This window comes from Colius striatus, chromosome 4 (assembly GCF_028858725.1).
Source record: "Colius striatus isolate bColStr4 chromosome 4, bColStr4.1.hap1, whole genome shotgun sequence".
NCBI lineage: Eukaryota > Metazoa > Chordata > Aves > Coliiformes > Coliidae > Colius > Colius striatus.
The window spans coordinates 27,487,545-27,631,723 of NC_084762.1; the positions used below are offsets into that span (position 1 = coordinate 27,487,545).

General features: G+C 40.8%; 1 protein-coding gene and 1 long non-coding RNA gene across 4 annotated transcripts; one reads left to right on the top strand and one right to left on the bottom strand.

Annotated features, from left to right (window-relative positions):
* Positions 1–242: 242 nt before the first annotated feature.
* LOC133625322 (uncharacterized) lies at positions 243–21,111 on the bottom strand. Of its 3 annotated transcripts, none has more exons than XR_009818639.1 (4): positions 20,919–21,111; positions 13,156–13,300; positions 4,617–4,841; positions 243–3,501 (listed from the first exon to the last, which is right to left on the bottom strand). It is a non-coding gene; the product is annotated as an uncharacterized LOC133625322 (long non-coding RNA). The 3 variants fall into 3 exon arrangements; XR_009818640.1 differs by having other exon boundaries at positions 243–3,504; XR_009818638.1 differs by having other exon boundaries at positions 243–3,504; positions 3,609–4,841.
* Positions 20,874–55,987, top strand: INO80C (INO80 complex subunit C). The gene is made up of 5 exons (XM_061995310.1): positions 20,874–21,107; positions 40,209–40,319; positions 43,212–43,323; positions 45,080–45,147; positions 50,016–55,987. Exons 1-5 carry the CDS (start codon positions 20,973–20,975, stop codon positions 50,145–50,147), a joined length of 558 nt encoding a protein of 185 aa, XP_061851294.1. The 5' UTR covers positions 20,874–20,972; the 3' UTR covers positions 50,148–55,987.
* Positions 55,988–144,179: the final 88,192 nt, after the last annotated feature.

Here is a 144,179-nt window from a genome sequence, read left to right on the forward strand (position 1 = left end):
GAAGACTGTGCTGCCATTCAGTGGGATCTTGACCGGCTTGAGAGTTGGGCAGAGAGGAACCTCATGAGGTTCAACAAGGACAAGTGCAAAGTCCTGCATCTGGGAACGAACAACCCCATGCACCAGCATAGGCTGAGGGTTGAACTGCTGGAGAGCAACTCTACAGGGAGAGACCTGGGAGTCCTGGCTGACAATACACTAACCATGAGCCAGCAATGTGCCTTCATGGCCAAGAAGGTCAATGTCATCCTGGGATGCATCAAGAAGAGCATGGCCAGCAGGTCAAGGGAGGTTCTTCTTCCCCTTTACTCTGCCCTGGTGAGGCCTCATCTGGAGTACTGTGTCTAGTTCTGGGCTCCTCAGCTCAAGAGGGACAGGGAAGTGCTGGAGAGAGTCCAGTGCAGGGCCACCAAGATGATCAGGGGACTGGAGCATCTTCCTTATGAGGAAAAGCTGCAGGAACTGGGACTGTTTAGTCTAGAGGAGACTGAGGCGGGATCTCATTAATATTTACAAGTATTTAATGGTGGATGTCAGGAGGTTGAGGCATCACTTTTTCCTGTTGTATCTAGTGACAGGACAAGGGGTAATGGAAGGAAGCTTGAACACAAAAAGTTCCACTTAAACATAAGGAAAAACTATTTTACTGTTCAGGTGAGGGTGCCCTGGCACAGGCTGCCCAGGGAAGGTGTGGAGTCTCCTTCTCTGGAGGTCTTCAAACCTGCCTGGACGTGTTCCTGTGTGACCTGATCTAGGTGGACCTGCTTTAGCAGGGGCTTGGACTAGATGATCTCTAAAGGCCCCTTCCAACCCTTACCATTCTATGATTCTGTGATTCTATGACTTTGCTCATTTGCTGGGGAGGAGTTAGAGAGAGATTGGGTGTCATTCACTCCATTCCTTCTCCTGTAGTGATCTGGAATTAGGATGCAGTCCTGCATTGGAGGAACAAGTTAAGGTCAGAAAACCAGTGAGACTGGACTGGCAAAACTGGACAGGGTGAGCCAAACCCTATAGATACCATAGGAGTTTGACAACCTAATAGTTACTGAATCATTGGGTACCTTATGCCTGCTGAATACCAGACACACTGTCCTACTGTTATCTACGCTGCAATATTGTACCCCAAGGGTCAGGAGTTGCAGGAGACCATGAATCATTAAGGAAGGTGTTTAGTAAAAGAGAATGTGATTCTTGCTGGTTTTTTGGGGGGTTGGTTTTTTTTGTTTTGGTTTTTTTTTCAGTATTCCTAAAATTCTTTTTGACTGATAGGATACTTTTCCTATTGGGCCTACTGGAACAAATCACCAGAGGCTAACATTTTCAGTGACATTTTCCTCATCTGGACCTACTTTCTCAAATCCCAATCCTTAATTTTCACTTTTGTTAACTCTCCTATTGAAAACAAGCTAAGACAACATCAGAGCATATTGGTGTATTCATCATTTTGCTTGTCAGAGGTCCAAGATTATTTAAACCAAGTTTGCCAAAGGAAGAGGTTGTTTCTAGATATAAACCTTTCCCAACAATGTAAACAATAGTTTTCAAAACGTTGTTAAAAGGTTTTGGCAGGTATGAAAATGCTTCCATTTCCATCCACATTAAAACCTGGAGCATATTCATCATTCTTACACAGTCTGTTGTTATCCCATATGTCATAATTTGTTTTGATACTTACTTCTGTGTTCTGTTACAGGAAAAAAAAGAGCACTCTGTTTCTAGGATATTTCTGTCACAGCAATGACATGTTTCAATATATTACAAAACACTTAATCCAGCAAGAATATCCACAAGTACAAAATGTGGGTGTTTAAACTGCAGAAGAAAAGTAGCTATTACACTTCAAATGTACATGTGACCAAAACGACTGAGGATTTATCACAAATGGCTCTAGCCTTCACAAAGTCAAAGTGACTGGCCCTATTCTGGAAGAAATATCAATGAGCTTCCTCCCTAGAAAAAAAGAAGCAGTTTGAGGTCATTAAGGTATAGTAAACCTCTAAAAGAGGAAGTCTCTATTTTATTTTTACCAGAGTAGCTTTATGTTATGGATAAACAAAGACAAGATATAATTTTATGTAGCCATTTGAAAGTTCATAAGCCTGGTTAAAGCAACTTTTCTCAAGCAGTCTTAAAAACAACAATAAAAGTAGCAACTAATACGTTTGCCCGATATACTGTCACGTCTATGTGATAGTAAGGCCTGTCTAACACTATCGTTCTCCCTGCAGATGGGATCCCAGTGTTCCTATTTCAGCAGGATGTTTTTGTCACTGCTTAAAAACAGTAAGTGATTAAAGTGAAAACAGATACTGAATGTTTTCACATAAAAGCTTGTCACAGATTTCTCACCCAAATGCCTCCATCTATCTTTCATTATTTACAATTGCTATTAACACAGTGAGGTCAGCAATAAAATTCTTTGCCAAATGCAAAACAAGGCAGTTTTGTAGGGGATGCTGGTGGCCATGCAGAAAGCAGTTGCTTGAAGGAGGAGGTACCTTCTGAAAAGGGACTGTAAAAGTGGCACCTGAGGGCTTCAGCTTTGTACCTTGATGGCTGCTTCAATAAATAAGGTCTGTTTATCATATACAGAAGAGCAAAGGAGAGAAAACAAGCTTCCCACAGGTCTGTGAAATGAAGGTGCTGTCTGTTCCACACGTCATAGATTAACCACAATAAAAAGGCTGAATTCATCAGTGTAGAGATACACTGCATTATTAAGTCATGCCTTCAGTGACAACTGAAGATCTCATTTGCCTTCAGCAGTTTTCTAGCAGAGGCAATGATTGGAACTCTACAAACAGCTGTGTCAGAAAGGCACTGTTTGTTATAATTACAGCTTGTGAAACACAAGCAGCAGAAGAAAGCAGGAACGTACCTTTCTAGTTACAGGCATCGGAAGATGCTTACTGGCAGATAAAGGAAGTGGACTTATTCGATAGAAATTCACCACTTGCCACTCACTTTTCAGGTAGAACAAGCCCTTAATAAGTACTTGGTAGGTTTTGCCATTAGTCTGGTGTTCCTACTGAAGGTGTGCATCGATTAGCATCCCGACATGTTATTTCCAGTCAGAGGACTCCACCCCTAATCTAGATTCCAGTTTTACTGCCCAATTAAGGTTTTAAAATGATCAACACACACTGCAATTCATTGTTTTAATTATATTTACCTCAATTACTTTGCAAATGAGCTAGGCCTGCAGGAATTTATGGTTTGGGTCTAGCTTCCTCTCTCTGACACACCCCAGCATGGGTACCCAGAAGATTACAAGAGCTACTACAGACATATGACAGGAACCTCCCCAGCTTCCAGATGAACTTGGGTTTTGTTTTTCTTGTCAACACAAAGGTGATTTGCAGTTCACTTATTTCCTTGCAGAAGTCTGCAGCAGCAATAATCCCGAAGGTCATCCTCAGCTGTGTCTCCCCTTAAGTACGTGCTCAGTGGAAATGGGCAACGCTCAATTGGCGTAGGTGAGCTTTGTAGACAGGCAAGCTACTGGCAAAAGCAAAAGGCAAGTATCACTTCTACACCTTAACTCAGTTGCTCCCTTATGATCTGGCCCAGACCGAGGACCAGAATATGAAGAGGAATTCACATACTTTCCCTGGGGTTTTGATTTCTGTAACTAGTGGACAGCATGTGCATAGGATCAAGTAATTTATCCAAAGTATAAAAGTCTTTTCTGTAAAAGAAAGGCATAATCCATTACTCAGAGTGCTTTGTTAACAATTTTCAAGTATTAGAAAATTGTCTAACATTCTCACAGCTCCATTCTTATTCTTAAATCCTTCTATTCCACAATTTTCAAGTATATAAAAGTACAAAATATTTTGTGATAAGGACATTCTAACAAGTTTTCTTCTGTCTTGCAGAGTAGCAATGGTCTTTGATATTAGTACATTCACTGCCTTCCATTCAGAGTTGCACTGATGTTAGACAAAGTGGATGAAAACTCACTGAGCCGTTTTTGTGCTTACTGCCCGATTTTGAAATCCTGCCCTGGAAGCAAGTACACCATGGCTGAGCACCAGCCTAGCATGGAGGAATAAAAGGAGAAAACAAAAAAATAATCCAGCACCTCAAAGTAGTTCTTGGCAGCTGCTGTTTCAGTCCTAGAGCTACTACAGCACATGCCACAGCTAAAGAGGAACTGCTTAGAACAGACAAAATAAGGAAAACCTGCCTGAACTGTTGATCTACTCGGGCCCACCCTGTGGCTTGACTGCATGTTTTAACTCTTCCTTTATGTAGTGCACATAATTCTACCTGGACAGCAATCTTGTGGATCCAGGAGAAAGACTATTTTCATCCCTATTACTCAATACAGCCACAGGAACCTCCCCTCCATCTCCCCCAGCCCCACTCAAATATCATGTTATTAAATTAAAAATAAGCCACATTATTTTTTGGATATATGCTCAGAAATCTTAGCACGGATGGATGGCACAGAAAGATTCTTTCATCAAACGTAACAAGCACAGAGACTGTGCAAGCAATGAGCTATACAGTTAGGAGATGAGAAAAAGATGGGGCATAGAGTCTAGAACCAGCACAGCAGCATGAAAGCAAATTCATGTATTTAATTTTATATTCATCTATTTTCATACCTTTCTTTTCCTCCAGTCTCTTTAAAAAAAAAAGTTTTAACTCTCCAGAGTGCCACTTCTGAGATCGTTTCCCATAACAAAAAAGGAAAACGTCTATGAACTTTCCAGCATAAGCGAGCAGCAGATGTGAGCAGAGAACAATAAGTAGGTATTTCCACACAGCTTAGATGAAGTACTTAATACAACGCCCAAGCACCACAAGTTCCAGTGGGATCCTGAAGCTTGCTGTGGAAAAGAGACAATGGAAGAAAGTCAAAGACATCGAAGGAATGTGATGTTTCCTTTTCAAACCTACAAAGTCTAACAACCTTTGTGTGAACCTGTCAGTCTGACAAGTCAACAGCAAGCTGCAGCATGTGGCAGTGGGCATGGAAGGCAATATAGTACCTGCTCAGGGTCATAAACTGGCTAATAAATTACTAATTTTAAAGTAAACGTACTTAACTGCCTAATAAATTTACTGTCACAGATTCTGGCTAATTGCTTCCATCAGAGTTAAGGGTAAGAACAGTATCACTGTTTCTAAAATATTCATAGAATCATAGAATGATAGAGGTTGGAAAGGACCTTTAGAGATCATCTAGTCCAATCCCCCTGCAGAAGCAGGTTCACCTAGATCTGGTCACATAGGAACATGTCCAGACGGGTCTTGAAGACCTCCAAGGAAGGAGACTCCATAACCCCGCTGGGCAGCCTGTGCCACTGCTCCCTCACCCTCACAGTGAAATAGTTTTTTTCTTATATTTAAGTGGAACTTTTTGTGTTCCAGCTTCATCTCATTACCCTTTGTCCTGTCGCTAGATACAACAGAAAAAAGGGATGTCCCAACCTCTTGACACCCGCCATTTAGTCCCCTCAGTCTCCTCTATTCTAGACTAAACAGCCCCAGTTCCCGCAGCCTTTCCATGTATGAAAGATGTTCCAGTCCCCTGATCATCTTGGTGGCCCTGGGCTAGACTCTCTACAGAGGATCTTTGTCCCTCTTGAGCTGAGGAGCCCAGAATATTGTTTTAAAGTTGCACCAACAAAGTCTTGCTTTTGTTCTACTCATCTGAATGTACACAAGATCTGTGTATTATTCAACATCAGGAACACTGGCACTTTGGTTAGAGCAAGTCTTAGGTGAGTAAATGAGTTGAACATGCACTATGTTTTTTCCCTGAGATGCTCACACAGCTTTTGCTGATGCAACTGTCTCGGTCCCATTCCTATTAGACAAGCATCTACCCTTCACCAAGGCCAGGAGACACCACACTGCATCCTAACCAAACTTCAACTAAGGTGACCCCTGCTTTTTGAGAGGGAAACTTGGGTCTTGCCTCAGGTTGCAAAACCAGTCAATGACATAGTGCCAAAAGAGTTCGAGGACTTCCCTCCCATTCCTGTGGTTCATTATTAAATCATGCTCCCATTTTGTTACATGCACCTTGCTTTTCACAACAGCATATCACTGTTTAGCACAGGTTTAACAGTAAAACCTGCTTTATGATTTGACATATCCTTCTTTGAATGTAGAGAGGGCTTTTGTTAAGGGAAAAATATTTTTTTGAAGAGACACTCCTGTCTTACAAAGTAAGTGTTAAATCTCTCTAGCTGAAAGACTGTTTATGGTCTGTATAATTATTCTTTCAGGGTATGACATCATCCTTAGCACATGAATAGCCCAGAATGCAGTAAATTTTTCTTCCTGAAAATTCGTTTCATTACTCTTGTAAAATATCACTTAGTGATAAATTGGTACCCAATGTCTGTTGTTTGAAATAGATTTGCATGCTTATTTCTTTTGTTACACACTGAGGTCTCTTACATTTTGTGCTTACAATAGAACTAAAGATGTAAATATTTTAGGATGCAAGGAATGAATTATGCTAGCCTATTTTCTTTTCTCCAAACCTGTATTTATTTACTTTTTAAACACATATTTTTGTATTGCAAATAATACTCATTCACACAACTACACATCCTTTGGTATTATTTCTGCTGGAAAATACAATTTTCTACCCAACCTCTGATGTAGGACTTCAGTCTCATGTGCAGCCAACTGCTGCCCATAGGCCACTCTCTCTGACCTTGCAAAGGAGTGACCTTTGGAAGTCAACAGTTTTATTCATTCAGTATTACTACTACAAGTAATTAAACAGTATCAGTAGTTATCTGAGGCCTCTGAAAGCACAAGGTTTAGTCAGAGTCCCTCATCCAGTCTTGGGGAGTATTCTTCAGAAAGACAATACAGGCTTAAAATTTACTTTTTTGGAGGACCTCTGAGCAGCTGCAGTAAAGAATGGGAGGAGATGGCTTTGATATGAGTCCCATGAGGAAAATTGCTTTAACCTGAAGAATGCTGGGATTTGCCAGAAGCTGAATGGTGATGAAAGCAATTACCTGAAAATGTAGGTGATGTTTTGATGGCTTTGCTGTTGCCTTCTCTTTCTGGCTTTTAGAGATGCTTTTCTCTTGGTTCCAGCAGTAAAGCTAGCTTCTGCAGTTTGCTGTTGTCTATTGAGCTAAGCAAGTGGCAATTATTTTGCTTTTGTTACGGTGGATCAGGCCCTTAATCTCAACAGTATTGTCTGTGATGAATCAAATAACCTCCAGGGTGTTTCTCCTGTATATGGCACACTTATTTACTTCCAAGTCAATCACGCTTTTTAGGCACAAAGTGCTGTGCTTCTAACACCCAAACAGTGATGAACTCTTCATCACATATTCAAACAGAAGAGCAAATGCCACCCTTTCTCAATTTCTTCTAGCTATGCTGTCAATCAACCACAGTTTGTGTTTCTGTTAAACAGACAGATTTTCCTTCTCTGTCCAATAATTTTTTTTTTCATTTGAGCTCTCATAATTGCTCACCTTGCTATGTCCCAAACAACAGGCCTTGATGTTCTGAATGGTGCCTTTATTAGGACTGTTGTTCTAGAGGCATTTCCCTGGGAATCTGATTGAATTTTTAGATGAATACAGATACAGAAGTGCAGAATGGAAATGTACAAAACTGATTATTTTTCTATTTAAAAACTAGTTTTCCTGCTGTTCTAGACAGATGGAGAGGAAAAAGATGGTATTTAATGAGGTGGGACATATTGTACTTCTTGACAGCACTGCTGAGCCAGAATACCCTTTTTTAACATGAAAACCAATGCAGTAAATAATGTGCCTTTCAAATACAGTTTTAAAATGAAAACGCACAAATCAACTCACCTCTCCTAATTTTCTCATAGCCATGATAGACTAGTTTGGTTTTACTGCCTACAGCTATATTTATTACTACCCCCTCTTTCTCCAATTTCTTACCCTCTCTCTTTTTCTCAAAAGAGAAAATAAACAGATGCTGGCAGAGTAACCCTCTAGATAAAAATACCTAAGAAACCATGCACTATTTGCTATGAATTCTTTCAAAGCATGCTGCTAAAGGAATATGGTTGTGCACTGTAAGCCTCATACTGAGCTCTGGTCAGTGTGGGATGTTGTTTTACACTGCCAGAATAGAAATGCTGTTCCAACAAAATAAAAAATCTTGCAAAATTTATAAACTTACAAAGTTTAGAAATTATCTGATGGCAAGATTAGATTACCCTCTGCTCTGAAACTAAAGACTGAAACCATCTGGGAGGACACACACAGAAAAAAAGTGTTGATTTGCTAAAATGAGCTTGTGCTAGCTTATTAATAAATATATAGTCAGACCATATCAATTCTACTGAGCAAATCCAGCCTGCAGGAAGCATGTTTTCAGCAAGTGATTTGGGAAGCGTACAGAAGAGAAGGCTCATCCAGAGCTGGTGCAGCCAGTTGGAAGAGTGCTGTTAACTGGAATGGATTTCAGAGGACCCTGATGGGCAAGCTTTGGCTGTCAGCATTGGAGTTAACAAAACCTGTGGTTTTCTACACTTACTCCCAGCTACAGAGATGCCAGAGTTACCATGACTATCAACATGCATCATCAGGTTGGACTGTTTACTATCCAAGGTCTACAATCCTTCTCCTCTCAAAAAAATCCCAGTGTCCATAAGACTCTAGTTAAAGGCCAATTCAGACAACCCCTGCAGCAGTACTCAAAAATGTGGATTTTAAAATTTCACAAAGTCAACTCAGATCCTTCAAAGATTATTTTGGAATAATTCTAATTTAATTATTGTATTTTGCCTCAGAGTTTTTGTGCCTATGTGTTTGAATCAGCATTTTCAAGCCAAAACCTAAAAGCATTTTGCTGTAAGTAACAGTAGACAGTAATGTAAAAGCTAATGGAGATTGTGCTTACCACTGAATAAGGCACAAAGGAAAATAAGAGCCCCAAAGAATTTACCATCTAAGGGCTCATTAAATTCAGTGGGATGACTTCCAAGATTAAATGAACACTTCTGGGCTAAGTATTTGTGAGATCAGTTTCATTTTGCAGACATAAGATACAAAATTGCCCCTTGAGACTCGGAGAATAATTCTGCATACGAGAAGGCATGCACTCTCACTTACTATACCCAGACTCAAAACTTTAACAACAGTGGGAGACACCTCTCAGGTGCTTTTTCATACACTCTCACACACACTTCTAAATATGTATATAGAAGTTTTATCTTTATTTTTATATATATGTATCCATGCCTACATATCCATGCTTTCAGTTACGCAAATATTGAAATCTGTGTTCATATTTATAAATGTTACAACCTAATCTACCTCTTCTTTATAGCATATATTGTAATATGAGAATACATAAGCTAACAAAGCAAATAGGCAGTTAGAAGACAAAGTCTTTCCTACAGGTTGCAATTCTCATAACATATTAGAGGTCTCAAATCCCATTTTAGATTCACGGTCCTCTTAACTATATGAAGTGACTCCTCTTTTTGGAGGAATTCTATGATTCCCCAAACACTAGCTCTCACTGTGGTCAATGGAGACTTTTCCTCTGCTCCCAAGAAGAATCAGCCCAGGCCTTGCTTCATTGAAACAGAAATCATTCTGAAAAGACCATGGTGTCCCTGCTGATGTGGGAGCTGGGTCTTGTAATTACATATTGTAAAGCACTGGTTAATTCATAGTCATCAATGAAGGAAAAAAAACAATCCAATCAAATGACACCCAAACAAACCTATTTTATATTTGGATTGTTTCAAATGTATCCAAATTCCCTCTTCTACACCCATAGTACAATTTTAAACAATTAGAATTTTACGAAAATGGATAATGACCACTGTTTTGAGATTAGGCAGATTAACATTCTGGCCAAATACAAGGAATTAAACCTAAAAATTACAAGCCATTACGATCTGCAGGAAAACGCCTACATCTCATCATGCCATTCAAACTAGTATCTGGTATTAATATTGAGCTCTAACCAGGTTGGGTTTTTCCTTTGTTTTAACACCAAATTTGGGATTTATGCAAACATTCCTCAAAGAGGATTAATTTCTGTCTTTTTAAGTAGGAGACTGAAAGCTGCCTACATGCCTAAAAAAATCATCATAGCTCCATCAGTTAAAATTACATCCCATATTGCTCTTATTTAATCAAAAGCCAGTCCTCTTAAGTTATTAAAAAGAACTGGCTTCTTGACATTAGCTAATGCCAACATTAAACAAACAGACAATAGCTCATAAAAAAATTAAGACATGTGTGAGAAGGAAAAAATATTTTAATATAACTGGAGTAGGCTCTTTTCTCCAAGAAATAAAAAGAAAACATTGGCAAATTTCAACAAGCATTGGCAGAGTGCACATTAAGAAAATCACTTGAGATTTCATCATGGCAAAAGTAAGATAGCATCAATATTTTAGATTTTGTAACATGTGTTTACAGTCAAGATTTTTTTCTCTAGTACTATAAATTGGCAATTTTTTATCTACAGTAATGGACTCAATTACTGCTACCCCAGATTATGCAATGAGCATATTCAGTAACTGAGATAATTAAGCAATAAACATATACTTTGAGCTACAGTGAAGCCTTGCCAGCATTAATTCTGCCAAATCAGAAGACATACGCACATTGTAATGTACTTTGTCCTTCACTGTTCACTTCTATAATGCTAATGTACTGTTGCTTTGAAAGTAATTAAAATTATGGTCTGACCACATGCAGTTTGAAGAAACTAGTGTGCGACCTTCAACACTACACAGAAACACAAACATGCCAGCTAATAAGGCTATGCAGCATTAGAGACACCACTATATGCAAACTTCCACACACTGTAAATGTCAGTACTCTAACCAAAGTTTTGATTTTGATTGCACAAAGATATGTACATGACAGGCTTATATTTTAGAAGCATAATTTTTAAGGAAGTTTCCTTCAAAATCTTGAAATCTCAAAATCATTTGTCCCCAGCCTTTAAATCTCTCAGGTACATTCTTTATTTTCATTAATTTCTCATGCTTATCTTTTTTTGTAGGCCTGACACTTATGTTTCTGATGGTTGCCTTTGAGTGCCTAAACCTCCTTAATTTTACTAAATCCATGGGAGAACAAAAATAGTTTACACCATCAAACTTGCACTGTCTAACATCTCTTAGAACTTGCTAATTGGGAAAGACAGAATGTCACTGCAGATTAACGCACCTTATTTCACTTTGAGCACCTGAGCTGAATCTAATCTGCACAAAAGTGACTAAAAATCAATCTAATCTGACAGCAGTGAAATTATTAGGTATAATTATATGCATTCTCAGATCCTTAGCTGGAGAAGATATTCCTTGGCACCTTCCAAGAGAGGAATTTAAATGATATTTGTAGGGGTTTTTTTTAAACCAAAATCCAAAGAAAACATTTGCTTTCAGTCATAAAAGATGAAAGGTGATCAAGATAGTATTTTCTGTTCATATCAGCCCCTAGTATTTGCTACAGGAAACAACACATCCCCATGCAAGAAGCGTGTTGGAGGAAGGAAGGAACTGGGGGAAGGGAAAAACCTTGAAAAGTACTCAGATGCATCATTTTTAATTACCCAAAGACCTGGTTTTAATGATGGGCTCCTCTCCATTAAAGGAGCAGAGATTTTAGCTTTTTCATAAAATGAAATAATTAGCAAAATTCCTCTTTTGCTGCAGGTATCCACCTAATGCAAGCAAGTAAACTCATCCCTTTTGCCAGCCTCACAGCAATGGACATGACCAGGAGAGCACAACCTTGACTTAAAGCTAATTCTCCTTTTTCCTCTCATTCAAGTTTTCTGAGCCATATTCAACTACAAGAGATACTACAACAGGCTGATGCACTTATTTTTTGTCAATAATATCAGTAATAACACAATACTAAGCAGTGCTGAAAATAAATCTAGATTATTTAAATACTAATCATGCTTACAGAAAAGCTTCAAATGGCTTTGCAAATTTTTTACTGTACAACATGACATACTCTACAGAGTTAACAATGTTCTTCATCAAAGCCTTTCTTCCAGTGGTCAAATGGATCCATTTATAATTCCAGTATTCCAAAAATGAAGCCATAGATGATGAAATCATTGTCTTCTGACCATGAAAAAGCACTGCGAATCTATGCATCAGAACCAGGAATGTAATACTGTGATTAAAGTAACAAATTGTTTGGTGAACAGTTTCTCATGTAAAAAACCAGCACATCTTTTGCTACTACTGTCGTATTTTTATTTCCACAACAACATGGACAGTGAAAAATCTATCTGATACAATCTAGGTGGATTTCCAGAAGGCTTAAGGAACCTAATCATCTATTAAAAAATAATGAAGGTTCTTGCATAGATAGAAAGCTTTTTAAAAAGTAGAATTTTAGTGCCTAAAATTGTTAGGGAAGTAATAGTCATCACAGACATCTGTCCTGGGACTTGTGCCACTCATTGTATTTACAAGCAAGCTAGAAAACAGGTGTAGCAAGGTGGCAAAAGTTGCTGATGCTACTTCATTATTTACGGTAGTGAAAATGAGTGCTCATATGGAGAACTAAAAACAGACCTTCATGTGGCCTAGTAATTCTGCAATAAACCAGCACAGGAAAATTCATTATAGATTAACGTGAAAAGAGATACAGGAAAATAAAGCGGATCAAATTTCAAATATATAATGAATCAACCAGCATTACTCGGGAGGAGAGATCTTGAGGTTAGGAAAGATACATTATGGAAACATAAGCTTAGTGCTCAACAACAGTCAAAAAAAGAAAATAATGTATTAAAAAACGGAATGAAGAATAAAATGGAGAACATCTCCTTGCTACCTCTAGAGTGCCTGCATCTCAAATACTGCATGCAGTACATTCCCTCTATCTGAAAGGATGTAGAGCTGAAAATGTTCCAAATAGGGCAACAAGGAGAATCCAAACATCATCTTCCATATAACAAATAGCTAAGTAAGCCAGACTCTTGAGTCTGGAAACAGAAATTGTTAAAACTGGATATGGTAAAGGTCTATAAAGTCTTTAATGCCAAATTTGATCATTAAAAACTATGACATTTGAAATATGACTTTGTCTTACAAAGTAGTAAAACTAAACATCTATTTTGTTCCCATCTATTTCATCTGTTTCAATGACATGATGACACTTCAGTTTGATCCTATTCAAAACTCACCTGGACGAGTTCCTGTGTGACCTACTCTAGGTGGTCCTGCTCTGGCACGGGGGTTGGACTACATGATCTTTAGAGGTCCCTTCCAGCCCTTGAGATTCTGTGATTCTGTGTAATGGCAATGGAGATGGTGGGGTGTTTAATGTCTCTGCAAAAAACAAGAACCAAAAAGAACAAAATGAAGCTGCAAGGAAGTCAGGTTTAAAACCAAGAGAAAGAGCTGTGCCTTCACACACGTAATTCAGCTGCAACAACATCTGTTTGTAAGATACCATGATCATCAACGGCTCAGAACTGTTCAAGGGGCACCAAAAAAAACTCATAGAACTAGGACCACCACAAGCTACTAAATACACAGAAGCCATCTACAGAACAAGCCATCTACATCCTCTGTAGTTGCCCTGTTTCTACAGTATTCCTCACACATCTGCTTTGAGCTCCCATTCAGGATGGTGTACTGGGTTAAACAGCCTGACCCCATACATCTAGCCTCACATTCTCACTTCTCTGTGTGAAAGCACATGCCTTTTATGAACAATGATGGAATTGACAGAATCATGGAAAACGGAACTGGAAAAATTCTTGAGAGGTCATCTAATCTACTCCCCTGTCTCTTGGTAGAATCAGTTGTGCGTGATCTTTTGCGGCAGACGTCTAATCTGTTTTTCAAAACCTTCAAAAGCAAGCTATTCTAGTGCAAAGCTGGCCTTCACTGAAAAAAAGCTCTTTGTAACATAACCTGAATCTTCCTTGCTGTAAAGTTAATCCCTTTATTAACTCATTGTTACAGACACAGAGAGAGACAATCCCTCCCCCCTTGCAGTGGCCTTTCATATCCTTGGACTTGCCTACCAAAAGTTAGAAAGAAAACCCAAGCCTGATCAGATAGTTGTCAACTAATCACCGAAAGAAAAAAAAACTTCAAACACCAATGCCCCCCAAACATCAATATTCCTCTTACTTATTCCCCACCTGAGTGCATCACAGAAAGTAACACAACAGATTCTTCTATTAAGGTCATTACTAGTACAAACAAAACCCTGTGTGGGGTATAGTTGATGTGTAAAGAATAGCCTATAATGCTCAGTAAATTGAGTTCATCTACAGTGGACACAGAAAACAGATCTCCCTTTTCCACAAAGATCTCCTCCAGCCCTCTGCTCCTTCTACCAGACATGCAACCCAAATTCTCAATCACCCTTCATGCTTCCTAGACTCAGAGCATCCTCTTCAAAAGAGACAAGAAAGATTTGGAGAGAGTCCAGAAGTGTAATGCCCAAAGCCAGACATAGTATCCAAACTGAGCCTAACCAACGTTTTGACAAGTCAAAGGATTACAGCATGTGCCTCGCAGGCTTCCTGCTTGTGTGACACCTGTTTCAAGGCATATCGCTGACTGATTCATATCCAGTTCATAATTCACCCAGGTTCTATGATGCCTTCCACTGCAAGTGTTACCTGCTCATTTTTACCCCAGCCCATGATTTATGTAATTCTAATTATTTTCAGGGGTTTTTTTTCTGTCTTGTAGAATATTTTTACCCAAAAAGAGATGATCTTTTTTAGGAATGTCACAAAAATTACACTATGCTAAGCAGTATCAATTTGCTCCTCTTGGTCATCTCACATGGACTCTAGGGATTTCCCAGGATCAGTAGATGAGGCTCTTAAAAAAATCACTGTCTGTAGAAATAAAGTATGAATTTCTGCTTTTCTGTGCTGATTTATTTATATCTATTTTTAAAAAAAACAATCCAACCCCACAAAAAAACCCTGAATAAAAAAACCCCTTTTCTCTAAATTCTAATCTTAGGCTCCAACTACAGTTTCCTCTCAGCTTGGTACCATCTGCAACTTTAGTAAGGGTTTTTTTTGTCCAACCCAACATCTGGTTTGCACAGTAGTAACTCAACAGAGCAGATACCTTGTCTAAGACACTGGGTGGAGTCTAACTAGTTCAGCACTCTGAGTGGTTGGTTTACCTAGCACTTGAATTCCAAGTTTGCATTTAAAAAAAAACAAAACAAAACAGGGAGACTGACTTGTAACCACTAAAGTCAAGATGTTATCAAGCAGCTGACATACACTGGTTGCACTTTGCATCTTCATTTTGGAGGGTTTTTTGGTTGTTTTTTTTTCTTGCATCAATAAAATCATAGTGAGCTAAGTATCCACATTCACAGATGGCCCACTAACACTGAGATACTGTTGGCAATATTAACTTACTCAAATTTATATCCTAATTGCAATAAAAACCCCACAGACTTTATCTGCAGGCAAATGGAAAACTAGAATTAAAAGCGCTATAGCACTAGAAGACTTGTTCTAACAAGCAGAGATGCATGAGCATCTCAGAAATCTATTCAGTGACTTCAACTCCCGTTCTTTTAGTGAATTCACTGGGACATTTTTATTTCTGCAAATTTATTCTTTCCGTAGAATTCTTAATAAATTAATTATATGACCACACTCAGTTTCCAGATTACTTGCAAAGTATTTGCCATCCCACCAAGATCTTATGTTCATAAATCAGATTACTTACTCAGCTAATCCATGGGGATTTTTTTTCAGTCTACAAACCCACAGCATTTTCAAGGTGGTTACTGCATTAAAGATTATGCAAATGAGTATCATGACATTTTTATCTTTCTCAGGTGAGCATTTCAGAAATCAAGAACTTCTTCATATGAATAACTGCAGAAAACATTCATCAGAATCTGAGTGCAAGCTAAATAGAGAATTTCTTAATTCATTTTTACTTTCAAAAAGATACAATTAAATCTAATATGATAAATTCATTCATAAGTCTTTTGAGACAGTGGGTAAATATGTTAAATATTGCATACTAATTATCCAGGATATACAGAAAATAGGGTTCCACTAATTTCACAATGGCCGGTTTCTTCCTTTCATAGCATACACAGAATGATGATTCAAACCAAATACTGCACATCATTTTTTTTTCTCCAGCATAGAACTCATCACAGTGAAATCTGTACCTTTTGGGTTAGCTTAGCCTTCCTGACCTACACAGTATTTTGGCTAAACTTACCAGAAACAGCATGCACACAATCATTGGTCAAAAGTCCACGCTTCAAGTAAGCTCCATGGTAAATGGCAAGTGTGCTGCCAATATAACGTTACTGGGTTGGTAGCAAAAAGATTCAAACAAAGTACAACCAAACTGCAAACAGAACAGCACTTTGACTCTTCTCTCACTGCTCATTTCTGATGTGTCAAAATCATCACATATTTTTAAATAAACTTTGAGAAGGAGAGGCTACTAGGAAAATGGCACAAAAGGCATTTCTAAAGACTCTGCTTCTCTTTTTGTGTTGCTAAGAATACAAAAATGGCTTTTTCAAAACTTCTAGCAGGAAAATTGCATTGCAAGTCAGATATTTGATGTGTGCAGTGAAAAAGCCTTTAATATTACAAAAGTAGTCTCCTTAATACAAAGTTCAAATACCTATTTTAAAGGCATTCGGCATTATATTTAAACAAAGCTAGTGCAATGCCTGCAGCTGCAAATTGTAGGGAACAAATGCAAATCACAAGAGTTCACGCTGAAGGCTCTGAAAAGTCATCAAAGCCTCCAAGTACTTTTAAAGAATAATGTACAAAATGCCACCAGACCTCACAAGCTACCCTGCAGGAATCCATTGCTTTTTACCTGATAGAGTGGTGAAGCTGAGAACTTCAATCCTTTTCCTTTCCAGAGCCTCTATAAAAATGCAAATGACACCCAGTAGACACACAGACAGCTAAAAGAATGAAGTTGCTTTTTTTTCTGAAAAATAAAACTTAAGTCTTCTAAAATTGTTAAAAACTTAGAAATTATAGCACAAATTTCATCTGTGCAATACTATTAAAAGATGGATAAATTCATAGAAAAGTTGTCTGACACTGTTGCCAGGAAAATGAAATGGTACAAATTACTATGTAACCATCACTAGTTGATATTTCCCAATTGACACAGCTTCCTATACTGAGTTCAACCTAGTAAAAAGTTATTCCTACCTCGTAGATATGAAAACTAAATGCAGAAAGAAGTTACGTAAGAATTTTAAAACCTTAATTTTCCTTCCGGGGTATACAGAGGGATCACATATATTCTCTCACACCATTTTAGATGCACTATGATCAACGAGTGAAGCCACAGACAATTGCATTTTTAACCCGCCCCTTTTTTTTCCCCTAGCACAGAAGTAAGAATAGTACAAATGCTGAAAGGCAGACAGGTGGGATGTAAATTAGGTACTGAGAGGGACTGATTTGCAAAGCTTGGAACAGAATTAATTCACAGTTGAGGAGACCAGCCTGTTCTTTCTGATGGGGCAGAAGAGCATCAGTGCATTTGGTCCGAAAGCATCCAAGGCATTTGCTCCCCCATGGCCTGAAGGCAGCAGTGGGAAGATGTCCCACTGCAGCCAGCTGCCCTGCTGGGCCAGTTTACCAGTACCAGTAGGAGGGGAGTTGACACAACTCTCTCCTTGGTAGGAAGCCACTCTGCAGCTCTGATGACACATGTGCAGCTCCAGCCGTTTCTGTCCAGATCTTCTCCACTAGCTGTCCCTGCACCTCCAGATACACACTACTGATGTTCATAATGGTAGGCCCTCATCCTCCATTTTGGGTCCCTGGGGCTGCTGTCATGTCTGGTAGCCCACAGCAGAACCACCTGCCCAGCAGAGCCCTACCACCCACCCTACACACACAGCCTGCACAAGGGCCCTGGCTGCTGAGCAGGAGCCTCGCTCTCTCTGCTCTGCTTTGTCCTAGCTCACAATAAAGGTCCTTCCGATGCTTTTCCAAACATTTTCTTCTCTGATCTCCTTCTTGCTCTACCAAGAAAAATATATTCATCTTAAAAATTAAACTTTAAATCATGAAGCACCCACCATCCTCCATATTCCTCAAAAACTTCACACTGGAGTAATCCGCTCTGCATAATGAGAAGCCTAACTGTACTGGTCAATTTTTACCCAAAGGGTGAAAAAAAACCCCTAAACAACAAAACCAATCCCCCATCTCACAAACCTAGGATAGGAGCCTGAGATCTTCTTTCCCTAATTCAGGAGAGTCCTGCATTTTTTTTCTCACATATTATCAAGAAAAGTACAAGGAGTCTTTCCAGTTCACTGAGGCTATTACTACCAGGCAGGTGGGCGACTGCTCCCACCAAAGAGCAAGCAGGGTTACTGCTGAGCTCTACTTTATTTTCTTATTAGTGAGGCAGCATATAAAAAAAATAGACCCTGCAGTACTACTGAGGGAAATTCACCTTGCCAGGTTCAAAATGAACAGCAGAAAGAGCCAGGTCACACCAAGGCAGACTAGCAATTGCAATTTGCACTTCTTCAGGTGTGCCCTCATTCATATCATAAAGTAACTGCTCATTTCAGCGTGTAACAGGAAGCAAGGTACATATAGCTCTTATTCACCAGAACACTACCTCTTAATTTTCAGTAGGGCTGGGTGTGAACAGCTTCTTAAGGTGTGGGGAGAAGGCAGCCTTGAACTCCACAGCCCTTTCAGTACTCCTAATACTATTACTCATCCCCTGCAGACATTTTCATCATTTACATTGCCATTATTGCTATTTTCCAAAGACTTGTGAGCCTTCTGGGCTCTGCTGTAAAGCACTTGGTACCATGGAAGACTGCAATGTACTTAATATTGCTGCAATACACACAGGTCTTGTGATTTTGTGTTTAGTAAACAGATTGATAAAAATGGGCACAGATAAGAAAATGCCTGGATGTTATTTAAAAACTTTCACTGATGCAGCACGTTTTCTCTCTGCATGATTCACATGCAACATCAGCTCTGCAGCAGGATTAAAGATGGTTCTCTCAGTAAAAGCAGTCCTATGATAAGGTATGCTTTAATTGGACATGCCTGGGAGCTGAAAACACAGCATGTGCGTGGGAAAGAGATGAGACCCAGCCCTGGGAATGAAAAAAGGCTGACTAAGACAAGATCAATGTTCTGAGCACACAACAAGGCAAATTTGACTGTCAGGGGACACGACTGCTCTGCAATTCCCAATGCCCATGCTAATTTCAAACTCAGGTCACCATCTTGAGCCTGCGACAGGAGGCTGACATCTGAAGTGAGAAGAGGCACATACTGCATTGCATACACCGGCCTAGAACAATCACTGAGGGCAAACGCCATCATGTTTACCAGTCTGCTCTGCAGTGCTGCTGGCAGCCTGTATGCTCAGACAGAACAACAGTAACTACAGTTGGAAAGAAGACAGGGCTTGGATGTTTGTACAAGGTCTTGCTTACACCCCTGGAAAGCAAATTTTGTCCTGATTTTTTTGCTACATACACAGGTGTCTGGAACACAGCCAGGAAGTCCAGGCTTTTGTTTTCAACTCTCTTTCAGGCCACCTTCAAAGTCTTTGTTTTACACAGCACTGCCTGGCACCCCTACTGTGACCAAGCTCAGTCCTCATTACAGCACTGTCTATAAACGTGACCTGATTTTTATGCCCGAGTATCAACTTCTTGGACCTCTGCCTCTCCACAAGGCATGCACTGGGGCAAGATCTCATACAGCCAAAGCTTGAAACCTAGTAGTCAGGCTTTGCATAGAGATAGCTCAAAGACATATGGCAATAACTTCACCAGCATGTTGAATGCAGCTGCATGCAAGCATAAAGGAGCTAAAACCAGTTTTGTCAGCCATCAAGCAGGTTAAGAACTGTCTGCAAACCCATATTACAGCTGATCAGTTCCCTGGGGTTGGGTAGGAAACAGCATGGACAGTAAGAGGACTGTGAAAACAAAGCATAGCACAGTCCAAACCACCACAAATCTATTCTGGTACGTTGCTCTGGTTCAAAGTTACTCCTGACAAAAAATTGCTGAACCAGGTCACTAACCATGTCCAAACAGGGTGGAAGCAACCAAATCCCTAACAGTACAAACTACCCAGAAGGGCATTCACTATTAGCTATCTGTAGTCATACTTTGAAATCTTTAATGACAACTGTAATTACCTGCATTTAAAAATTACACAGTTTAAGTGTGGATGATCACATAGAACATATATCAGCAGGCTGCTCAGAGCTTGTGATCTCAGAACTGAAGGGATCAATTAAAACCAGCTGTATGTTTTATCAAGGCAACTGGAAAAAGCTGACACATTTGACACATAGACCCTTCTTGTGGCCTGAAGATGTTTTGCATAAGCCTTGCCTCACTTTGAACAAGCTTCAGATAGCAACTGCCTGCCAACCACCACCGTACTCCAGTGCTCATGCTGTGCAGGGGCAAGGTGGTCCGCCGTCTCCCAAACCATAGCTCGTAGTCAATCTTATATGGCTTTTATTTCATGCATCCCAAGCAGGACTCCAAAGCCTCTGTCACATACGGGCCTCCGAGACAGCGCCCTTTCCAGCCTCGCACGCTTACAACCTCCTACGGCCACCGAACCCAAACCTTGTGACACTTTGCCACCTCCCATGCTGCCTGGCGAGGCGCGCTGCGCCGGGGCCGCGCAGCCGGGTCTCAGCAGGGGCCTGGGCGAAGCAGCCAATGAGGGGGCAGACTGCTTCCTACGACGTTCGCCCCGGCCACTCTGCCCGCAGTGGCACCCCTCTGAACAAGCGAGACACACAGCCCATCCCCAACTGAAGCGCGCGGCAACGATTCCCTGCGCATGCCCGCGGCCGCGCCACCACTGCGCCTGCGCCCGCCTGCCCGGCGCCCGGCGAAGGGAAGCGGGAGCGCGCTCTCCCGGTGCCGCCCTACCGACGGGCTCATCCCAGGTGCGGAGGGGCTGGGAGTGAGGCAGTGGGCGAAGAAATGGCGAGTCTGATCCCGGCGGCGGCCTCTTCTCCCGCTGGCGCCCCATCCCGTAGCAAGAAGCGCCCGGCGAGTCCAGGCACGGGTGGTGGCCCCGCCAAAAAAAAGAAATCCGGAGGCCCGAGCAGCTCTCAGGTGACTGGGGCGCGCGGGGGCGCGCGGGCGGCGCGCAGGCGCGAGTGCATGCGCAGGCTGGCGGCTGGGGCGGGACCGTTGATTGCCCCTGCCAGAAATTACTGCTCTCAGTAGTGTTTCATGAACTGTAATGGTAGCATAGCTACAAAGTAGGCCTTATTGCCAGTTACGTTGCTGTTTTCACACGAGCCATCAGATCAGGGGAACACTTTTGCGTTTTTCAGCAAATAGTCTCTACAAAACATTGAAAGCCATTGCACATGCCAGAACACAAACCCTGATTCTGAATGATGCTGTTGTGACATTTGCTATCACCCTGTGGCATTTACATAGTTTCTTTTCTTTTTCTGGTGGGCTTATCCCTAAGAGAGGGAGTATGAAGTGCTTAATGTAGCTAACAAACTGCCTTTCTGTGAAAAATTACCATCTGGCACAATCATGTTTGACAACTTTTCCAAGATCTGCCAGAGAGAACAGTCTGAATGGAGAGGACTACTTTGTGCATGCGTGTACATGTGTATGTATGTACATAAAGATATAAAACATGACAGATATTAAATGCCTACAAAATCTTTTATATTTAAGAAACTTATCTGAACTCTTCACCCTGCAAAACTCTGTTCCGAAGTTCACACCAAACGCCTGTGGAGAGCTTCCAGTGTTATGTGACAATCCATGATTTCTTACTGAAACTGGATTTTGATAGTGTGTGATAAACAGCTTTTGCAGTTCAAAAAAACAAGTGATTTCAGTGGAGAAAAGAGTAATTTCAACATTATGTCCAAGTCAGCGTACGCATTCACTGACTTCATCAGTGCAAATCAATCCCACAAGGAGAAGAAAAGTAATGAGTCTCAGAAAATGTGTAACCTCAGGACTGGGATGAGAAACAACTTGTTGATCTAGCAATCACATTCAGTCTTGCTGACTAGCTCTGGAGCAAACCAGTTCAAACAGAAATAAAATGGGAGCTTTGCATTTTTTGAGTTGTAAACATTGATCATTGGGCACTTTCTTCTACAATACCTTATTTAATCTTAATCTCCAAAGTCTTTATAAAGTCCTTAGTTAATTGCCAAGTAATGTATTTTTTTCTGGATAAGGAAACCTGTGACACTATGAAGCACTCAATAATTCTAGTCTGCTGAGCTATTCAGAATATAGCCAGTCAACAAGCACTTAACGCTTTGTTTTATAACTTAGCCAATCTTTAAGTGTCTCAGCCAGTCAGGGCCTAGGTCATGCATGAATTTTAAACACTTTTTCTGAATATACTGTACAGAAAGAATGCAGTCACGAGATTTTTATTTTATTTTTTTTTAACTCCAAACAAGTAACTTTCATCTGGCAATCTGAGAGGTTCACACCTGTAAAACAGCACTTTCAACACAGGTTAAGAGGTAGCACTTGTTACTCCTCTGACTGTTCACTTTCCTAGTCAGCCCTTTTGATATTTTTTAAAAACCTTTCAAAGCCTAATTTCATCAGCTAAAGAAATGGTGCCTTAGCTCGTCATGAAATGCAAATACATAAAGGGCAGGTGTCAGGAGGATGGAGCCAGACTCTTCTCAATGATGGCCAATGACAGGACAAGGGGCAACGAGTACAAGCTGGAACATAAGAGGTTCCAAAGAAACATAAGGAGAAACTTCTTCACTGTGAGGGTGTTGGAGCACTGGCACAGGCTGCCCAGATGGGTTGTTAAGTCTCCTTCTCTGGGGACTTTCAAAACCCACCTGGACAATTTCCTGTGTGACCTACTGTAGATGGTCCTGCTCTGACAGGGGAATTGGACTAGATGATCTTTCAGAGTCCCTTCCAGCCCTCGAGATTCTGTGATTAAGTAAATGGACATTGTGAAATGGGTAGAGAAATAGGGAATTATTTCCTTGGTTAACTAGCACACTGTAGGTAAGAAAATCACTACTGAGAGGTTTGTAACTACTTGCAGGGACCTGAGGACTTCCCATTATATTAACTGGTAACTTCTGCTGAGAAACTTGTCCCTGGCCTACATGAAAGTACATATTGTGCCAGCTGTGAACGTACCCACATCTGTGATTCCATCACCGTGAAATTAAACAAAAAGAGTTTTTGTAGGTTCTGTGATTCACATAGTTTGTTTTTATTTCGTAGACTTTATGTTCCAAGTAGCAGTCACAGTGCTTGGCCTGAAAGACATGCTGGTCTGTTATAACTGTAGCGTTCAAAAAATGTGTTTATTTTTTTATGTAACTGATTTGCTTGAGTATGGCGATCGACTAGTGAAGAAGGCACAATTATCACACAGCACACAGATTTTTATAAACCAAATTTTGGTTATATTTCTCAAATATAGGAATTGCTGGTTTCTTTAAGAGACACTTTAGGAACATTACCAAAAAACATTCTTCATCGTTTGTATAGAGTTACCGACCCAAAGGTATTGAGTCATGTTTGGTTTGGAAGCACATGGCACACAGGGCTTGTCAGTCATGTCTACAGAAGGAGACACATGACTTTTGGATATAATGCCTGCATTTACCAAATGTAAAATTAGAAGCAAGTTTACAGGAAAGCATGATTGCAAATTGATTACATCACTTTCATTAGCATTACACAATTATTCCTCCCATGCAATTGTGCCATTGAAAAATACCTCAGTCTTTGCTCCGGCAAAAGATTTTTAATGTTGAGGATTATTATGTATATTACATGGTAACAATCGTGTGTCAAAGACACTGCTGTTTAGCAGTTTATGTAGCACCGTTCAGTTAGGTGTCCTCCCATCTTTTTAATGACTAAAAGTAACTTTTACTTAACCTGGCATAGAATCCTTGACACTCCTCTTAAAATGCCACCAGTTCTGCTGTAACATTCACAGGATTATTTTTATAGATAGTAGAGCAACATGAAGCTTTTAAAAGAGTATGTTCTACATCAAGATGTAATTGATGAAACAAAAGGCTTCCCCAAGACATCTAACAAGCTTTAAAGATAAAATTTGCACTGAGGTAAGAGAATTATTTGGGTAAAAAAACTCTCTGATTTTGTCAGTGGACAATTAAAGAGAGAAAATATGCAAAGTATTGTGATAAATGTGTATTATCTTCCATTATTTGTGAAACAACTTCAAACTAACTTAATCAAGTATAGGAAGCACCTTACTTGGAGAATTACACGTGTTGTCTTACATTTTGAATTGATGGAAAGTGCCCTGCAAGCTACAGAAAAACACAGAGACTGGTTTTTGCTTCCTTTCTCTCCATTTTCCAATGATACCTCTCCATTGGTACCGTTTGGAAAGTAAAGACTGAACTTCCTCTTCTGCAATGCTATTTAAAAGTTAAATTATTAAATACATTGTTTTTATCTGTAATTGTAAATACTGTAGCAGTACTACTGCCAACCTTCATTTTATGTAGCTAGCTCTCATACGTATATGTAACACTTACTGTATTTCTTATTCTGTGCTAAAAAGTGGAAGTCATACAACACTGTTAGAAAATAAAGTCAAAATGGTTTGAAGTTAACATCCTCTTAAATAAGCTGCTGCCATGCACAATGTGAAAATAAAATTAGTGACTCTTTAGATATGCTTTGAACTCCATTTTTATTTTAAATGTAGCTGAATGATCATGTTCTCTGCTGTAAACTGAAGATCATCAGATTAGTGTTCTAATAGACAGTTGTAAATTCAACAAGAAGACTTAAATACGTACGTCTTAACATGGTTACTGATGTATACTCAGAAGTTGTCCACTGAAGATAGCAAGCTTACCTTAGTACATAAATAGCATGGAATTGGACTCTAAACCATCAGTAAATTTAATCAATTCTCCAAGCTTGTCACTGTAAGTAGAAAACTATCAAAACAGTTTTAAAGTGACTTTGTTTTAAAGAGTCTGGCTGTAATTTACTGAAAAATGAGGTTAGGGAGAATTGAGTGAAACTACAGAATTGATGAGTACCACTGCAGCTACTGAGCTAAACTGCTCCTTGCACCATATTCTGAGACAAGTACCTTCTCTAGTGCATCACAGCTTTCTGATCTGAAATTAAAAGTCACCTTCTTAAGAATTCACACCTTGCCAACTCCTACCAGTATAACACTAACCTTTTTCTATTGCAACAGTATTCTATATAACACTTTCTGTAACAGAAAAGCACAATTTTCCTTTGTAGATGGGAATTTATTAAATAATTTGCATGAATCTACCTGCCCTGAAAGAAAAAGCAGGACCCTGATTACAGCATGACAGGGAGGAGATGTATGTACATATGTATATGGCAGTTTATTTAAAAGCTGTTAGATCAGCGTGGTCTCAACTACTTTTTTTTTTTTTTTACATTTTTCAGCCCTTAAGGTTATGACAGTAACTAAAAATACATGAATTTAACCAATGAAGCAGTACCAGTCTGAAGCTACAGCTTGCCTGAAATTATATCTTTATAAGATAAAATGTACTCCCGAGAGATGTTAACTCAAACCTTATTAAATTGATTTAAATGATGCTTTCATTGGCTAAAACATAGATGTTGTGATTTGATGCAGGTAGTTACTGATAAGAACTGCTGAGGTGACTTGCACGCTTAGTCACAACCCTACACAAGAGTCTCTACTCTTGCAAAGCTAGCAGCCAGTTTAAATCAAAGTGCCAGGTCTCACCAAGAGTTGTAGCAGGTAGTGTTTAAATTGGGATGGCTATCTTGCAGATAGGTAACACACTGCAGCATCGCACTGCATGTCACCAGGCCACACAGCACTCAAAATCTCTCAGACTTGCAGTTGTCTCCAAGAAGCAGTTTGGAGGGTCACTGCTTAGGTCTCCTAATCCTTCAAAACACGTGACCACAAAGATACTTTGTGCAACAAAGCAAACAGTGAGCAGCTGAAGTTATTAAGCGTTTCTTCTTCCCCCTAAAACAGCTTATTTTCAGGCAGTTTGCTGTAAGAGAGCCTGGATTATCCTGAGGTACCAGTTTTTGTCGCTTCCACATTTGAAGACAAATCTGTGAAAGAACCAGAATCCCTTCCATCCCTGCCAGGGAGAATGATAATTAAAAGACAATTAGCAGATTTTGTAGGGAAATCCGGAAAAAGTTCTGTGTGTGTTAAGTTAATGTTATTGAAAAAAAAAAGGAAATTGCTTTTATAGAGCAATCTAGATTGAAAGGGAACTGTCTAAACTGAGAGCTAAGAATTGACTTTGCTCAACATTTATTACATATTGAAAGCTTAGATGATCTGTAATCAGAAAAGGTTGGAAATTTCCAAACCAGACTGCCAGTCTCAGAGAATTACCAACTCCCCAACTAAATGTGATTAGATTTTAGTTTTAGAGTAAACATAGATGTGTTATGTTGTAGAAAGGCAAAAGTGTATGTGTATTGACTTTTACTGTGGGCGTCAGTATGCTGGTGTCATAGTTTTTTGTCCCCTTACCTTGGTAGAGAATTCTAATTTTCCTTTTAGCTAACAGAAAATGGAGAGTCTTACTACGATCACACTTAATTTCAGGATTCATAATAAACACAAAAGAAATTTAAGAGAGATAATAAAGATGATTTACTGCTTCTATCATAAGAAGATAAAATAGGACAGATTATTTTTTTGAGTGATCCAAAACACCACCTGCATGTACTTTAGCATGATATTTTGTCTGAGTTCTCCTAAAAAGTAATCTCAGAATGCAGTTAGTGCATTAAAAGGTTAGATTAATCATAGAATCATAGAATGGTAGAGATTGGAAGGGACCTTTAGAGATCATCTAGTCCAACCCCCCTGCAGAAGCAGGTTCACCTAGATCAGGTCGCATTGGAACATGTCCAGGGGGGTCCTGAAGAACTCCAAGGAAGGAGACAACACACCTTCCCTGGGCAGCCTATGCCACTGCTCCCTCACCCTCACAGTGAAAGCGTTTTTTTCTTATATTTAAGTGGAACTTTTTGTGTTCCAGCTTCATCCCATTACCCCTTGTCCTGTCGCTAGATACAACAGAAAAAAGGGATGTCCCAACCTCCTGACACCCACCATTTAGATATTTGTCAATATTAATAAGATCTTCCCTCAATCTCCTCCAGACTAAACAGCCCCAGTTCCCGCAGCCTTTCCTCATATGAAAGATGTTCCAGTCCCCTGATCATCTTGGTGGCCCTGCGCTGGACTCTGTCCAGCAGTTCCCTGTCTCTCTTGAGCTGAGGAGCCCAGAACTGGACACAGGACCCCGGATGAAGCCTCACCAGGGCAGAGTAGAGGGGGAGCAAAACCTCCCTCGACCTGTTGGACACACACTTTTTGACGCATCCCAGGATGCCATTGGCCTTCTTGGCCATGAGGGCACATTGCTGGCTCATATTTAGCTTACTATCAATCAGGACTCCCAAGTCTCTCTCTGCAGAGCTGCTCTCCAGCAGGTCAGCTCCCAGCCTGTACTAAAAGAAAATTTGAAATAGCTTGACTGTCTAAATATTGCAGATTTTAAGAGATGTGAGACTGTGGAATTATTTTGTTAGGTAATAACTTCAGTTTGTGCTTTAGCAAGGCATTAGTAGTTATAAAAATGTCTTAATGTGGGATTAGAAGGGCTAATAGGAGTTGGTAGTTGATATTGGTTTCTTGGGAGGGTTTTGGATAAATTTTTAAATCATTCCAAGAAAACAGAATGGAGACGTTGGCTATTTATTTAGACTTGCCATAAAAGTTGTCATTCTGTGTTGTGCAATGTACCTGTCCCTCACAGCAGAATTCATGTCCATGAACAGCAAGTCTTGTCTAACTGCAAAGCACACTTGAAGCTTCAAGAAACTCAGGCAATCTGTTAGCTCCTCATGATTAAAGGAAAGAGTCCCAGTCCATTGTCTTCTCTCTCCCACCTCCATAAGCCTCAGCTGCCATACTCCTGCTGCTTGCAGCATGCCAGCTCTGATACTCACCAGATCTGCTCAGCCACTGATCGAGGTAATCATTGAAGAGAGTTAACTTGCCAAACCTTCCCCCTCTCCCAGGAATGTTTTGTCTCCTGCTGCATTCGGAAACTGGACTGACTCCTGAGGAAGTCTAATAGGTATTGAAGGTAGCATAAGCAAGAAACAGGACAACGTGGGCAGGAAAACCACTTTTCCACTACAAGTGAGCTGTTTCATGAGCTTATATGCTCTTGACTGCAGATTTCATTAGTTTAACCATAACTAACTAAATGAAAATTGGCAGGGTTTGAGATCTGATTCATTAGTAGATCCGGTGTCTATGCCTGTGTGCAGACCTGGGTAGTAACAGCTTCAGCTGTCATAGTGATGGTCTATTAGTCTCTAAGTACCTTAACTGATTCTACAAATTCCGACAGGCTCTGTGAGATGCCATCAAAATAAGCTAGCAGGAAATACTGTGTCTTAGTCCTAATTCTACTTCCCACTGAAGATTTAGGCAATGCTTTCTACTTGGGATTCAAAACTATGAACATCTACCTTTCTGAAAGCAGATATTAAATCCTTTCTTTCAAAAGTAGAACAGAAGCCATGCTTATAATACTGATGCTTGCTTTTTATATCATGTATCCTTACAAGTGCTTGCTGTGTCCTTCACTGGAAGTTAGTCTGCAGCGGTGGGATGGGAGCATGGAAATGTTTTCTCCTCTACTGCTGAGGATGGAGGTTCTGTCTATTCCAAAGTCTGATATTGAACAGTTGTCAGAATGATCTGCTTATGTATTTTAGTTATTTATTTCTGATACATTTAGTCTAATGATAATTTGAATGCAAAATATGCAGTTGTGCAAACAAGTCTGTTCCTTTCAAAACTCCAGCCTGAAAGCAATAGTCATGCTAACTAATAACATGCATTTATGTGGTAATAAAAATACATCACTGTTAATTCAAGAGACAAATTTGAAATGGATATAAGGAAACTATTTTGTGAGTAATATGTAATTACACTGTAGCAGAGTCCATCATTCTGGGAGGAGTGAGTATCTGGTTACATGGTTTGTAATCATCCTGCCCCAGGATGTAAGTGCTGGCTGGCTCAGGAAGAAAAATTGTCCTCACTGATTATAAGACATTGCTGTGGATAAGGAGCATGTTGGAGAATTAAAAGAATAATCCTTTTGTAAAGCATTGCATGCCTTTGCTAGAATTTACCACATGAAGAGACACTTCTAGCATCACATCTATCCTTTTATAATTTTTTAAACAGAGAAAATTATTTGGTTCTTAATTTTCATTAAACACACAAGATACTGCACTTCCATGTGCTTCTGTGCACAACTTGCCTAGTATGTGAATTACGTAAAACCTAATGTAATTTTAAAAAGGTACCTCATTTTGAAAACCTCCTAGAGCCCTAGAAGTGAAATCTACTACACAGTTTTAAGCAAGTTAGTGGTTTTTACTTTTCTGCCCTTACAGTGTCAGCATGCTTGTAGCACTACTGCTTCCTCAGATTTGTGCTTTTCTGAGTTAGTGAAAGAAGGAGAAGAAGGGCAGAAAAGGCTGAGATGCCTTTGATAGTTTTTGCATAAGTTAGACAATGTGTACAGCCACCCAATTGGTACAGCTGGAAAAATCAAATAAGCTTTCAAGCAAATTTCAAATTTTCAAATCTGAAAATGAAGCAGCAATTTCCCAAGCTAAATACAGACACTGCTTAGGATTTTGTTAGGTGTATATCAAATACACCATCTTTGAAGAAAAGGTTAGTGGCATCCCAGGAAGTACAGGGGATATTAACCAGGGAGGAGAGATTGTATTATGAAAATGCTCATCATATAGGAGAAAGGAGGAGGCAGTTAAAGCCCTGTAGGAAACTGCATGAAAGTTGTGTGCCATAAAACCAGCAGTTCTGTTGAGTCAGTAGTTTATTGGTTTGCAGTCCATCCAGAAGCTTGTCTTATTTTTGACGATAAACAGGTATTTTTAATAAAAGGTGACTCTTCTGTCTCAAAACTTTATTACATTTATGCCCTGAAATCGTCAGGACTATGGTGAAATACTGCTGAAATGGAACACGCAGATATCAGGGCAGTAATTAACGTGAATGTTATGACTGCTCATGACCAAAAGAGCTTTTTGTTAATAAAACCAGTATTTTCTATTTTATAGGGTATTGATTTCAAACTAGGGAGACGGAGGCTTGCCCAGAGAACTATGGAATGTGTCCTTGGAGGTGTCCAAGACCTAAGTAATTGAGTTCAAGGCTAGTTTTGACCCTGCTTTGAGGAGGAGGTGGGCCAGTGCCCTCCTGAGACCCCTTCCAGCCTCAGTGATTCAATGTTACTGTTTTGTCTCCATAAGCAAGCAGTCACACACTCCTTCCATATGCAGGTGAGGGTTTTCCCATACTATTGAAGCCCAAACCTCAAGGAATACATTTAGACAATATTAGTAGTCCCCACACTATAACAATGTTTGTGTTTTATAAGAACTGCTTTTTCCTGAGAGGAACAGCACAGTCTTCTTACAGCAAAATTAGTTCTTAAGTCAATGAACTGGAACAGGAATAGGCCATTTTTCCTTGACACTCAACAGTGTGTTCAGGCTCCTCAAACCAGAGTAGTAAGCTATAAAGTCCTTATTCCTTAAGTTGATTCTCTTTGTTTAGGTAGACTAGAAATAGCAATGCTAGTTTGAGTCTGACATCACCAACCTTAAATTTTCAAAAGTCAGAAATTGCTTTTTTTTTCTTGATTTTTGTTAAGCCTACTTGTTGCAGACAGAATTGCCTTTTGTTGTAGCCACTGAGTGGCCCTTTTTATCCTCCTCTTTTCTATCTGCCCAAAAGATATTTTTTAATTTGCTAAATAATCCGTTGTTACAAACTTCTTAAAATATCCCATTAAAACCATCACAAAATACTAAACATTATCTTTCCCTTTTGCCTATGATCATGGATGTGATACCAAAACTTCACCACCAATTCTAATGCAGTGGAAAAGTAAAATCTCTTAATAGTTCTATTTCAAGTCCAGAAAAAAAGGCAGTCAGGATACAAGCTTGTATGCAAACTGTTGAAGTCTGGCACTTTTGAAATGTGCTTTGGCTCATCAACTTCGATATATAGTATCAGGGTGAAGTATATGGAACTCATGTAGTTGAGTAAACAACCACCTACTTGTACAAATGTTTCCACAGAAGTATTTCAGAAAGTTGCCTTGAAATTAGCATCACTGGAGTATGTTTATTCTCTCATAGTTACTTTAGAAGTGGAATATTTCATATGCCAGTGTACCTAACGTTTGTCTTTCTCACGTTGTGTTTGGGTTTCACGGTCCTAAGTACCTGTACATAAATCCGAAAACCTTCTTCTGAGTAACTTTGGTCTGCAGCACTAAGCCTCTGCAGTACAACTGCTAGTATTAACTAATGCATTGTGCAACGGTAGGTGTAGTTTGTAGAAATGTAATGGAGTTTTTATCTAACAGAAGGAAGTTCTAAAATGAGCAAAATATAAGGAAAATACAAAAATAAAGGTCTATTTTCCCTATTGATTTACCAGTTAGTCCATAACATCTGCATGAAAATTTGAGTTTTTTAATTCAGTTATATTTTTCCTAACAAAAAATAGCTAGAATAGGAGCTCTGGAAGAAACATATACCCAGGCTTTAAACTAGTTGCCTGTCCTTGGATGAATTTTTTGTTTGTTTGTTTCTGTTTGTTACTCAAACGTTTTTTCCCCTGAAAATGGATAAAGTTTTACAGAACTAAGTAGGATCAGGAAACTTGAGTACTTTTTGAAGGATGGAATTGCTTTCCTGTCAGCCATAGAAGCCTTTTTGCCTTCCTTGTCCTCGATTCAATCACATGCAGATGAATGGATTTGGATCCTACTCCTAGCTTGACTGAAGCCTGTCCTTCCAGAAAGGGTTTTTTTATATGCTTCCTGAGCAGCGTGACAATGTTAGTAGCACATAAGCATATTGTAATCCTCCAGTCTTTTCTCCAGAAACACTTTGACCGTAACTGTCGTGTATCAAATGATGTATTTTAAACTTTTAAGTATCAGTTTAGCCAAAGTCCTTGACTGAATTGAATTTTTCTGATGGAGAAAGGAACATAGTGGCAGCTTTTATAAAAATCCAATCGTGATTTGCTCTAGTCTCTTTCACTGGTACATGTCCATCCATTTTAAGTCTTAAGGCCCATCAATTTAGAAGACTATTATTTTTTTTTTCTCTTGGGGAATCAAAATATTTTGTTAGCTGGTCTCAGTTTTACCCTTGGTGAAAACATATACTAACGTGTGCTTTTTCATTCCATATATACTGAAATTTTCAGCTCCAGAGCTGCTTCAGCATGCCATTCAGCTCATGAATTTGTCCAAGTTACAATTTTCTTTATTAAGAAAACTGTCAAATGTTATAAACAGGGAATAGTCACAATCCACCAAATGAAATCTAAAAGTGAGAGATCCTTTGCAATCATTTAAGCTGAAGGGAGCTTTGTGGCAAATGCAAATTAAAACAAGCTTTTCTGAGATGGGCTGAAGCTATTCATAGTTGCGTCTCAATTACATTTTACTTATTCCTCATAGAAAATAGTTGAGTGGTTTTTTCCTTGAAATATCTGTAAGTTATAAAACCTTGTCTATCATAGCACTTGAAAGTTTTTAAATGGAAAAACATGTTTGGCATCTAAAACCTCTTGAGAACAAATCAAAGCTTTTTATTGAAGCTGGTTAGTCCCTTTCTGTGTTTGAAAGTTTAATAATTTTTAAGAGAACAAAGTAAACTTCACTTTTTCTGGATTTTTTTTTCCTCTTGAGTGAGCAGTACCAGCAAGAAGGGACTTCTCATGTCGTGAAATTGCTAGGTCTTTTCCTGATAGGCATTTTCAAGAAATATTTGAGAGGTGGGGCATGTAATTAAAGTCTTATTCTCCTTTTGGCTACATTTTTAATTTTGAATTCAAACCCTCACACAGCATAATAGAGCTTTGCTTTAGGGTGTTTTATACCTCTATCAAAGTGACTAAAGTAATTAGTATTTTATACATTTTGGTAAGTATTTTGTCACTGGAAGCACCAGTGCAGGTAAATGATAATGGCTTGAAGCTCAGGCAGTGACGGGACCCTAAATGAGACTGTTGCCTTTTAATCAAGAGCACTTGGAGTCTATGGTATTGAAATGCCCTACAAAGAAAATAGAGAAGCCATCCATCACTTTGTGACAGTCCAATCTTTTAGTGCATGGGTAAAATTTTATTCAGCCTTTCTAAGGCAGTTGGAATGTAAGATGTTTTATTTCACCTCAAAAAAGCAGTGTAAAAGTTTGAAAGCGTAATGTACAGATTGCTTTCTGGACAGCGTATGTGTCTTTGTGCATTATCTTTATTTATATAGATTGCAAATACAACGTTTTCTGTGTCCTTTTTCAAACACCTCCCCTCTCTCTCTTATACATCCAACAGGAGAGGTTATGTCTACATTTTAGTCATATGTTTGGAAGTAATTTCCATAGTTGATTAACTCTTGATGCTCAGTGGAAATATTTGGCAAGTTAGAGGCAAAGAACTGCTGCTTTAGGAAGGGCAAATTTAGTAAATCTTGCACAGAAAAGTAGTTTGACATGTGACTCAGAAATCCTCTGGGGAATGCGTAGAAGAAGCTGAAGTACATTTAGTAACATATACTTGGAGTTATAAAGTATTACGATAGTAGTTCAGCAATCTAATTTCAAACTTTTCATTGTTATGTTTGTTTTTAACAACTCTCCCGCAGCTTTCTTTTAGGAGAAAATGCAGTAGCAGCATCTGAGGACAATGTTGTAATTCAAACAAAAATATTTTTGTTACTGGGCATTTGGGAGATTTAATTTTTTGTCAATGGAAGCGGAAACCTGTGCCAGGAACCTCGCCTTTTGTGTTAAGTTGCCAATGATGAAACCCAGTGACTTTAATGAATTTACTCCCAGTTTACACTGTATGCATGACTGTCTTGACCCCACCCGACTAGCTGCTTGATATCAAGGACATTAATCTACCTTGTACTTAATACCTATTTTCACCTGGCATCTAGTCAGGTTTTTGTTTAGTAAACTGAGTTTTTCAGTACCTTGTGAAACGAAATTTGCTGTGGATATGCAAGATGAAGGTTTTTTTCTTCCTGGCATTTGAATATTTTTGCACTAAAATACTTTTTGTCCTACCCCAAAATAAGGTTGGACCTTCTGGATAACATTACTAAAATGCTACCACTTACCAGAGTGTTGAGAGAGAAAACGCTGAGAAAATTGTACTGGGCTTCATTTTAGTGAGTGGAAAGGAAGAGGGAAAGATTTTCCCACTGAATCCATGAACCAGCAAAATGCAAACAGATAGGGAATACATGTTTCTACATGTGACTGAATAAGTCTTTCCAGCAAAGCTTACTGTCACTGACATAGACAGAGTTAATCTTGCTCAAGACAGTGCTATTTCATCAGTCTTACATTGCCGCTGAGTCTTCAGTGAGCTTGCTTTCAGAAATGCACTATGCTAATAGCACTGGTGATGAGAAATTTTTTAGCCATCATTTTAACTTGAGCTTAAACACATCTAACTCTGACACATTTCTCTGTACCCAGCAATGTAAAGAGATACATTTTTGTCTACCAGAGTGTACGTGTTTGCGTTTTAGTGACTTCTGTCACGGCATCATGTAAAGTTAAATAAATATTCAGACTGTGCAGGAGCCTGTGCCAGGCTTGTTAGACAGTGAGAGGTAATATATTAATCAAACTGCTTAATATATGTTCCAGTATGAGCTGAGGCTTGGTTAAATACATGACATTCAGTCTATTCCCAGTTTTGAAAAGTCTGCTTGTATCATCTCTGTTGTCATCTAATGACATTTGTGCTCTGTTTCCACATGGCATTCTCACTCACTGTAATTGTCCACTAGTGAAAATACAGGTATTATCTATCTATTTTATAAATTACCATTTTCTTCCCTGGCTGGATGCCACAGCCTCATCAGGTTGTCACAGAACTTACACACAGCTAAAAGCTGAGTAAGTTGCTACAAGTTGGATATTGCCACTTTAGAAGTAACCTACTACAAGAATAGTTAGACATACATTATTACCATTATTTAAGAATGTGGATGTAGTATTACTGAGATTATGAAAATCAGCTGCCAAAAGTAAGTAAAAATAATTTAAACTGTTTATTTGACTTCATATACAAAGGTTGGAGACAAGTGAGTTCCCCTGCAAGCCAGCTTGGATGCTTTTGGGCAGTTATCACCAACTGTGAGGGCTTGATTTAGAACCAGACCTTTCTTGTTACTTATTTTTCAATAGTGATGTACAGCCCTCTACTCATCACTGTAAGACAAAGCCAGAGTATCAGAAATACTGAGCGCAGAAGCAAAACCAAACCAAAAACCCGCATATGTAATCCCTTTCATCTACAATTGCTCTACTCTATACAGTGTTTAAACTGACTAATGAATGAGTTGCTTGCAAAAGCAAAGCAGAAAGAGAAAATTGATGTTTACAGTTTTGGTTTTGCCCCCTTAAACTAGAAGCTCCCTTTCCAGTTCTTACAGAATTTATTTATGCATTTGAGGTTTGCTTTACTAGGATACTCTTCTGTTTACCTTCTGTTTTAGCCTGTAGAAAAAGAGGCTGAGGGGAGACATGATCACTCTCTACAACTACTTGACAGAAGATTGTAGCTAGGTGGGGGTTGGTCTCTTCTCCCAAGTAATGAGTGAGAGAACAAGAAGTAGCCTTAAGTTGCTCCAGTGGAGGTTTAGATTGGATATTAGGAAAAACTTCAGTAAGATATTTCTTTGGAGTCCCTATCACTAGAGATGTTTAAAAGGTGAAGTGTTGAGGGATGTGATTTAGTTTAGTGATAGACTTGGCAGCGTGAGGTTAGTGGTTGGACTTGATGATCTTAAAGATCTTTTCCAGTCAATGTGATTCTGTGATTCTATTTTTAAATTCTGTTTTACGATGTAAGATTGTAACATGGTTACAAATGTTATAATACAATGTACATGCTTAGCAAAAATAGCCACTGATGATAGTCATGTACCTTCAGTGATGTGCAGATCCATTTTTTTCCTAAGTCACAACATGCATGGTACTCAGTGATTGGATGCCAGAAATGCACAAATGTATGCTTTTGACCTCTGTGTTTCATATTGTTGATGTTTTTTATATTTCATAAAATCCTGTTAGTCTGAAATAATGAAAAAAAAAATAATATAATCCAAAAGTAAATAGGTAAGAAATAATATTTCAGCAAGTGCAAGTTATTCTGTTACACAGTTTTAATCCTTACTGGAGGAAAAAAAAACTAAACACACACCTTCATTTGCCAGTGCAGGTGTACCCTGTAAATGTAAAGCCACTGCCAAATCTTTGTTATAATCTTTAACAGCCCATGGAGAAAAACATATACTGCTTAGTGACTGTTGTAGTACAATTTCCCTGTAGTCCTAGTTACATAAACCACCTTTTAAAAGACACCATTTAGTTATAAAGTGCACATTAAAAGCTGCTTCACTTTCTCTCTCCTTGAAGTGTATTATTGAGCTACCCATAAAGGATGTTTACATTACAAGAACAGTTAAAAAGAAGCTTTAAGGAGGCTATTGAAAGTTCCAGCTCATGGTTATGCTTTCTTTCTAGCCCTACTGCAAAAGCATTTGGGATGCTGGCAGTGGGGGAACTAAGAGGCAGGCTGGGTAGAGAAAATGTGCTGGGGACTGGTCGTGAATTAGGCAGGAAGGGAAGTTGCCCCACATGTGGCTGGAGGTTACAGCACACATGGAGCAGTACATGTTCCCTGACAGGCATTTCCTCGCTGTGCTCACGAGACCGACACCGCTTCATAGGAGGACAAAGAGGATCTGAGTTTGTTCCTCTTTTTTTTGCCTTAACACGTGACACTGCAGAATGAAATACCAAACAACCAAGCAGACAAGCATATTTGAGAGAAATTTGTTCAACTAATGTTAAAAGTTAAAGACTACCTTTAGTGTGCAGTAATTATTCACTGAGGAATCTTCTTTCAGGCTCTAAATAACATTTTGTATTATCTCCTTAGTATTCCCTTGGGGAAACATAGGGTTTGAAGTACAAAGGTAGATCCATATTGGTTAAAATTCATTTTGCATTCCCCCCCCCCCACCCTTTAAAAAAAACTTTCAAAAACCAAACCTGAAACATTAAATGATGTTTCCTATGCTTTAAAACCTGGCATTCTAAAACATAGGCTGGGCAGATTTGTAGACTGTGGAAACACTTCTGATTTATGGCTATAAAACCACTGAGGATATCAGCTGAGACTTCTGCAGGCTGCGCAGAAAGAGTGTTTCAAAGCTCTGGGCTTGCCAGAGTTTGCTCCTCGGTGCAGTAGTGCGTTATTCTCAACGCAGTGCTCCTACGCAACTCTTTAATGGTTTTCAAGAAAGAAAAGCACATTAGTTGAGTATCTCTCTTCTATAGTGCTATTGCTGAAAATCAGACTTTTCGTACAAGCAATGCTGAGTGAGGAAACTGACACATCTCTCCAGAATGTCTTTATCTCAGTTCTCAGCATTTAATTGGGATCACAGTACTTAATCAGGCTTACTTGTTTCCCAGTCTGTTAACAAGGCTCTGAAATCATGGTATCAATCGCATACCTCTCTGATATGTGAGCTGGTTCACAGCTCTGCACACCTCACCTTGGAGAGGAAACCACTGCTCTCAAATTGTCGATGGGAGATCCAGAAGCTACTGCTGGCTGTATGTCTCGGTGGGACTGGAAGATGATCAGATGTCCAGGTGGTCCTCCGGATCAGTGGCAGTGGTCCTCTGCCACTGGGCAAGGGATCCTGGCACAAACAAAATTAACATCTGGCCTGTAACATGAGTTATCCGCACTCTTAACAGCACTAATGTCTGAAATACCTTAGGGCTTGGTCTGGAAAAGAAACGACGTGTAAAATATACATTCAGGAATTGTCCTGCCAGAAACAGTTCCTTACTTTCCTTCCCAGCATGCCAGCAAGATTAGCATTCAATCCACACAGAAAAACCCACTGGAAACAGTGTTATATGTAAATGTACCCGGCTGCAGAAATTAAAGACTGATATATATAACATCAGTGTATATATACAATCAGTGTATAAGGAAGCTTCTTCCCTTTTATTGCTTAACCATTTTTATTTACTCCATCTCATACTAGATGCTATTTTGAGATATTGTGGAAATGCTACTCAAAATTTGATTCATAAACAGCAGAATACTTAGGAGAAGGTCACTGAAAGGGTAAAAGCAATAAAGTAATTAATAAAAAGATGTAGGATTGAATTTAGACCCAACTAAATGGTACCATGTAAAAGGCAAGAAGGCTTTGAAGAATAACTATGAGTGCTGATTCCTCCACTTAGAGAATTTACACTGATAATAAGCAGTATCAGAGTGAATTTATTCAACAAAGACAATCTAGTATCTCAAGCTTTGTTTTCCTCAAGATTTACTTCAATGCTTGCTACTGAAATCTGAAGCACTGGATACATGCATGTTCAAGAATATAGTTTAAAACCTAGCAATTTATTGTATAATGCCACTTTTCTAAGGATTGCTGAAGGTGTTTCCTCACTGTCACATAATGTATATATTTCTAAACATTAATGTACATTTATCCTGTTTCTCTGACAGTCCTGCCCTTTAATGTTGTCCTCCACAAGGGAAGAATCAAGTTTAAGCTACAGACTTCTATTTTGCTTCCAATGATGTTGTTATGACAGTATGTCTTATACTATGAGTTTACAGAGGACTAACTGTTGTTTTGAAAATAGATCACCTCTATTCATATATTTTAGTTTGGAAACATGACTATTTTACTTAAATGCTTCTTTATACCACTCTTTAAATATTTAAGACCTCTCTCTGCTATGTTAAGAACAGGCATCTTTGAATAACTTATGTATTTCCCCAAAGAAGATTTCAACTTGCCTAGTTCCTAATCCTATAATTACTTATGCATGTAGTTAGAAATACAAACATTTCCCTTGTAATCACATGGAGAAGGATATGCTGAATCACGGCCTTTGCTATATAATCTCAGTTTCTAGAAGTACTCCCACGATTCACTAATTATAATGATCCTATTTTTCTCTTCCTTAAAAGGAGAATTTATTATATCAAAACAAAAGGTTTTACAGTGCAGGTTTTCACAGGAAAACTTTTTTGCTGTTGTTCTAAGTATTATCTGTATGAAGGAAAAGCAAAGAAACATTTTGTATACCCATTCAGTAAATACAGATTTAGCTTCTAGCCAAGTGTTTTATTCTTCAAGAAAAATGAATGAAGGTATGAAATCCTGTTGACTGAACTGCCAAACTCAATGGCAAAATTCCCATTGTTTGCAGTATAGATCAGGATTTCACAAGGAACATTGATGTATGTAGCACAGGCTAGTTCTGGTGGCGTGGAGACTTACAAAGCACCCACAAAACAAAAAACAACATAAACTCAGTCATGCAGAACTATCAGAAATTGGTTAATGCGCCATGCAACTTTTTTAGCTTTCCAATCACACTCACACGTTCTCCAGCTACTCTTCCTGCTAAATAAATAAACGATAAAGAAAAGCCTAGAACACAGCAGCTATTACCTTTGTAGATTTTGTGAGGCTTGTATACAAAAATGACATAGATCATATTTTTTCCTCTCACTCCTCACTCCTCACTCAGGCACAACTGAAGCCAAGGACGGGGAATAAACTGATTAATCAATTTTTCTTTTGTACCTTGAAAAAATTCTTTTTATAAATTTTATATATTCCTGTTAATGCTTTAACATAGAACATTCTGAAGTAGATCCAGCGTACTTTTCTACTGTTTTGAGTTTCACATGCTTTCTTGCACTTTACAGAGATTGCTTTCATTACTATTGAAGTAAACCCGATTCTGCTTTTCCCCAGTAGGCTTTGACCACTCTATTCCCCTCCTCCCCTTTATGTGTCAGTTGTAAATTGCTTGACAAATACTCTGTTTCATGCTTCCTCGTGCTGACATGTGGCATCTTTAAAGATGAAAAAAAGATAGGAAGGCTAAAAAGGCAGCAGGTACATAATAAAACAGACAGCTCCATCTCCAGTTAAGCTCAGAGTAACAGGCAATAAGATTGTATTTTTTCTTCAGAGTGCAGGTGGAGAGGCCATGAATGAAAACAAATTTCTGAACACAGACTCCAGCACAGGATCAGTGGAAACAAGTGTCAAGCCGTTACCATTTAAAGATCCAAACTTCATCGTAAGTGTATTATTTTAACAATTTGAAAATTTAAACTCTTCAAATAAAACATTAGCTAGGATGTTATTTAAATATATTGTCAATGTAAGTATTAACAAAGTCATCTTAACAGCCAAATAAAAGGTTGAGAATTTTCAAGAAGTCTACCTGAAGTCCATGACACACTATGGTCCAACATGTACACTAGGTTACAGCATGAAAATGGCACTGGTCCAGAGGCAGAGCTATTATATTAAGTTCTGGAACAGAGTCAGAAAACCTTCTAGATCAAGGCAAGGGCAGAATTTTTATGTTTTGGTACCTCGCAAACTGCCACAGCTAGAGAGGAACAATTAATACCACTGTGAATGTCAGAATCCCATCTTCCAGTTCCTAACCAAGGCAGGCTGCAAAGCAATTGAGCTAGAAATCAGCTAGAGAGTCATTAGCAACTGGCATTTTGCTCCTCTCCCGGTCCCTGAAACTCTTAACAGACCTGTGGTGTCTGTTCTTCCAGTAATTGCTAGATTTGGAAGCAAATGCTCCATGCTGCCCAGAAGCCCAGACTGCCGGCATTCAGAAGTCATGTAAACTCTTGACAGCTGATGAAATACTGGCTGCTAAAACACTCTTTAAATTGGGTGAGAAGATGAAGAACGACTAGAGCTAGTAATGCTGTCACTGCTGGGTTTGTTTTTAATATCTTTTTATCTTGCAGTGCCAGGGCCGGCTCACTGGCACACTGTACAAATGCTTTCCTGACAAGCAAACTTCTCAGACTGCTGGTCCTAAGCCAGTGCTTAGAAAGAAGGACTTTTTCCCAGATTTCATTCTGTAGGAATATCCCATGGCATAAACCCCAAGTAACTGGGCAACACACATCTCACTGAGTACAGGTTTGGCAGGAGGTGTAAAATTAATCTCTGACTTTCAATTTACTCCATATCTACTTGGCTGATGATTTCTGTCTTGAGAGGGGCATTCAAACAACTATATGCATTGCTCACTCTAATCCTCCAGTGAGCACCAGCATCTTTGAGAGATGAGACTTACTGGAAAAGCTCCATTTATGACTAGAGGCTTTTCATGTAGCTTCTGTATAAGATTTAAATAGCCATGAGGCCTTGTGCTGATCCTTCAGTTCTTAGAGGGATGTCACCATTTCCAAAGGGGCAATGCTATTGTTTTGAAATAATAATAAATGTACAGGGCTTTTGGCAACTGCTGCAGAAATAGTAGACAGTTATAACTAAAACATGAAATTGTCCTCCCCAATACAGTAACTACTTTGGAAGAAACGTGTTGAGTTTTATCCAACTTTTTGATGATATGAACTGGTAGTAACAATTTGAATGACTTTTTGTATTCTTCGAGCCTAATTGAGCTTAAAAGGAAGAAAAATCCCCAAATAATATCTATCTCTCATAAATATGCCCAAGCTTGTACTATTAGCTCACTGCAGAAGATAGACTTGAAAGCAGAAAGGGAAGAAATTACCTTTTTCTCAGCTTTCTGAATGGAATTTCCATCCCTTGGCAATGGGGAAGATCTCCTGACAATTGTGTAGAGCAATGAATAGCTCAACCTGTCCTAGCTCCAGCTTTCCCCTAACTTCACTAATCCAGAGGTGACTTGGTTCATTTGCACTTGGCAGTCGTTGCCTTTTGATTGTGGGCCCCACTCCTAGGAGACATAAGTTCATATAAAACAAACAGTGGCTTTTGAGGAACCAGATTACTGAAAATATAATCATTTATGTGATGATTTGGGGGAATATTTCTGTAATGAATTTGAATTAGTAATGTGGTAGTACTTCTATTTTCATCTCATATTCTCTATTTTACAATGAACTCTAGAATTGCTAAGGTGCTACCCTCAGAGCAAACATTTCCATGTACTTGCTAGATTAGGTATCCATTACCAAAACCCGATACATCATCAGCTTGTGAGCATCTTTTCTTAAAAGTTCTTACGTCTACAGAAAAAAAAAGCTTTCTCATTGGCTTCTTTCTCCTACCATTCTCAGCAATTGAACAGGCTACTTTATAAACCAAGCACAGCAGAAGTGTGTTTGCAGAACTTTGTTGGGTTTTGATACGACTGACGTGGCAGGTAGTAATTAGTAACAGAAATAATAACAACTCCACAATTGTATGAGTATTTTCGTTTCTGAAATAAAGCTGTAGATCTGTGTCCTTTGATCGTTTAGAAGCAGTGCAGTGCGTCGTGCAGCTTCTGTCTCTGGAGAGACATAAGTAAATTACTCTGTAGCAATCACAGTTGATAACTGAAACTACCATTATGGTACCTGTGGCAGGCCTACCATTAGCATGCCTTTCAAAATGCAAAATTGTCTTGGCAGCCAAGATTCTGTTTATTATTATTTTTCTGTTCTTCTGTCTCCTATCCTTTGAAAAAAAATAATTTCCAGAAAGTTTCTCATAACATTCATTACATTTTGCAAGATCTACAGTCATGCATAATTTGAAAAGAGCTAGAGCTGCACCTGTAGTATGCCATAAAAAGGAGATAGAAAATTTAGCCATGTAATCACAATTTTAAACACAACTTCATAGTAATAAGTTATAATATGATGGGAAGTACATACAAAATCCTGTTATCTCAGGCTAAACCTAACCACATTGATTTTCTCTTTCCATGTAAGACGCAGATTTTCATTTCCTTCAGTTAATCATAGACATAGTAGCTTTGACACAGTCCAAAAAGCTTTGTTTTTCTTGCAGCCAAGATTAAAGTGTACAGTGTGTTAGCCTGCTGATGAAATAAGTGAGGATAACAAATCATTTATGACAAGATGAGACGTGTCCAAAAGACTACAAAATAGAAGTGTCACACTCTGAAATAGTATTCTTTATTTATTTTTTTCTCTAAACACTGTATTTTTAATTCTAGCACTCCGGCATTGGTGGAGCAGCAGCTGGCAAGAAGAACAGAACTTGGAAGAACCTAAAACAAATTCTTGCTTCTGAAAGGGCATTGCCATGGCAACTAAATGATCCTAGCTGTAAGCTGCTTAGATGCTTTGCATGTATTTATAAATAATAAAATCCACACAAGTAACTTTTTTTAAAACAAACCTAAATTGTTTCATCAGTGCATGCAGTTTCCTGCTTTAACAGGGTCCAGTAACACATTTAAGACAAGTCTAATTACACTTGCCAGCCCTAAGTGGAAAGTAAGGGGATACAAATAATTTGGAACATTGTGAAAAAGTTCAAATACATTTGAGGAAAGAGTTTAATAAAGGAAATATATTTATCTGAAACAGCTCAGAAGCTCCTTATTCCCATCAGGTTATTGTCACTTCTTCACTGCTGAAGAGCCTCTTCCTCTGCATACAACCCAAGTCTTCTGTCTGGTGACCACTGCTTGATTAGCTATGTTTTAACTGTTTGCAAGTAGATTCTAAACCACATACCTGCAGTAGCTTAGACCTCAGCCCAAGCTTCCTATCCAGCTCCTTATCCTAGATTCCTGGGAGATTTAAATCCTACATCCCCTATTTATTTCAGCACAGCTGAAGCTACACTATTAGCAGTCCTGATTAGCAGTCCTAGCTGGTGCACAGGAGCAAAGTTACAGCAGTGGCCTTAATCTAGATATACATCAAGTCTACTGGTAATGTAGAGTACTGTTGAATGTAGCTGGAGGCAGAATGTGATCCTCAGATTTTCCTTAAGCAAGTGGAGGCATTTCAGAACTGAGCATATGCAGATACTTTTTGTCAGACTTGATGCTTTGTCCAAAAATAGCTTGCCATTTTTTGAAGTGTTTTAGACACAACTGTTACAGAAAAATGCAGACTACTGTGTGTTCCTGGCTACTGTAACTGACAGTCTGCTGATGTTGCTATTTCTATTGCGTTCTGTTTGCAACTGTAAATTAACAGGATTTTTTTTTTTTTGAGAAGGTGGGAAAAGAAATTCAGTTGCGTGTTTAAAGCCAGCTGTCTGGGGCATTAGAGTCTTTAGAATTATGAAATTGAGATGATGAGTTAGACATTTCATATGGACAGAGCATTTGAATTGATCATAGCATCTGAATGAGGTGCAAGGGAGATTAGGAAGGAGGAAAGGAATGAGTCAGGTACTAGATATTTTTGTAAACATCCAAAATTGGGGATTTAACTACTTTAACATACCAATCGTACCTTGAAAATATTTATGAATGAGAGTTCATATCAAAAGGGCACCAAAGAACAGCAATTTCCATCATTTCATTTAAGCATTCAGACAATTTTCTAGGTCATTGACTGGTCTTAAAGTGGTACATGCTTAAAGATTTAACTGATTTAAAAGATTACTTTGCTTTTTTGGATTATAGTATTTCAGAGCTGCAATCTTGAGCAATGTTTCATGGTTTTAACATACAGCCTGTATCTGATAAAGGTGATTCTTTACAAATAACTGACTACAAGGCAATTCATTAAGACTTGGAAGAAATCCACACATTTCAAATAGCTCTCGTAATTTTCCTTTCGGGGGAGGAGGCAGTTCTACTTACTGAACTCATGTTACAGAGGTGAGCAGAACTAGGCTGTTGTTTACAGTGCTAACAGACTAAATGTTTTCAGAGGTATTTCTGCTTTGTATTTCTTTGCCTCAGTATTGCTAGAGACTTCAGAAAGTAAAGGCTGCATTTTAAAGAAGTATTGTTGACTATTTACATTTTGGGTTTAAGTTTTGAAAAAAGTATATAACACACTGAACGTTTTCATTCACCATTTTGTTCATTTTCACACACCTTTTGTTTCTCTCTAGATTTTAATATTGATGCTCCTCCTTCCTTTAAGCCTGCCAAGAAATATTCAGATATTTCAGGACTACCGGTAAGTGTTTAAATTTTCTCTTCAAAATTGGCATCTCAGTTTCCACAATAAAATAAACCTGGTGCATGCTTTTGTAAAAGATGTACTTGCTGAGGTTCCTCTTCGACCTTGTGCTTAACAGTTGTACAGTGATTTAGGGCCAAATCCCAAATACACACAAATGCATCACAAAATCCTTAGGTTGTTAATAGATGTCGGGACAGATTAAATACCTTGTCCTTCCAGACAGGACACACCACTTCCCCAGCTGTCTGGGGAAAAGTCTGCATCAGTCCCCATTGTTTCTAATTCTTTAGATTGTTACAGTGAAAGCTGGTAGCCCTCTTGTCTCCATAACTGCTAACTTTGCCAGGCCTTAACCACACAGATGAACCTTTCCATTCATCTATGAGTGTTTGCCTAAGGCTGATTTATTCCATTATATCTTATAGAAAAAATTTATAAGATGGCTTAGCAATTTCCAAGAATGAGATTAGGGAGTTACATTGATTGGCTCAGGTTAAAAAAAAAAAACCCAACAACTTGTTATCGCTGCTCTCAAACTTTCCCTCAAATCAGCCTGAGATAGACACTTGGCACAGAGTTTGGATAATTTCAAATATCCCCTTGCTTCAGAACTGGAACTTGGGAGTTTGGCAGATGTGTATCCTGGATATGACAGATGGGCTCTTTCACATGGTTTTGTTAAAGAAAAAGTAAAGGAAAAAAAAAAACGCCCCACATTTAACTTAGATACAGTTTGCACGTGCTCCAAAAAGTCTTGGTAGTTTCAATTTGGCACCTGCATTCCCCAGAGATTCTGTTGGCACAAAATAGGAGTAAAGTCATTGAATTCTGTCCAACAGAAATTTTGTATCTGCTGCTGACACCATTCCTATGTGACATTGAATAATTTTACTTAAAACAAACCAGGTGTTAGTAACAGCATATCTTTTCACTTTTCACCTTCAGCAACCAGTGATTCATTTTGCAGAAGCCTGTGCATTTATTACAGTTGAAATGAATGAGAATATTGTATTTTGGACTATAAAAAGAGTTAAGTAATTGTTTCTCTAAGTAGCTACAATAATAAAAACTTTGTAATGTGAAATAGCATTAGACAGAATTTCTGGGTCCCATCCCTCAGTTTAATCTGTTTGTCATCCACAGGGTGCTAGCCCACCTCACAGGCCTAATATCATGTCACAGAGATGCCTGTAAACGTACACATTTGTTATGTTGATGCAGGTGAGAACAGCACCTTGTATTCTGTACATGGAATTAGGTGAAAGTCCCCACTGGAAAAAAAAAAATGAGTGAGCAATTAGTTAGGGCCTGCCTTATGGTGGATACTTATATGTAGGGCATCAAAGAATAGCTATAGCGGCAATCGTAATCCTGCATATCCTAACATGTGAGTTCTTGATTTGGCAGCATATGTTTTCTTTGACTTTTTTATTTTTCAAGTAACACATTTAAATAAGGCACCCAGGAGGTGGCATGTTTCCAGCCTGTGCGTTTGAGCATGATTTAGGAATTCAGTAGGTTGCTCAGATTGAGGCTGGTAACCCTTGGTGTTCAAGAGGGAATGGGAAAGCAACATCTCACTTGCAGGTGAACTGGCAGACAGCAAATGGAAGAAGGTGCTGCAGCCAGGCAGGCAGGTAGGTTTACAGTCTCATACTTGTAAGAGTATTGCTTTGATGTAATAGCAACTTGTTTTCAGATAAGAAACTTTGCATAAGTACCCATACTCTGTATACAAAGATGTGGATAGAGGAAGGGGGAATAGGTCAATATGTGAAATAAGAGTGAGTAGATTTCACCAAAAGAACAAAAGTTCTATACTGGGTCAATTTAATGATGTTCATCTGTTTCCTATCCTCTGCCTTTATTGTTGCTTTGGAAGTATTAGCAGCATTCACACCAGGGCCTAAGCACCTCCTCCCCCTCTTCTCCACTGACCTTGGTGTCTGCGGAGATGTTTTCACATTCTCACTCCCTGTTGCTGCTGCAGTTCAGCAACTGCACAGCAACTTCTTCCGCTTCTCAAATATGTTATTCACAGAGGCATTACCTTCATCGCTAATTGACCAGGCCTGGGTCAGCTGTGGGTCCATCTTAGAACTGACTGGCCCTAACCCTATCAGCTACAGGGGAAGCTTCTGGCAGATCTTTGTTTAAAGCCACCCCTGAAGCCCCCGCTACCAAAACCTGGCCCAGACAAAACCACTACACCTTTGAAGTATTTAAAAACTAGTCAGTCATTGCAGCTATAGCAAGATGATGATGCAGGTTATAGATGAGAGTGAAGACCAAGTACCTACCAGCTAAGGGTCAGCTTAGCCATAGGCTATAAGAATCTTCCACTTTGTGCTTGGTTTTTCTTTGCAGCTCCTTCTTTCCATCAGTAATTTATGTACTTCAACTATTCTAGCTCAGTATAAATACCTTTCTTTAGATATAAATCCATTCAGTGCTACTTTTGTTCTTTTTTTTGTCTTTCCACTTCTTTTTTTCCTTAATTCTCCATCTTCTAATTGCATCATGAGTCAAGTTTCCTGTTTTACCTGGCCTGCAAGATTTCTCCAGATTATGATAAAAATACCATGTTTTAAAATAATCTTTTTTTGTTAAGATAAGTGAGACAATGTGTCCTTTGATCTACCAAGCTGGAAATGTTTCTAAGGAGTATTAAATATATTTTCAAGATCATTTCCTAATGGGAAGATATATGGGGTAATAGAATATTTTAGAAATCCAGTATAAGGAAAATGTTGCTGTATTTTCTATGTAAAAACTAAAACCATTTGTGTAAGAATATATTTTCTGTGGGAATGGCGGATTCCTCATGGAGGAAACAAAAGGTAAAATAAATTCCTTAGCATTGGGGAATTAAATGGTCTACCAGGTACAAAAAGAGAACTGTACTAAAACGCTCTAATCAGTATACCTGCAGTTGTATTAAATGCCACAATTGAATTCTTTCCTGATCCTCTTTCTGTATGTAATACAAATGAAATTAAATTTATCAGTGGTCTAAGTAGAGCAGCCAATTTATGTTTGTAAGGCAGCGTAGAATTCAGAAGCTATTATCTACTGTATTGACACTGTAAAATAAAACTATTATTTCCAAACTTGCAAGATATTTAACATGCAAACCAGAGTCATTTATTGTGAAGCAAATTTTTAAAAACTCAGACCTTCAAATGTTTCTATTTCTCTTCCTTTTCTGAAAATGGATCAGCCTTGTTACTAGAGAAACAGATTGAGATAACTGATTTATTGTATTTGAAGAGTACGTATCTGTGGCCTTTGACTTAATCTTTTAAACATGACAGAGGTTTTTTTCGTTGCGTGATCACCTTCTTTCACTTTCCTAATCTGTTGTAATTATTGCTGAAGTAGCAGTAAAGTTTGTTTTCAGACTGAAGTCGCGGCATAAACAAGCAGTTACCTTACATTGCTGTGTGCAAACAGTGCAGCCCCATACCAAGTTCCAGAGTGGTGAAGAGCTGCCATAGTATTTTTAGCGAAGTTTGACGTGCAATACAAATTCCAAATACTCCTTGGCTTGTTTATTACACCTTTGAAAGGTCATGCATATTTGAAAAGCAATCTACTTGGTCAGCTTTTTCTTACATGAGGCCAGATTTAAAGTGTGAAATAAAAATAGACTTATACTTGCCATAACCATGAAGTTTCCACCAGGGATAAATTTAGTCCTAATGTCCTAACTTTGCCGTTTGTGTGAAAATGAATTGATGGCTTGACTGTTAGCTGACTACATTTAATTAACCTTGTGGCATTTCTTTGTAAAGAAGCAAGCTACAAATAACACTTTCTTCTGAGTCTTATCAGGCCAGATGATCAACTGGATTGTTACTATGGTCAACAGTTCCTTTCCAACATAAAAATGATAGAGAGCTCTGCATTTCAGCAGTATGGATGGGGGGAATGCTCCAGCTCTTCCTGGCCTCTACTTTTTTAGTAGCAATGTCTTAAGGGGTCTCAACTCCCGTTCCTTGCAGCCTGCTACCACCTCCTGTTAAAGAAAGGTACAGAAGACACTTTCAGAGCCTTGTCAGGCACTTGGTAATATGATGGGAAACAAACAGTGATTGTCCTGGAGGCTGAAAGTGGACAGGCAGCAACCTGAAGCCGCTCTTCTTCCAGCCCAGCCTCTCGTGCTGCCCCTGGCTCATCCCAGCCCAAGGTTTCTGTAGCAACAGGGAAGGAGAGAGGATGGTAGGAAACTGGCACCACTCCCAGGCACTCAGGGTCCAAATATAGCAGAGGATCAAGCACAGCCCACTGTTAGCTGGCCAGGCTGCAATACTGAATGCAGGCAAAGCACATCGCCCAGTTCACATTTCTTATCAGTTCAGTCACAGAACCATAAGCTGAGACTCTTTTGCTTTAACAACCACTTTAAAGTAAATTAAAAGCTGAGTTGTATGCAGGAAGAGAAAATCAGTCCAAAGCTATCAGAGCACCCATAATTCAGCCTCTTTGTGGGTAATTTATTGGCAGCAGCCTGACTCTTTGGAGAGCTGCCTTGAGAGAGACTGCACAAGGCGCAGAGTTGCTAGGGTGAGTTCAGAGAGTTGAGGAATTTCTTTTGCACTCTGTTTTGTAGGAAAGTATTTCAGTCCTCTGTTATATTTAATGCATTTCTAATGTGATTATGTAAGGATCCGTTAAATTGTCATAAGTTCTGATACAAGGAGAAGGAAAAAAGTGCAAAGTTTTGGTCCTGTGGGTAGAACAACAGTGCTGTCACTGGGAAAAGAAACTCACTATCTCATGGTCTGGTAACTAGACACTTTTTTAGTATTTTGTTTCAAGATTTTTCCTGAACAGTGTCTCTGCCATTGTTTCTTTTACAGGCAAATTACACAGATCCCCAGAGCAAGCTAAGATTTAGTACTACTGAAGAATTTGCCTATATTCGGATGCTCCCTTCAGATGTGGTTACAGGATACCTGGCTTTAAGGAAAGCAACAAGTATAGTTTCCTGAAGAGACTGAATATTGCTGTATCTTGCTTGTGAACGGTGCTAATTTTGAGAGTCATGATGGAAAGTGACTGAGATTCCTTAAAACTATCCATGGATTTTGACATCTGGAAGTAGTTGATGATACATGCATCTGAAGAAGATATGGATTTAATTTTGATAAATGCTGATATTTATTAGTTTGACAATTTGTAAGCAATTTGGTTTAGTGAACGGAATAACTGAAGACCTTTAGGGTATGTATGTGCACCATATTGTTTGAGTTACATTAATTTCTGTAGAGACAGGATTTCATCTCCACCTTGTATATTTTATGTGCTTCTCTGGCGCAGAAGAAGCAGTCATTTGAGTTAAGGAAAATGTACCAAAGCTGTCACAACTTCTAAACCTACCTTTCCAGTTATACTTGCCACTTGGCTGTGAAGGAGTTTGTCCCATCTGTAAAATGAAGCCAAAACGCCTACCAGGTGCTGCTATTGTGAGAACCGTTGATGGTACTGAGCACTGTGGAAATGAACAGCTTCCCACAAATACTTGTTTGCGTTGAAGAATTATCATCATCAATAAAGCTAGACTCAGATTTGTTTTTAAAATATCCTAATGAATACGGAGAACAGGCTCAAACTGAGTCACTAGGTCGCTCTTAATCGTGACAGTTTGCAGTTTTTGAGTCATTTCACAACCTGGCTGTTCTTCTACCTTTCCTCATTAGTACAGTGTCATTGCTAATTAGTACAAAAAGTACTGATTTGCCACACTTTTTTAAAAAAAAAGATGCTAGAAAAAGCAGGATTCCACTGCCCAGTGATGTTCTGACACCCAGGTGGTCTTCAGCAGGGAGAGACTTCCTATATCAGGACACTGACCTTTGCACCAAGAATAATAACCAGTAGCAACTGAACATTGTCACCCTTTAGAGGAAGAGTGCAGCCATGGCACTTACCTCCCTTATCTTGTCTCTCTGAGCCAGCAGGCTCTTAGCCAGAAAGGTGGCTAGGCAAGTTACCACTTACTGTGGGATTACTCTCTTCCCATGTACAAAACTGCCCAGATCACAAAGGTGGTGAGACACTGATCATGGGTCAGCTTGTGAGACATGTGGATCTCAGGGAAGGCAGCATGCAGTGTCTGAGCTGCACCCTATGTGCACATTTCTATAGACATGAGGAGTATTAGAACTTTTTTTCTTCTCATTGAAAGCATAAAAACGCAGAATGTTATTCATGCTAGTTTAAATTAAACTCCAAAACAGGAAAAACAATAATGGGACACATTGTTTAATGAAAGTCTGGGGGACTCATTCCTCAGTTTTTGTGATCTAATATTTATGAAAACAAAGTAGTTTAGAAAGTCTTTTGACATGCTTACAATAGATCCTTCAAAGCCCTGGATACCAGATAATGCTACAACTGTATCACAGAACAAAAAAGAATAAGACAGGATATCTCTCTTCATGCCAGTTAAGCAGCCAAGTCACATTCTCTTTGCATTCTCTTTGGATGTTTTTAACTTACTTTAAATACTGAAGATGTGTTTATAAGATAAACTTAACATTGATATGAAAAGAAAACACATAGAACTGCTGTAAGACCGCTTCTGCTTTATATAAGCAGACAGAAGCTCAGAAAATCATACTTCACCGGCTTGTTCTCTCCCACAGATATTTTTAACATTCTTTGGGAAAGACCATTTAGGAACTCAGGCTCACTCACCATCAGAACTGTTCCATGCACTCCTACTCTCTGTATTATGATATTACTTCTCAGCTGATTTTTACCACACATGTTTGTGCATTCCATTTTCAAAATCCAAGTGTTTTACTGAGTAAATCAGCACCAGAAAAGTAAATACAGTTTACATTTGGCAAAACTGTTAGTGTCTCTTCTCTCAGTGCTCTCTATCATATGGTGGCTGCTAGATTGCCTTTTCTTTCCTTCCTTCTTTCTTCCTTTGTTAGCTACTGGCCCTTTTATCTTAGTCAGTAGTACCTCACTTTTACTCATTAGACTGTACAGCAGTCAAGCCAAGAGGGATGAGTCAGCCACCAGCACCATTCAGCATTACATTGATCAACAACAGTTTGCTGTGTGAAACAGTCAAAAAGAATTTCTTTTAGCAGGAAGCTGAGGACAGAAAAGATCTAGCAGCCAACGTGTACAACCTTGTTCAGTCCGACTAGGTTATTTTTGGGCACAGCACGCAGACCTGCTGCTCTCATTGGTGTGCCTTCTATGAGAGAACTAAGCAGTACAGCCCTTGCTGTGTATAAGAGAAAATATGGATAAGTGAAGAGCTCATCAGTGCCACAGAGCTTTAGATGTGAAAATTGAGAAGTGCGTTTATATTTAAAAGTACTTATGGGATGTTATCTAGATGAATGTAAATAAGTTGAATTTAAATTGCGAAGAGGACTAAAGAAAGGCATTTGAAAGGGGAAGCAGTGACAAATACCATTTCAAACTTGGGGAGAATGTACTTTGACAAACAGTATTGCTACATCTGTAAAGCAGAAAGGCAACAGTCAGGGTGAGGACTAATTTGTTCCAAGTAGCACCGTTACTATCTGTGAGGTATCAGCTGAATGCATTACTTAATAGAGACCAGGATAGCTTCAGCCTCCCATGCATTTGCATTAATATGTTCCCCTATTGTCCCCCTCTGTTCCCCCTGTCATGGCTTACAGTTGCTAAGCTCACACAGAAATCCCACTGACGCTAATGGGAAGTGAGCTTGTCCAGCAACTCTCTAGGTACAGTCCAACTGGCAAAGCTTTACCCTTAGTCTTTTGGGCAGGCAGAAAGCATATTTTCCTTACCTTGTCTGTCTTATCCCTCAGAAAGAAGGAGGATGTTCACCAGAGGCCAAGCTCCTGTTTTCCTGTGCAGCTACCCTCCCCACACACTGCTGATCCAGTAAATGCTGGTGGGGAGGGGGGTGGAGGGGGATTGCCTTTGTGCTGCTCTTTTTAAGACTGCAGTAGCTTATATTTACTGCATTTTTTGTGGGTCTACTTGCTTTCTGGGCTTGGGCAAAGCATGCAACTGCCTCTATAGTAGTTGGGCCTAAGGCAGCAAAAGTACTGTAGCCGAACTGCCTAGTATGGCCAAAACCCTGGTGCTTGAGAATCATAGAATCATTTATGTTGGAAAAGACCCTTTAAGATCATTGAGTCCAGCCACTAATCTCACAGTGTTGAGTCCACCACTTGTCCCTCAGCACCTCATCTACATGGCTTTTAAATATCTCAGGGGTGGTGACTCCACCACCTCCCTGTTCCAATGCTTAACAACCCTTTCAGTGAAGAATATCCTAATCTCCAATCTAAACCTCCCCTGGGACCCAAGGGAAGGGGTATGCTGAGGGTGATGAGGGAAGCAAAGCCTTCAGCAGCTGCAGCTGCTGCCTCCACCTTCCCATCTCTAGTGGATGGGAGAGCACGTTACTGGAGCTTTTGCCTTGATTATTCACTGCTGATTTGTACTACCTATGGAAACTTCCTGCCCCAGTCCTGTCCTCTGCTGTCAGCTCTGATAGGAATTACTTTGGCCCTGTGTCCTGGAAAGCTGCAGAGAGGCATCGGGCCAGCTCATTTTGGAGCCCTTGCCTTTCACAGTCCTGTATTTCCCTGATTTCTCCCATCACAGTGTTCTGGATCCCTATGGAGCTGCTATATATGGGCTTCCATAGGCACAGGAGTCCTATCCATGCAGGGAGATGTACCTCGATCTCCTTTGACAGAGGCCTGTAATGTTCAAGCCCCAGCAAAGCGCAAGGAATTCAAGGTAAGCAAAGGGCAAGGCTTTTTACTGGAGAAGAGTAGTGAAGTAAAAATTCACTAGCATAAAGTTACAAAGGTTTTGCAAGTCCACTGTTAAGAAAAAAAGCTCCAACTCCCTGCATGACTGCAGTCATTTACTGAAGGGTTAAGTAATCTCGAATAAAGAAATATTACAAAAATGTATTAGTAAAAAACTTACCAATTGGTTTTAAGGCCTCTTACGTTCTCTAACAATGTTTGTGGTTCATGTACTCGAGACATAAAATAGCAGATAGTTTTTCTTTCTGAATCACTTCAGGGAAGAAGACTTTCACAGACTTGATGTCAGGCCCTTGGAAGAAAACCCTGACTTAGTACTCTTTCAAAGAAGAAGAGACAAGCGGTATCAGTACTGTTGCTGAACACTTCAGTCTGACTAAGATGATGATACCACTAAATATTAGAATTCATAGAAATCCCTTCCTATTGTTCTCATTTTAGTATGCATGCATATGTGCCCCAATTAAAAAAAAAAAAAACAACGACATTTTGCCTGTTAGTGTATAGGTGATATACAGTAAAATAAAACATTTTCAGGTAAGAAAAATACTTTAAGCCCATTTGATATCTGTAAGTATTTCTTGATTTTGTGTTAGCCAAGAAGCATAACAAATCTTTTCAGATTATTACAATACTGTAAATCACAACCTACAAACAGGAATAGCAGTAATCTCTTGGGAGAGATATTAACAACAACTAACAAACACTGTTCAAACTACTGGTGAGCAGTGCTTGTGTAATTGCTTATGGTTTGTGACCTACGAGATCACGTGTGTTTAGAACAGAGCATTGATTTTTCTGACACATTAGCCTAAAGTGAATAATCTTTACATGAAAGTTGTAGTGCTAGTGGACTAGACAGTAAGATGTTTTTTGAGCTGGCTGTGGTCCCTGTTTGCCAGCATGTTCCTTGGAGGTCTTCAAGACTCATCTGGACACATTCCTATGCAACCTGATCTAGGTGAACCTGCTTCTGCAGGGAGGTTGGACCAGATGATCTCTAAAGGTCCCTTCCAACCCCTACCATTCTATGATTCTCTTATGGGTAAGAGCTCCCATTAGTTGCTTGCATGATGACTGCTGCGGCTGTGTTACTTGACTCCAGAACACCCAGCACAGCACCCCAGAGAACTGCACCATGGTTCACAGACTATCTGAAGTCAGTGTCCCAAATCTGAGATGTAAAAGTTACTCTTCTCTCAAGTGGAGAAATCATTTACAAGCTGCTAGCCACACACAGCACATTAACAGTGGGTCTCAAATCCACAGCACAGTTTCTGTAAAAGGAGAATAGGTGCCCCTCGTGAGTGCTTCCGTTTCAACACGGGCCACTTACAAGCAAGTTCTCAGCGCCAGGTTTTGGACAGCTGCCTACCTACGCATGGGAAGAAAGCATTTCCTGCCTCATCCTGTCAAAGTAAATGGCTATTGGTGCACATTCAGTGCCTCTCTATAGATCTGATAAATGTACAGCAATAAACCTCCACAAGCAGAGATACAGGCCTGGTCTGCTTGGTCAGTACTTGGCAGGCGTTGGCCACTGGGTAAGCAAGGGTGATAGGGAATTGTTCTGGTTTAGCAAGGAGCAGCTTTTGGCTTAGTAACAGGGGGAGCGGGTTGCAGTGAAGACCCGGTAAAGAGTTTGCGGACCCTCCCCCGGCTCCTGGGTTCACACCCACCTCCGGCCCGGCTGGGCCAATCTGGCGCCTCTGCGATCACTATTTAGGGGACGGGAATTTGAAATGCGAGTCGGGAGGTGTAAGAGGGATATAAGATGGAGGCGACCACGCGGACCCTTCGGCCAGAGAAGGAGGAAAGAAGGAGAAGCAGTAGACCGGAGACCCTTCTGCAAGCCGTGGCAGGAATGCAAGCTGTGCCCCTGAAACCCGTGGAGATCTGTGGCAGGACTGAGAGCCACCAGCAGCTCCATGTGAGTGAGCCCGGACGGGCGAGGGACTGTGTGGGGAGACGGCCATGGCCCAGGCCGTACTGGAGAGCCTGCACGTCGCAGAGCAGCCCCACACGAGAGGCAGAGAGGAGCTGCAGCCTTTGGAATGGGTGCACGTCGGAGCAGCCCGTGCAGGGCTGCCATGTGTGTGAGTTACCCCACGGACTTGCAGGGAGGACTGGTGTGGAGTTGGCCCGTCCTGAGGAGGGACGAACGGCAGAAGCCGTTGGGAGCAGACTGACTGAGACCTCCACTGCCTGCCCCCCCGAACCGTTCGGGGGGGGGGGGGGCAAGGTAAAAACCCCGGGATCAGGGCTCTGAGCCCGGGAAGAGGGGAGGTGTGGCGGGAAGGTGTTCTTAAAGAGGCTGGTTGGACTCTTCATTGACGTATTCCTCTGTGTTGTTTCGTTTTGGTTATGTTTTGGGGTTTTTTCTGTGGGTATGTTTTAGTTGATGTTGCATTAAATTATTTTCTGTTTTTCTTCCCCAAACCGAGTAGCCTGGTCTGCTTTGTCCTGAACCTTAAGCGGCAATTAAGCCCTCCCTGCCCTTGAGCAATTCTCAGCCTCTTCGGTACTCGAGGCTAATCGTGGTCTTTGTTCCCTGATGGGCCTAAACCACGACAGGAATGTTTGAATTTTGGCTGTGATCCCATTTATATCCCAAGGAACAGCAGGCTTACAAGACAGTTTCTCTCGATTCTCTTCTCCAAGGAGGGGGAAATGCCTCTAAAAGGACACCATAAATAAACATGCACAGATATTGCCCACATACCGTGTGTCAGGTCATTAGTTTCATGGTTAATGCATCAAGACAACACATAGGGGACCGAAGTAAAGATCTTTTAATATAATTATCTGTTGGCTCAAGTCCTCTCTCATCTTCCAGCATACATAACCTGGAAGCTGGTAACCCCCAAGTGCCCACAGAATAGCAGGAAGGAGTGACCACACCTAAACAGAGGAGTGATCTTGAAGTGAACTCCACACAAACAACTGGAGCCATTAGCTGTGTGAAAGTCTCAGGCCACAGCTGCTTAGGGAGACAGCGAGGGCTAGCTCTACAGTGTGTGCCTCTCCTGTCCTGCATCTACAGGTGCATCCCCACCATGTTGGAGGGGGTAATATGTGTGTGTGTCTGAAAACAATAAAAAGGAAATCTCAGGAATTTCAACAGGAGATGAACTTAGACCGAGGTGTCATGACTGGAAGTGGGACTGCAGAAGCAATTGCCCTGGCACTATAAGGCTATGCTGAAATCATTTATAAAACATTCTGTAGGCCATTCTTAATCCTCAGAAACCACACATAACGGCATTATGGCCATTTTATGTTTAGAATAAATGACATAAATAGAGCATCATTCACTACTTCAAATTGTGCCTTTCTGAAGGTATGTCATAGATGCTGATGTGGAGTTGATAGCCAAGAATTTCTTTGTCGTGTTTCATTTCTTTTACTAGGCTGTACAAGAATCACAGACCTAAGAAATCAATGCCAGCTACTCCTTTTCAGTGTTACGTGAGCCCTTCCCACCAGCTTTGGAAATTGAGAATTGTTACTACCCTTTTAGTGCAGTATGACATGTTCAGTACCCTGGTTGGCCCCGTGCTTTCTGAACCCTTAGGAAACAGCATGCTGAAGCCCAATGTGAAAACTCCCTGCAAACAGCAGCTGCCTCCACATTCTTATAATTTACCTAATAATAAATTGGAAGCCAAATTCTTTGTGGGCCTTGATATGTCCTGTTGAAGGGTCACACTGGGACTGAGGGTGCGAAAGCCATTCTTCCTGTACGTTTCCTGTATACAGTGCCACTGGGACATGCAGACCTCTTCAGAGCCTTTGGGCAGTAACTGTCTGCCCAAAGTGTATTTATGTCTCTCACAAAAAATACACATAAGCCACATGTACTTTTGGAACAAGCAGCAGAATCCTGCTCTTCCACCTTTCATGCTCTGCTCACTGCTCTTAACTATCTCTCAATTAATCCCTCCCAACTTTACAGATCATGGCATTGTAACTACTGCAAAATGGTTACACATCCCTGGTAGTTCAGACATTCTTCAGAGAAGGGGAGAGGTGCTTTGAAGCTGTCAGGTGAAAGAGGAGACTGAGTCTGTATCAAAGGGTCAGGGGAAAGCATCCTCACCTTATGTGGCTGTGCGGGAGTTCAGCAGAATCCCTACACAGCCTGTATTTCAAATGAAGGCAACAACCCACAATAGCCTTTTTGCAGAGTGTGATCTGGAAGAGTGCTACATCTGCTGCTGCTGCTGCAAGACAGACCACAGAAAGGAGGCTGGCACTGAGCTGCTCAGCTTTATTGAGGCTGACATGTCTCTGGGCACGCTCAGAGGCAGAGCTTCAGATGTTCTGGGTAACTCCAGGATCCTGTAAGCAGCTGTGTGAAGATAGGGAGGACTCCAGGCTTGGGCATAGGCTGTCTCAACGCAGTACAGATCCCTTTTGGAGATCTACTCTTCTCTGAAGGCTAGCAAATGAGTCTTACCAACTCAGTGGATTTGACTCAACACCCATGTCATCTGACCAGCTCACATAGCATGCTTTTCTTGTCACCAGAAGGTGCCTGGTATTGCTCCCATTGTTGGATCTGCATTGGTGAAAGCATGAGGAGGCAAAAAAACGATCAACGGCAGACAGGGTCCCTCTTATCATTCTTCCAGAACTTTTCTGCCTTTCAGGCCACATCTATATAACCTTCATGACCTATTTAGCACTACCCTCTACCTCTTATATTTTCCAAACTTGGAAAAGACACTGAACAAGGTTAGAAATTGCCCTACAGCACATATTTCTAAGCAGTTCTCAAAAGACGTAACCAGAATTCAGCAGTAACAGGTGTCCTAAAAATCCTCCTTTGCATCTCTTTATTGCTATAGGTGGCAAGGTTTTGGTGGGAGGAGGGGCTGCAAAGGTGACCTCTGCGGAAAGAGGTTCAGGGGCTGTGGGGTGCATAAGAATTACTGATGCAGTTTCCTGATCCTTCCCAAAAAAATTAATATTTGAAGTAAAAGAGCTTGAGTTTTGGGTCATATATAAGGAGAGGCTTTATTTTGTCCTAAATGGCATGTACAAGTTTAATCAAGCAGTAACTATATGTGAGCCACTAAAAAATAATCTCCAAGGCATAATTTGTAACAGCACCTTCCCTGGGAGATGTGGTTCTCCACCTCCCACATCTCCTCCCCGCTCCACAAAAAACCCAACAACCAACCAAAACCCCTCGAACCACCACAGCTCTGTGACATTCATCTTAAAAATGAGGACTGCAACATAAATGACTAAGTTAATCAAGGGGAGGTGTTTATATAAAATCAGTAGAATTCACTTGCAGATCTGCAGAAGTTGCTTACTATAAACAGAAAAGAAGCACTAAAAGAAGAAAAATCCAAAGTGGAAAAGCAAGAAGAAAAGCTGAAACTACAAGAGGAAAGCTAATGGCCCATGTTGGCAAAAAGGCAGCTTTCTGCAAAGTATAGTCAAAACGCCAAGGTGGGCCAAAGCCCACCATCCTCTACAGCAGTCCTTCTGTCAGAAGCGCTGTTGAAGCATGCAATGTTGAAGCTTGAAATGGAGTGAGTTCACCAGAAAATTAAAAAATGGCTAGCCACGGAGCCAGCCAGCTATCCTAATACACAAAGTGTTTTCCATCAGCTGGCATATTTCTGTTTCTTGAACTGTATGGCAACCCAAGGCCCACACTTAACACTTGAGAAACTTAAAACAACTTCAGTAAATGAAAAAGACATACACACACTAAGACCTCCCAGATTTCACTCAAGAGGGCACACAGGCACTCCTGTTTTTTGCCAGCTTGTCTAGATTAGGGATACTTATCACACTGTAACTCCATCTGCAAACCCTGAGTGTAATTATAAGTACAAACCCTTAAGGTAAATATATGCATTGGAAAGATTTTGCCAGGCACTTAAAGTGCATGAGCACCTCAGGCTTATCTCTGGGTACTTTGCTTCAGCTAATACAAATCTTTATCTGGAGGAGCCCACATCTAGGGCAGGCACTGACTTCTGGGCCTTGGCCTCAGGAGCCCCCTGCAGGAAGCAGCGCTGGGGGTGGCATGGTGCCTGCTGTCACAGGAGTGCCAGGGTTTACTGGGAGATCTCTATTTTTCTCGGCTCAGACTTTATACACATCTCTGTATAGAACACTCCCCTCCCCCAACATGCACTAAAACTATTGCACCTGCATCTTATAAATAATTTACCATAGCCAAGCAAAAGTTAAGGGATAAATTTTGCTTTTGATGATAAAATATAAGACCTAAAATTGCTAATAAGCCACTAAGAGCTGTTCAACAGATTATCTACTACAGGAAATCTTACCAGGACACTCAAGCAGTTTATGGTCATCTCATCTCAGACATTTGCAGAAGAGTGAAATGGGTCTGACATTTTTTAAGTTTTGTGGGGTTTTGAAAAATTTGGTCATCTGCATTTTAATCTTTGGAAAACTCTGCGATAGCAAGACTATGATCTGCAGGATTTAACCACAAGTTGGACCCACCTCTTAGCAGGAGTCTAAAAGATTGATGTGAAAAAAAGAACTAAGCAATTATTTAGATTTTTTTTTTTGGTAATATGTACACATAATAATGGGATTTGTGCTGTAAAACATTTGTGTTTAAGTGACAGGATAAGAATGTGAAAATTAATACTTTCTGCATAACCAAGTAACCTGGATGTATCTCAGTGACTGATTAAATAACTGCAGCTTTTCACCTGCGTTTTTGTCTGTAGTATGTTTGCTGCAGCTGGGTGCATCAACAACACAAAAAGGGGTTAGAACAGCTCAGAGTCAAGACTCAAAGGCTTGTAAAGTGCTCCTCCTGATTCTTAGATGGTCCCATTACTACTATCACCTGTACCTTTCATGGGGGGAGATTTTTTCCGACCACAGTATCAGAATGTGGTGCCATGTGTGCACACCAGCACTGTTTGATAATGGGCATGCTTTTTAAAGTTTCACTTTTCCTCTCTCATTACTCATCCTCCCACATTTACAAGGCAGGAAAGATCTGAATGCCATCACAACTCTTCACGGTATTTGAGTGGGACATTGAAACAGTTCCAACACAAGCAGGGACCTCCAACTAAAAATGTTGCAACACAATGACTTCCCTTTTGATGTAAAAGCAATCAGGCCAAATGCTCAGATTTACACATCCCTTCATACACACTAATCTACAGCACCTTAACTACTTGACACGTCTGGTATTCACTTTGGCTTCCTACATCCTCTGTTAATCATCTTATTTTTCCATGACATAGGAAGCTATCCTGAACTTTTCAAGAAGCTGGTTTGACACACACCCCTTAGGAAAACGCAGTAAAGCATGAGTGCACACCTAATGCAGTATCTACAGTAATTAGAATCACTGCTCATTAAAAAGTGAAAATAGGTTGATCATGTTGTGCTGTGCACAAGTGTTGTGGCAACAGCACTGCATTGCTCTTTAAACAAGACAAAAAACCCATTACAACCATTTATTACACTTATCTCCAACAAGGACACAAATTCCATGTATTTGGAACAAAGAATGCAGTGTATTTTCCTCTTTTTTCCATCTTTCTGCATCTAGAATGGGCAAATTAACATTGTTTTCTTACCACAAACCTCTGGAGACACTATGGTTTAAGAATGTTTTTCTGAATACTCACGCTAAAAAAGCAATCAGCCAGCTACTGCATTTTGGAGGAAGGAGGTAGTTTATACACCTTGAAAATAAGTTATCCTGCAGGGAGTCAGGCTGAGTGAACAGAGAGGAGGCAGAAGTACTGCAAAACCTTCTCCCTTCCACCCAAAGCCATGTTAAGTAGTGAGACATGTTGTCCCTCTTCCCTCCCTCTCCCTCTTGTCCCAGCCCAGCTCTGTGTGACTGAAGTTGCCTAAAACTGCAGTAATGGAAACCCTACCATAAGAGAAAACGTGTGTGCACTGCTAAGAGGGCAAAATACAGAAGAAAAGTTACTGACATCCAATCTGCAACATATTTCTATAGAGAAAATCCACATTATTACATCAATTATTACATACTTATGCCTCTTTTATTTATTTTTTTTCTCTTGTGGTGGCCAAGTTTTAGTGGAGCAAAGCTTTAGTTAGTTTTTGAGAAAGGAACAAGAGGTTTGGTGCCTCAAAAGGGAGTGGGAAAAGGGGAAGAGCTGAGAAAATAACTTTCTAACTTTTTGCAATAGGCTCTCACAGGACTGCCTGCCAAACCCACCCTTAGCCAAACAGCTTGGAGGCCAGGGCCTGAATCAGCGATGCAACATGTCTATCTGAACTTCCCAGGACACACAGATGCTGGGCTTGATATTTGCCAGATAGGTTTCCGGGGAAAAACTGCCTCCCTTCCACCCCTCCTCCCACTTCTGTGTCTCTCTCCTGTTGAGCACAGAAAATAACTGTTTCTGCTGCCATGAGCAAGGTCTGTCTCCGGGCCAGGTGCTCCCTGCAGCACTATCTGCTTCCCACTCCCTTCTGGCAAGGGGACACTCCAGGAAGCCAGCTGTTTGGCTTGGATGTGGACACTGTGACACACACACAGGTGGCTCCATCTTCTGTAACACGAGGTCATGCCTGCTGCAAAGGATCCTGCTTTTCCTGGTTGTCTCCCCAGGAACCAGGACACAGGGTGAAAAGCAGGCTTCCTTACTGAAATAAAATGAAACTGAAAAGACCACTCTACAAGTACCTACTCCAGCCCTCTGGCACTTCTTGATGAATCAGCCCAAGTGCTGACAATAGGGAGAGGCAAAACCTAACTTCTGTAACCACACAGGAGAAAATTATGACACGGCTTTGGAAGCTGCTTTGTGATTGATGTGTTTCCACTACAGACTTGGCCAAAAGCCAGCTCCCAGCCAACTCCACTTGCAGGTCGTTTGGGTCTGGTGCAGAGCTGGATGAGGGTACCTGTCCTCTGCAGTAGAAAGTCACTTATGAAATAGCTGGCTGAAAGATGCAGGGATGAGAGACACTTCAGGCTACATGTAGTCTTGATTTTAAACTTCACTTCCTCAGCTGATTTTTTTCACCTTTTGTTGATTTTTGGTGAAATACCCATTTTAATGTGTTTGCTGACATATTTTACCTGGTGGTATTTTGCTTCAGTGAGAGAAAGAGTCAATATTTTAAATATATTTGGGTGAAAATGGAAAACACAGAGTTAAGCTCTATCATAACGATAGGGATTCCTTCCTTTTCTGGACAGCCTACATGTGCTTCATTGTCATTAATAATTTTATCCTGAATAAAATGAGATGGAGACCTCTATCCACCAGGCCTGAGGTAAATAATCCACTGGCTGAATTGGCCAGCATGTCAGATGTCGCTCAACACTGACTCTGCCATGACAGCATTGTTTGATTAGGATGCAGGTGAGAGATGCTACTGTTAATAATGACAAATGCTGTATGAGAAGGTGTCTTTCAGAGGGAAAGACACAGCTCTTCCTGGCAGGGAGAAGGGGAGATGAGACTGCTGAGCAGTTGCTTCCCTCCCTGTAGTGGGTCTGGGATGGTAGTGATTTTCCACAGCAGCTCCTGCAGTGCTGTGCTTACTGTTGGTATCAATATTATGACTACCGCTCCCACAGCATCAGGGCTGTCCCTCCAGCATTCCTTCCCCCACCTTCACCAATAGCTGTGGGTGGGCATGATCTTGGGAGGGACCATGGCCAGGACAGCTGACCCAGGCTGACCAAGGAGATATTCCATACCATATGACATCAGCTCAGTAACATAAACTAGGGGAGAGGAGCAGGAAGGGGGGACAAGATTCATTTTTGGCCTTCCAAAAACAATCGCCCTGCTTCTCGGGAGGTGGCCGGACATCGCTGCTGATGAGAAGTAGAGAATAACAGCTTTATCTGTTTTTGCTTTGCTTCCCGCTCGCGCGGCTTTGCTGCTTCTTTATTAAACTGCTTTTATCTCAACCCATTCGAGACTCTCATTTTCTCTCCTTCCTTGGCTTGCTCAGGAGGTGGGGGATAGAGCAGTGTGGTGGGCACCTGGCATCCAGCCAGGGTCAAACTACCACACTCCCCTTTCCATCTGCAGACTCCTTGGCCAACACAAGTGGTGATTCATAACTTGGAGCTCGTGTCCACCTCACCTCCTCTCTCTTTTTCATTACTGGTCTGGCAGTGCAAAAGCTTCCCACACAATCCCTGAGCCAAATCCTCCTGGAACTGCAGTGGTCTCCTGGTGCTTTCATCCCAAATAGTTTAGCTGCTATGCTGGCTTCTGCAGTTAGGAGCTGCTTAAATTTTCTGCTGCTTCAATAGAGTATGCTTCTTGGTTGACATAGTGAATCTGAGACTGGGAGCAGGACTATGGTATGAGGAACAGAAAACTCAGTATTGCACAATTGATTTCATCTCTGCTAAAGACTTTATTTGCAATGCTCTTCTGGAGTTAAAGCAAATTCACTGCCAAGTGCAGTAACTAAAGTATTCGGTAAGAGTAATTTTTTTGTACTTGTTACTTCTTCTGACTACAAATGGATAACATTTTTTACGCCTTTCCTTGTAACCATGTAGTGAAGAGGTTCAATAGAAGCAATTTTGGCCTACAAGTTGCTGAATAGTACCAATATCTCTAAGCATTTTTGTTCAAGGCTCAAATGTGCTGTGTGACTGGTCACCCATGATGAACAATATGGTTTCTATTCTCTAACCAGATTTTTACAGAGGCCAGGACTATCTGGAAAAAAATCAAAAAGACAATGAAAGGGATATTTGGAGAGGAGCAAATGGAAAATTCAGCTATCTTCACTCCTCTTGCAAAAGAAAGTATCTCATACAAGGCTGCACATGTGCAGCTCAGCTACCTTCCTTCTCCACTTGCAGATACACTTGTCTAGATAGTATTTTTACTCAGCACATCAACTCTATCTAAGTCCTATCTTGTGCAAGTATGTTCTGAGTTTTTAATTGCAAAATGTGTGCACAGGTCTCAGTGTGGCTCAGTTTACTGCTTTTAAATCTAAATGTCAAGTCAAAGGTTCACAAAGACCCTTTCACACGGCACATACCTCGTTGTTTCACAGGCTTACTGGCTTTGTGACTGGGTCATGTCTGCTTTCTATTGGGATGTGACTGGCTAAGTGCAACCCTCCAGTTATGTAAAGGGCACAAGATGGTCCAGGAGCCTGTGGATCTACAAGGTTCCTTGGAACTTCAGGCTTCATCTAGCTAAAAGTCCTCCTCTATCACCCACTCTTTGCCACCCCTAAGAACTGCAATGAGATGGAAGCAACTGAGGCCTCTTGATGTGCCTGGAGAGAAGTCTTCAAACTGGGGAAGAAAACAAACAGGGAGCCTGTGCTAGTCACATTGCGGCCTTCTGTGGTTTCTGTCCTTGGTGTTTTGTTACTGAAGAACACATGCTTAATGCTCAAGGAAGAGGAGATATACCATGTGCTTTGAGCAGAGGACCTCTCTTTTTCTCCTCCGCCACCACAATCTTTTACCATGATTTTGTCCATCCTGGCACCCAGACTAATCCGTTTTGAAACACATTTTAAGATATATCCACTAGGTAGCAAGATTAATGTGCCAGTCCAAGCAATAGCAATGTCAATGAACTAAACTGTCAGCCCGTCCCAAAAACTTTTATGAAAACAAACTGCTTGCTGTCTGTGGCTTGAGGCAACTTTATATTTCATTTTGTAATATGAGCTCTGTGACTTCCCATGCTGGAGACTGCCTAGGATATTTAAACTCAGGACTTTCATTAGTATGTTATGTCTAAATTCACTAGTCAACTTAAAATTAAAAAACAATAATAAGAAGAAAAAAGACACCAACATTTTGAACATTAAGGACAGCTTCCTGCATTTATGACTGGTGAACATGTTGTTTTGTAACTTTGATGTAATATAACTACTTGGCTTTCACACAGATACAGCACAAGCTTCAAGACATTTGAACAGTTCTGCAGCATGTACATAAACAGGTGGCAGTGCTGGATGGAGTAAAGCTTCCTTTATCTGCATGGAACACATACAGAGCAGTTCATTTTAATAGAACCCCTAGAAACACAGTACTGCTGTTACAGGTCTTTAGTTGGCTCTATAGTAACACTGTGACAAGCTCGATGAGTGTGGATAATGTTTAAAAGTCTATGTTTCGTTTATTTAAACTTGCATGAGCATACTTAGATTTATATTGGGCTCCTATTTTAGCTACTCTTAGCTTTGTATTTTTCACAGTAAAAATATATCTACCCTTTTTACATACATTTTCCTCAAAATGTACACGCTGCTGCAGAACTTCAGCAATAAGAATGATACATGAAACCCCTCAGAAAGCGAGGCAAATAAAAGGAAAAGAGAAAATATGCAGTGCAGAGAGTCAAGTACTGAAAAATACAACCTCGCCAAACCTTGGTTTATGTAACCAGCTGATTGAGAGTGCTTCATATGTTGAGAAGAGATTGAATAACAAAAGCTGAATCCTGGCTGCCTCTGCTACTTATACAGATAATCTTCTGGGAAGGGGGGGCTGTGTCTCAGATGACTTAAATATTGCGTTACATAAATGCAACTGGAATTTTAAACAGCCTACATGGGTTTCAAATCCTTCATCACAACCTCTACATTGTTCTAAATGATTTCTCAGGTAAATCATCTGTTCACCTTAGAACATTATATCATGAAAAATCACACATTTTAAATGAGGATTTAGTTAAAAACCCAACCACAGTCTCTTCTGCATACCAAATAGTAGATTGCATACATTGAATTCCTTAAAAATCATGAAATAAGAAAATCTACTAAAAGTGCATGTTTTCTGTGCAACAAATTCAATGACAATACCAAGTGCAATATGAATAGAAACTATTAACAAAACACATTTACTGGGCACCAAAGCAGAAAATATGTCATCATTTGCTGGATCCCACTGAAATAAAACTATTTACATGAAAATCTTCCTGTGTCTAATGAGGTTAACACTTTAACACTTTTTTGAGGGGTTTTTTGGTATCAATATTTGAACTGGGTCATACATTCCTATTTATAGAAATTCATCATGTCTGACACACCTTGTTTCAATTAAAATTTGAGACAAATTGTCTTGAGACAAGACAGAAGGATGGAAGTGGGGGGACCTTGTGTTATCAGCTACTGATAAACTATTAGAAGTTTATGCTGCACTTTCAATGGAAGGGAAGGCTTATGGGAAAACAGAAACACTAGAACTGCACAGAAACACTGCCCCAACAACATGGAAAAGAGGTCTTTTCCTTCTGCAGCATTAGAAGAACAGTCCCAGACCTTCTCCCACACCATTGGCATGCCATGCTCCCCTGACCCTCTTTTGGAGTCTTTCAGCTCTGTCAGGCCCTGCTGTTCACACATCTTTTGCCTTTCTACGCAATGCTTCTTGCCTCATTTCTCTGGGTTTTTCAGAGTGGGAGACCACTGCCTGGTTTAGATCAACCTTTTGCATTTCAGACTTTTATTTAAGTAAAAGTCTTTGTTGATTTCTGTTTCAAATGTGCTTTTGCGACACAGGTAGGTTCTTGTGAGCATTGCTGATTTTGGGAATCCTGGCTGGTTTGGGAATATTTCATCAACTTCAGCATCCCTCCTTTCCACCTCAGCAACTCCACCTCTCCTGTCCCCAGTGATCCCAGGCTTCACAGTGTTTACTGCCACTTCTTCTTTCCACAGATCTACTCCCTGCAGCATTACCTCTGGCTGCCTCCCAGGTCTTCTAGGTCCCCCCTGAGGAAGACATTCCACCTTTCTGGCTGTCTGAGAGCAAAGTGTGTGGACATGAACAGGGTAGGAGATGAGGGAAAATTGGGGAAGAAGGATGGATAGAAAGACTGAAAGGCCTAAAGAGATAATCTGTAAATTTGTAGCAGTTGCATTCCCCTTGCAAAAGAAAGTGTCTTACTTCAGGCTGCCTATGGTGCAGTTCAGACCTTAAATTGTGCTTTTTTTGAGGAAGACAGAGCAATCTGCCTTGAGGCAGCTGGAAACTCCCAACTCCATTCCCACACAAATAGACAATGCCTTAATATCTAGCAACCCTCTGCCTTCTCAAGTGAGACTAAAATCAGTGAGCTGATTCAAAACCCACTGTAGAAATGGTGGGGGAAACTTGCATTGTACCTATGTAAAGTAAACTCGGCAACACTGTAGCTACTGGTGCCCTCACCCAGCATTGATGATGAGGAGACAACTCAGGAACATTGCCCCAGGCTGTCAGAGCACATGGTCTTGAAACCATAGCTGCACCTCATCACAACAGGCACTTGGAGCTGCCAGAACACATAACACGAGTTTCATACCTGACCTGAAGAATGGAGAGGCACTTGGGCATCTCCACCCTTACTCCTGGGACTCTCTTTCCCTGGCCTCGTATCTTTCCTTGGCTTGTCCTGCCGTCCAAGGTTGCAGTAGCCCCCAGCTATCCTCCCTACTCAAGTATCCCCCACCTCTGTGACCTCTTCATCCCCGCCCTCCTTGACACTCCACTGCCCGTCCATGTGCCAATCTGAGCCCCCTGATCTCCCTCTTAACAGAATCACAGAATGGTAGGCGTTGGAAGGGACTTCTAAAGATCATCCAGTCCAACAGCCCTGCCAAAGCAAGTCCATCTAGATCAGATAATACAGTCCAGACAGGTTTTGAAAACCTTCAGAGAAGGAGCCTCCACACCCTTCCTGTGGTGCCAGGGCACTCTCATCCTCACAAGAAAAAAGTTTTCCCTTGTGTTTAAGTGGAACTTTTTGTGCTCCAGCTTATGTCCATCACCCCGAGTCCTGTCACTAGACACTGCAGAAGAAAGGGGTTTGTGGTAGGGGACGCTGAGGCATTGCTGAAGCACTGCAAGGGATGTGGCTGGAGCAGGGGCGGCCTGGTGAGTGGGCACGTGCTGGGTTTATGTTGCACATTCCTGCCCTGCTAGTGCCAGCCCTGCCATCCCTGTTCCCCTCGGCTCCATCAGGGGTATCTCTTCTGCCTCTGTCATTACCCAGACTGCTGTATTCCCTCCTGCGTGCACACATAGACTCTCGCATTTCCTTCCTCCATTATTCTGTCTCTGAAGTTAAGACAGTTTTAATGTTTTTATGTTAATTGCTTTTGAATACCAGTCTTTCTGGAAAACAAAAGGTTTCCCAGAGTACTGATTTCTTTGGAAACGTTCCCATGACCAGCTACGAGCTGAAATAACAACAATAGGAAAATTTCCACATAAGACTCTTTTTCAACAACTGGTGAAAAAGCCGCAAAGTTCCCTTTGGTTGCTTGTGGGTTGGGTTTGGTTTGTCTTTTGACATTTTCAGGCCCGTTTTCACCTCCAGCCTCCCCATATCCCGTCCTCCTGCCAGCAGACAAGCACAATTGCAGCAGAGTCTGGCTGCAGTCTGCTTCAGGTCAGGGAGAGGCAGTGCCCCCTCTCAGGCGAGAGCAGCCCGGGTGCGCAGGGGCCAGGGGCTGTGTGGAAGGAAGGGCCATCCGCCTGCCTCGGTTGCTGTTCCGCACCCTCCCACAGCACAGGAATTGGGGCACAGCTCGGGACTGGAAAAACTGGCAAGCAAGCTTCAGCTAACCACAAGAAACTAAAGCACACAGCAAGAATCACAAGGCTCATGGCAGAAGGGGAAAAGCTGACAACTTTTGATTCATGGGCTGCTAAAGGTTATGACGCTGCCATATAATATTATGGAAACGAAACCACAGTTTTAAACACTAAGCAGGTAGTTGCTGCAGGAAATAAACCCAGGGCTCACTCTTTCTCATGTGTTTGTATGTGAGGTGGTGGAGAAATTGGGCTGGTCTCAAAGAGACCACAACCCTCAAAGAGGATTTGTGAGGACCACCTCACATGCAGAGCAGCACAAGGCCTCACTCACTCACCAGGAGCCAAGCCATTTGGAGTACAAGCTTACTAAAGCCTGCCTTAATCTGCCTCTCATCTCCCTGATCTTCTGGAGCTTTCTATCATCCCTTCCACCTTTAGCAAGTGAGGGATAGTAAATGGACAGCAGCACAAGCTGAGCTGACAGCTACCTTACAGCCATGGTGAAAGGGTGAAAGAGTAACAACCACAAGAGACCATCCTACTGCTTAGCCTTTTGCTCCCATAGCCACAAACTGAAAGATTTTCCTCTCTGTTGTTTCTCCTCAGCTTGTCCCGTCTTCCTCTGTTACACTCCAGTTCCATAGGCTTCTTAAAAAAAGCAAAATCATTCACAAGGTGCTGTAAAGGAAGGCATACATTACATGCTACCCCATTTCAGTGTGGGACTTATCTCACAGCATGCATATAATATTTGTTAGCTACTAAAATATCACAAAAAAAGCACCACCATCTCATATGTTGAGTTGGCAGAAAGAGAGGAAAAGCTAGCTTCCACCAGTAACTGGCATGCTTGAGGGCTTGGCAAGGAAAGCCACTACTGAACCATCTTCTGCCAGCACTGAGATTTCCCCTGCAGTGGCACTGGCATGGCTGTGCCTGGGGATGTCTGTGTGTGAGGCTGCCAGCAATGAGGGAGGAAAGGGAAGGAGGTTTTGCTTGTGGGCCCACCTTTGTACCAGTGACCCTGTGGCATGCATAAGGCAGAGGAAAGTAAAGCAGAGAAGCATGGTTGGACTTGGCACTTTACAAATCTTTGCCTTCTAACAGGGTTAAAGGGCCTCACAAAGGTTTCACAGCACACTGCCATGGAAAGGGGTGCTGGGAAGAAAGTTGCTGGAGTCCTCCACCCAACTTTTCTTAAGACCTTTTGTTCTAAATCATAGAGGGCATGAAAAGGGAAGAATGGAGAAGTCCAAAGAAACCTCAAGGCGTGAAAAGAGGAAAGCAGTCCTTGCAAGTTGGAAGAAAGAGAGCCCTAGCAAACAGAAACTGTTACAAAATAAGCCCAAAAATGCTGAAGGTGCTCATTTCCTCCAGGTTTAAAGCTACAGCCTGCAGCAAGGCTGCTGTGGCTTGTAGGGGGCCTTGGAGCCAGGTGGAGGCCATCAGCTAGTCCCAGCCTAGCACAGAACCCAGAAAACCCCCACAAAACCCAAAACTCCTTTAAAAAAAAACCCCAGTGATAGCCTGGGTCTGTCTGCTAAGTAAAATTTTCATGAGAATTGTAAAGCTGCCTATCTTGATTTGACCTGTAGTGGAAAATCAGCCTTCCCTGTGAGCCAGGTGAAAATATGGTTCCTAAAATGGGGACCTATACAAAGAGTATTTTGAGACTGAGCCAGTTATTAGAGAGGAACTTCCATTTCCTTGGCCGTACAGTGCTTGTACTGTGCTAAAAAGGAGACAAAGAGCTTGGCTGGAGCCCGCAGTGCTTGTTTGATGCCTGCTGCCTTTGCATACATGTGGAGTTGAGCCTCTGAAAGGATGGTAAGGCACAGAACGATCATGGTGCCCACCACTTGAAACTCTGTTCTACCAGTTCAAGCCCTGTTCTCTTCTAATACAAACTGCTCTGCATCCAAAAGCTGTCTCCAAAAGCCCATGGTTCAAAATTCCTTGCCCAGATCCTCTGACTTATGTATCCTTTACTTATTTGAGTATGGATGGACAGACAGATGCCATAGACCCTGATACTGGTGTTGCAGCAGGCCATTTACACAGACATCAGATTCGTATTCCCAAAGACACTCAAGCATTTTGTACATGCTGCAGTCACAGGGTTCAGCTTCTTCACTGCTGTAGATCTCTGTTCCTGTAGTGGCTTTCTCCTTTCAGATGCCAGCAAGCAGTGGGCTGGTATAAATATATATCTTAATTTTATATCTGAGTACCATGCAGAGTAAAAGTAGCTCCCCAAAGTATGCAACAGGTAAGAGACATTCAAAACCCACCTGGATGAGTTCCTGTGTGACCTACTCTAGGAGGTCCTGCTCTGGCAGGGGAGCTAGAGTTTGGGGTCCCTTCCAACCCTTTAAATTCTGTGATTCTAAGATTCTGTGATTTATGCAGGTTATTTTGTTGGGGACTGCTCTGGACATCCCCACAATAGCGTTTTATTAACTGTTTCTTACAGACAGCTCGGAGAGTGCCACAGTGCATATAACCCTGGGCAGCTCTCCTGCACGCTCTGAAATGCAGCAAGAGACGACTGCTGTGAGCAGTGTCCACAGTGTGCAGCTACGTTCCTGTAGCTGAACCACAAATCAATCCTTTATTGATTCAGGGAAAACTCAAACCTTTCCAAGCACACACATACACGAGTCATGTTCCACCCATGTGCTATACGTGTATACCAGTGTTTAATTTATTGTGTTTTCACTCAGAGACATCAGTATGTGCATGTAACAAACAGGAAACTGAAGCGGGAAAAGAGAGTCAGGAAGCTTGGGAACTTCTTTTATCTTACAGATCTTTATTAAAAAAGAACTAAAACAGCATATAGGTTACTGTATTGAACAATAGGCTAATAAATGCCAGTATTGCATATGCTTTATAGTAAAAGTTAACAATCTCTTATTCTTTAGATTGTTTTCTCTCACAAAGCACACCCTGAAGAGCTCAGCAACAATATTTTTATCATCTATCTAGGTTCTTATATGGCTCCCATCACTGCTTTACCTGTTTTTATAGTAGCTGTGAAATAGACCCATGGAATCTAATATGGAATCAGACCCAGAAAACATTGTTTGTCCAACTACTACATAAGCTAACAAAGAAAATTAACAAGAAAGAATTCCTAGGAGCTCTGAGCTCTTTCTATGATGCTGAACCATTCAACTTCTACCTTATGGATCACAAATTGCTATTGTTAAGATTAAGTATCACCTGGAAAAATGCCACCACTTCCCAGGAGACCATGATGTGAGCTACAGAGAAGGAAGAAAGAGTGTGATTCCCATTTCTTTTCTTATGAAACTCTCAATACAGAGAATCTTTATCTTGCTGACATCAAATGGTAGGAGCGACTTAACTTTGCTTCTGTAAGAAACCAGGAAAGAAGAAATGAGAGGCATACACAAGAACGGAAGTTCGGATATATCTCAGCTGTTACGGCACTGTCTCCTCAGAAAAGATCTACTTCATTTTTGTCCCACAGTCATTACTATCTTCACAAAGTAAATACAAGAGACAGCACTAGGCATTGTTTTGCACTCTCCGCAGGGAGATGATTGATGGTACAAGACAATGTACTGTGGAAGGATTAAGACTGTGAGAACAAAAAGCTTTCATATGCCTTGTTGTGAACATGGCTTACTTATAGTAGTGAACACGCTCAGATATTTTGATCTCAGACAGAAATGAGAGCAGGGCTTTTACTGCTGAAGAAAGAACGGCTAGGGTGAAGAGGCTGAAGCGGGCAATGCCCAGAGCTGATGTGTAAGCCTGCAGCAGCCACTGCCTGACTATGGAGCACAGAGCCGCACATAGATCTCCAGTTGGACGACCTTATGTGCAATAGGACAAGCATTCTGGGCACCGAGGACAAACTGGATGAGAGGTAAGGTAGGCTGGTGTTTGTCAGGACATCCTTTGGGGGTAGGGAGGTGTTGGGGGCAGTACATGCAAGAGGGAAGAGAGGTTGTGCAGAGCATGGTCGTGATATAAAGTCAGCTAGAGAACACTGCCTAGAGGAGAAAACTGCCATGCATATGGGGATGCATTCAGAATTCTCCCCAGGAAAGGTCCTCCAGAAACCTCTACAGCAGCAAGGCTGTAGGTTACAACTGTCTTATCAGTAAGTCAGTGGAAACACAGAAAGCTCCCCTTCCCCAGAAAGTTTCATCTCAGCTACAGTCAAGTCCCACAGCCAAGATTACTTTGTCAGGGATCTGCCTTGCCTTTTGTGAGAATATCAGACAAACCCTTAGTCTTCAAAACACAAGAAGACTAAACAGTAAGACAGTGAAAGACCCATCCATCAGAGAACATGTGAGTTCTCAGCCAGGAGGTGCATAGCAGGCAGCCATCACAGCTGGCCTGTGATGCATGTTTGCAAGTGAACACAGGGCTTCAGACAGACACAGTGTTTTTGAAGCCAGTGCTTAGTATAGGTCTCTATTTCAGACAAGAAAGCTTTCATCTGCTGTAGTAAGCTCTCAAGTAGCCAGCCTGTATGTGAATTCTGCATTACTTAAGTCAAAGAGGCCAGAACCTTCTTAAGGTTCATCCACAGAAATGTCAGGAAGCAAGTGGAAAAGGAGGTGTTTCTTCACCGAAAGCCGTCTCTCTGACATTGTTGCTTCAAAGATGTCAAAGTGACACAGGGAAAACACCTGCAGCATGTCTGTTCTCTGTTTCTGTAGCAGGGGAGAAGAGAAGGCATTGCCAGATGTGATTCTGAAAGCAGCTTTTCTGTGTCTGGTGTTGAGACATATAGGGCTCCAGGCCACCCTTGGATGTCAGTGATGCCTGTGCTGACAGACCTTGCTGAAGGGTAAAGCCAGGGAAAGAGGCACAGGTGATGCAGCACCCAGGATCACCCAGAATCAGCACTTGAGATGTGGGAAGAACAAGTCCAGACTCACTTTGACTGTCATAGTTTCCTTGTCTGGGGAACTAGGTCCCATCTCTGCTCCAGGGTTTCAGAGATTCTGTGATTCTGTAATCCATACAGTTTACACAGGCCAATAACTTATTTACTGTTAATGCTTGCTGCTCCTTAGCTTGTTTTTGAGGCTGTTTTGCAGCACTCAAGTGGTTATAGAGGTGGCTTCCTCCGACTCTGTAAGACCTTATGTCCTGGTTTCATCTGGACTAGAGTAAATTTTCTTCCTAGTAGCTGCTACAGGGCTGTGTTTTGAGTTTATGCTAAAGAGAATGTTGGATAACACAGGGATGTGTTGGTTATTACTAAGCAGTGCTTGCACAGCATCAAGGCCTTTTCTGCTCCTCACCCTTCCCTGCCAGAGAGTGGGCTGGCAGGGCACAGAAATCTGGGAGGGAGCACAACCAGGACAGGTGACTCCAACTATCCAAAGGGCTATTCCATACCATAGGACATCATGCCCAATGTAAAAACTGGGAAGGCTGGCCAGGAGAGATGGAACACAGCTCAGACATCAATCAGCGGTTGGTGAGCAACTGCATTGTGCAGCATTTGTCTTTTTCTTGTGTTTTGTTTCTCTTAATTGCTGTTCTTATACTTTATTCTTCTAACTGTTATTATATTTTAATTGTACTTGTCTTCTTGTTTTAATTTTCTTTTCTGATTCCTCTCCCTCCCTACGAGAGGCCTGGGGAGGGGAGGGGAGGGGACTGAGTGGCTGTGTGGGGCTTCGTTACTGTCTGGGCCTGAGCCACAACAGCCTATATTCTCACCCTGTTTACCTCCAGCTTGGAAAACATCAGCTACTGGGCGAGTGCAGCAGAGAAGGACGAGCTCTACCTCCACTGCAAGAGGACAGCGTGGTGATGATGAGTATAACAGGGCTGACAGCCATGTGGCATGAAGGGCTCTGGAGCTGGTAAGATGTCGGTCATCACTTGTAGGCAAGAGCCTGTTTCAGAGGTAGTGACCCACAAACTCCCTTCTGCCCCTCACTGAGTCTGGTAGCTGTCTCAGCCATGCTGACTAGGAACAGTCTTTTCCTGACCTCAAGTTTCAGCCTGAGCGACAAAGGACTGAGCTGATAGAAGTACCTACTTCTTCCAGGGCACAGGTCAGAAGGAAGGAATTAAGTAGAAACCCTGCTTCTCTCTTCCGCCATCTGATGAGCAGGTTGGCTAAGCCTGTGTGTCTTTGTACCCCAAACACCTTCTGTTCTGCAGTTGCTTTCACAGCTGGAAAGGGGATATTTTTTGCCTTAAAATGAAAAGGAAAAAATGGCTGGACTCTTTTCAGTGTGCTCTGGGGAGCTTTAGGAAGCCACATGAAACTGAAATGCTCTCTATCAAACCTCTGGCACCTCTCCACAGCTCCCTGGATGTCACTGTGAATTAAGTTATGTTGGTTACACTTACTATTTTTTTCTGAACATAACTCATCAAAGATAAACACACAGAAAACCTCTGACTTTGGTAGCGATTAACAGAGATGTCTTGATGATGAAACCACACGTTCCCTCAGGGCTTCGCCCTAGGCATTCAGTGTTAGCGTGTCTATACTAGGCTCCGAATTTTGAAGTGACCCTTGAAAGATACTTTCTACTGCCTGCCTCAAAGTGTGGATGAGGAGATCTAAGGAGAAGCTAAAACCTGCTGGAACCGAGGTTCTGTTTCCACAGCAGGAGAGAGCAAGCTCAGAGCTTATACAAAGACTGGGCACAGGCAGCAGGGAGCAGAAAGCAGGTGCCTATTCTCAATAAAACAACCCTCAGCTATTGGACATTTCCTGTGATATTCTCCCATCAGAACAGCTAAACCCTCCAGCATCCTGGGTTTTGTTCTCTTTCCTTGCATGGCAGTAACTTGCTCTCATTTCGTAAGCCACTCCAGCCCCAGGAGCAGACTGAGTGCCAATGTGTGCAGGAAGCCTTTGCAGGGAGTACATGTTGCACTGAGGGGCTCTGAAGAGATGTTGTGGCTTATTCCTGAGGGGAGGTGATGAGGGGAGGGACGTGGCTGTGGCTGGTCTCTTCTCATGTGTATGTAGAGATTCAAACAAAGAAGATTTAATTCCTCAAGCAGATGTGTGGATAGGAGTGGCTAACATTACTTGCATTAAGTAAGGACTGAGGGACTGAGCACCTTACATTTTTTCCTTCTTTTCACTCCCCCATCTCTGAGAAGTGTTTAATATGAAAGGGCTGACCCCTACCTTATACCAGTACAACCTAGACTTCATTGACATGCATTTCTATTTATCCTGGGAGAAGGAAAAACCAGAATCAGTTTCTACCTATAGCAGCACTACGAAGATGAGAAGACAAAGGAGTATGAGTGCTGTAAGACTAAGTTGTCATAGCAGCATAATTACATTTGAGCCTACTTTGTATGAAAGCAGACTGCCGGAACCTAATTTTGGAGGAGGAATCACTGTCAAGAGAAAAAAAAGAGTGCAATGCTGCTGTGTCTAAATTGTATTAGACGGCAAACAGCAAACTGAATTTGCATCCCCCTGCAAATGAACTTTCTTGTACAAAACCAGCTAAGCCATTTTCATTTGTTGTGACTTCAGAAAGAGATCACATGAAACAGTCCTTCATGGACTGTGAGGAAAGTATATCCAAGTGTAAACTACAGCGCATAACCACCTATTAATTATAGATGTGAACAGTGTTTTCCAGAGGTTACATTTTCACTGAATTAAAATTTAAACAATGATGAATTGGTTAGGTTGCTTTCCTGATGAATAAGTAATTTCGGTAACCATGTAAGTATGGTTTCATCGACCAGCAGCATACAGTGCCTTGTCGAGGAACTCACTGCAAAAAAAACCCTAAACAGAATAGCCAGAAAAAGACAAATCAAAACAAAATGCACTTTAATTTCTTATTCTCTGATACACAGGGAGGCTGGCTGCTCAGTTCAGCTTTTCACGATATACCTCAAGGTATATCTTGTGGATGCCAGCTCTGGCAGTTCCATATACCACTTCCTCCTTGGCAAACTATCTTAAAGAGAGATATTTCCCCATTGTGAAATGGCTATATTCACACACTTACAGTATTTCATAGAAAACTGTGAGTCTAACTTTCCTCCATATACCTGGAATAAGCATCTCGAAACCCTCTGGCAGTGGTTGCTGGGGTGAAGATCCTCTTCTCTTCTGAGAACCTCACATCCTTCTGTACCAGTTGAGTCACCCCGAGTCAGCAGGGCAGAACAGTGACTTGCTGCTGTCAGGGCAATTTCTTTCAACAACTTTATGTAAGTTAATGTTTTGTATGGCTAACTTCTAAATTGATTTTTATAAAGAAACAGACAAGAAGTACAAAAAATAAGGTGAACATGCTCCAGATGGCACAGGATTACTAACCAGAAACAGACAATTCCTGCAGCAACCATGAGCAGCTGCAGACAAAGAAAAATCATACAAACAAAATTTCAGTCTGAAGGTCAGAAAAGTAAAATAGATAAGACAGTGTTAGCAGGAAAATAGAAGAAATAGACGTGTTAGGAGAACATTTATTATAGCTAACCAAAACTTTCATCCAGAGTAAAATAAAACTCCTCAGTAAACTTTTTTTTCTCCTCCATTTCACAATGTTATTTCTGTTTCATATATGGACTTGTTTTGATTGATGGTTTGTGTAGTCTTTATGCTTTTGCTTGTGAGGAAAATCTTTATCGTGAGAAAAGGTGTAATTGATGTGGTGTCTGAAAACAGCAGTTATCATATGCTGAAATAATATTTCTGAATCATAAGCAGCTTCATTCATCACCAGAAGACATTCAAGTTGCTTCTGCAGGGGGGTTGGTTGGACTAGATGATCTCTAAAAGTCCCTTCCAATCCCTACCATTCTATGATGCTTCACTGTGACCATCTGAGTGTCAACACTGTTACATATTTTGCAGCCACTCACATCTTGTATTCAAGAAAAGACAAGTTTCCTACCAATCTTTCTTCCTGTATTCATGGCCAGAGCTATATTTCTGAAGAGTCAATGTTGTCTGTGCTATATTTTATTTTCATGATAGAAGTAAACACTAGATAAAAAGAAAATTATATCCGTTCTCTCTTGAATTTTACCAGTCTGGAAAAACACTCTGTTGTAGATAGATTTCCTGTCATACTTTCCAGAGAAACATATTACAATACAACTTATGGGCTCCTACTTTGTTATTCATGTAATTGTGCAACCGTTAACAGTACCTACCTCTGAGTTAAACTTTCTCTTCTTCTTGGGAGTGACATTCAACAGAACCTTTAAAAGCCAAGCCCTAGCTCTATCTTTTCTGGTTTGTTTTATTTTATTTTGGTTTGATTTTGGGTTTTTTTGCCAAGGTCTTTGGTTTTTGTTTTATACATGACATTTAGCTAGAGCTTCCTAATTGTTAGGTTGGACATTGTTCTGGGGTGGAGTAAGGTGACAGCAAGAAGACAACACTGGCAGCCCACACAGCTGTCAGAAGAACGTGAGACCTAGTTTGCAGCCATTCAGTTCCTTTTTCAAAAATGCTGCAAGCCTAAGCTCCTTGTAAGGGCTCCTCCTGCCCCGTGCTGACCCACAAAGTGCTGGGGGCAGAGTGGAGATGTTGGCACCATATCAGATTTTAACTCCAGATCTCTAGATCAAAGCATTTACTGCCATCTGTAGCAAAGGCTGTTTCTGTTCCTTCTTTATATTTTCAAAACCTTTCTCTGATCATGTTCACTCTGTCTTATCTGTTTCACAGCCTAAGAAAACACACTGAAAACAACTGTGTACCCTGGGAAGAAAAAGCAGCTCCCTCTCACATCCTGAGCACAGCATAAAAGCCACTGGCTGGCCACAGACAGGAGCTGTAGCACAGCCTCCTCCTCACAGGAGTCCTGTATGTCTCATTCCCTGAGCCCACAGCAGCCAGTCCCAGACGGTGACATGGAGACAAGGTGGTGTCATTTAGAGATCCTAACTGAGATCACCACCTCTCTGTTCATGTCCATAGGTGCTCTGAAGACATCATGTCTGAGTATGTAACTGTGGTTGGGTATCCCACTGAGGTCTGCATCTTCTGACAGGTTTGCTCTGAGAGAGTTCCCTTCTGTCCTGGGATGGGCCAGAGCTGTTGCAATGCCCTACTTTCTCTCTTAGCCTAGATCTGCTTCTAGTTCCAAGGACGCAGCCCAACCTGCATGTCTTCAAGTTCACTTTGTCCTTTTCTCTAATGATGTTGTTCTTGCCCCTGCACTGTGTTCTGCCTCTAACTATATTTTTGCAGTAGATCAGCACATCAGATGAGGACACTAGTTCAGCTGGGGGAAAAGCGCATTATGTTTTCCTGGTTATTTTTCAGCTAGATCCATTTCCCAAGTTGGTCCTCTGGATAGCCACAGAAATATTTTTGCTACCACTGGCATGGAGCTACTGTGGGATTAGGAAGAAGCAGCTAGGGCACAGCAATTTTTTTCAAGACGGATCAGTTCCTTGAACCAGGCCTCAAGATATCTGTCTCTGCACCAGTGCCTGCACAGTGGAGGAAGCAGGAATACAAGGTGAGGAAAAGGGCCTGGTCAGAAGCCTGGGCTTGGATTGATTTAAACCAACTTAAGTTACTAAGGGAAAAGAACAAAAAAGAGACTTAGTAGTTGCTTAGATTTATTCTGTTTTCCAGAGAAATAACTTAAAAAGATGAGATAGCCAAACATCCTCCAGTGAACATGAACTTATAAACCTTTTGGACTTTTTTTACTGCTGCTTTGTCAGACCTGATAAACATTCCAAAGCTAGTCTGTCTTTTCCATTTACTTCACTTGATGCAATAGAAGATGCTACAGCTTCATACAAGGGTGAACTCTGTGTTACTATTCACACCGAGGAAGAACAGTGAGCCCAGTTATGTCTGTGGGCTGAAAGGCAGTTCCTGGCTTAAGAGATTCAGGATGTGAATAGACTGGGAGATGGGAGGTCAGGAAAATTATTTTGGATATCAAACTCCACAGAATAGCAACAGCAATTAAAGTTATAGCTGAAAAATGGCCAGAGCTGTAATTGCTTATCTGTTGTCTAGTTAAATGATAGAGGTTTAGCAGATAGATGATAGGTGGAGAGGTGCTGCCCAGTGTACCTTTAGCTAAAGGCATTGTGTCAGGGCTAACTATGACGTGCTACTGCTACAATGACCCATGGCACAGATATGCCAGAGAGCAAACACAGTGACCTCCCAAACATCCATCGTTAGTGTGTCTCAAACAAGGAGAAATGAAGGGAAGAATGTCTGTTCTTCCTGTTTTCTTAGAGCCCCAAAGAAAACTTATCCTTATTTGTCACAATCTGAACTGGATCTCGAAATAACTGAAGTATACCCAGTTTACCAAACCACCTCTATTAATGTAACTAATTCTGAATCTCCTGCATATTTCCAAGTCAAACACACACCAACATCTGCTTGCAATAAAAGCAGGGGACGATGGTTCCACGTTCCACATGTACCGCACAAGTACTGTAACTCCCTGCTAAAAGCATCCCCTGTCCGTTAAATAAGAGTGTAGCTTCTCACTTGCCTGATACGTACTTCAGTGGATGTAACTTGGAGGATTTGAGACAAAACCAAAAAAAGACTGAAGATGATCTTTTAATAGCCTGTGCTGTTAAAAGTGGATCTCTCAGCTGCTCTTTTCTAAGTACTCTGATGGGTATTGATGCACGGGAAAACATGCCCCTATCCACAGCAGACAAACCCATGGAGAGGTGAGGAATGTTTTGAGTGTCACAAGTCTTACAGAGCTGGGAGCACAATTACTACCAGCCAGCTCCAGCCTGCCTGATGACGAGTTGACGTACCACTTTCCCTCTGCTGTCAAAGCCTTTGTCACCATAATAGCCCATTTCCTCTTTTTGTTAATATCTCTGTCAAGAGAAGGAAGCAGCAGAATTTAAAGTGCTGTGGGGTGTGATAGCACCGTTCTGCTCAGGCTGTGCAGGGAGCCTGCTGTGTTTTGATTAACTGGATGTTCCTCTCCAATTTGTATGAAATTATTTTTCCATGGAAGAATAGAGTGATGAGGGATGACATAGTGGCTGGGCCAGAGCTGCCTGGTCACTCAGAAGTGGGCACAGGGCCACCAAATCTGTGACCACTTGTGTCTTCTGCTGCCTTGCCCATGACCTGAGCTCTGGTAAGGAGACACTGCTAGAAAATCACTTTCAGTTTCATAGAATCATAGAATGGTAGGGCTGGAAGGGACCTTTAGAGATCATCTGGTCCAACGTCCCTGCAGAAGCAGGTTCACCTAGATCAGGTCACATAGGAACATGTCCAAGCGGGTCTTGAAGACCTCCAAGGAAGGAGACTCCATAACCCCTCTGGGCAGCCTGTTCCACTGCTCCATCATTCTCACAGTAAAATAGTTTTTCTTATATTTAAGTGGAACTTTTTGTGTTCCAGCTTCATCCCATTACCCCTTGTCCTGTTGCTAGAAAAAAAGGATGCCCCAACCTCCTGATACCCATCATTTAGATATTTGCAAATGTTAATAAGGTCTCCCCTCAGACTCCTCTTCTCCAGACTAAACAACCCCAGTTCCCACAGCCTTTCCTAGTATGAAAGATGTTCCAGTCTCCCGATCATCTTGGTGGCCCTGTGCTAGACTCTCTCCAGAAGTTTTCTGTCCCTCTTGAGCTGAGGAGCCCAGAACTGGACACAGGACTCCAGGTGAAGCCTCATCAGGGCAGAGTACAGGGGGAGAAGAACTTCCATTGACCTGCTGGCCACACTCTTCTTAATGCATCCCAGGATGCCATTGGCCTTCTTGGACATGAGGGCACATTTATGGCATTGCTGGCATGTTGCAATTATCAGGTATCTGGTAAGTAAACTTAGCCTATCAATCTGCACATACAGCCACAGCCCTGCAGTCCAGGGGGAAGCATATGCTGACTTTCAGCCTTGCTCTGCCAATTTCTTCGGTGACCCCAGGTCTCGCAGTGGTTGGTGCAATGCCACTTGCATGCCATGCCACTCTTCCGCCAGTAAGGCCAAAAAGGATTTTGCTAGTGAGGGCTCTTTGTGTGTCTGATTGGGATACGTAGTGTAAACTAAAAGTAAGGCAATTCACTTTGCCTTCTCTTGGTCTCAGTAACTGAATGAGGCAAACCTGATAAGGAGAGAACTCTAGGGCACCTCACAGCTCTGGAAATAAGGATCCAGAATCAGGATTTCCAAGATTGAGGACAGTTCATAGGCAAGATGTAAAGAATCCAAATGTCTGGTGTAGAAACTGCTGGTGTATCACACTCTATATTGATTCCTGCAGCTCTGAGAAGGGGACAGAAGAATAAAAACGGTGACATTTTCATTCTAACACCAATGTGAATGACACAGGATGCAAGGTAGCTAGGACTTGGCCATTCCTATCGCTGGTCTCTGGTTTTACTGCTTAACTAAAGTTGCAGAGGGCTTGTGTATTACAAAACGATCAGTTTCTTCTCAGAACTCATTACTAAAGCAGTTCTGGCAAGTGCAACATCCATATAATTCCTGTTGACTTATATCTACAGATCTGGTAATACCATTGCTCTGGAATTAGTTGCAAGCTGGTACGAGATTAACTTTCCCCGTACTTACAAACTCAAGCTCATAAATGTTCTACAAAATATTTCCACTGTTTTTTATTGAATTGGTTTGACTTTTCAGTTTGCATGACTATTACAAAACTCTCAAAATATGTTATGCATCAATGAGCAAATTTGAAATGTATCTGTCATGACACCTCCATCCCTATTCTCCCTCCCTCCCTCACTCCCTCCTTCCCTCCTCTTACTTGTTACACATGCTTGTTAGACTCTTTGTACTCCAGCATATATAACATTTTTATAACATATATAAAAAGTTTGAAGTGTGGGTTTTGCTTTGGTAACTCAAAAATGATAACCATAAATGTAAAGAAATCGAGTGAATTGGAGAGACACCAGTGAAACCTGCTGTCTGATGACCCTAGGAAAGTGTGCCACTCTGTTTAGGCAACTCCCAGTCCAGTACGAACAGTCCTCCCACACAGTCCTTCTCCATGTGGAGGACTCTGAACAATGAACATGACTTAGACCTCTGCAACTCACCAAAAGAGGATAAATTATTTTAGCCACAACTCCTTTTTTATGGCCTAACTTGGTTCAAAGCATAACACTCCCCCAAAAATAGTTTGTATCCTAAACCAAACATTACAAGTTGTGGCACTATAAGAGGTCTGACTAAAGCCAACTTGCATTAAACTTACTGAGAGCTGGTTTTGATTTCCTCTGGGGTTTTTTGTGTTGTTGACTTTTTTGTTTGTTTGGGTTTTTTTAATGAACAACAAATATCAGCATAGAATGGGAAAGCAGGATGCCATTTATATGACACATTGTACTATAGCGACTTTTACCAGAATGTTGAGACATACTGCTTAATGAAAGAACATGCCTGGAAATCCAGCCATTTCTTAGTTGAGTAATACTGGGCATTTATTTGAATTTTCACTGTAACACTTGCAAACCACTGTTTCTTACTAAAGATCAAGTGGACAAAGACAGAAGTGAGAAAAGTATTAAACAAGACTGCAATGTGAAAATAACACAAATAGCACATGGCATCTGGAGTACTGTGAGTATCTCAGAAATGAAATATGACAAATAAAACATTGGAAACGAGGATTTACAGTATTAAATCCAGCAGAGATGCAGCAGAAGAGAAAAAGAAAGGTTTACAAGCAATGGGCTGTTTTTTGCTTTTCAAAACACCAGATAATGGTTCTGGATAAGAGGAAACAACAACAAAAAATATGGAAAAGATGTAGGAAAATGACAAAGGAAGTTTTACAAGAGGAAACTGCCTTGGCAGGGAGAGTGGATAGGACAATGCATGTACAGAATGTAACAGTTAACCACTATAAAGCACCCACAGCTCATAGCCAAAAGCAGCAAACTGTCGTGGTTGGGCTAGGGCACACGGGTGAGCATTTCAGGCCACAGCAGGAAACACCACACACTGTATTTTGCTAGGCTACTGCAGTGTTTTGCAAACATGGGAGAAAAAGGGATGTGTGTGCAGATATAAAAAGGCAAGGCAGGTTGTTTCATTTGTTTACATTAAAAATAAATAACTTTTGAAAGTAAGGCCAAGACAGTAAAAAGTATGAAACAAAATCCTCAATTTGTTATGATTTATTAAGTAAGAAGTAGAAAGAGGCAAAATCCATGCCAGGAATTCACAATCTCACCTGGTCTACAGAAGTGTTTTCAGGAGACCATACTGGTATTGTTCTAAGAAGACTGACTTACTTCAAAGTCCATCAAAAATAGACATCTTTTATAAAAGAAGCAGCTGTCCCTGCCCAAGATCAAGCAAAGCACACACTGCAGAAAGAAACGTTGTGTAGCGTGATGCCACTGGTAGGAAAACTCTGTCGGTTCATCATGTCACTAAGTGAAAACAGAATTCACTTAGGGACTGCAAAGCCCTGACAACTACCCACTCCTTGGCCTTAAACTTCACATTGGTTTAAGAGCATAATTCTCAAGTTACTTCTTCTGATATCATAGAATCATAGAATCATAGAGTGGTAGGGGTTGGAAGGGACCTTTAGAGATCATCTAGTCCAACCCCTCTGCAGAAGCAGGGTCACCTAAATCAGGTCGCATAGGAACATGTCCAGATGGGTCTTGAAGACCTCCAAGGAAGGAAACTGCACAGCCCCTCTGGGCAGCCTGTTCCACTGCTCCATCACCCTCACAGTGAAATAGTTTTTTCTTATGTTTAAGTGGAACTTTTTGTGTTCCAGCTTCATCTCATTACCCCTTGTCCTGTTACTATCTACTATAGCTTTACCTAATCTCAAAGAGCTACCCTGTCTGACCCCCAAGTGGCAGAGCTGTGATAATTTCAGGATATAAGCAAGGTAAAACTCCAGGAGAGAGATAATATCTTTTGTTAGTCTGACCGGCAGAGCTGAAGAAACCTGCCAAGTGTGGACAGAGCCTACATTCATTAGAAGCAAATACAGTGATTTGTAGCATTGTGTGCTGCAGGAATGCTGAGACTGCAGTTTCTACGGGTCACAGGCAAGCAAGCCAGCTCAAGCATTACACCCAACCTAACTGATTCCTCCTGGAACATTTGCAGCCAAGGTTTGACTGGCTAGATTGCTACAAATACTAAACAGAGTAGGTGAAGATTGGCCTGTGTGCTCTGCACTCTGTGGCCAGAGACTGGAGTGCTTTTGCCACAGAATGATGACAGCCCCATGCAGTGATGGGGTCCTATCCAGCAACTCATTGGAGCTGCAGTCTGGCCATGCTTGAGATGTAGGTATCCTGACCCACATATCAGCAGGACTGAATCAGTTCTAGGGCAGAACTTCACTTTAGCAGAGCTGTTTATCTGAATTCACTCAGCTGCTTCATCTCTCTTTGCACAAGCTCCGTAAACATCCTGGGATCATTTCACCATGCCTAGTGTTTGGTAACAACATGAGGCTAGAAGTTCAGCTTGCAATGATCACTTTTCCCAGAGGATGAGAGTGATGGAGGCTCTCAGTTCTCTCTTAAGATAAAACCATTAAGAAGTGGGAATTTACTAGAAGAAAAAGCTACATAAACTAAGACACATTTGCAACATTTTTTGTTTGTTTTCTTTTATGTATTTTTGACTTTGAGATGGTTACAGTGTGACTGCTAAGTTTTATGATCTCTTTATAGTAAGAAAGGTCCACAGATCTTCATTTTTTCAGCATCATTTGGTGCAAATATATGTGTGCAAACTTACACATATTTATACATATAAAGTAAAAACATATTTCAAGAATAAACAGAGGATATTACACAAAGGGATGAGTCCTGAGAGACTTCACAAGAATTACATAGAACACTAGGGGCTGGAAGGGACCTCTAAAGGTCATCCAGTCCAACACTCCTGCTCAAGCAGGTCCACCTAAATCAGGTCACACAGGAACATGTCATGAGGGGTTTTAAAATCCTCCAGAGAAGGAGACTCCACACCCTCCCCAGGCAGCCTGTGCCAGGACTCCCTCACCTGAACAGTAAGGAAGTGTTTCCTTAAGCAGAACTTTTTGTGTTCCAACTTCTGTCCATTACCCCTTGTATTACCACTGGAGAAAAAAGTGTCACCCCATTCTCTTGACATGCACTTTTCAAATACTTGTAAGTAGTAATGAGTTTCCCCCTCAGCCTCCTCTGCTCCAGACTAAACAGCCCCAGTTCCCACAGCCTTTCTTCATAAGGACTCCCCAGTCCACTCATAATATTGGTGGCCCTGTGCTAGTCCTCTCTCCAGAAGTTGCCTGTCCCTCTTGAGCTGGGGAGCCCAGAACTGGACACAGGACTTCGGATGAGGTCTCACCAGGGCAGAGTAGAGGCAGGGAAGAACCTCCCTTGACCTGCTGGCCACACTCTTCTTGATGCATCCCAGGATGCCATCAGCCTTATTGCTCACGAGGGCACATTGCTGGCTCATGGTTAGTCCTGTCAACCCAGGTCTCTCTCTGCAGAGCTGTTCTCCAGCTGGCCACCTCCGGCCTGTACTGGTGGTAAAAACTCTGCACTTGTCCTTGTTGAACCTCATGAGGTTCCTCTCTGCCCAACTCTCAAACTGGTTGAGATCCCATCGAATGGCAGCACAGCCTTCTGGGGAATTAGCCAGTCCTCCCAGTTTGGTGTCATCAGCTAATTTGCTGGGAGTACACTCTGTCCCCTTATCCAGGTCATTGATGAAGATGTTGAATAAGACTAGACCTTATGACACTACAGGTTTTGCTTTGTCCTTCGAAGTACTAGCTTTAAGACACAAATTATCACCAACTGCCTTTTTTCTTTATCTTTAAAGCACAAGCCTTAAGGTATGGCTGCCTCTGGTACTCCTTGGAAAAGGACTTCTGGCAAGCACACAAATTATGTAGATTAAATCACATCTCTCAATATATTAACCTGATGAAAGACGCAGCCCTTCTCACTAGGATCGTATAAAAAAGGGATAAAGAAAATAGCACATAGGGGTTTTGAGCAGTGACTGTACATTTGAAAGGAGGAAATGAAAGTGCTCAGTGCTATCAGACTTCAACTTCGAAAGACTGAGTCCTCTCGTTAAGCTCCATTACACTAGTAAATGACTAAATTTTTTCTCAGACTATGGGGAAGCAACCTGCAGCTTACAGTAGCCAAGCCTCACCAATTTAACTGCAATAGACTAGAGGTAAATGAGGGGCACATGTTCAGAACAATGTGCTAACTTTAATTTCAGTTTATAAAATCTCAACTCTACAGAGGTCAGACCAAGGAGCAGATGTGTTGGTTATGGCTCTCATTCTGAATATGAAACTGAGAGTCCCCTCCAGAATATGAGGTCAAGAACGAGTGGGTTTGACTCTGTAAAGCCTTCTCCCAGCTCATGGAGCTTACTCTGTAGGTGTATGGCTATCGATTACTTTTTCCCATAATGTAGATAGGGTCAGCTGCAGTCACTCAGAGAGACTTGTAACTTTAACTTTTTGGAAATTCTGGTCTTTGGGGAGTATCTGGCTTGAGCAAATTTTTACATTTGTAAAAGGTCAAAAATACAATTAAGGTCAACCCATCACAAAAGTATATATATAAAGCCTCAGGACAGACAATGCTGGCATGATTCTTTTTCTAATTGCTTACCTATTTTATTCTTCTTAGCATTGTAACTCTATCTGTGTTACTTTAATGAAAGCCAACAATGGAAAAATAGTTACAAGTCCCCCTCTTCCCTTCTAATATTCCTGTCAATACCTGTTTTTTAGATTAAATAATGAAAACTGTTTACTGGAACACAGGCATAAGTTATAAATTATGAGGCAGGCTTAATTTTAAGAATAAAAACCTATGGAGGTAAAACGTGGTTTTAGCTCCTCATAAAACCGAATTCCTATTTTAAACATGAGAATACGATCTCAACTCCCTCACCATTCCATCTTTCAGTGGTGTAGATAGGTGCTTGGATCAACATCTCATCCTTCAGGGAGTGACATATCACCATTTGTGTTGTTTTGCACTAAAGAAAAAAAAAATCCCATGGGCTCTTACAACAACAAGCCTTTGCTACGTTTTAAGTGGATTGAAGGAGCAGAGCCCTGTGATTATCACTGAGGGTCACAGAGGTCACAAATGAGGTCAATTCTTCACTTGAAAGCTTTTTCAGAACAACACACTAAAGAGCTTGCATCCCAAGGGCTAAGCAAAGCAACTGTGGACCCGCTTTTGCTTTTCTTATCATCTTTCTTCTTCCTTTCTTGGCATTTTAATGAACAATCAGATGTTCCCTGACTCACAGTCTTAACAGCAGCATCCAGAAGCACATTGTGTGTAGTTTTAAAAGCATTCATTTAAAGCATTCATTATTCATTTAAAAAGATTTGATCATTTGAATGAATTCGAGTGTCCTTACAATAGAGGTTTGGTACCGTATCAAGCATCAGTTAAGTTTTCTCTAAGGAAAGTTCTCCATTTGTTTATTTATAGGGATGACTGTGTTTATGCCAGTGTTGTCCTCCCAAAACTCACACAAACATGGGCCTTTTTATGTGCAACGTGACCTTATTGATGAACATATACAGAGTAGAAAAATTGACCTCCAGTCAGGCAGAGGTTGCTCACAATATACCCCTGTCCCTATCATTTTATTTGGTTTAGTTAGTAACCAGATCTAGATGAAGAATGGTTTATCTAGTTTCCAGGGATTATCTCAAACACATGCTTCTTCCATCCACCATGTTTCTCAGCCTAAAATATGCTAGGAAGTAAATTCTATTACGTTCTCCTTCTCAGGCATAGGAAAAACATGTTGCAATTAAAATAACCCCAAACTTTAAAACAAGTCTTGAAAATGGCTGTTAACTGATAATACATACTTTTGAGTATACTATACTATACTATGCTTGGAAAGAAGTCCTAGCCTCCTGAAGCAGGCATAGTGGCTTTGTGATTACGTGCATTTGTTTTAATTCACTATGGTGGCATCATAGCTACCAGTCTAATCAGTCACTGCAAACAGTATCTAGAATAGCCAGTTTTATGGTGTCTGGAAACAAAACCCAGTCCAGGGATTCCAATTTCCAATCCAGCTTTCCTCCCCCATTGCCCTTACCTGTTACCACATCTTTGCAATGAGGTTCTGCAGCAGACAGAAAATTAAAGAGAGCTACTCTTACCAGCCTCCTTGCTTTGTAAAATGAGTCTGTGCCAGAAGAACCCGTAACAAACAGATGAGCTTTCAAGTTGCTGAGATGGCATCCTGACATTTGCCCTAATAAAAGCAGATCAGCATGGTTAGAAACAATGGCAACACTAATCTCTTAGGAATATAAAATGAAAATTTTTAACAGGTATCAAAAGCAAAGAGGTCACAGAACAGCTTGATTTATAAAGCCCAGGCAGAAGCAGCACAAACAGTGCTGAGGTGCTGGAGGACCCTGAAGCAGAAGCTGTGAGAACCCAGGCAGGCAGCCCATGATCTAGCCAAGCTGTGTTTGAGATTTGCACCATAAGATGAGGGCAGACATCACTTTAATCCATCTGTATGACTTACTATTTATGCTGTTTATAGCTCCAGATGCATACAGACCCAACACTTTATGCCCTAGCCATGGTCTGTTACTGAAGGGCAGGAGTTACCACTCAGCTTTTGCACTTGTTCTATCCGATGAAGAGACTCTCCCTGAGTGGAAGCTATCAGCACAGACTAATGCAGGAGGGACTATTTGGGAGAAAGAGATTCAGCCAAGACCTTGAGAGACTGACACCTGCTTTTTCAGTTTTATGTTATGGGCAGCAGCACAAGACATTATAGAAAAGCATCTGGACAATAACCGATTACCAAATCTAGAAGTGTTTGCTTGACACATTTGAAAGGGTCAAGTGTTTTTTAAGAGCCATAGGGTAAGTGAACCAGCATGCTCAGTGCAAGCCTACAGAAGGTGGGAGTTGTGGCAGGTGAGTGTCACTTCTCAGGAAGCCTTTGTGTCTCTAAGATAACTTACTTGGACAATTGTAATGAGGAAGCTTTGAAATTTTGAAAAGAAAACCTACTAGGATGATTTGAGTTCAACAACACTAAAAGGCAGACAAAGAAATCCAATGAGAGCTACCTTTAATTGATCAGACAATCCTGCCTTCCATTCCTTTCCCTCACTTATCCCAAGATTCACCTTGCTCCTCAACCTGTGTTCCCCAATCTATGTTCATCTGTGTCTTCCCTCTCGCACAATCACCAAGCACACTGCTCTTCTCTTTCAGTCCACTCACTAATCTCCCTCATAAAAAGCCAATGTTCATGACAGCTGCCCATTGCTCTCTCTTGTCTTCTTGCTGTCTGCTGTCTATTCTGGTAGCGTGTAGGCTACATGGCCAGAATCTTTCTCCCCACAGTTCCTCATTCATTCTCCTCCAGGAGGCATAACAGAAGCCACGGAAATGATTTGGCCCTCCAGAAACTGATGTGCTTTGGTGCCTGTGAGTGTTACTCTTCTCTACAAAACAAACTAAGGAAACCAAGATGAAGAAATATAAGAGTATATATAAAATATAATTTTATTACATATTATTATCTATAATAAGAATATATATATAGAATATAAACAACAATTCTCACACAGACAACTGCTGGATTGTCTCCAGTACTAACAGCGATAGGGTTTCATAGGGTACAAGAGTAAATCAAAAGGGTTTAAAAAAATCCCAACTTGTTGAAGTGTAGTTTAGTTATGGTTGTAATCTTATGTGATATATGAAACAAGAAGCAAGGAATCCATTTGCAGCTATTGGCAGAACTGACGCATGCTAGCTGCTCTATCAAGCCAAGGTCTTACAAAGTGTCAGTCTCTACTCTTGGGTTTCACTCCCTCCTTCTCCTCCTTCAGTCACTAGCTCAGTTAATACCCTTCTGGGATATGATGGACTGGAAAAGCTCAGCACGGTTTTGTTGGCTGACAGGGCTGAAAATGGAACACTTTCTTTTCAGATCCAGCATGTTACACACCTGTCTCCAAAGCTGTCTGACAAGCATTTATATTCTTTTAATTGGCAAAAGAAATGTCCTAATAGTGGCTTTGAAGGCTGTTTAAATGTACAACTGGCATCATCATGTTTTAAAGGCTGTGGGATTAGCTGTTACTGTGATCACTGACAGCAAAATACACAGACAAAAGTATCCACTTTCAGCTCTCAAGAGTACATTTTGGAGAACAGATGGAAGTAGGGAAGTTGGAAATGGAGAAAAGCCGGTAGCAGACTTGGTGGCCTCAGAGGGCTCCCTGGTAAGTATTTTCTCCTCATAACAAAAGGATTGTTTAGCAGAGACTCTCTCAGTAACCGTGAAGTACACCTTACTAGTGAACATACCCAAGAGAAGGCTTGAAACTACATGTCATGCCAGAGAGGTCACTTAGCTTGTTCAATTACCTCCAAAAGGGAGGGAACATCTCAAAGGAAAAAAAATTATGGCTTTCTATTGCCTCTAACTACAAAGCAAACTGTCCCCCCTCATCTCTCAACCCATTTTGGGAAAACAATTGACCCCTCAGCCCTCTCTATTCAGGAAGATGTTTTCCTAGCACACTCCTCTGTCTCTTGCCTACCTCCAACACACATCAAAAAGCTGAAAAACAGATTACAAGGATATGACTTTCCAAGGGTTTATGCAGTTTAAAGGAAGAGGCACTTGTTGGCAAGTGGAAAGCCTCTCTGTGGGTGACCTGGCCCTGAAGACACTGCAGGGGGAATACCAGATGTGGCCATTTTGCTCAGTAAAGCATTTCTGCTTGCCATTTCTTTAAAGATAAAGAACTTTTAACTGAAACAGGCCAAATTGATATTGCCTCATGTCAGAAGGATTTGAGTGTTGGACAGTTATGACCTGTGTTGCTTTATCTCATATAAATTAACCAGATACAATAGTTTCTTTCTAGTAACTTTTGTATATCTATTCACATGTCATCATTCAGACCAGCTCAATTGGTATGATTTAGGCCAAAATCTAACTCCATGTAGCTAACTGCTCTTCTTTAAATGGAAATATTTTCTCCTTTATGCCCTTAATAGGTTCATTTTCTAAGCACGTTTTATTTGTCCAAACCACCTGAAAACAGTGTGGCCAGTGGTATTCCACAGAGTTCAGTTCTGGGACCAGTCTTGTTCAACATCATCAACGACCTGGATAAGGGGACAGAGCGCACCCTCAGCGAATTCGCTGATGACACCAAACTGGGAGGACTGGCTGATTCCCCAGAAGGCTGTGTTGCCATTCAGCGGGATCTCGACCAGCTTGAGAGCTGGGCAGAGAGGAACCTCATGAGGTTCAACAAGGACAAATGCAGAGTCCTGCATCTGGGAAGGAACAACCACATGCAGCAGGACAGGCTGGGTATTGACCTGTTGGAGGGCAGCTCTGCAGAGAGAGACCTGGGAGTCCTGGTGGGCAATAAACTGGCCATGAGCCAGCAATGTGGCCTTGTGGCCAAGAAGGCCAATGGCATCCTGGGATGCATCAAGAAGAGTGTGTACAACAGGATGAGGGAGGTTCTTCTCTGCCTCTACTCTGCTCTGGTGAGGCCTCACCTGGAGTCCTGTATCCAGTTCTGCTCAAGAGGGACAGGCAACTTCTGGAGAGAGTCCAGTGCAGGGCCACCAAGATGATCAGGGGACTGCAGAGTCTTTCTTATGAAGCAAGGCTGCAGAAACTGGGGCTGTTCAGTCTGGAGGAGACTGAGGGAGGACCTCATTACTACTTACAAGTATTTGAAAAGTGCATGTCAAGGGGATGGGGTGACAGCATTTTCTGTAGTGTCCAGTGATAGGACAAGGGGTAATGGACAAAAGCTGGAACACAAAAAGTTCTGCTTAAGGAAAAACTTCCTTACTGTTCAGGTGAGGGAGTCCTGGCACAGGCTGCCTTGGGAGAGTGTGGAGTCTCCTTCTCTGGAGGTTTTCAAAACCCCCCATGACATGACCTGATCTAGATGGACCTGCTTGAGCAGGGGTGTTAGACTAAATTATCTCTAGAGCTCACTTTCAATCCCTACCATTCTGTGATTCTGTGAAAACACATCCCTCTCAGTGCTGTGAATACATCCTGGGAAAAATTTGCCACTGCCTGTGATTAAGCCTGCACTTAAAAGTTAAATACTTTAAGACTTTAAAAGAATGGCACAGGAGATTAATTGATTCCAGACACATTAACAGTTGCAAAAAGCTGTGGCACTTTACTAGGAAGTAATGGGCTGTGAATAATTTATTTTTTATTCCTCACTCACAGGTGATGGGGATTAACATGACTGTTTCAAATGAGTTTTAGATTATTTTACAGTGCTGAATAATATCCTGTTTGAAGGCAGCTATTATACGTCAACAAGTCAATGTTTGCACAGTAGGTCATTCATAAGTGAGAGGAAATTCTGACCACATACTCAAGAGTTCAAGCACTGGATATTTTATGAACATTGCTTGCAGTACATAGAATAAGCTCAAAGTGCTTTTCTTCCTCCCAGATCTCTTCTCCCCTAATTCCCCATTCCTCTATATTTTTAACACTCTAGTGTCACACTAGATCCTCCTCCCTGGAAACACAAGAGTACCTGTATTACTCCTGTTTTAGCTAGTGCTGCTGAACTTCCAACACTGAGGCAATCCTACATGAATTTAAACATTGCTGTCACTAAATTTCAGTGTCTCACTGTTACAAAAGAGCTCACTAATGACCAGATGTGGCTGATAGCAGAAGCAGCTGTTCTTGCTCACAGCTGGGCCCCTGCCATGGCATTGATGAAACTAGGTGTGGCTCCAATACAGCTTCTATCAAGGTAAGTGCATGGAACAGAGCATGTCTTTGAGAGTCTTCAGAGGTCTAAATATTCATGAAAACAATTTTCCTGGTCATTTTTACATATCTGCCAGTGTTGTTCATCATCCTGCTTTGTTCATATTAGGAATTAACACTTCTAATCTTACATCCTTTCAAAGGGTTTCTGAATGTTGTATCAGTTACTTGAGCTGCAACGAGAGAGACAACAGCTTCTGCCGTGGAATCTGACTAGAAAACTTTTTCTGGACATAGTAGTCTTGGCAAGCTAAGCCATCTCTCTTCCATTTGCTAAAACTAGAAGGTTCTCTGCAGAGCTTTTAAGGCATATTTTAATGCATTAAGCTCAGCTTGGATTTGATCAAGTGACTTAAAACAGCTTAGATCTCCATTCAGCATAGCACTGTCATTAGTATTAGGTTTGTTTTTGCTCTTAGTGTGTATGTATTAAGAGCATTCAGAGACGGACTTCTTCTCCTCCTCATTAGCTAAATGGACAGGAATAATCAAGGAACACTATGCACAATACTCTTGTAGGAATCTGCTATTGAAAGAGAAAACAGTGATACTTGCTGGGTGTAACAGGGTGTCATGGTTTAACATGATAGCTGTTTCTGGTAAGGGGGAAGGGGCTGTAAAGATGGCTCCTGTAAGAAGTTGCTCAAAACTCTCCCCAGCTCTGAGCCAGACCCACTTCTGGGGCTGAGCCAATTAGACGCCTCCATGATCACTTTTTAAGAAGAAGACGGAAGAGGAGGTTTCTTCCTCCATCTTCTTTCTTCTTCTGCCCCTTCTTTTCCTTCTGGCTGGTGGTGGTGCAGGAGTAGGAACAGTGAAACAACCATGCGGACTCCAAGGTCAGTGATGAAAGAGAGGAGGAGGTGTGCTGGAGCAGAGACTCCCCTGCATTCTATGGAGAGAACTGGTGAAGCTGAGATTTATTTTCATTTCTTTAAAGACCCCACATCAGCGGTAGAAACTCATTTTGATAATGACCCAATATCAGGGGCAGAGACTCATGTTGCTAAAGCTGGCCCCAGACCAGGGGCAGCGATTCACTTTGTTAAAGGCCCCGAGCCAGGGACAGTGACTATGGCCAGAAGAGGCCATGTCCCATGGGGGTGACCCAACCACTTCACTGTAGACCCCGAGCCAGAGGCAGTGATTTCCTTCTTTAAAACTATGGCCAGAAGAGGCCGTGTCCCAAGGAAGGGACCCAGTTTCCACAGCTGTAACCGTGGGGAGGAACCCACGACAAAGCAGCTCATTAAACCTATGCCCAGAAGAGGCCTTGTCCCAAGAGAGGGACCCTATAACTGCAGAAACTGCAACTGTGGCGAAGAATCCACACCAGAGATATTCACCAAGGACTCTGTCCCTTGTGAGGGACCCTGTATCGTCAGAAGTCTCAGACTGTTGGGAGCAACCCACACCAGAGAAGTTTGTTAAGGACTGTGTCCCAGGGGAGGAACCCTGTGTTGAAGCAGAGGAAGAATGCCAGGAGTCATTCTGATCTGAGAAGAGAGAAGTGGCAGAGCCTATCTGTGAGAGGCTGAAAACATCTCCCACTCCCTGCCCCCCTTGAGCCATTGAGGAGGGAGGAGGTAGAGATATGGGAGCAGTGATCAGGGCCCAGGAAGAAAGGAGGGATGGGGGAGGGAGATCTTAAAGTGCTGGTTGTAATTTTCTCATCATCCTACTCCCTTTTTGCTTTTATTCCGTTCTGTTTCTTGTAGAATAAACTTTCCTACTTTCCTCTCTAAGTCGAGTACTGGAGTCTGTTTTGCCCAGAACCGTAATTGGCAGCGAGCCCTCCCTGCCCTTGTCTTAATCCACAACAACCTTGCTTATCTTTTTACTCCCATTTCGCTGGGGCCTCTGCCATCCTAACGAGGGTGGGGGTGAATGGGGGCACCGAGCGAGAGACTGTTGTGGTGCTGCTGTGCTAGCTGGGCCAAACCATGACACAGGGAGAAAAGTAGCAAGCTGGCCTGTCAGAGTCCTCCTGAGCAGAAGTGCTGCTTCACTCAGCACTGTTTTCTTACAAAGGAATACCCTTCAGGCAGATCCAAATCCCCTTTTTGGATACTGTGAAGTGACAACACAGTTGATCAAGTCTGACTCCGCTGAAACTGTGTACTCCTAGGCAACCTTGAACTTCTCTAGGCCTCTCTAAGCCAGACAATTCCACCTGAGGCACAATGATATCATTGGCAGTGCCACAGTGATATCGACAGAAGTATTTGCTTCCATTTTCTGGGTGTTGGGTTGGTACTTGAGCAGAGGCAGAAGGTGAGTTCTGTCTTCTTCCTCATCACACAACATCTCAGAGGGGACTGGGAGTGGAAACAGGACTAGACTCAACATGAGCTACAAGTTGACTCAAATTGCTTCATGATGTGCATGTTCCCGAAAGGCACAGGAGAGCCCGATGAAGCACTGCTCTCCATGAGGAACAGCCCCGGCACCCAGCCAGCTACCACTTCACTGCCTGCTGGTGCCTGTCTTTAGGTGGCTTAATCCAGGCCATGTGACAAGTGCTGAGAAGAAACACATATGTGAGTTAGAAGTAAGGTGTGGTACCCAGTGTGATTGCACAGGGCAGCAGGGAAAGCTGTACTGCTCTGAACTGCCTACACTGAATTGTTACAAGAAAAAATTGCTCCTTTGGCAGCTGACTTAGTCTAAGGCATGGCAAGCAAGCACTCATTAAAAGGGTGGCAGATGCAAGACTTCCTGACTCATCACCCACTGTTTCTGAGCTACTGTTCCCATATCCTGGTCTCCAAGAGGACTTAAAGACCCCCGGTGAGCAGTGAAAAGGTAATTTCAATAATATCAACTTGCCTGAATAAGGTTTTGTGTGTCAAAAAGATTTTTTTGAGGTTTTTTTCCAAATACTTTAAATGTTTTCAATGCTCTAAAATTAATAAACGTGTATTTGTATCTGTCATATATATGTACACATACACACATTTAATCTCTCCTTATAAACCCTGCCTGTGGGCATAACAGCAGTAAATCAGTCAAAATGAACTAGTTAATATTTATAAAGTTATTAAATGTACTGTAAATTGTTTTGTTTTAAATAGATTCTATTAGGGACTATTTGTAGGAAGATACACAACATTTTCAAAAGGTTTTGAGTCCTTGAGTGTACATCAACTTCGAGTCAAGGCTACCAAATAGAGGAAATTAAAAATAATCTACAGCCATACACAAATGAAAATCAGAAGGGAACATAACAGACATTGCCATTACAGAAACAAAAGATGTATTTAGAACACTTCCTTATAGGCACTGAAAACCAAAATTTTAACAAAACATAAAGCAAAACAAAAATAAATGTTACACAGCAGCCCAGCCCTTCAAACTTGGGACTGAGACAACCTAGAACAAATCTTAAACAAAAAATACTTATGGCATTCTTATTGATGGCAAGTGAGTTCTTAACTGTGGCTGTGCATCATTCAGAAGGACCCTTGGCACCAACAAAGTAGCCAAAACAATTTGCCAGCTCATCAATATTCACCACTCTAAAAAAGCGTTCCTTGAGAACTCTGGAGTTGTCCTTCCCAAACCCTGGAGAACCACACCCAGAAAATGAGCTCATTTGTCAGCTGCGTTGAGTACTTCAGAGTGAATTTCAAAACAAAGCAAGGATCTCAGACCAACTGCTCAACAGAGAGTGTTCCTCACAGCCTGAAAACCAGTCTGGCAGAGTCACAACATTATATCAAGGCTTGCATTTCTGCTGGTCACATCAGATGTTTTGGCTGCTGATGCTTGTGGTGATTACACCCAGTGAAGAGGAGTAATCCATTACCTTTATCACAACACTTTTGATCATGACAGACAGAAGTGCTCTAAACATAGTACATGATTTATTTGCAGTGCTTTCTAATTTAGCCACTGAGACAAGTTAGTTACTGGGACTGAATATCAAGGATATCTTGCAATGATAGGTCAGCCTCGAGAAAGTAATTTTAATTTCTAGAAGGTAAAGCTTTGGGGAAAAAAAAATAATCAGTGACAATTAAGTCTCTGTTCAGTACTTTGCTATTCTTCACAGGCATCAAGAGACTTCTGCTTACATACAATCACATCAGGGACTCCTGCTGTCTATTACCACTCTATTCCTACCTACCAAGACAAAATAAATCAGGAGCTGTTCATGTATAATCACCAAAATCGTAAATTATGTTTTGTAACTTTATTGTGGACTTTTTTGTCTTCCACAATTTTCACGAGGAAATGACACTTCTTGAGAGAGAGACTGCATGTATAGGTTCAGAACATACATGTTACTGATGCAAAGTATTTTCCTTGTACTTGTCCTCCAAAATGTGACTCAGTACTAAAATGACAAAGGTAAGCCTCCCTGCTAGACTCTTCTTTAAACCATGTGCTGTCATATTTACAATGTATATTTGCCACGTACCTATACAGGTGTGCTTGTATGTGTATACATCATTAATAGACATATTATATATACATATGTAAAACCACACAGAGATGTTGCCACATCTGAAAATTTTAGACCAAGTCTGAGTTCTTAAAGGTGACTTCAAACTGAGGCTAAGTGTCAAATAACATTTGAAGAATGACACATCACTTGTTTATAAACCTCATAAGTGTTTTCAGTAGTTTCATCTGGTATCTAAAGAGTTGGCTTTAGCAGACCTTTATCAGATTTCAGCAGTTATAACAATACCAGAAAAATGTTAGTAATTGCTGAATGTCTCTAAATGTGTGTTAACTAAGCAGTACATGTGCTATTACATCAATAGTCTATTCTGCTGTGAAATGTCTTATAATTCTCCCTCAAGGAATAAAAGAAAAAAAAAGAGAAAAGATCTATTTCTTCAAATCTAGTGGGAGCACACTGAGTAAAAGGGCAATCAGACTCTCAACAGTTACATTGATGTAATAGCAGTTACATCAATGACTTTCCTGGCTGAAAGAAATTATTCTCTTTTTTTTTCCAGTTTCATTTTAAGAACAATTTATAAACTTCCACATTTTTTATTAAATGTTAATATATAATTTAGTATCTTGGAAAATCTTGTAACTGCAAGAGTGAGGTTGATCTTTAGACTCTAAAGTAACTACACCTGACTTTTGGGACTTCAGTGAAAACACTTAGCAGAGTGGGCTATGTTTACTTTGGAAATCATTGCTCTAAAGCATAAAATAAAATTTCTAATTTTTTTTTTACCACATTACATAATATAAAATGAGCAAAGGAGACTGCCAACATTTCAAATTGCCAACAATTCCTTTCAACTTCATTTGACATTTCTTTCTGCACAAAATACTAATGTCTAACAAGGAAACACACATAATCAATGCAAACCCACAGACAGGCCTTCTCTTCCTCAGACAAACAAAAACCTGAGATGGGTCAACAGGATTCAACAACAAAGCTGCATATTATTTCACCAATTCAGGTCATTCCTCTGTGTAAGAGGAAGGTAACCTCTGCCCAACTAAAATTATGCTTCTCTTATTGTACAATTCTATGGAAGTTATTTAACTTCATTTCACTTCCCAGAAATGAAGTTTATGACCCAGAATCTGATGTTTGATATTGGTCATATAATTTGTCTGCTGTAAAGCTGTTAATGGTAGCAGAATGATCTAATCCTGTAGATCTTGCAAACTGTACTTTTTACGACATGTTGTCAGCACTGGAGAATTAAGGATAATAAAATTGTTGCTGCTTGTGACTATAGCTTTCATTTTCTAGGATCTTAAAGCAAGACTTTCTCCTTTGTTTGTCTGAGTGAAGCAGACAAAGTACCTACTATTTTTTTTTGTTGAACTAAGTCTTCCTAGATTTTTGGGGGGTGTTTATTCCTCTAGTTTTTCCTAACATGGATAGTAATATTTAATGATCATATCTTCAGCTCAATCCTAAAGTCACCAACAAAATTATACAAGAGCAACCTCAGATCCACAGATCTTTGTATGTCACTGTTAGATCACCTGAATTTTGAAAAAAAGACTTCTTAAACCATTTGGTGTCTAGCAATTATTTTGTTATGGACCACACCTGTCTAGCATAATATAAAGTCCCTTTTCCTTGCAAACGTCATCAAAGCCTCCTAAAAATCTGAATGATATATGCCAGACTTTTCTCCCCAGTATTTTAAATAAAGTCTTCAAATAACCTCCAAGACCAGGTGACTGCCCTGAAATGCATCCCCTCTATGTAGGATGTTGCACATTCAACTGCAACTCTCCAGATCACTCTTTGTTGCATTTTGAAAGTGATGCTCCTTGGTGACACTTTTACAGTAACCAGGAAGAATTCCTATTTTAAGGGATATGTTGCATGTGTTTGTCAGAAGCTTTCCAGTTTTGGAGCTGAGGTCCCTCACAGCTTTAGATGAACACCATCTGGTCCTGGAAGTTCACTAGAATTAAGATTCCCAAGTTGTTCTGTGAATTCCTCTCTTGAGATTCCTCCCCTTCTTACCAGCATACTAAGAACTAAGGTTTTCCTTGGGTGAAATCTCCTTGGGATAAGAATTTCAACAACAGACATCTTTAGCCTAGTTTAACTGCTTCTGGCAATTAGCTTTTCTTCAGTCATGTCATTTTGTTTTTAAACTTCCTTTTCCCATTGGTCTCTGTAGCTAGAGGTCCATGGAAACAAGCGCAGTCCTTCTGCCTCAGACACATGTTAATAAATACTTCTCGTGTGGTAGCAATATCTGTCTTTTTACCGTAATTATGAAAAACTCTTTACTTATGAGCTTAGAAGTTAGGATAGGATTTTTTCATCAGGCTTGGAGATAGGAGATAATTTGCAACTTGGGAAAAAAACCCCAAACCATTGATACAGCTTGCATAGGCATGTGAAATCTAAGTGTCTAAAAGAACTAAAAAGGGTCACTGTGATCAGCTGATTTAAGTCCCCTGTGGCACAAGCTGAGCTGCGTTCGGCTGTGTGGGTTTACCTCCAAACCCATGTTTGGATTGGGATAACAAGGTGCAAAAAACTGCCCTGCAGGATGTTCTTTTCTAGCCCACAGACTTTGCCTCCCAGAACATGCCTTAGGTACTGTGCCTTAGCATTGCAAAATGAAAGCCAAAAAAAGGAAAGAGCCAGAATCTGAAAGCTGCCAGAATTGCAAAGAGAAGAACACGGATGACCAGTGGATGCATATAAAAATATCCTTCTAGTTAAATAAGACAAAAACGTTGGTAGCAAAGCCAGAAGGAAGGGAACTGAAGGAGGTTAATAAAGGCATAAACAAGGGCAAGACACACAAATACATGCTTTGCCTGTATGGGTCGGCATGCAAAGTAGCCAGCAAAGTGCAGTGGTTAACCAGCTTCACATAAAATACACTAAATCTTTGAATATGAGGAAACTCTCACTAAGACTTTTAGGAGAAGCTTAGCCCAAAGAAAAAGAAATTTGGAGTATTTTGGCTTATTTTTTCCCAGGGGTATGAGCATGAACATTCCTAAGCTCCAGTTGGCCCTACTGGGCTCCCAAGTTGCTGAATACTGCAGCTGTGGGAGCCTGTGAGCAAAATTTACTGGCTATCAGAGAAGCTCTCTTCTTCTTTTCTTGAAAGACAAGTCAGGAATCAGACCAATTTTCTTTAACGACAAGGAGCCTGCTGCCAAGTTCAGATGCTCCCATAAGTGATCTTGTTGGATTTGCTGAGTACTAGTCTACTATCCCAGGGGATGCTGCATATACATGGGTGTATCTGACTCCCCTTTCACATTTAACAGCTCAATTTTTCTCCACACTTGCTTCCTTTCATCCTTTTTCCTTTGGTACACTGACTCACACACAATATTCAAAGTTTTTTTCAAATCTGCTGAGGTAAATGAACAGTACACAGCTCACCAAACCCTGACAGAGAAATTAGAGGCAAGCTGACAAAGTCAAAGACACATACCAAAGGTCTAATAGAAACAAAGAACTCTTTGTGTGAAAGTACTTTTGAATAAAGGAGGCATTTTAGGAGAACACTAAATCACTCTCCTAATAATAGATGGTCTTTTTTGCTCTTCGGCTTTTTCTTCATTACACCTGAATTAAATCCACTTAGAGCACACACAAAGCTTTCCTCTTCTCTGAACACCAATGGGACAAGACTGCAAGCAGCTCTGAATTGCAGTTCACATGTGGCATGCAATTCCCAGAAAGTCCTATTAATACTTGTACAGTGTACACTGCTAAGGATCTTAGTGGGCTCTAACCAACAGCATTTAATTCAGTCTTATAAGACCCTTTAAGCCCAAGATTAGGTGCTTCCTTACAAAATTAGCATCACTATTTGGCTCCAGATCCCCAGAACACAGTTTTCAGAGATGTGAAGGACTTGCAAAGTCAGGGCAGGTTATTGTAGAGCTGGTGTTCTGAAAGCTAAGTGACTCAGAAAAACAGGTTGTACACTTCTGGAGTTAAAATCAACAGATGCTTTTTTTGTTGTTTTTAATCTAGGTTGAAAAGCAAAATAAAACAAGTTTGTGAAGTCCCCAGCAGAGAAAGGCAGTCTTGTGACCTTCCCTTTGTGTACTGTGTGACATGTTCTATTACTTACCCACACCCACAGCCTGGAGGCCAAGGTAGTTTTGGTTATGTGCCACTAAAGTCAGAAGTGACCAAAGTGACCTGCCAGAGGACAAAGCTACAGTTTCTAAAAGCCAAGAATATTAGAATCATTTTTATTGTAAAAGATGTTTAGGAACATCTAGGCCATCCACTAACCCAGCACTGCTGAGCCCACCACTAAACTATGTCTCTCAGCACCTCGTCTACATGGCTTTTAAGTATCTCCAGGGACAGTGACTCCACCACCTCCCTGGGCAGCCTGTGCCAGTGTTTAATAACCCTCTCAGTGAAAAAGTTCTTCCTAATCTCCAGTCAAAACTTCCACTGGTGCAACTTGGAGACCATTTCTTTTTGTCCTATCACTGATTACTTGTGAGAAGAGACTGACCACCATCTAGCTACAACCTCCTTTCAGGTAGCTGTAGTTGATCATGTCTCCTCGCAGCTTCCTTCTCTCCAGACTAAGCATCCCCAGCTCCCTCAGTTGCTCCTTATAAGACTTCCTCTCCTCACCCTTCACCAGCCTCGTTGCCCATCTCTGGACACACTCCAGCACCTCGATGCCTTTCTTGTAGTGAGAGGCTCAAAATTGAACACAGTTCTCAAGGATCCTCATTTTGGACTAAACCACAAGACCTTTTTTTTTTTTTTCTACATGTGACTATCTCATATGAAGGCTATCTCCTCTCAGAGACACTACACTCATTCAAGGCAGCAGTTTCACAGCTGAGATGGTACTGAATGCTCTTTAGGCAACAGGGTTTCAATTTAAGTAGCAATAGAGTTTTTGGCTATTGGAGTAGCACCACGTCAGTAAGTCCAAGGACTCCAGATGTTTATCCAAAGAAATGTCACGGCAACAGCCTCTCTGACACAGCTCCTCTATGCTGCAGCACACTTTCAGGGCTTGTCATCATGACATTCTTATTGCTGCCACTCCTTTCCACTCCATTCCCTAGAGGTTTGCAGCTTTGGCTGATTTAGCCTCTTCTCAGTACTTCTGGAGACTTCTTCACAACTCCTTTAATGCTGCTGCTGTCCTGTTCCAGGGCTCTGGATTACTGCAGACCACATTTTGTTTAACAAGCTGCCTACTTGATGAGTGATCTCAACACCTTGCTATAAGCTTCCTGGGGACTGGATGTTTTCAACTGGAAAGTTAGGCTGCCAAAGATTTTCATCACCTCAGAAAACCATTTGCTCACTGGGCAAATGGTAGTGGCTCAGCAGCTACTTAAGACAGAAGGATGCTTACTTGCTCTGATTTATATAGCCTCTCACACTCCTGAGTACTCTTGAATAGGTCACAAAGTCCAGATCATAGGCCTACATCAACTATTACATCAGAGTGCTCAAAACCTAAGGGACTTGATGCCATCTATTATAGAGATGAGAGGATAGGATAAGTAGGGAAATGTTTTCCTCATCTCTTTTGAATGTTTTAACAACCCAACAATAATTACATCTAAAATTCTGGTTCATGCCCATTTCCACATAAAACTGTTACTGCTAACAGGCAAAGAACAGAATGAAATGGAATGGAACAGACTGTTTCAGCTGGAAGAGACTTACAACGATCATCTAGTCCAACTGCCTCACCAATTCAGGGTGGACTAAAAGTTAAAGCATATTATCAAGGGCATTGTCCAAATGGCTCTCAAACACCGACAGCCTTGGGGCATCAAACACTTCTCTAGGAAGCCCGTTCCACTATTTGATCATCGTCTCAGTAAAGAAATGCTTCCTACTGTGCAGTTTAAACCTCCTCTGGCACAGCTTTGAACCATTCCCAAGTGTCATATCACTCAACCCCAGAGAGAAGAGGTCCACCCTCTCTGCTTCCCCGTCTCAGCAAGCTGGAGAGAGTAGAGGAGTGTTGGAATCATATTTGATGCAGGCAAAAATGAGAAGGAGCAACTTGCTACAAGTGTCAGAATAATTATTTTGAGGCATACTATTTATTCTGGTACTTCAGTCTCACTTTTGTTTTCAGGATGGCCTATTTTAGCTATAAGCAGTTCATTTTCTCTAAATGGGTCAGAGTTTTACTGTCCCATGACCTACTGTTGCTCATGCGTCAGTGGCTTTTCCACCTGATTGCCCAGGGATACTTCAGAGGTGCAAACATATGATTCAGACCAGGAAGTTTAACTTCCAGTAACAGTAACTGATTCACCCCCTGAGCAAACATTTCAATGAGACTTTAGGACTCAAACTTGCAGCAGCTACAGTACTGGATGCTATGTCCTTGGGCACTGTTGATGAAATACTGTGTTTCTTTTGCAATCTCATGATATATTCATCTTTTCAAAGAAAACATTTTTTTTTTTTGACATCTTTTAACACTCACTTTCAGAGAAACCTCCTCTGGGTCAAACTGGTCCAAAACTGTGGGTATGGGGTAGAGGCAGGGGGATAGGGGGAGGGAATCAACCCACTGATTGTGTCTTTCTGGTCTCTAATCTGATCTCAGATATTTGTCTTTCCATCTAGTGAGCCTGCAACAAGATTCTTCAGCCACTGCTTTCCAGAGCAATTCCAGTACCACGTAGCTGCTCACACTGAGAGGCTGAGGGTGCTGGGACACGTTTCTGAGGACTTCCTGTAGACGTCCTGTGAAGCAACCATGTAGACAGCGGGAAAGCAAATCATTGACCCCAAGGGCTCCTTGCCAACAATTAACACAGAGTAAATGGTCACCCATGCAAGCTCTCCCATAGCCATTTCACGCAGGCTTTCTCAAATACCAAAGAAATTGCTGCTTAGATACAAAGTGCCTGTTCTGCAGCATCTCTGGTGTTTTCAGGGCAGCCGCAAGGTGGTGTTGGGTATAACAACTGTTAGTAATAGGGTGACACAATGTAAGAGGTCAGTTAACAGATAAAACACATACGAGATGTACATAATAAAAAAGGCACAGCTTGACCCCTAATTTGGATCCACCTGTAGAAAAATCAGCTAGCATATGAGCATAAGAATCTTAAAATGCCCCATATCATTAATTAACAACCACAGTGTGATAGGCCAAATCTGCAAACATCAGCTAAAAAAACCACAGCTCCTCTGAAGAATGAAGGGTACCTGTTTTTCTACTATTCCACTGGAAGCTTAACCTCTAGAAGGACCATATTACAAAACCAAAAACTGAACTATCATTCAACAAAATAAACAAATGGCTAAAACTGACAACTGAGGCTTGATGCTTTAGCAATATCAAATGCCTTCAGCTCCTACCTGACTTTGCATGGATGGTAGTGTTGCAGCTCAGAAATGAGGGGCTCAGGAAGACCAGCAAAATAAGGTCAAATGCAGTGCTGGACTCCCAGGGAATACCACTGGTGGGAATAAGATGATCTGTCAGCCTTCTTCACAAGCTGAAGGAAACTAGTGTTACAGAAAGATGTTTTTTCTCTTACTTGCTTTAATACATATAGTCTTTAAATCCAGGGCATCTTCTTAGGGAATAGACAGAAGGGTACAATTAATGGCTCCAAGGACACTTGGGACTATTGTTCCTTTTTATAGTTAGCTGCTGTCTATAAAACTGAACTACTTAAGGGATGTGTCAATTTTTTTTTTTTAATAACAACAGAAATTAGAGATTTTAAAAAATGTTTGTTTGGAAAAGAGGTTAAATGATCTCCTTTTCCCTGTTGCCCTGCAAACTATTCTCAGATCCTCTTAACTGACCTCACTCACCCAAACACAGGACAGATATATCAGTTCTCCACCATACTTGGTAAAAAGACAATATTTTCACGTTTACTCTTGAAAAGTATCTCTTTCCATCTCACAGTTCCCTGCAAGCTATGTTAATTCCTCCAGGCTTCTTAATATATGCTAGAAACATCACTGTTTTATCTTAATTACTATCTCAGTTGAAGTCACTAAGCTGCTATCTTATTTGGTTTTGTTGTCTCTGAAAATACAAATAAAATTTCTCTACAACAAACTAGACAGTACGTGCATCTCTCCCTTATACAAAGAAATAATTAGCAAACACAGTATTCAGAAAGCATTACTTTTCCAGAAATCAGAGTGGTGGGGCAGAATGACAGTGACCACACAGGACTGTACCTACACTCCTAGGATTGTACAAATTTGATGGAAAGTGGAAAAAGTTAAGGTCACTGCATGGAATACATTGACTCTCTAATTTTGTTCCTATCATTCTTTTAAAGACCACATAAGAGCCTGGGACTCCTTGGAAGTGTTGGCTCCATTTTTCACCTTATCTAATACGTACCTTTTCTTTGCTATGCCTCCAACTTTCACCTCCATTGTATACTAAAGCTTTACTAATGTTGTTTCTGTCAGGGAGTTTTATACTACTTCCCCAAAATGGATGAAACAAGTATTTTCCATCATGATGGATATCAAAATCAATGTGCCTTACAACCTCTGGAGGCTTGCTGGCAGGGAATGCTTGGTCCTCAGCTCTCATGAAATTTCTTCTAACTTTGGTGATCTACTACATCCATCCTCAGTGGTGGGAAGTTCTCCCAGGAGTAGATAGACTGTTATTTATTCTTTTATGTAGCTGAGGCTTGGCTGCTTTGAAAGGCTAGGCTTTGCTTTCTTTCCTCCCTTCCTCTTCATTCCCAAGTTTAAACTTAAAACATGAGCTCATGGGATGTGAAGAAAACTCCCCAACCCCCACAACTCACAGGTCCCTACTCTCAAGTCCATCAATCTACAAATGCACACAATCCTATATTTTCAAAATCCAGGTTGTAACTAATCCTATTTGAATCACAGAGCTGCAGTCAGGACTGCAGGGTCCTGACAGCACTCCCTGCTCACAAAGCCAACAGGTAAATATGAAAAACCATAGGAAAACATCCTCATTTTCCATTTATTTCATGAATTTGTTTAGACACTTAGTGAAATATGTTAAATGGTCCTCACACTTTTTTGTATAATATCTCAGATTGCCTTGTGCACCTTTGTTTTTCAGGAGTCATCTCAAAACCTTTTGTGTATCTGATTTTAGCCTGATTTCCTGAGGGGAAAAAAAAAGTTTCTTTAGTCACATTGTTCATAAGCCCCTCTAATACTTTTTTTTTAGCCCATTGGTCAATATCAGTCAGATTGGAAGGACAGGCAAGTTCCTGAAGATGAGAAAATTCTGCAAGTTTTGTGAAACTCAGAGGTATTTGTGTCCCTAATAAGACTGAAAAAATCCAGCACTTTACAGAATTAACCATCATACACAGATTCATACATAAAAACACATAGGGAATATCGGGAAATGTAGGGTACATGAGAAAGAACTACTGTACATATGCACATGTACCTACACATGTACCTGTCTTGAGAAAAAGAGAGATTGTCTAAGATGTAAAAAAAGAGGTACTGTGGAAAGTTGTATTCAGGACTTCAAAAGGCTATAAACTGTAGTAGTGAGAGATGGCCATGAAGCCCCAGGATGAGCAGGGGTTATCTTGGAGGGCAGAGGGTTCCATGGTACTCAGGGCATAAACCCTATAGGACATCAAACTTCATGGAGATCAACTTCATGAGGTCACAGAAACCCAGTTCATCCTCCACATGTTATTGCTATTTCTGACACGTTTCTTTTGTAAGAGCCTAGTTGAGAGACATTAAGTGCCCACATATTGGGGTTGTGCTACCTTTAGTGTTATGCACACCTGTCACATGCCAACTACTTGGTCTGCTGGTGTCTGTGGCTTGAGCAGACACCTATCCAGGACAAATATCACATTGAGTGACTGTCCCCTAGTGCCTGGAGGACATATGAGAACTTCCCACTTTCTTTCCTGGTAAGATCTGAAATAAAAGCAATAGGGAGATGTCACTGGAGGAAAAAGCTTTCTTAAGCAGGAGACTTGCTGTAGTGCAAAACTAGCATGTAACACTCCAAAAGCAGAACAGTTAGCTCACTTTGACCAAAGGTCAGTGACTGCAAAAGGTCCTTTTGTTTTCAAGGGCCCAGGAAATGACCCTTTTCTGACACCTTTGTGTAGTTGCTCTAGTACACACTTGTCATGCATTTTTGTGGAGCTGCTTTTTACTTGGTAACAGGGGGAGGGGGCTGCAGTGCTAGTCCCAGTAAGCAGTTCTTGGAATATCTCCTGGTTCTGAGGTGGATCCACCTCCAGCCTGGCCAGGCCAGTCTAGTACCTCTGCCATCACTATTTAAGAAGGGAAATCTGAGCTGGAAGAGGAAGTGGAAGAGTGGTACAAGATGGAGGTGACCATGCAGACCCCACAGTCAGAGAAAGAGGAAGGAAGGAGCAGCTCTAGACTGGAGACACCTCTGCAATCTGTGGTGAGAATGCAGGCTGTACCCTGCAACCCATGCAGGGCAATGGCAGGACTGAGAGACACCAGCAGCTCCAGGTGAGTGTACCCGGACTGGCAGGAGACTGTATGAGGAGATGGCCATGGTGCAGGCTGTGCTGGAGAGCCTGCTCGCCGCAGAGACACACACAGGAGGCAGAGAGGAGCTGAAGCCCTCTGGATGAATGTACATTGCAGTAGCCTGTACAGGGCTGCCCAGCCTGTGAGGGACCCTGTGCTCAAGCAGGGAGGACCAGCAAGGAGTCCACCTGCCCTGAGGAGAGACAAATGGCAGGAAGCATTGGTAAATGAATGACTGAAATCTCCATTCCCTGCCCTTCTGAGCCATTTGCAGGGGAGGAGGGGGATTAGGGCTCTGAGCTCAGGAAGAGGGGAAGAGTGTGGGGAAGGTGGTCTTAAAGGGCTGGTTGTGCTCGTCATTATTGTACCAATCTGTGTTGTTTTCTGTTTGTTATGTTTTGGGGTTTTATGGTTTTAGTTGGTGGTGGATTAAATTAATGTCTGTTTTCTTCCCACAGTTGAGTAGTCTCGTCTGTTTTGTCTGGGACTGTAAGTGGCAATTGCACCATCCCTGTCCTTAGGATGTTCCAGAGGCCCTCAGTACTTATAGCTGATTGTGGTCTTTTGTTCTTTGATGGGCCTAAACCATAACAACACTGTGTACAGTTTGCAGCCCACCTAAAATTCTATGAATTTACCAAATCCATTTTCCCACCTATTAATAGTACTATTCTTTCCTGCCAGTCAGAGGAAATTATGCTTTTGTTTGGTAGACAGTGAAATGTTAATCACTTTCATGATTATGCTGTCATTGAAGTCAATTGGAATTATTAGAGAATGATAAATTAGAGGAAAGATTTTTTTTTTCCTTTGGGTAGTATTTGCTTCAAATACTCTTTCCAGGGCTAGTTTAAGGAATCTATGAATTTCAAGGGAGACTTGCCAAAACAGATTTTATCTTTCTCATAATTTGCTCACTGGAGCATTTCTCCCTTCAGTATTATCAAGATAATGACTTTGACCTGAATTTCACGGAAGGAAGGTTTGCAAGGAGAGGTAGTACCTTACTAGACAATGATATAGCTCAAGATAGGAGATGAGATTTCAAGAGTATAACTCTAGTATCAAACTAAATATTACAATGCTGTTTCTACAGTCTGAGGGCCAAACTCTCCTGCCACAGATAGACAGGGATATGGGAGAGATGCACAGGTTCTCTTAAGGACTCAGTAGAAGCTGTAATTCCCACCATGGTAGATATCAGTGCCTGAACAAGGTTTCCTCCTTCTCACAGAGGGAAAGAACTGAGGTCCCATGAAAATTCTTGGGTCTTCCACTGAGGCATATTCTCAGTCATTTTTTAAGCCTCCCTTCAAAGGAGCCACAAAATTACAAAACATCCCTCCTTCAGTAGCTTAGTACAGACCTACAAGCCAGCATCAGCTCTGTCATACTCACCTTTTTAAATCCTACTTACCCACTTACTACAGAAATCCATGAGAGAAGCCTTTCATGGGCCAGACATGTCTGATTATCTGTGTGGTGGCCTATCTCTAGCCCAACTTACTGTAAACCTACTGCCTTCACATTCTTGGCCCTGTAGTTGTTGACTCAATCATAATACTCATGGTTCTCCCAGTGGTTAGTGTGAGGTTCCTTAATGAACAAGTAAACAATTTTGTCATATTAACAACATTTTTACAGTGTACACAGCTTGTTAAAGCACTAGCACTGAGGGAAACAGCCTTCTACCATCCTGATGCTTTCAACAAAAGAGAGGCACTGTGGGCTTATTAGAAAGATTTGCACTACATTATCTATGGATTGCTAATTGCAAACTAAGCTCAACATGGATCAAAATTTTAAACTCTAATTTTAGTAACAGCATAAAATGCATTAGGCTTTTCAACTGCAGCAAGGTAGATGAGATTTCCTTGCCAAATTCAACTCAGATTCTTTAGTTATGGGTGAGTATTAACAGTTCAGCTTCTGGTCTTTGCTATAAATGTATGTCTGAAACTTTAATTAGTCCAGACTTGTCCAAATCGCAAAATGAAGGTCCACTTATGCTCCCATTTCAATCAACAGGGAAAAATACAGGCTTGTTTCCACCTTTTTCAATTTAAACTTTGAATCATGTGGAAAGACAGACAGAAAGAAATGTAATTTCAATGAGTCAAGAGGATTTTTATGCCTCTGCAGTGCTTTTTCATACCCTAATGAAAACCATCATCTTTGGGGTAATCTGGTTTGGTCCACCCTTGCTATGTTTTTTCTCCTATCTAGTGAATTCTGAGCTAGTCAGTATCTTTCTAACCAGGCATCTGCACACTTCCTTGCTCAGAAAGACTCACAACTTTTCTGTTTATGTTCCTGGCTTTGTTATGGCAGATGCATCAATGATAATGGCTACTTTGCTAGTCTTGCATCTTCCTAATCTGAAGGTCTTCAGAAGATCTGGGGAATGAAAGTGGTAATTTAAAATTCCATAATTAAAAATACTTAAATAAAAAAATAATTGTTTCAATGCTTGTGGCAGATAAGGAAGTGGCAACTCCAAAATCCAATCTACATGCTTCCCTGCAAATATCTCTCAAAGATGTTTTAAATTTAATCTGAAAAACTGAAGTGTCTCACTCAGTACTTCTGTTCATGGCAGAAATCTGATTTACTGAACTTGAGTTGCTACTGGTGATGATCAATACTTGATTAAAATGCTGAAAGAACACCTTTATTACATTGTGGATTTGGAGTGAATTTCCTTTTTCTGGCTTCAACAGGATTCAATGTATGATTTCAGAAAGAAAAAGTCTCAGTAACATTAAAGTTCAAATTTAGACTCAGCTAAGTCTCTTTCAGACTGCAGAATTACTTTTTCTTCCTTTTCTAAGCTATTCCTTCCCTCTAGCTACAGCGACTATTTATTTGTGAGTTACTTTAAATCTCTTACATTTTATAAGGCACTTCACTTTTGACAGCATTGGAAAAAATGCAACTTTGCCTTCTAAATTTAGTAGAAGGTGAAAAAAAACAATCCAGATTGTTTGCTGGTGTCTGTGCTTCCATTCTTCTGTTCCAAACTATTCTCCATAAGTTCTTGTCTGTTGTCTTCTTTAAATAACATCTGCTTTCAAACTCCCTGTCTACTAATTAGTCTGTATGGTTTATAAAAATACAGTACTTATTTAGAAATGTACAAATCAAATACTAATGGGTAGTAACAAGAATTTCCAACTCACTCACTCAGCATTTCCATCAATTTCCACATCAGAATTATGTAAAAAAACCCCAAACCTAGAAAATTTGCTGGGGGTAAAAAAAAAAAAAACAACCCAAACTGTTTCAAAATTATGCATTTGTGCTGACATGGCCAACTACTTTCAATCTTGAAAAAGATTATTTCTGGTGATAGTAATTTATTAATTGTACTTCTTATCTCTTTTCTAACACACCAGCTGGTTTAGGGTTTATCTCCCCTCTATTTTGCAGTTGCTTTCTGCCTCCATGACAATTTAGAAATTTCGTACAAAATGACATAGTGCAGATCAGCTCCATCAACAGAGACCAAAGGAAGGCTGATTATTAACAACTTGTTATCAAGAGATGAGAGACAAATATAAATCTACTTTGTCTATGCCAAGCACTCGCAGTCCAGAAGGTTCCTACAGATTGTTGATGACAACTAATAAGGAGGGCCTGGATGGGGATATGAAGGTTGGAGGCAACCTCAGCTGCAGTGACCATGAGATAGTAGAGTTCAAGATTCTGTGTGGAAGAGGCAGGACTGTGACCCTGGATTTCAGGTGAGCCAGCTTTGGCCTCTTCAGAGATCTACTTGGACAGATCTCATGGGATATGATTCTAGAAGACAGAAGTGCCCATGAGAGCTGGTCAGTCTTCAAGCACCGCTTCCTCCAAGCCCAGGATCAGTGTGTCCCAATGCACAAGAAAGGAGGAAAAGGAGGTAGGAGGCCTCCATGGATGAGCAAGGATCTGCTGGGACATCTATGAGAGGTGGAAACAGGGGCTGGCTTCTTGGGAAGAGTATAGGAACATTGCCAGGGCATGCAGGGGTGTAACTAGGAAGGCTAGAGCCCTTCTAGAATTAAATTTAGCCAGGGATGTTAAAGACGGTAATAAGGCATTTTTCAAGTATATCAGTGGCAGAAGGATGATGAGGGGGAATGTGGGCCTGCTGCTAAACGCTGAGGGTGCCCTGGTATCTGAGGATGCAGAGAAGGCTGAAGTACTGAATGCTTTCTTTGCTTCAGTCTTTATGGCCAAGGCCAGCCCTCAGGAAGTCCAGTCTGGCAAGGATAACAGAATGGCCAGGACAGCAGAGGACTTGCCCTGGGTGGAAGAGGAAGAGGTTAAAGACTTGTTGGCCAAGCTTAAGGCTCAAAAGTCAATAGGTCCTGATGGGATGCATCCTAGAGTGCTGAGAGCTGACTGATGTGATTGCTAAGCCTCTCTCCATTATTTCTGAACAATTGTGGAGGACAGGTGAGGTGCCTGAGGACTGGAGAAAGGCCAGTGTCACACTAGTCTTCAAAAAGGGCAGGAAGGACGACCCAGGAAACTACAGGCCAGTCAGCCTCACCTCCATCCCTGGAAAGGTGATGGAACAACTCATCCTGAATGTCATCACTGAATATATGAAGGAAAAGATGATTATCAGGGAAAGTCAACATGGATTCACCAAGGGGAAATCCTATTTGACCAACCTGATATCCTTCTATGAGTGCATATCCTTCTAACCGGCTGGCTAGATGAGGGGAGAGCAGCGATTGTCATCTACCTTGACTTCAGCAAGTATTTTAAAATTGTCTCCCATAACATCCTCATCAGAAAGCTCAAGCAGTGTGGCTTGGATGAGTGGACAGTGAGGTGGATCAAGCGCTGGCTGAATGACAGAGCCCAGAGGATGGTGGAGCACAGAGTCGAGTTGGAGGCCTGTGGCCAGTGGAGTTCGGCAGGGATCGGTTCTGAGGCCAGTCTTGCTCAACATCTGAGGCCAGTCTTGTTCAACATCTTCATCAACGACCTGGATGAGGGGACAGAGTGTACCCTCAGCAAGTTGACTGATGACACCAAACTGGGAGGACTCGCTGATTCCCCAGAAGACTGTGCTGCCATTCAGTGGGATCTCGACCAGCTTGAGAGTTGGGCAGAGAGGAACCTCATGAGGTTCAAAAAGGACAAGTGCAGAGTCCTGCATCTGGGAAGGAACAACCCCATGCACCAGTACAGGCTGGGGGTCGAACTGCTGAAGAGCAGCTCTGCAGAGAGAGACCTGGGAATCCTAATTGATAATAAACTAAGCATGAGCCAGCAATGTGCCCTCGTGGGCAATAAGGCCAATGGCATCCTGGGATGCATCAAGAAGGGTGTGGCCAGCAGGTCAAGGGAGGTTCTTCTCCCCCTCTACTCTGCCCTGGTGAGGCCACACCTAGAGTCCTGTGTCCAGCTCTGGGCTCCTCAGCTCAAGAGGGACAGAGAACTTTTGGCGAGAGTCCAGTGCAGGGCCACCAAGATGATCAGGGGACTGGAACATCTTTCATATGAGGAAAGGCTGCGGGAACTGGGGCTGTTTAGTCTGGAAGAGACAAGGGGTAATGGGATGAAGCTGGAACAAAAAGTTCCACTTAAATATAAGAAAAAATTCTTTCATTGGGAGGGTGATGGAGCAGTGGAACAGGCTGCCCAGAGGGGCTGTGCAGTTTCCTTCCCTGAAGGTCTTCAAGACCTGCCTGGACATGTTCCTATGCGACCTGATCTAGGTGAACCTGCTTCTGCAGGGACGTTGGACTAGATGATCTCTAAAGGTCCCTTCCAACCCCTACCATTCTATGATTATGTGATTCTATGAAAATATGTCTTTGAACCAAAAATGTCTGCCTTCACAAGGAAAAATTCCTGAACTTCCTGATTTCAGTGATAAACCTCAAAATCTCATAATTCTAGACCTGAAAGTCTTTCATCAGTAAGTTACTTAGCTGAATTATGCACACCAAAGGACAAAACTGAAAAATTAGCACACTACTTTGATTAAAGCCTGACTAAATAATGTTCTCAAGAAACAGCAGAAAACAGAACCATGAACCAGAGCCATGTCAGAGAGAGTTCTGGACAGCCTTTCTCTGGGATGTACGTTTTAATGTGTTTTATGGATGATCTTGAGAAACATGTAAGTGTTATCTAGGAAAGAAACAAACAAACTCCAAAATATGTACACCACTTGTTAACAGGCACAAAATAATTGACTGAACAGCCAGCTACTGGATGGATATCCATCCCTCTTAAATCTTAGGGAGACACAATCTTGAAAGCTGGAACTAATATAAACACTGACTCCAGTTCTTGTCCTTCAAGTGCACTGTTGGTGAGCTTTTTTTCTGGAAAAACTATATTTTTCTCAATCTCTCCCTTCTGGCTTACAGTTTAATGGCTCAGGAGGCACATAAACAATGGTACCAGACACATACAGAAGCCCATAATAGATGAAGGCATTGAAAAGGTCTCTGGTGCTCCTTGCAGCAGGATAGTTGCTGGGGAAAAAAAAGAAAGTTTACTAGGCTTGGGTAGACAAGGAATTCTTGTTCCTTACCTCTAGCAACTGAAAACATCTGAAAAGCTACAGATAGCTCAATTGCTGCCACCTTAAGACTAGCCAGGCCCTCTGACAGGTGATTTCACTTCTAGGGTGATCCTTGACACCAAAGTAAAAGAATGGCATCCTGACTCTGACCCTTATGACTGTGAGTGGCCACCAAGCCAAGGAAAAGAACAAGGTAGGCATATACACTCATTTCCCGGAATGTTTTCCCAACTTGCAGCACTTAGTAGTTCAGATTTCCTGAAGCTAATGTGGTCTGTCTAACTTTAAACTCCAAAAGGTTTAAAGTGTAATACTCTTCCAATATTCACCAAATTGGCTTGAAACTGATGGATATGCTGTGTATTTGCAACAACCTTCATCAAGTTATCCAGGTTTGCTATTAATCACTTCCCTGAGACAGAAACATGTCAGAGATGGCTTTAGATCTGTGAGTGTAGGTGCTGACAGACGTTCAGCCACAGCCTGGGCTGACCATTTGATTATTTACAGAGCTTTCCCAGTGCATTTCCACAGAATGAAAGAACAGTAGGGGTTGGAAGGGACCTCTAGGGATTACTCAGTCCAACCCCCCCCTGCTAAAGCACGTCTAGCTAGATGGAGTTGCACAGGAATGTGTCCAAGTGGGATTTGAAAACCTCCAGAGGAGACTCCACATCCTCCCTGGGCAACCTGTTCCAGTGCTCTGTCACTCTCACTCACAGTAAAGAAGTTTTTCCTTAAGTTTAAGTGGAACTTTTTGTGTTCCAGCTTTTGTCCATTACCCCTTGTCCTATCACTGGACACTACAGAAAAAAGTGTTGCTCCATCTCTTTGACATTCACCTTTCAAATACTTGTAAGTATTAAGGAGATTCCCTCTCAGTCTCTTTTTGCATCTCTCTTGAAGCTCTGTGGTGCCACAGGGATGCTGGTTCCAGATCATAGCTCAGGTCAGTGAACATTGCATTTCAATTATACTGACTGCAAATACAGTTTTTGTCTCCAACAGCTTACTCCTACCTAAAACTGGTAAAGAATCACACATTTCCTACTGGGGCACACTCCATAGTGGTGAAATTCCACTCTGACATAACAAGGAGCAAGCATGATCTGCTAACACCACTGTCCTGAAGCATTTATGAGCAGGGACTAAGAGCTAAAGTCCCATACTGTCCTCCTCAAGTACCAGTGGCACATATGAGAGTAAAGTCTGACACTGAGTTAAAAAGCATTCAACTGCAGAGTAGCAGCCTGCTGTTTCTTAAGGATCTCATTTTGCATCTTTCTTGGTCAGTACAGTTTGGACTCAGATCATCTCCCTGCTCAAGAGTGTTTCTAGTTGAATCACTTATAAATTTCACCAAACTGTATCATTTCCCTCTCCATTTGTCATGTTTATGGTAACAAGATTAACTACTTAATGTTCATACAAAGCTTGGAGGGTAGAAAGTGCTAACTGCCCAATGTTGTCATTTAGTCAGTTCCTAATATCTCCAAGGCAGGAAACACATATGCAGGAGGCAGCTTGCAATACTTATCTTCCAGTATCCTAGACTGAGGCTCAGTTACCCAGAGGCAACTTCTGTGGCCAGCTAAGGGTCACATCCCACAGCTACTGCCTTGTCATGGCTCTGTAGGCAGCTGTTTAAGGAAAGGTGTGCCACTGGCAGGGCTGCCCAGAGCCCCAGCTCCAGCCTGCCTGTTCTGGCTGCAGGCAGAAGAGCAGCTCCCATTGCCTCCACCAGGCCACTGCAGGCCCTGTAGGCCTCTCTGTGCATACGCTCCTGGCATCCGACTCTCCATCGTTCGCCAATCGGAGCCTGTATTCATGGTGCCATATAAATGATTCATAGGAACACATGCCTTATTAGTTCAAGAAGGGATGAAGGATTTCTGTGCACTGTGGTCTATTAAGTAATAGTAATGAATCTCAATTACTTGAAAGACCTCTAATTAATTTCTATATTGGCAATGCCTGAGTTAAGAGGCTGGTCAAGACATTAACTCTCATTCCTTCAGTGTTGTTCAGCCTTTCAGTACCAATTTACACTAGCCAGGCAATGCTGTAGGAATCAAAAATCTAAAAAGAAAAAAACCCCTAAAATAACTATTTTCATTACCACCTCCTCTTCCCCTCAGTAGTTGACAAGAGATACTGTAATGAAGAAGACTAAGGGAAGGGTGAAAAAAAAAAGTTTTTGCTGTCTAAAAGATACCTTCTTTTCTCTGACATAATCCTCCTGATCTATTTAAATTGCTTCCCTGCTTAACCTCCCTGTCCATTTTGTTCCTTCTGAACTGTTCTACTCTACTACTGACTGAAGAGTTCTAAGTCACACTCAGGATATTTCCTAATAACTCAACTTTTTATCTAGTTTTCTGAAAAATCTAATCTGTTGTCAGCTGCCTAGTTTGGACTACAAGTCAAGGTGCACACTGAAACTCTTTGTATGCACATTTTATTACAGAAGCATATATCAGCCCAGGGTTAACAAGTGAAGCAATTTCAACTGGCACATTTTCATTCTACATTACTGAAGTGCTTACTTGCTGCTTCGAAGTACATATTACTCTATACAGAGTATGTCTATAATATACACTTACAATGTAAGCACCAGGACTGTAATTTTTAAACAGTGGTTGAAATCCTCAGTCATTGACATGGTTTTGGCAACATATTGCATTTCATTTTTCATATCACTAACTCTGGCTTACATGCTTTCCATTTTAGTAACTCCTTTTCTCATAAATCCAGTAGTTACATCTTGGCCATCTCCTGCACCATCTAAACTGAAGTATGAGATCTCACCAAGATCCAGGAAATCTGTCTAGATGCACAGTGTCATCAAGAGATTTAAAACCTGTCCAACTAATTGAAATAGATAGACCTTTGAATGCAGTGAAGGTGTGATACCTGCTGTCACAAAATCATAGAATCATACAATAGTAGGGGTTGGAAGGGACCTCTAGAGATCATCTAATCCAACCCCTCTGCAGAAGCAGGTCCACCTAGATCAGGTCACATAGGAGTGTGTCCAGGTGGGTCTTGAAGACCTCCAAGGAAAGAAACTCCACATCCTCCCTGCGCAGTCTGTACCAGGGCTTCCTCACTCTCACGGTGAAATAGCTTTTTCTTATGTTTAAATGGAACTTTTTGTGTTCCAGCTTCATGCCATTACCCCTTGTCCTGTTGCAAGATACCACAGAAATAGGGATGCCTATAGGTGGTTGGACTAGATGATCTGTAGAAGTCCTTTCCAACCCCTACCATTCTGTGATTCTGAAAGCAGTGAGCCACTTAACAAGTTCTTTACTGGTGCATGAGAACAAGTCGATGTTGGGCATCTCCATTAGGATTGTACACCAGCTCCCATGCAGCCACTGCAGTAGAGCAAGGACAGATGCTGGAGAGTATCACAGTCTTGCCCAGAGACCAGCCCAGAAATTCCCACACTACAACAAAAACACTTCTCAGACTAGCAGGATGGGGGCAACAGGGTACAGGACAGTTTAGTAACTCCTGATATACAGAATGGTGGAGTGATTTTTATTTGCTGTTTGTTTCTTTCTTTATTTTTAAAATTTTAAAAATTACTTTTATGAACAGCTTTATTACAAGGTCTAAATTTAGTCTAATTATATTCCAATGCTTTATATTTTAAGGAGAAAAAAAGGATAACTTTATATCTCTTCTGGCCAAGTTTGAAGACTGTATCTTTTTCAAGTCAATACAGTACAGAGCTTGACTGTGAAGACCAAATTTAAGGAAAACAATCTCTGAAAAGGTTTTCTAAGGCAGAATTTCTAAGAATAAGAAAAATCTACTTTTACTCAGTTGTTCTTGATGGGGTGCCTGGTCAGTCAGCATATTTAGAACTCCTTCTAGGTTACAGCAGCTTGTCTACTTTTATGTTTTGATCCTACTCTGATTCAGCTTTCTTCAGATATAAATACTGTAAACTTGAAAGTCAACCTGAGGTCAAGCTGTGATGGCAGTGGTATATACATTATGAAAAAATAATGAAGTTACGTGTTACAATGCTGTGAGACATAAGCTGAAGGTTTGAATGGTCATGCTCCTGTTCCTTGTACCTCCTTGAAGGTTAAAAAAAGGGCAAGATATTTCAGAACAGAAGTCACAGCTCCAAACTGAGATCTGATAAAAGCACTATGTGGAAAGCAGAATAAAAATGTACTACCCCTACTAAAAAGTTCAATAAGGAATTGTAACTCAAGGAAACAGAAAGACTGGTTTTGGAATGACAAAACGTAATAAACTGTAACAGGAGGGAAGATTCTTAATGCGAACTGAATGGTCATTTCTTGCCTTGCAAATATGAGAAAGGTAATCAGATCCATTCATTTGGAAGCAACTACTACTGTAAAGGAGATGGGGTTTTGCCTGCTTTGATTTTGGTTTTGTTTTTTTTAAACCTGAATCAAGCTAATCAATCCCAGCTATGATACAGGAAAAAAAAATACATGAAACTCCATATGGTTCTCAATGTAAACAGCAATATTTTTGAAATGAATTTTCTATAAAGAATTCCAGAGAGTAAGCATACTAGTCTGAAGTCAGTTTCTAAAGAGCACTTTTCAGAATTATTTAAATCATATGGAAGCGCTGGTCTTTTGGTTAAACAAGATACTTGAATCTGAGATTCTGTTTTCTGCCTGAAATGGTGGATTTTAAAACTATTTCATTTTTTCTGCTTCGCCTTTTCTGACTCTAAGTTACAGATCCTTAGAACATGTTTTGTCTTCAAGACTAACCCTAGCCCGAGCAGATAATGTTAAATTACCAGTTCTGAAATGTCTCAGGAAGTGGAGAGTTCAAAACAAAGTTTTAATGGCCCAAAGGATCCATTTATAGTTTGATTGTTACATAAAGTACTGTCAGAATCTGAGCATCATTCTTTGTTGTTCAGACAAAATTTGTAGCCGACATTAAACTACAATTGATATAAATAAGCTTCCCTAACACCACCAATATTTATGTGTGCTTAATACCCAGTCAAATATACCATATTTACAAGTCCTCCCTTACAGAATTTTGCATGTATGTTCTACAGTCAAAAGAAAATATCTTTAGGTCAAATATTCAATGACCTTTAAGACACAAGGCTCAAGTACACAAAGCTTTGAGTCCTTCCTGCTTCAGGAATTAAACTCTTTTGTGAGTTCATAAATAACTAAGGTAGCCAGCAGGTTTATGCAATATTTATCTTATTTAAATTCACCAGAAGGTATAATTTCTTTCAAGTCTGCCTATTTTCCTGTGTTTAAAATCCAACAGCAAACAAGCTTATCTCCCTCACAGTTGTGTGCACAGTTCAGAAAAATCACTGTGCAAAACAGCCCTTCAAAGCAGGCTCTGTGTACCAAGTGAAGACAAATCCCCTGGACCAGCTAGCTGGCTCCGCTCTTCATCTCTGTCTGTTGCCTGTGAATTGAAAGATCAGAGACTCTTTCATACTGCTATTCCAGGTAGGCCATTGCTGTAATTGCCATCAGGGAAATGTTGTAATTTCATGTAAGAGAGGATATAAATAATCTTGAATGGATTATGAAGTATCCAGGAGACAATTTGTCTATTAAGACATGAGCTGTGCTGTGAGTCACATGTAAGCAAACATTGTTTCGTTGCTTATGAACCACTAAGGATTTTTCTCACTCTTAAAGGTTATGCCATCCCTAAGAATAGACTATATTACCTCTTTTTGTATCAGACTGTAAAAAGCTATTCTGTTGTACCAAAGGGCAGACATTTCACCATGCTGGGCAGCCTACCTTGGCTCAGATTCAAAAGCTCAAGACCTAAATACAGTCTGAGGCCTGTAAGTGGGAACGTTTAAAGTTTATCACATTTTAAAAGCTTGCTTTCCTCAGGTTGCCCTCTTACACAAATACATCTTTTAAGCTTGTGTTCAAACAACCTATATATGAAGCAGAGTTTACTGGTATTACTGTGCTACCATTAGGATTCAACCAAGATAATCTGAGATCTTCACTGGCTTGAGACTGTGAGGTCCGTTACTTTTGGCATCAGAGAAGGCCAGAGGTGCCTTCAACCAGAGCAAAGAGCCTCTCAAAAGCAATTGAGCATTTGAGCAGTTTATACTCATCCTATCAGGGCTCTGTGTGCAGGTGTAGAGAATGTAAGCAGTAGGAAAGGCTTGGGAAGGTTCCAGGAAGGGTCTAGGAGAAGTGCAGCAGCCAAGGAGGCACTGAAAGATGGCAGGTTGCCATAGACTGTGCTAACTCAGGACTGCAGGAAAAGGATGAGCAGGAGACCAAGATACAACAAAGTTCTTATACAATCACTGCTCAGGAAGAAAAAGTCAGAGCAATACACAGGGACTCAAAACTAGGTTGAGTCTTCTTGAGCAAATTTTTCAGGATCACAGGTCTGTTCCTCACACCTGTACTAGACACTAGGCCAACATACGCCGTTTCCCTTTCACTTTTCTCCCCTGGTCAAGTGACCAAAGGTAAGCACTGTTTTCTCCTGTCATTGTGTTAAGAAACATAGTAGACAGAAAGGAAAAACAGCCTCAGCTGCAAAATCCCCTCCTTAGTCATAGGTATGAGAAATTGCTTCACTGTAGACAGGAAAAGTGAACACCCATTCTCCTCCCTTTTACCTCCTCCTGGGACATTGGGTCCAGTTAATGGAAATATCAGGGGAGTGTCTTCTTAGAATTTAAATGGCATGCTATTACAGGGAATTGGGAACTAAAAAAAAAAAAGATTGCACAAACTTTCTCACTGCATGAATTGCAATATCCTTCAGGCTAAATTCTTCCCTTATTCACATTGGTACAACTGTTCTTGTCTTAAAAGTGACTAGGATACATGTGCAAATTGCTCTGCCTTCATGTAAAGTTTTATATCTTTCTTAAGCACATATTTTATTACTAGGTCTCTTATTTCCATCTGCTCATACTGACTCACACAAAAAGTCTCTCTTTAGGGCATTCTGTAAACAAGCTAACGAGATGAATGCAAATTATAACAGCCATTCCTTCTACACAGCCTTCTCAATGCAAAGGACTGTATGTGCAAAAGGGATATATGGAGTTACATTTCCAAATTGGAGCTGCAGATTCTGTTGATTTAGAAAAAAACATTCATGTCATTTACAAGAGATGCACAATGAAAACTTTGCTTTTTACTTTGACTATTCTTACATATACATATTTAATTTAAAACTTAGTGACAAGTGGTAGAGCTTTGTTCACAGCAGCTCCTTGGATGAGCAGCTCCTGAGCCAGGTACATGACACTGACAACTGCTAACTTACAGTACCTCTTTGTACAACTAACACACGACAGTTTTCCCAACCACTAGGCTGAGCAGTGCTGATCAGCCAGGCTGATCTCTGGACCTCTAGCAGCAAGGCCTGTGACTGCCCTTGGTTTTGCATCATGTTGAATTCTCAACAGTTCTTTGCAAGGGCTTGCAAAGCAATGGCCTGCAAGTTGTCTGAAAGGAAGTTCCAGAAACCACTAGTCACTGGGCTTTCATCAGAAGTGGAAAGGTGATATACCAGGGAAGGTGATATACAGGATGATTCATTGGCAGCACAGTATGTTCTCATTTGTTCTTTAGCTGTGACATCCACATACTGCCATTCATTCGGAGAAGCAGATACCGATGCTAATGAGAGGACCTCAGCAATTTGCAATTCCTTTTCTTCAGTAGAATGATACCCTTTGACCTAAGCCTTTTCTTTTTTTTTTTTTTTTTTTTTTTGGCAGAGTGTTTAATGTAGAAGCAAATAGATATATTTTCACCTTTTTGTCTTATAAATCTCACAAACACAAAAAAGCAAATGTTGAACAGGCAATTAATTAAATTCTTCCTTGGAAGAACAGCAGCTTTTTAATGAGCCACATGCTTTTAAACAGGCTATTCCCCTTTCTGATTCTTTAGCCTCCTTTCTTTCTTCTATACAGTTTTACTATACAGTTCATGAAATATTGGAATTATCTCCACAGCAATATTCATCAAAGCACTCCTGCTTCTATGGAAGCCAGGGATGAAAAGTTACTAGGCAAATCTAAAGGAAAAGTACACTCATTGGATTCTTACCAGCCGGCTAAATATTCACAGGATAAAAAGAATAAAACTGGAACATTTCTTTCCAAATGTACTTTCTCTCCACTGATGTCTCTGAGTGGTGCTAGTATTACCTATCTTGATGATAAGCATATTTTCAAGAGCATTTTTCTGCTAACAAATAGACATTTTGAGAAGCAACCATATGTTTAAGTGCTCTACAGAGCCACAGTCTAAAAGAAAAAAGGTTCTTATGGAAACTGTGTCAAGATGAAATCCTGGTCCACAGAAGTCAATAAGAATTTTGCTTTTGATTTTAATGAAACCAGGATTTCACTCAGGAGAATTACAGAAGGGTCAACTTATTTAGAGAAAAAAAGGTATCTAGATATCTTACAGTATTATGGGCTCTAAATCAGAAATTTCTGTAGCACTGCAAAACCTTTTCTCACTTTACTGCATGAAACAGAATGGCTTATTTCTAACTAAAAGATTTTATTTTCCCAATAAAACTAATATAAAAGAATGTATTGGAGAAGAGATGCAGGCCTACTCTATTATGAGACATACAAATAGTGTGTCCAATTTTGGGCTCACCAGCTCAAGAGGGACAGGGAACCTCTAGAGAGAGTCCAGCACAGGGCAACCAAGATGATCAGGGGACTTGAACATCTTCTTTATGAGAAAAGACTGAGAGAACTGGGGCTGTTCAGCTTGGAGGAGACTGAGGGGGAAACTCATTAATACTTATAAGTATTTAAAAGGTACATGTCAAGAGGATGGGGTGAAATTTTTTTTCTATAGTGTCTAGTGATAGGACAAGGGGCAATGGACATAAGCTAGAACTTAAATTTAAGGAAAAGCTTCCTTACTGTTCAGGTGAGGAAGCCCTGGTACAGGCTGCCCAGGGAGGATGTGAGGTCTCCTCTAGAGGTTTTCAAAACCCACCTGGACATGTTTCTGTGGGATCTGATCTAGGTGGACCTGCTTGAGCAGAAGCATTAGACTAGATAATCTTCACAGGTCCCTTCCAACCCCTACCATTCTATGATTCTGTTGTGTCGCAGCTTAATCCTTCTGCAGAGTTAGATTTTTTTTTGGGGGGGGTATATGTGTGTGCGTGTGTGTGTGTGTGTTGGCTGCCACATCTATTTCTGCTTTACAGAGCACAAAGGGAACACTGAACCATCAGGTGGTATCTTGGGTTTGTTGTTTTTATGGTTTTTTTTTCTAAATGGGATAGTGATGGAAGATTAACTAGGAATCACAGGTATGGATATCTGCAAGGCTAGTCATAGTTATGAATGGCCACTTTCACTCTGCTGTCTTAAAGAAACTGCTGTCTTAAAAGAATGGAGACATGCCTTCAGTTAAGACCAAGTAACACCCATTTCAGAAGCCAGAGGAATTTTAATCACTATCCTATCATAATTTAATTGCATTTAGCCTCTTTTATTCACCTCCCTATCCTTTCCAGACACTGCTTTTCTGGTGTGTTCAGACGGTATCCTGTTGGGATGCCGACATTCTGACATATCTTTGCTTAGAAGTGTACACAAGGAGAATATAATTTCTGCCAAAGCTCTCACCAGTTGTAAAGCAGACAAAAAGTGTCCTCAAAATGTTCCTCAAAATTAGACAATGTTATACTCAAGGAAACTTTACATATTTAATGTGGCCTATGTCTTGGTGTCTTCTCCCTGACAGGAATGTATACTGAAATAGTGTGTGGTAACTTCACCATTACCACTCAGCCTGTTGCTTGAGAAATCCAACCCTGCAAGCCCCAGGCTCTTTGACTCACTCAGTCTTGAGCTTCTGTCTGACAGTGCAATCTGTCACTGTCAGCCTGCAAGGAGAGACCAACAACAAACTGTGTGGTAAGTAATCAACCCACAAATACTCCTACATCCTTTCCCACTGTAATTGCAAACCTTTGAGCTTGAAACTGATCTCATCAGCATAAATGCATAAATCCTGACTAACGCCATCAGACTATGTAATTCCTCAGTAATAATTTTAAGGGAAATGAAACCAAATTCCAGCACAATGATTCTTAAAAGCCAGATGAGACTTAATACAGTCATACCATTTCATTTTATGGGGCAAAACCCAAGTGAGCAGCAGCACTAATTGACCTTCATTGTGCACTCTCATCACCAGTAAATTACAGAATAGTACTATTACATTTTTCATTACTGTTGCAAAGAACTACTAATTTTTTTTGTGTTTGCAATCAGCTGAGTATAATTACTGTGTAATCACGAGAAACAAATGATGTCTTTACCAGGTGTTGGTTATGGAGTTCCAGATTAAAAACAAGGGCACCTGTGCTGTAGCATAAAGCAACAATTCCTAGATCTAATCCTGTATGTGGAACACTAAGGGGCTGAGAAGCTCTTTGATTCCAGACCAAAGGATATAGCAGTATAATTTAATCACAACAATGTCCATGAAAAATGCTTCTGAGGGAAAATTCTTTTTTTTTCTTTTTTTTTTTTTTTGTGTGTTAATTGGGGAAGGAGTTCAGTTCCTCAGTAACAAAGCAACTCTGATAAAAAGCAGAAACACGTATTTCAGACAGGCTTCCTGTTTTAATTGGTCTGTCCCAGGTTTGACATGAACTTTCCCCACCTTAGCGAGCATTACCAGAACTGACAAATGTGAAAAGTTGTCTGGTGCACCTTAGTACTGAGCTATATTAAGCAAAATGACAGAGATACTGCTGAATTGGGATGATCCCAACTCTGAGGGGGCTGGAGAAATACTGAATGAAAAAGCCAGCTTGGCGCAGCACCATCAACTTTCTTCCTGGGGAATGACCAGTACCTCAGAAAGGTGTTTTATCTTCTGCTGCCTGCTCAGAAAAACAACTAGTTTGCCCAGCTGAGCTTCAACATATGTTATTTATTCAGAAAAAAAAAAAAAAAAAATCTTGGAGAGGAGCTAGAAGGTTTTCTCCAAATATGAAGCACCAATTTCCGTCTTGGCAAAACAACCGCCTAGAATGTGTCTAAACGTGAGACTCTCTGAGGTGAATGTGGCAGCAGGGGCAATTGTTATATTACTCAAGTCATCCTTGCATCAAGCAACATGTAATAAGACAGAGGGAGCTGTCCATTTCTGATCTGATTTGAATGCGCACCACTATAATTTCAGGCCTTGACTCTACTTTCCTGAGACTGAATTTCAGTTCCGGGGCAAGAACCACAAAAAGTAACTGTAAGTGCAATCTACAAGGTTCAGCTACTTCTGTGTCCTTCTTACATGCAGAGATTCCCAATGATTCTGTTGAAGACATATTTTAAATGCAAAAGAGAGTGTTCAGTCCAACAGGAAAAGAAAAATCCCACCATGAAACTGTGGATTCCTACTCGCATTATTTAATTCTTCAGCAATTTCTTCTTATATCAGTATGTGTGTAGTTTTGAGGACAGATAGCTCCATCTAAGTCTGTGCTTCTCCCTCAATCTTTTGACTTTCTCATGGCAATCTCTCTCAAATTGGGTAGACAAAAGTAGAAGCATCTAAAATAAAACAAAGCCCTAACTATTCTCGTAGTTTCTACATGAGGATAGCAATTAGTTTACAGTCTGTTGCAACAAGCTCCTATGTGGCTTGTGTAACAAATGAGGTCCCATCAATTAGATCATCATTGCCAGCAATGGCTTAAATGCCAGCTGTAAATTATTTTTGTTCCAAACATATCACTAGCATTGCTTTATTCACAGAACCTGTCTTGTGCTTTCAAGATTCAGGGAAAAGGGATATTTGCTATGTGTGATTAGTACACTCAGAGGCAAGGAGCTGTTATTTCTTCTCCCTAAGTACTTAGGTGCCTGACTCCTATTTAAGTTGATGGAAACTTTTAGAAATGTGGCCCCAAAGGACCTGGGATTTTGTCCTCTGTGTGTGCTCTTCTGCCTTCAGCCACATGCTTACCCAGTTGGTATACCAACTGCTACAAACACCACAAAACCAGCACAGTACTGAGTCATCATAAAGCAAGAGCAGTTTGTCAAACTACATCAAGGATCTGATGAAGAATAAATACCACAGTCATTAATGTCATCTCTTATAGCACCTTCTCTTCTGGATTTCATATCCATAGAGATTTGTGCTGTTGGAAGTCCACCGTAAGTAATAAATGTTTAATATTCAGACATAACCCAAAGTCTAAGAGCTGATGCGGGAGCTCAACCACAAGCACGCAGTTGTAAGCAACATGATTCTATGATTCATGTGCTAGCATTAGTGAACGTGATCTGTCTGCGACAAAGGGAAGATCATCATCCCAGATGTCCCACTGCACCATCTTGATGTGATTCCAGCAGTGTACTCTCTACTCACCACCTAGAGAGACACACCATTTCTGCTCAGAAGTCTTTTATAAACCTGAGCAGTTAATAGATTTGCAATGCAGCAAAAAGATTTATAAATTGGGTAGTAGTGATTTTTTCTTAAAACCAGTGGAAATGAATTAAAACAAAACCAGTAGGCTTCAGCTCAATATTAATAACTTAGCAAGGATGTTAGAGTCACAATTTCAGTCACACTGGAATGTTTTCTATGTTTAATTCATCTGCAACTTAACTATATTCCACATGTGAATCTGTACAGGGCATTTCCCTGACCTGATTTCACTAATTTAAATCAAAGGCAAAATTCTTGCTCACTGACATGAACAAAACCAAATTTAAAGCTGTGTGTTGTTTATCACTGAAAACTAAGAAGACACAATTTTGCAAAGCTATGATCTACTGTTCATCTACTGTATGTAGTATCTCCTTTCTGGAAAAGAGAAATAAATCTACTCAAACTAGAGCTACATTAAGGAATGTACATACATACTAAGTTTAGACTGGAATTTGGACTCAAAACTCAGTGAAGGAGCGCTAGAATCTGAGATGGAATATAAACAGCAGAACTGAGCTCTGATCTGACAGTCCAATCTTACCACTGTGAATTTTCTAAAATATTCAAGTAATACAGTCAGTAATAAAAGGGTGGAAACCAGAAAACCAGAACTATTTTACTGATCAGTAAAAATACTACAAAAAGCCCTGATAGGATGACTGCTCAAGAATGAGAATATGTTTTTCTCCCCTGTTTTTTGGTACAACTATCTGGACAGAGATACTCAACTAATTCCAGATAGTATTTTAACATATATTGAGCAAGAAAACTTCTTGTCCCATTTTACTTTCAGAATAATCCAATATCTGCATTGCTACAGATACAAATACAAATGGTAGAACTGCAGTGGAAGGTATAAGAAGCCTTCTGCAATGATGATTTGTATAATTTTTTGTCTTTACAATATCAGCTAGTGGGCCGGAAGTGATTACAAAGTGGTTTTGATCCTCTTTCTTTCCAAGAAAGATCTCTCAGCAAAGACCTCAGTCAGCAGACAAAAACAATTCCTGAGCACACAAACCAGGGGAAAATCCTGTGAGAAGGATGAGAAATTCTTTCTTACTTGCTACTGTAGCATTGTTTTATTGTTACATTTTGATGAAGGAAAAGAAAAAGGGGGGAAAAGCACAAATCAAACAACATCTGAACAAGTGGCTTCAGAAAAAAAGACTGGAATCTTGAATTTTGAAAGTATTTTGATTCTACTTAATGCTGAGGGAGCAATAGTTGAAGACCAAAAAGCAGACCTTTAGAATCCTCAAACAAGAAAAGTGTTTCTTTCACAGCTGTTGATATCAGATTTGTGGAAACACATAGGTAAACACAGAGGCTTGGCAGGTGATAGACCAGCCCACTTTAGGCAAAATTAAAAGGTTAACCCCTATCTTCTTCAAAACAAAACCTTACTGGCTTTGTCCTTACAACTAATCCTGAAAATTAAAAAAATCCACCTAAATCAGTCATTAAGGCTGTAAGTTTTCACAAAAGCTTGCTGACTCTGCACCATCAGTCACAACTTCTAGTCTCTGGTATTTGCAGAAATTATAACAGATTTCCCATCTCCTGACTTGTTGATTTTCTGGTTAACTACACAGGCCAGTGGTGGGGGACAAGGAGAGGAATCATGGGAAAAAGAGAGGAAAATAGTTATAGCTGCTTAGGGAAAAAAAAAAAAAAGGAACAAATATTTTTTCTCCTCTGGATCTGTCACCCTGTTGAATGAAAGCTTTTCAAGAAGATCATTCCCCAACAGGCAAAGGTCTGACTGCATTCAGATCCCTGAATTTTTGCTCTGCCTTTTCAGTATATTCCCAACAGACTCATCCCACTTGTCATAGAATCATAGAATGGTAGGGCTTGGAGGGGACCTTTAGAGATCATCTAGTCCAATCCCCCTGCTTCTTCACAGCCAGAGGAAGATCCCACCTTAATGACAGATCTGTTACTTAGAATTATCCTTTGAGAGACACATATTTATAAAAAACACAAAATGTAAATCGGAAGTCTTTTGAGGATAGCAGAGAGCATTGTGGACTCTTCTCTCACCAGCTCCCCAGACTAGTACTGAGTACACCAGCATGAGCCTGCCACACTGCCATAAACTATTGTTCCATAGACCCATTCAACATACCAAGTCATGTCCATTCAAAAGTGCTTGTAAAAAGAGGGAAAATCATAAACAAAAGCAATCCAGAGATACTGCCAGGAGCTTCTACTCCTTCCAGAGGCTTAGTACATCCTTCAGCAAGGAAGATCTTTGAACAGAAGGATATGGCCCCACCTGACTACCTCTACCTTGAATGCTGCCTGGGAACTGGCCAGGGACACTGCTCCTGATGCTTTGGAATAGGAGCTGGCCTCTGCCGCCAGTAACAGCTGATAGGCAGAAGAGCAGCCAGCATGGGTTAAAAGCTTCTGAGGATGCTGCCAGAAGAAATACACTGTTGATTTGATACCTACAAATATTCTTATGATGCACTTATGTTTTCACCACTGTATGAAAGCTGTTTTCATCAATGAAAGTGTACAGAGGACAAAGATTAAAATAGTAATTCTTGAAAAAAAAACCCCTGATGGCTTAACAACATTATTCCTTGAATCTGATTAATCAATCACGATGAAAGGCACTGAAGTGCATTGCTGGTAATGTTATGACAAAAAAAGATTGCAGGCTCAGCTCTCAGCCAGTGTAAGAAGGTCACTCTCTACCTCACTCCTTTTCTACAGTACTATTTCTGTGATGCTTGTACAGAGACACTTAGGCACTTCTGACTAGTTTACTTTGCTGAAAGCCCTCTCTTTTGCTACTCAGGATGATGCATGAGGTAGAAACAGCAGTTTTACTGACTGTCTCCATCACTGAGTTCACTGCACAGGCAGATAGGAAAACTACTATTAGTAGAGTGGGTTGAGCAAGAGCTAGGATCGTTGCCAGATAATAAACACATATCAACAATAAATAGTATAAACAGACTTCAGTTCTTTAAAGATTATTAATTTTCTCCAACCGTGCATAACTGGAGCTTAGTGTCCCACAGGCTACAACAGCACATTCTGGAGGTCTTGTGTGAATTTTTTTTTTCCACAGTTCATCAAGTTATGACCAAATCTCATAACTAAGAGATAGTTTGATTGCCAAGGCAAGTTACACTTGGCATCAAAATCAGGAGCCAATTCTCTACCTACAAACCTTTCTTGAGCAGGGATTGAATGATACTTTGTGTGCACTTCTTTAGAAGCCTCTATTTGAAATGCTTCAGTTATCATCAGAAAAATCAGGATATTTGTTAATGTGAAATGGCAGAATTCAGATCTGATTTTGCACGATCACATTTCTGTGGCTCATTAAACTTAATAACTCCCTGTTTGGAGATTAAATATAAACCTTCCAGCTCACATGGTAGTTGGCACCTGAGCTTGTCACATGCTTACAGGAAAGGTAGTAATGCTTCCTCCTTCAATACAAAATGCACACTGAAGCACATCAGGGCACTATTCTTTCTCGTATCTCTACCCAAACCTGAATTGCACTGCAAAAACATATATATTACACATATTCTGTCAATCTATATCATTCATCACATCTTCCAGGGTCTCTCTTCAACCTTTCCACTAACCTATAAGAGCATGTCAGGATACAACTGATCCGCACACTATTAACTGACTGTTCCAGAGACCATTTCCAGTTCTCTGGCTTTCAGGAACCAATCTGAGCCAGCTCACCCAGCCGCACAACTTGGCTCAACAGTGGATCAGCCATGCATGCCACCAATCCAACTGCATATAGTATAATGGCTAGAATTCAAGTACTTCCATTTCAACTGATGGAAGTTGATTTTATCAGTTTCTTATATAACATATCGTGCAGCAGTTACCCTCTACTATGAGCTTTCTAACTGAGAAGTTACTTCACCTGCACACTAGGCACAAGTCCCAGTTGTTAGCAATATCATCAAATTGGTTTGCAGTTTTTCCTTTTAAGCCTGTTCTTAGACATCCCCAATCTATGTAACTCCTGGAGCCTTGGGGAGACCTTTAATAACTTTTTGCGAAATCAGAGACATTCTGCTTCTTAGTGCAAGGTCTAATTGCTTGTGTCACCCTTCAAACTTACTATCTGAGCACCATTAACAAGACTTTCCTCTTTTTAAGGTCTTCATAGCATTGCATTAGCTTGAAGCCCTGTCACAGAAATAATAAAGGAACTATGTTAATAAATCTACATCATGATGCTCTGCCACAATACAGTTCATGATACTGAAGAAGCATCTAAATGCAGGTGAATAAATCCTCACACCCAAATTGTAAAGCAAGTTAGAAAAGGAAAAAACAGATGCACAGAAAAGCAAACAGGAATGCTGTGAGTTACTCAGCAGACTAAATATCATTCTAACAGCTGTAGAAAAATGCAGAGAAGAAGCTACTAAAAATGAAAAAAAATTATTTTTCAAGGGAAAATATTTAGAAAAATGTAGAAATCTTAAAAATGAACATTCATCTGTATGCTTTCTCATGAACTCAGATACCTTGAGTCAAGAAGAGGCATGAGTAAGGTTGTTTCTGCATCCTTGACTCTTCTGTCTCACTACTGTTCTTCGGTTCATTATTGTTAAATAGCCCATACCTTACGGCCACCTTAAATGCACTAAAGCTATTTTGTCAGCACAAATTTCCCAATGAGCTATGCTCTAGAAAACTATTTCTGATTTTGGCTTTCAAGAATGTATGTCAATGATAAGGAAGAATGATAAGAGACTATATACACCCATTCTATTTGCTGCAGTGTTTAATTCCTTTTTTAGGACCACGTGGAATTTACCAGCCCTGGGAAGCCCTTGAGGTATGCAGCAACCATGTTATTAATGCTATTAGTGCTAATTAATTTTGACAACAAGGTCTCTGCAACCAGACAAGACATCCGTCTTTGCCCAAACCAACAGATTAAATAAATTTCAAGCTCTAGGACAAGCCATTCCATATTTGTTTTGAGTCAAAAAGAAATTAGGAAAACACTGAAAAAATAAAGTTGAGGTTTTTTTAACTTTCATGCAGTGTAAGTGCTTTATCTAATTTGCTTCAAATCTGCTGTGAACTTGCAGATAGCCTTGTTTCAGGGAGGTTATGCATCCACAGAGGTGTTAGTTGTATGATGTGAATGACGATAAAATGAGCATTGCCATGATAAACATCATACTTTAGTTTTGAACATATTGCAACATCACAGTAAAATAATAGCAGTTCTCTGAAGACACAGGTTTTTCATAAATCATTATCTAGAAATCTGTGAAATGCTGCATATACAATGTACATACTGTGAACATATTAGATAAGAGCAAACATAAGATGTTCAGTTACAAGCATGTTGATTTTTGTACAGCACTCACATTCCTCTGAGACAAGAAACAACAGGAATGATTTATGTTTGCATTTCGACCCCTTTGTAGCAGATTATACTTGCGGTTTGAGACTTCTAGGTGACTTTTAATTGTACCTCACCACCTTTCTAAGCTATTCTCCCCAGTCTACCAGGCTCAAGGTTCTCTTATCAGGAATGATTGACATGATTCCATACCTTAAGGACCCTGACAGTCAGCTTTAAATATTCTTCAAATATTCAGTTCTCCTAGAAGTAGGTAACTGCACTGAAGGAGACAAGCAGCTTGTCTCAGAACTTCTCATAGCACCCTCATAGTAAGCTCATCTCTGCATACAAAGGGAAACAAAGGAAAGCCCTGCACCAGCCAGACTCATATTTAGGTGTAATCCTCTAGCTCCTCATAAGCATAAATTTATAGCAAACTAAATGAGTAACCAGAGAATGCACCACTTTCTTTTCTACCAGCTCCAAACAAAGTTTGAAGAAGTGATGGAGACAAGATGGTGAGACAGTGAACTCTCAATTTCCATCGCACAGACAAACTCACCAAGATTCTCCTGTTCATTTCTGGTCACAACTAACGAAAGCTTAGTTTGCACTTCTTTGGTGTGGCACTACCAAAGAGCCTTTGGCATATGATTCTGCTTAAGGTGAAACTTGGACATAAAAGCATGTAACTACATTAAAGTACAACCTGGGCATCCTTGTTCATGTGTACCCCAGATTACATACACTTTCCAAACAGTTCATCCATTACTTTTCAGCTTCATTTTTCTACTCTGCTCAAATAAAGGAATGTCAATATAAATGCACCTAAAAGTGAGCTGCACTGGCCTCAACATTCTGTTATGAAAAATTTTCAACTTTATCATCAGGTTGTTAATTTGTGGCTCTTTCTGAACACTACTTTAGTTTCCTCATAAATGTATGAGTTACAAACACAGCAATATACAAAGGGAACATTAGTCCCTCTAAATTCCAGGTATCTTGCTATGAAAACTTGGCTAACCTAGGAAACACCATAGAAAATTCAAGATGATCATGACTCAGCCACTACTTTTATTTCTAACCCAGTTTACTACCTAAAAAAAAAAAAAAAGAATTCAAGTCTTCCTTAAAAATGCTACAGATAGGAACCATAGACAACAGAATTTTAATAGGTCTGAAAATGCAACCTGGACTAAGGTACATCCATTCTTACTTCTAATCGATCCCACAGTAGTCAGCAATACCCTCCTGCTCAGTAAAACCTGCACAAGCAGTTTGTCCATACAATGAATACCTTATAGACATACTGGCTTACCTAGGATGACTCTGTAATGGCTTTTGTGCTTCACTTAAGCTAACAATCTTGACTTCTTGATAAAACTTAAGGCCTGAGCTCTTTATGCCACCATCTGATGCAGCTGTCCTGTCTCCACTCCCAAGCCTGGGCAAGACCATGCAGGTCAGGCATTTCTCTTATCTCTTATTATCTCTTCTATATTTCACTACCTAGAACTGTTTGACATATGCCCTTATTGGAGAAAAAGCCAAGAAATTAATCATCTACATGTTCATGAAAGCTGCTATCTGTTTGATTTGCTGGGTTTTTTTTCCCTGTGTTTGAGTGTTATGTTCATTTAAGAGCAGTGGACTACCTTGAAAGCAGAGTAGAATTACTCCTTCCCTTGCAAGTCACGGAGTATCCAAAGAGCAGAGAAGACTGTAGACTGAAGGGTAACTTGGGAGGAGAGAGCTACAGCATCAAAATAGGAGACAAATTTCTTACACGGATTTCTTATATTAGTTAAATGAGGCAGGCTGGTCACAATGCTGGGTTGTTTGTTTACATGATGGTATTATATAAAGTCTTACATGCTCTATGTGTTCTCTGCAGTGCTGTTTATCACTTCTGGGAGAGTGAAGACCATGATTTCACTGTACTTGGTACTGTCAAATTATGATGTGATTATACCATTGGTCATGAGGTTTGGCTGGTATTTGTATGCAGCATTGTTGTCACTCCTGTACTTTGGGTGTTTCCTCTCAGAATTCATTAGTAATCTCACCCAATCTATAAGGAGCGTGGAGAAGGACACTTTCTCCAACCCTTTCACCTCCTCTTTCTCCTTCTGGCTAACTACAAAAACTTTTGAGGATTTTGAATATCTTTAGGATGTTTCAGTCATCCTTCTCTTACTGCCATGTCTTCTGAATGTTTTTCAGATTGTTTTTCAGGTTGTAAAATTTGTTAAGAGTGTCACACAAAGATCTGCCCCAAGATTGGATAGTCATGGGCGGAATGGCATGTGGGAGAACATGAACACATATCTAAAAAACTTCTCACCTCCAGTGGTTTGGAACATCACACTTGAACAACTACAGTACCCTGACAGAGTGAGAGTATTTGAAAGGAAATGCTGTGGCTATTCCAGAGAGGCACAAGTTACCACACTGTGCTGGGCCCTGGCCAAATACTAATCTACCTAATGCTCAACATTAGGCAGCACCCTTAGGGGTGAGTGTTTTCTATCTTCATGTTACTATGAATCTGTTGTTCTGCCTCGAGTGTTTTTGCTTAGTCCTTTGCCCTCAGTGTGTTCTTCAGAAAGGGGTGACCTGATTCAGGAGATGTACCCAGAGCGAGTGTATGAAGCAGTGGGTTGATAAAATCTGAGGAGGAAACCTGAAAGACTGATATGACAGATGGAGCCCTGAAGTCATGGACTAGATGAACTCAATGGATATGTTAGAGGGATGGCCCATGGACTAAAGGAATGATATCTCTGTGTGTGTATATATGTATATATCAATGACAGGAAAAATGCTGGTAAATAATTGGAATTTGTATGATCTGGACATGACATAGAACAAGGTTTAGAATAAGGGGTGGATAATGTCCTGGGTTTGGCTGGGATAGGGTAAACTTTCAGCAGACATTGTGAGGCCAGGAAATGCTGGGAACTGCAACTGTTCAGCCATCAGCTCTTGGCAGTGAGCAGTTACATGGGATATTGCTCATTTTCTGTGTTCTTTTACTGTTGTTATGGCTGTTTGTTCTCTCCTTGTGCTATTCTATTAAATTATCCTTATCTCAACCCACAAAGTTTTAACTTTTACTTCTGATTCTCTTCCCCATCCTGACAAGATGGGGAGGAGTGAGAGAGCAGATGCATGGTTGCCAGTTGGATTTAAACCATGACATTATGGGTCACTGATGGAAATGAAGGATGGCTATAGGGGCCACATACTGTAAACTAGATCAGATAGTACTTAGAGATGTGGGAAAACTATTTAGAAGAGTGGCTTCAAAATCCGTGGTGTCATTAATAGGGCCTGGGAGACACTGAAGCTTCATAACTTTCTCCATAATATTGGGTTTTACATTCTAATCTGCAGAGTTAAATATGTAATTTTGCCAGTTAATCCGGTTTTAAACAGGAATTGCACTACAGAAGCTTATTTCTGTGACCCACTAAGTATGTACACATATGTGGCTACTTAGACAACACATACAGCAATCATCTAGGTAAACAACCTACAGACATCACAGCAGTTGTGAAAGCAGGCACTATATTGGCATTTCCTCTCTGTCATGGTTTGGCCCAGCTAGCACAGCAGCACCACGACAGTCTCTTGCTCGGTGCCCCCATTCACCCCCACCCTCAGTAGAATGGCAGAGGACCCAGCGAAATGGGAGTAAAAAGATAAGCAAGGTTGTTGTGGATTAAGACAAGGGCAGGGAGAGCTCGCTGGCAATTACGGTTCTGGGCAAAACAGACTCCAGTACTCGACTTAGAGAGGAAAGTAGGAAAGTTTATTCTACAAGAAACAGAACAGAATAAAAGCAAAAAGGGAGTAGGATGATGAGAAAATTACAACCAGCACTTTAAGATCTCCCTCCCCCATCCCTCCTTTCTTCCTGGGCCCAGCTCACTGCTCCCGATATCTCTACCTCCTCCCCCCTCAATGGCTCAGGGGGGCAGGGAATGGGGAATGTGGTCAGTCTCTCACAGATGGACTCTGCTGCTTCTGTCTTCTCAGATGAGGACGACTCCTGGCATTCTTCCTCTGCTCCAACACAGGGTTCCTCCCCGAGAACACAGTCCTTAACAAACTTCTCTAGTGTGGGTTGCTCCCAAGAGCTGCGGCTTCTGCCGATACAGGTTCCCTCACACGGGACACAGTCCTTGGTGAATATCTCTGACGTGGATTCTTCACCGCGGTTGCAGTTTCTGAAGTTGCAGGGTCCTTCTCTTGGGACAAGGCCTCTTCTGGGCATAGGTTTAATGAGCTGCTTTGTCGTGAGTTCCTTCCCACAGTTACAGCTGTGGATATTGGGTCCCTTCCTCGGGACACGGCCTCCTCCGGCCAAAATCACTGCCCCTGGCTCAGGGCCTTTAATGAAGTGAATCACTGCCCCTGGTCCGGGGTCAGCTTTAGCAAAATGAGTCTCTGCCCCTGATATTGGGTCATTATCAAAATGAATCTCTACTACTGATGTGGGGTCTTTAAAGAAATGAAAATAAATCTCAGCTTCACCAGTTCTCTCCATAGAATGCAGGGGAGTCTCTGCTCCAGCACACCTCCTCCTCTCTTTCACCACTGACCTTGGAGTCCACATGGTTGTTTCTCTCACTGTTCTTACTCTGTGCACCACCACCAGCCAGAAGAAAGATGAAGGGGCAGAAGAAGAAAAGAAAATGGAGGAAGAAACCTCCTCTTCCGGCTTCTCAAAAAAGTGATGGTGGAGGCGTCTAATTGGCTCAGCCCCAGAAGTGGGTCTGGCTCTGAGCTGGGGAGAGTTTTGAGCAACTTCTTACAGGAGCCATCTTTACAGCCCCTTCCCCCTTACCAGAAAAGGCTGTCATGTCAAACCATGACATTCCACCCCTCACCTTCACGAATTGCTTTTTAAGGAGGTGTTAAAAATCCATCCATTCTCGTTCTTGCACAAAGAACAAGGACAAAGGTTAAAAAACAGAGTACCTGCAATAGAGTCAGAGATTAAACATACATAAAAAGGAGAAATGGAAGTTGGAAGACTGAAAAAGGGGTCAGGAAGCTCTATAGAGACAAAAAACAGAGTTTCAGATTCTGAAAGATAAATTCATGACCTAACTTGTAATCCAAAAGGGTGCTAATCTTTGTTGATCAGCTTGATAGATTTAGTAATATTCTGGCAAGTATACTAAGAAACTAAGTATATATGCTACAGAGCATGTTCTCACTCATCATCTGCAGTCTTTACTATGGGTTGTAAACCTCAGGTTGCCCATATGAGTCTCCCTCAAATCCTTTCTTTAACAAGTGTTTGTTGTTAACCTTCAACTACTTACAGATTTAAGTATATCTACTTTATACATTTTTTTTCATACAATACTCTAGTAAATAAGTTTTAAAACTTTGTTCTGGAGAGTTTAATTCAGTACTAATGTAGGTCAAAATAAACAGTTATACTCAGTTTTGTACAGTGACTCAGTGGGATTCCAAATAAATATCTGATGGCCCAAGACAAAGTAAAAGGAGAAAGAAGATAAAAAAGAAAGGAAAAGAAAAAATCAGAGCCTTTCTGGAGTAATAAAAAACCTTTCCTTAGGGAAAAGATTGTTTTGAAAGCAGCTAGCAGAGTTCAACCAACCTGGCATTTCTGATATATCTTCAGTTGAGATGATAGAAGACCCTTTTCTTTTACTCTTTATTGTGTTTGTTTTAAGTAGAATAGCATTTAAAAGTACCTTCAAGAGTTGTTCTTTCCTCTTTTTGGGATTGTGCAAGTTCTCAACTCCTTCTGCTGAGAAGCTGTTGATAAGAGCTAATGGTCAAGCCCATTACACAACAGCTGAGTTTGTTTCTGCAGCATTTTGCATTTCTTTAGGAATGACTGAGATTTGAAATCATCTTCCAAAGAGCCAAATGGGAAGGACATCAGCCTGTCAAGACTTTGCAAGGAAAGGGAGGCTGTAAAAATCAAAGGGAAGATGGAAGCACAGAGGAAAACAAACTCTTACACTTATTTTGCCAGAATAAGACATTCAAAGGATGCATTTGAGAATGAGTTTTCCAAATCACATTTATATATCTATATTTTTTAACTATTCACCTTATCAATCACATGAGCCTATGAATCATCTAAGCTTTCCTCAATTCTTTTGTATTTTATCTTGTAGGGGCTTGCCTGTACAATAGCTACAAGGTATTAGGTCCTTTTCAACATATGATAATTAAATATCCCCTGCATGTACAATTCAGATGGAATAAATCTGAGTTCATCTTAAACATGTAATCCTCCCATCCAATTATTCTGAGAAGCTCACAAGTATTTCTCATAGAAAAATGGCTGCCAGAGTACAAGGCTTTTGCAGTAGTGCATTTGCTAGCAGACCACGGGGTAGTGGTGTGCTTGTATCCATCTGCAAAACACAGCATTACCAAGGTACCAGGCAGTGCAATGACAGGATTCTACACTCCATCTATGAAAAGCCTAAGAATGACCTCCAAAGCCCAGTTCAGATGTGCTCTCTCATTCTCTTTGTCAATTTTAAGCTCAATAGTTTTTGCTTTCATCTCCATTGCTGAGATAAATACAGAGAAAAAAAGTAATTTGCAGCACTTTCTGAACTGTTGCATCACTACTATGAGACATTTCCTCAACATACACAGGTCTTAAGGTCCTTCTGATCATTTTAAGATACCAGTGATTGAGACATGCCAACACATGCAGCCCAGAAGCAATAGGCAGTATTGTCAGGTATATACATATTTAGGTCCTTAAATGATTTCCATTATTTAATCCCTCGTTTTCCAAATGTAGAAATACTTCTCTTTTCACTTCAGTGGTACATCATAATACAATAAAATGGATGATTATACATCACTAAAGAAGCAAAGGGAGCATGACTTCCTCACCCGAGGCATTACAAAACACAAACACCAGATGTCTACTACTGCTTTCTTACCCCCTATTTCTAGCGAGAGGAGCTATTGGAAACATAAAATGTGGAGGCCTTGGGAGATCATGGCAATGTCATCTGCTCCATTAATCAGCTTACACGTTGTGTGCTCAGAGAGCGGAAACGAGATCACAGCTCAAATGTGGCCAGTCTGCTAGGGAAGGTACTGGCTTTATTAATACTTTGATGCTTCTCTCTTTCTCTTCCCAACAACTGTTGATAGTCATCTGCACAAATATCTCTGCTACTGGTTACAGCAGATAGTAAAAATAAAGATACAGAATCACACAGAACAGACATGTGTCGTTATGTGTCACTAGTGATCCATATCCTCGGCCGGGTGCAGAAGGAGAGGCCACAAGGAGATACTTTGATTGTCTGAAATGTAAGAAAAATGACAGCTAAAAATTTTCTCCATCTGTCTGGATCTAAACAGAATCCTGTGTGCATACAAATTCATAACTGAAACAGCAACAACCATGAGATGAATACATTTACTCCGGGCATTGATTATTTACCTCTTCTCTGCACAATTCTGTTGATCCAATGCCTGTGAGAAAGTTACTGTATGGTCACACAGGGCTCTGGGCAATCCAACACCTGCCATCCTTTTGGCCGTTGCATTGTTTCCCTTTCCTGATGAGAAGATAAGCCTTTTGTATCGGAATCATAAACATTGATCAACTGCCATCAGACATAGGTCAGACTTTTCACAGAATAGTTATGGACTGGCATCCACTTCCCATACACCCACACCTCATAACATATCAAGTACTCTTGTTTTTGACTTGCCTTAGTGACTAGTGTCTTCAAATTTCTTTTCTGATGAAAACATACACTTTGAGAAGCTCAAAATTAACTTGTTTAATATGTTCCTTCCTGTAAAGGCTATGCAGACGTGCTAAGGATATTAAGTAGAGCATAAGTTTACAGCAAGGGATTTAAAAGGGATTCTTTAAAACACCTCTGAACCGCATCTTAAATAATTTATTTCTAAAAGACATGACATGTACAGAATGCATTTATTATGACATAAAGGAGTTTTTGGACCTTATTTAAGGTGACTGGGGTAATTCTTCCAAGGCCTTTTCACTTTTTGGTACAGTACCCATTCCAAATAACTGTCAAGACGGCCACCTGAAATCTTCCCATCTGAACAACTTCATATAAAAAGATGCTGCTCTGATAGAAATTCAAAGTTTTAGCAGAAAATATTGATTGCTTTTTGGTTTTGAAGGAAATTAACAAACATTTTCTTGAGATAGGTAAAAATATTTTACATTATAAAGTATCAGAATAGCGAAATCAAAATGAAATGTAAAATACAGATGGTAAAGTAAAAATAAAACTAGTAAGAAAATATTTTTTCAGAATATGTTATTTCAAATATTCTGAGGATTGGGTTTTTTTGCCCTCTGTGCAAATTATACTTATTAGTTCAAAATCTCTCTTTCAATGACACCATCAGTCTTCTCATATTGTACATACATTGTAATGATACATATGCAATACAGGTGCACTTTCAACCGCTTTTGCCTTCACAGCTGCTCTGAGATAATCTTCTCTGAAGTTACAGAAGCTGATTCCAGTACACTTGGGAAAAAGAAGACTTAATGTTTCTTTGTTGGCTTTGTGGGCCTTGGTAAAAAACCCCCTTGGATAAGTTTCCTGTTGCTTGAAGTCTATGACACACGGCAAGGGAGAACAGTAATTTCCTTAGCAAGGGCATTGTACTGTTTATTTTTAAGGTTGGCACACATTAAGAGAATTTCTAGGTCACAAGTACTGCAGAAATTATGCTCTCCCATGCAAGCCATCAGCTTAGAGGAAAGACACTGCTCCCTGTGTCTCATGACATGGCATTTCCACAGAAAGCCTCCCTTTGGCACAGATTTGGTGCTGACAAAGGAGCAGAGCTTCATCTCATGCACTTGCACCTGTGCTCGCACCCTCACAGAGCAAGAGACCACCAACCAAGCAGAAAGACTTTCTTCATGAGAACTTCTGAACGTAGTTTCCCAGTAAGGTGGTTCTACATGGCATAAACTACAGTTTAATTTACAAGGTGTAGATCAGAATTTGAAAGAAAAAAAAGGCTTTTGGAACACCAAACTGTATTGTTCAGACAATATAATTGTTCAGAGTTTTGAACAGCACATTTTAACGGATGTCTCTTGCTACTAGGAGACAAGTACAGAGAATACAACTATTAACAATGGCTTTGTGAATTATTAAAGAATTTTCTTTGTCCCAGATAAAGAAACAAACAACATTCAGACTGAAGGGCATGCAGTTTCTCTCCTAGCAGCAGTGGGCTTCTCTCACAGGCAGAACATTTTTATCAGTTTTTCAAAGGGCCTGGTACGATCCTGCTGTGCTTACCTCTAATGTACTGTAAAGACACTTGAACTGCTGCCAGCAGGAGGGCTGTGAGGGGACTTCTGAGGCCCTGTGATAGCCTTCAATTGACTTTACTAGCAGCTTTTACACATCTCTTTGGAACCCCATTAAAACAGTTTGTTTAGTGTTATTCCAATTGCTTTCATTAAAGGCTTGTTTTGTGTTATTCCGTTTGGAGTGCTCTCTCATTCTAGTACTTCTCTGAGGTTTCTGACTGGGATGAAAAGCTGCTGTGGTTATCCTGCTGACTGCAGGCTGCTTAGTTTTTACCTAAGTCCCTTATCTTCACATACCTTGAAGTACTTGTTTTTTGCATGTAAATCATTCCTACCCAAAAATTAAATCTGAATTGCTGTAGCAATGCTGGAAAGGCAGTTATGAGTAAAGGATGTATTTTATTAGACTCCAGCATGGATGGGCTACAGATCTGCTTTACTCACATCAAAGGGAAATGCTCATGTAGAGTCAGTTCTGGTAAACTTAAGCCAAAACTTTGGGACTGATAGGACAGAGTCAAGTTTAACATGGGCGCCTTCTGCTCTCAAAGCAGGCAATTCAATGAAAACAGGGGAGCAATGGGCTGCCCTGAGCCCATCCTAATGTCATTGCCACCTGACACATCACCTTACAAGTACAAAGGCTGACATTCAGTCATCTCTGTCTTGCACAGGACAGCATTGCACCTCCTGCAAGAGTCAGCTCTGAAATTATTCCCTATCTGGGTTGTTTCTACTCGGGATCTGCAAAATTCACATTTGTTGTAGTAATTTCTCTAGGTCTTTCCCAGCTTTCTCTTTCTTCCTTTTGAAATGAAAGCAACCCAGAGAAAGGACAGGCCTTTAAATATCTGAAATAGGTCTGTACCAGGTTTCCACTAGAAAGCTACAGAAGTTCCTTGGAAGTTTCCTACAGCATGAATCCCACCTTATAACTCATAAAAGTTTCTCATATTTAGGCTTTCATGTTCTCCAAGTACAAGCTGGGGTTTTTTTCCTTCTTTTTAATTGGATTCAGTCATGTCTCATAAATCCAAGGAATGAGGACAATTTTTCTTTCTCAAAATTTTGTGTGTATATGTTTATACAGAGCAAGAAACTTCTTTGTGAGAAGTAGGTTTTGAACTAATCTTTTTTTACAGTATGAAACGGCATAAACATCGTTAGTAAACACTGCCAAATTGCTGCCCTGGGCTTCATTCCTTTT

Coding starts and splice junctions, on each gene's coding strand:
- INO80C (XM_061995310.1), top strand. CDS start 20,973: ATGGCGAGTCTGATCCCGGCGGCGGCCTCTTCTCCCGCTGGCGCCCCA. Junction 43,324..45,079: donor GCAACTAAATGATCCTAGCT/GTAAGCTGCTTA, acceptor GTTTCTCTCTAG/ATTTTAATATTGATGCTCCT. Junction 45,148..50,015: donor CAGATATTTCAGGACTACCG/GTAAGTGTTTAA, acceptor TTTCTTTTACAG/GCAAATTACACAGATCCCCA.